General features: G+C 37.7%; 2 protein-coding genes and 3 long non-coding RNA genes across 5 annotated transcripts; 1 reads left to right on the top strand and 4 right to left on the bottom strand.

The window, feature by feature from the left end:
- Window positions 1-49,745: 49,745 nt before the first annotated feature.
- LOC128775026 (uncharacterized) lies at window positions 49,746-67,235 on the top strand. The gene is made up of 3 exons (XR_008419600.1): window positions 49,746-49,857; window positions 66,048-66,289; window positions 67,120-67,235. It is a non-coding gene; the product is annotated as an uncharacterized LOC128775026 (long non-coding RNA).
- Window positions 54,523-65,642, bottom strand: LOC109265311 (uncharacterized). Its single transcript, XR_002079115.2, has 4 exons — window positions 65,546-65,642; window positions 59,719-59,854; window positions 59,183-59,356; window positions 54,523-55,240 (listed from the first exon to the last, which is right to left on the bottom strand). It is a non-coding gene; the product is annotated as an uncharacterized LOC109265311 (long non-coding RNA).
- A 9,617-nt stretch (window positions 67,236-76,852) lies between the features above and the next one.
- Window positions 76,853-78,244, bottom strand: LOC128775025 (uncharacterized). The gene is made up of 2 exons (XR_008419599.1): window positions 78,094-78,244; window positions 76,853-76,997 (listed from the first exon to the last, which is right to left on the bottom strand). It is a non-coding gene; the product is annotated as an uncharacterized LOC128775025 (long non-coding RNA).
- Window positions 78,245-78,652: 408 nt separating this feature from the next.
- Window positions 78,653-80,920, bottom strand: CCER1 (coiled-coil glutamate rich protein 1). The gene has a single exon (XM_019446411.2). The coding sequence runs from the start codon at window positions 80,176-80,178 to the stop codon at window positions 78,895-78,897; it is 1,284 nt and encodes a 427-aa protein (XP_019301956.2). The 5' UTR covers window positions 80,179-80,920; the 3' UTR covers window positions 78,653-78,894.
- Window positions 80,921-87,658: 6,738 nt separating this feature from the next.
- Window positions 87,659-124,122, bottom strand: EPYC (epiphycan). Its single transcript, XM_019446412.2, has 7 exons — window positions 124,032-124,122; window positions 121,514-121,691; window positions 101,238-101,406; window positions 96,049-96,207; window positions 94,746-94,948; window positions 93,323-93,418; window positions 87,659-88,187 (listed from the first exon to the last, which is right to left on the bottom strand). The coding sequence occupies exons 2-7, from the start codon at window positions 121,676-121,678 to the stop codon at window positions 88,017-88,019; spliced, it is 963 nt and encodes a 320-aa protein (XP_019301957.1). The 5' UTR covers window positions 121,679-121,691; window positions 124,032-124,122; the 3' UTR covers window positions 87,659-88,016.
- Window positions 124,123-144,179: the final 20,057 nt, after the last annotated feature.

Below are 144,179 nucleotides of genomic sequence, written 5' to 3'. Positions count from 1 at the left end.
CCGTACTGGCCCAGAGGAACATGGTAAGAGCAAGAAAAGAAAAACAGCTTTGGTTCCATTTAAAGAGAAGCAGTTTCCTCGGGAGACAGTTCAGTTTCAATAAAAACACATGTGAAGGGAACAATCAGGAAAGAGACTAAGCATTTAACGAAGCTCACTGATTGCAGATTTAGAGCTCAAAAGGACAGAATGGTATGGGTATAAAGAGAGGGGCTTTTCCTTCTCTTTTGAGAGATTGAGTTCAAATCTGGAGAGGGACATTGCAGCGTGGGGTAAGAGGCAAGGATTCCTTGTTTAGACTACTACAAATGGAAATGTAACTGAGGCACTTGCTTTGATTGCAAAATAGGGTTAAACACTCAGATCTGATTGAAATACTCAGGAGTCTGGGGGCTGCTTTTGCAGAGTAATTATCAATCCAATCATGTCCTACGTTGTGCTCTGTGTGTTTTACCGATTACATTCTTGTTAATTCTGCACCAGTTTATATCTCGTCTTCTTGAAATAGATTCATACTTCTGAGGGGGGAAAGATGTTTCTCTTTTAAAGTTATCATACTTCATGAACTGAATCACGGCATCTTGTAAAGAATAGATGCTCAATATGTTTTTTTTAAGTTTATTTATTTATTTTGAGACAGTGCATGCGAGTGGGTGAGGGGCAGAGAGAGAGGGAGACAGAGAACCCCAAGAACGGGGTTCAAACTCATGAACCGTGAGATCATGACCTCAGCTGAAATCAAGAGTTGGACGCTTAACAGACTAAGCCACCCAGGCACCCTGATGCTCACTCAAAATGTTTTATAAATTGACTTTTTTAATTAGTTGAGCCATAGCGGGGACTATCTTATACATTCTATTTATTTATTTGTTCATTTTTACATTATGAATTTTAAAATTATACTCAGCTCCGTATATACAAACAATTGTTTTAGGACAAGAGCCTAAAATTCTCTGTTTTTAATCTTGGTATGATAATATTTACGTTCAGGAAAAAGTATGGAACAGAAGAAAATTTCCCCTTCAGATTTTTGAGATCAAAGTTGAAGTGGAATCTGAAGTGTGTTGTTGTAGAACTGCGATCTACAGTTGTCTTTTTTTTCTTTTTTCTTTTTTCTTTTCTCTCTCTCTCTCTTTTTTTTTTTTTTTTTTTTTTTTTGCTTGCTTCTTTTCAATGTTTTACACAGTCCAGAGACGTTGGAGAGTTGGAGCAAAACCAAGATTACTGGTTCCTTGAAGATTCTTTTCTTCCTTAGCAAATGGTTCTGATCAGGCTTTTAGCAACTAAGGTACTGGAAACAATTTTGTGTAAATGTCTTTGCTACTAGATTCTCCACAAATCAAATGCATTCTTGGAGCTGAAATGAAATAACAAAAGGGAGGACAGTGTGGCAAGTTGGGAAAACCATCTGTTTCATCACAGGAATTGATTGAACTTGATACACAGATCGGAGATAATTTATTCATGATAATGACTCTTCTCCTAATGTCCCAGATAACTTTTTGTCCCAATGGTAGCCCCTGGATTAGTTCTAATTCAAACCCTTTGGAACTCTGTCTCCATAACCTCTCTTCAGCACAAGGAACACAAGCATTCCGTGAACATTCAGTGGACAAAATCAGTAAAATTCTTAATACAAATAGTCCTAGAATGATTTAATTATTCAACATCAGATTGTCCTGTCCCCTCAGACATATTATTGAACAAGATGGATATTAATAAGGAATTTTACAAACAAGTTTGATCCTTTTATAAACCCAATCTGAAAATCTAGAGTATTTTTGACATTTGTCTTTGTATTTCTCTTTTCTTTAATATTAAAATAGCATATATCAAGTCTTATACTTGACATTTCATTTTTCCTTTTCTCAGAAAACTTGGACATAATATACAGCAATCATAATTATGCTTTCATTTTTAGGAAATTTTTGTCTTTGATTGCTTGTAAAAGTTTACTTAAATAAAACATATATCCTTGTCTTTAGTGAGTATAAAATGCATTATTTGATGGAACATTTATGTTTCTATTTCTAGAGTATAACAAAAAGTTATTATTATCAACTACCAAGGACCTTACTTTATCTTTAAAAAAAAATAATTTACAAATGATTAAATTACTACTTTTTTAAGTTGTCTTACCTAAGACTGGCAAAATTAAAATTTTAAGTCTAATCATAGTGAACTTTAACCATACACCACACTTCATAAGTATAGTAATTTAAGAAGATGAACTTATAACTTCAACTCTTTCAAGTCTGTGGAATTATTATACCTTAGGGCTTTATGATAAGTTTAGCAGTAAACCAAGTAGTTCATATTCTGTGTCTTATAGATAAATAACCCAAATTTTCTGTGAGAAATGTTAATGAGTAAATACTTCCCTATGCTGACAACTTGGCTGCTCCTTATAATCCAAAACTTGTGTTAAAACCTTAGTGCAAAAATGGCTATAAACCAACTGTGGTTCTGTCAGCTTGATTCTGTAGTACCTTAATGAAGCATTGTGAGCGGTTGATTCTTCTTATTTTGCTTAGCGAATATTTAAATGGATTTTTAAACTGCTGAATAGCTTGGAAAGAACTGAGTTTCTTTATTTTCAAAAGAAAAATGTTCTTCCCTCACCTTAATAGACATGCACACAATTAAAAAGCAGGCAAAGCCATCAAGATGAGCATTCAGAAGCAAAGGGGAAAATTATTACAAAATTGCTATTTATTAAAGTAGGCAATTATATTTCAGACTGACTTTCTGAAAGCTCTGCTAACATATTACCTGCAACACTACAGGGGCAAGAACTTTGGGATATCGAACAAGAAAATGCTTGTTACCTTGCTTCCTTTCACTAAAGCATGTGCATATAGAATAGTTCTCTTAAACCCCAGCCCTATGAGACATGTGTTGTCCCCATTTTGCAGTTGCGAGAACTATGGATAAAAGAGTTGCGGTAACCTTTCCGAAGCCACACAGCTGGCGGGTGGCAGTGCTTGATCACCAGTTTAGTCCTTCTGACTCTTGATACCTTTCCTTGTTTGTCACCGCCATCTTTACGTAACCTACAAATGGAGAGACGCTGTCAGAACATGGAGCACTGTCGTAAACAGAGACCCCGTGAACCAAATTGTAAAGCTTAGAATTTCATTGCCCAGGTGTTCGATAGTGAGGCCATTGACACTTTGGTGTGTGCGTTGCCATATGGTTCCTCTTCAGGCCTGTCAGCAAGAGGGTTACCTGAAGTTAGCAGGTCAAGTAGTGCACGGAGCCAGTAAGAGAGTATCTGCTCTTTATCAACAGGCATGCTTCCTAGATTTTCTGTTTGACACAGTATTTACTTGACAGTGACCTCTGCCAGAAACATAACAGGCCTGTTCGATGACAAAAAAAACAAAAAACAAAAAAAACAAAAACACAACTCAACATTTAACATGGTTGTCCCGTTCATTTCAAAGACAGTTACAACTGTATCTCATCAGCACTTTCCAGTAAAGCATACCTCTCACTCATATAAATTGTCTTGTTTATGTATATTTATTTTTCTTATCTGTCTGTAAGTATGACCTGTGATTTAAGAAAAATGAACTAGACACAATTCTTACCTTTAGTGTAATTGAAAATATGTCTTATTATATATTGTTGCATTACACGCTCGCCCAGAGGGTGGATGACTGCTGATTCTTTATCAGAAACTATAAAACTATAGAGGCCAATAAACAGCAAGACATGTTTAAAGTGATGAAGAAAAAAAATAACTAAAAGCCTTCCACCTAGAAATCTATATCCAGCAAAACATCCCATAGAATTGTATTAACATACTTAGGCTGTAATAATATCATACATACAGGTTGCATGGTTTAAACAACAGCAAATTATTTTATCACTGTTCCAGGGACTGGAAATGACATTACAGCCTTTATTACAAAATTACACAAGATCAAAAGAGACTACCAGGAACAATTATGCACTAATAAATTGGATGACTTAGAAGCAATGGATGAATTCCAACATACAACTTATCAAGACCAAATCATGAAGGAATTAAAAAAAAACCAGATCACTAATGAGTAAGGAAGTTGAGTTACTAATGAAAAACCTCCCCCAAAACAAAAGTATAGGACCACATAGTTTCACTGATTAGTGCTACCAAACACTTCAATAATAATTAATGTCAGTACTTCTCAAACTCTTCCAAAAAATCAAAGAAGAATGAACATTTCCAAACTCATGTTAGTCGTTCAGAATTACCCTGATGCCAAAGCTAGAGAAAGGGACTGTCAGTAAAGAAAATTACAGACCAATATCCATGATAAACAAAGATACCAAAATTTTCAATATAATACTAACAAACCAAAATCAAGAGATCATTAAAATGTTCACACCACATGATAATATAAGATTTATCCCTGGGATGTAAGGATTATTCAACATTTTCAGATCAATAAACTTGACTCACCACATTAATCAAAGGAAAACAAAATGATATGATCATCTCTGTAGATGCAGAAAATGCATTTGACAAAATTCAACATCACTTTGTGATAAAAACTCTCAACAAATTAGTATAGCAAGAATGTACCTAACATACTAAAGGCCATATTTGCCCATGGAAATCAATGGCTAGCATCATACTCAACAGTGGCAAACTGAAAGTTTTTCTCTAAGATCAGGAACCAGACAAGGATGCTGCATCTATTCGACACAGTACTTACTGGCAATCTAGCCGGAGGAATTAGGCAAGAAAAACAAATAAAAGTCATCCCAATTGGAAAGGAAGAAGAAAAATTGTCACAGATGACACAATCTTCTACAGAAACTCCTAAAAACTACCAAAAAATACCTTGAGCTTAACAAGCAAATTTAGTGAAGTTGGAGAACGTAAAATCAAAAGACAAAAATCCATTCTTTTTATACATTATCAATGAACTATCAGAAAGAGAAGTTAGGAAAACAATCCCATTTACAATATCATCAGAAAGAATAAAATACTGAAGAATAAAGTAAACCATGGAGGTAAAAGATCTGTACACTGAAAACTATAAGACAGTGAATAAATAAATTGAAGAAGATACAAACAAATGAAAAGATAGTCCATGCTTCTGGATCGGAAGAGTAAATATTGTTAAAATGTTCATACTACACAAAATGATGTACAGATTTAATGCAATCCTTATCAAAATCCGATGGCATTTTTCACGGAAATAGAAAAAGAATCCTACAAGTTTGTAAGGAACCCCAAGGACCCTGAAATGACCCTGAAATGGCCCATTTTGAGAAAGAACAATAAAGCTAGAGGCACCACGCTTCCTGATTTTAAACAATACTAAGAAGCTATAGTAATCAACACAATATGGGACCGCCATAAAAATAGACTCATAGGCTATTGGAGGAAAATAGTCCAGAAATAAACCCACATATATATGTTTAATTAATCTTTGACAAGAGTGCCAAGAATGCACATTGAGGAAAAGATAGTCTTTTTAATAAAGGTGCTGGGGAAACAGGATATTCACGTACAAAAAAATGAAACTGGACCCTTATCTTTCACCATACACAAAAACCAACGCAAATGAATCAAGACTTAAATATTAGACCTGAGACAGTAAAGCTCTTAGAAGAAAATATAGGAAATAGGCTTCTTGACATTGGTATTGATGAAAATTTTCTTTTTGAATATGACACCAAATACACAGGTAATGAAAGCAAAAATTAACAAATGAGATTATATAAAACCAATAAGTTACTGTGTAGCAAAAGAAATAAAAAATTAAATTAAAAGGCAAACTACAGAATAGGAGAAAATATTTTCAAACCATATATCTAATGATAGGTGCATTTCAAAATATGTAAGGAACTCAATAACATAAAAGCAAATAACCCAATTAAAAATTGTAAAGGAATCAAATAGACATTTCTCAAAAGAAGACTGACAGATGGCCAACAGGTATATGAAAAGGTGTTCAACATCATTAATCAGGGAAATATGAATCAAAACCTATCCGCCTGACACCTGTTAGAATGATTATGGTCAAAGGAAAAGATAACAAGCATTGGTGAGGATGTAGGGAAAAGAGAACACTGTTGGGAAAAAAAGGAAATGCCACTCTGGGAAACAGAAGAGAATTTCCTCAATAAATTAAAAATGCAACTACCATATGATCCACCGATACCACTTCTGGGTTTATATCCAAAGGAAATGAAATCAGGATCTCAAAAAGATCCCTGCCCTCCTGTGTTTATGGAAGCATTAATCGCAATAGCCAAGATATGGAAATAGGCAATGGATGACTAGATAAATAAAATGTGATGCTAAATGAATAAGCCAGACACAGAAAGATAGGTATTGCATAATATTACTTAGATAAGAAATATAAAATGTTGAACTTAGATAAACAGAGAGTAGAAGAATAGTTGCCAAAGGCCAGGGGGATGGGGGAAATAGAGAGATGTTGACCAAAGGGCACTAACTCTGTTATAAAGTAAGTTCTCATATATAAAATAAAATAAAATAAAATAAAATAAAATAAAATAAAATAAAAAGAATAAAATAAAAGAATAAAATAAAATTTTAATTTTTTAAATTAAAAAATCAAGTAAGAGTTCTAGAGGCTAATGTAAAGCATGATGACTACAGATAATAATAACGTATTCTGTAGTTGACTTTTGCTAAGTGAGTAGATCTTTGGTCTTCTTACCACAAAAAAAAAAGCAAAGACAAAAACAAAAACAAAAAACTGTAACTATGTGAAGTGATAGATATGTTAATTAGCTTGGTTGTGGTAATCATTACACAAAGTATACTTTTATCAAAATACCAAATTGTACGCCTTGAATATATACAATTTTTATTTGTATATCATATCTCAGTAAAACTGGGAAGAATAGAATTAAACTAAACGTTCCCCAAATTTTCAGTTCTCAGAGACATATAACCCTAATGGTAGACTGGAGAGCTGGGAGGGATAGACATTGTGATGGAAAACTGAGTCATTGGTCAACTTCACAGCCACATTGCATCAATCTATGTCCTAAGACAAATCTCTAACATCCATCCCCAGCCCTAACACAAAAACAGTTTTAGAGCCAATGCAAAAGTAGCATGCACAAGTTCTCCATCTAAAGAGGGGTCCTAATTTTAAAACAAGCTGAAATAGTTAAACTTTTAAACTTGTATTACTGTAGTTTTTTTCATTCAAAATGGTGTGGCTTTTTTTTTTTTTTTTTTTTTTTTTTTTTTTTTGAGAGAGAGAGAGGGCACAAGTGAGCAAGGGAAGCGGGACTCACCTGAAATGGGCCTCGAGCTCACCTGATTCAGGACTCAAACTCACCAACCCTGAGATCACGACCTGAGCTGAAGTCAGATCCTTAACCACATAAGCCACCCAGGCGCCAGGTGTGGCATATTTTTGTTAAGTGACCACAATATATCAGGTGCTGTTCTAGGTCTTGGAAATCCAACTAAAAGCAAAACTGACAGAACCTTTGCTTGCCCTATGGAGATTAAAAACTAATAAGGGAAGATAGATAATAAACACACACATCATCATCATCATCATCATCATGATAATGGTGTTAAGAGGCCATGTATTATATAATATGAAGTGTGAAAGAGATAACACCAAATAGTATCTGATTAAAACAAAATGGTGGAAGAGTTAGGTGAGTAGGTGGCCACCCACAGCCAACGCTGTAAAATGCTTACTGTTTGTCAGGCCCTGTTCTCAGCACAGGATATGTATATTAACCTACGATGTGAATTATGTGAAGGGGCAAGTCAAGGCAAGCATTTGGAGAAAAGCTTCCAAGTTGAGAGAGAAGCAAGGGCATAGAGTCTAAGGCAGGAAGGAACTTAGCACGATTAAAGAGCTGAAGGAGAGGGTGGCAAGTGCTGGATCAGGTAGCAACTGGTGAGGCGGAGTGAGGAATCTGAACCATGTTCTAAGTGCTGTGAAAACAACTACAGAGTTCTAGGCAAAGGAGTGATATGATTAAATTTACATTAAAAAAAAAATCATAAAACCAGGCACTTGGAAAAATGGAGTCAAGGGAAATAGGAGTGAACTCAGAGTGCTGAATCAGGAGGTCATTGCTCTGGTCCCAACAGTAGCTGAGGGCTGCTTGGTATAACTTCAGATTGACCAGGACCTATTTCTCCTCTGAACCACCATAAAATTTTGTTTATGCCCATGCCTTGTACTATTATAATCCTATTTTCCAGTTTTAGACTCTTTTGGTAGCCGGGACTAAATCTTACGCATCTCTATTTTCTTCTTCTAGTTCCTGGGCTTATTCTATATGGCAGAGAGTCAATGATTATTTTATTCAATCAAAATGAACACAGTTATAATATTCTCTTACTGTACCTGTGCTTTTACAATGAAAATGTACATAGTGTATTTGGATAAAAATTTCAGAACAAAATACTAGTCATGTTTTTGAGCTTTAGATTGTATAAGGTGTTTTTTTTTTTTTAATTTGGCTTCACTTTTCTTTCCCCTTATAATACTGCCAAGTGTGAAGTTTAAATCCACTTTTGAGTTAAACCAGTACAAATAAAGCTTCGAGCAATTTTTAAGAGGAGGAAGAATATGTTTTTTTGCTGTATCATAATTCAAAAGTAATGGAGCTAATTGAATTTACTCTTTCTAATGTGGGGGTGTCAGTGGGGGGAGTGGTAGAGATAGAATGTGGAACAAATAAAAAAATGACATCCCTAATAAGACTAAGCCTGTAAAGTTTCAAATCCAAACAAATGTCTTGAGATGTTGTAAACAAGTAAAGATGGAAGCTGAAAAGAAAATTCCTTCACCTTTAAAGGAAAGCGTCTGCAGTTTGACATCAAAGATCTTAAACCAAGATAAATCATTTTGCTTTTTGAAAGGAACAACCTTTCAAGAAAATACTGCTTGAGGAAGACTCATGAATTTATCTAATACATCCTTGGTGAGAAAAATTGTGAGAACAGATTGTGGAAAGAGAAATATGAGAACAGCAGAGGTTGAATTTAATGATCTATATTTGTGCTCATTCTTTTCTTCTTTTCTGATTATAACTGCTCATTGTATTTCCTATCCCCCTTCCAATAAATGTACCATATACAATAGAGTTGCTCTGTCGTCTGTGATAAACATTACTCCATCAGCACACATACACACACACCCAGGAAACAAATCACATGAACTTCATAATATTTAGAAACACTCGACCTTTTTCAATTTCAGAAGAAGGGAGTTAATAAAAGGAGAATACAGAGGAAATACTCAGGAGATATTAAACCCTCTGAAGAGTGCTCTGAAGAAAAAGCTCTCCATAAGGATGTGAGCAAACACTTGGCCAAACTGAAGAAACAGGAAGGAAGTGCTTACTGGAGATTTGTGTGAGATGGGGCCAGCAGCAGCTGAAACAAAGCCCAAGGAGGTTTGTAATACTGTTATCAAAGTGATCTCTTCATCTCCCATAAAAGTCACTTTATTGTCCCCTGTGATAATTTTTTTTAATTTTTTAATGTGTATTTATTTTTGAGAGAGAGAGAGAGAGAGAGAGGAAGGGCAGAGAGAGAGAGGGAGACACAGAATCTGAAGCAGGCTCCAGGCTCTGAGCCGTCAGCACAGATCCCGACGCGGGGCTCAAACCCATGAACTGTGAGATCATGACCTGAGCTGAAGTCGGATACCTAACCGACTGGGCCACCCAAGCTCCCCTTGTCCCCTGTGATAATTTACCATCTTGTGCCCACGATAAGAACTAGCTCTAAATTATGCAAATTTGTTGTAAAGTTAGTTACACCAGAATGTATCTCCTGAATATTCTTCAGATATTGACTAGCAAAGCTTTCTCAACTTGGGAAGATGTCTTTGTTCTGTGTTTTCCTGGAACTGAGCTCCTGCCCATGTGAGGATGATAGCTTTTTACATCCACTACTACGACTATTTGATTAATGCCTGCCTCATTTGCCCAACTAGTGAACTGACACTTTATAAATAGCTGTTGAATGAAGTGAGTTTGTGACTTGAATTTCTTAGCTAACAACAGCTGCCATATACATATACATACACATACACATACATATACATATACATATACATATATATGTGTATATATATATATATATATGCCACAGATATATATTTATAGATTTATATCTATGGTGTGTGTGTATGTGTCTTTATTTTCCAGGAGTTTTAATTAATTCCTTTTCTACCACACAAACACTGAAATTAGAAGAAATAAAATAAACTGAGAAATTTTGACACAATATATTTTTGTTCGTATTCATTATCTCCAGAGCTGGACTTAGACATATGCAGGTTAGGGGGGTAGGGAACCCGTCTTTTCAAGTGCCTGCATAATATACCAAGATAGACTATATACTGAGCCACAGAACAATCCTTAATAAATATAAAAAGTTGAAACCCAAAGAAATCAGTAACACAAATAGGAAAGCCTCTAAATTCTTTGAAACTAAACAACACATTTCTAATTAATCCGTGGATCAAGGAGGAAATCTCAAAGGAGGTAAAAAACCACATGGATCTCAAAATGGATTGTGAACAAAGCAGACATCTTTCAATGGGTGTAATGGTTAAATGTAGTGCATGTGTACCATAGAAGGCTCTTAAGCGATGGAAAATAACAAACGACTATCGGCTACCCAGATCACCAGAAAATTGTGCTGAGTGAAAAAATCAACCCAGAAAGATTGCATACTGCAGGATTTTATTTGTATACTATTCTGGAAGTGAGAAAATTATAGACGTGAAAAACAGATTAGCGATTGGCAGGGATTAAGAATGGTGCGTAGGTAGGAGGGACATGCTGTGGCTGTACAAGTGCAACACGAGGAATTCTGATGAGAATATTCTGCATCTTGACCGTGTCAGTATCCTGGTTGTGATAGGTTACACTAGCCCCCACCCCCCCTTATCCGCAGGTGATGCCTGGAACCGCAGCTAGGACCAGACTCCGTAGGTACTATGGTTTTTCCCATACGTACACACCAATGATAAAGTTTAGTTTATGGATTAGGCCCAGTAAGAGATGGACAACAAGAAGTAATGAATTAGAAAATTATAATGATATGTGATACAAGTTAGGTAAATGGGGTCGCTCTCAAAATATCTTATTGTACTGTACTCACTCTTCCCCTTGTGAGGATGAGAAATGATCAAATGCCCAGGGGACAAGATGAAACAGGATGAATGACACAGGTGTTGTGACCTAGCGCTAGGCTACTGCTGACCTTCCGATGCCATGTCAGGAGGCAGATCATCTGCTTCCGGATGTTATCATTGCAGAAAACTGAGTAAAGGATACATGGGCTCTCTGTTATTTCTTGCAACTACATGTGAATCCACAATTATTCCAAAATTTAAAAAAAAAGTTTAATAAGCTAACTATGATGGGTATAATTATTATTTTCATTTTTTTAAAATAAGGAAATTTAGGCAACCGAGTTTAAGCAGTTTATTCATTGTGAGAGGATTATTAAGGGACTGGGATTTGAAGCACCTGGCTTTTGAGATCAGAATTCTCACTCTTAACTCTAAAACTTTACTGCTTTTGCTTTTCCTGGCAACACTTGGCCCACCAATAAGTGGGCTTTCGCCTGGTTACCTAAATTACATGCCACAAATAATCTTGTAACATTGCAAGATAACCAAAATTGAACATCAAACAGCAAGCGTTCTTATTTTGCATAACACATAAAAGGCCAAGACTCAAACTCTTTTACATAATGATTATGACCATAACAAATATAGATGACATAATACATATGGATGGCATTCATGTCTTTCTATGAACCAAATTTAAGTGGCTATTTTTTTAAATTTTGTTTTTTTACATTTATTTATTTTTGATAGAGAGAGACAGAGCACAAGCGGGGGAGGGGCAGAGAGAGAAGCAGACACAGAATCCTAAGCAGGCTGCAGGCTCCAAGCTGTCAGCACAGAGCTGGACATAGGGCTTGAACTCATGAACCGTGAGATCATGACCTGAGCGGAAGTCGGATGCCCAACCGACTAAGCCCAGGCAGGCACCCCTAAGTGGCTATTTTATTTCAAATTGTATGCAATGGCTTATAAGGGCTACTTGCTTTTTTTTTTTTTTTTTTTTTAATCAGCGTGACTTTAAAAGTTCATGATTATTAAGGAACTGCTTGGAAATCAACAAAGTGCACACAGGTCTCAATTCAGTTAAAGAAACCTTCTCAATTAAAAAGCATCATCATATAGAATCTATCTTAATTCATAGACCATTAACAAGGTTTGATGTTTTAGTCGTATTGAGACAGCAGCCCTGCATTAAAAATCTCATGACGAATATGAAAGACTGTGAAACTTTCTGTGAACAAGATTTAAAGATGTTCCACATCTTATCACATTTTAATCTAATATAAATGGTCATAATAATTTGGCATTATTTCCTTAACTTCTCAACTGTTTGTTTTTTTTTTTACTTCTCAGTGCCTTATGAGGAAGAGAGAACATCCTCAACTACACATGGCTGATGTAGCTAAGGCAGAGAGGAACCCTAATATGTCCTGACCTTCTAACCAAGGCTAATAATAATTTCATTTCAGAAAAAGAAAGAATTCTCATACACTGCCATAAACAGAATGACAAAGTAATAATTTGATATAACCTAAATGAAAAGTTATTAGTGTATAAAGCTGCTCCAGAAGTCGTTTATTAAAGCACACCAGGGGCGCCTGGGTGGCTCAGTCGGTTAAGCGTCCGACTTCAGCTCAGGTCACGATCTCGCGGTCCGTGAGTTCGAGCCCCGCGTCGGGCTCTGGGCTGATGGCTCAGAGCCTGGAGCCTGTTTCCGATTCTGTGTCTCCCTCTCTCTCTGACCCTCCCCCGTTCATGCTCTGTCTCTCTCTGTCCCAAAAATAAATAAACGTTAAAAAAAAATAAACTAAAAAAAAAATAAAGCACACCAGAAATGGGAAGTTGCGATCAGTGATAAAGTGTGTATTTACAGATTTAGGAAACAGTGTAAGGCAGAGGGTAGGAACATGACAGTCTTCTGTATCAGATTGCTCCTGGACTTTGATCCCGACATGATTATTTTCAATGGGCACATCATGTAATCTTTTCCTGCTTCACATTCCCAGAGCATTACATGGAGAAAATGCTAGCAACCGCATGTAGTTATTGTACAAATGAAATGAGATACTTTACATAAAACCCCTTAGCAGAGCTCCTAGCTTAGTCCAAGTGCCCACTCAGCGGTAGAAGCAGTGAATGTTGAAAGTCATCACTGAACAAGAAAAGTTTTACTAATGGAAAGAGCGGAGGGAAATGCTTATCAGTATAAAATCTAACAGTGACAAGCGCTTTATATTCAGTATTCCCCTAACTCCAGTCAAGGACATACACACACCTCAAGCTTACAGATAAAGAATGGAAACTTTGTCCAATTTTAGCAAGATATTAAATGAGTTAAAGCATGTACAAAGGATTTCCAAGAGCTTTTGACACACAGTACGTGTTCAGTAAGTTAGCTCTTATTGATATCACTGTTACTACATAGTGAAGAAAAATTAGAACGTATTCTGTTGGACACAAAAGCACATTATACATCATAGGGGCTCCCAGGTGGCTTAGTCGGTTAAGTGACCAACTCTTGATTTGGGCTCAGGTCATGATCTCACAGTGTGTGAGTTCGAGCCCCACGTCAGGCTCCCTCTCTCTCTCTGCCCTTCCCTGTGCTCTCTCTCTCTCTCAAAATAAATTAATACATTTTTTTTAAAGTTTTTTTTTAACCTTTATTTACTTTCTTTGCACAGGCAATGGATGGGACAGAGTCAGACAGAGCGGCAGGCACGGAATCCGAAACAGGCTCCGATCAATGGGCACGGAGCCTGACGTGGGGCTCGAACTCGCAGGTCGCGAGACTTCGACCTGAGATGCAGTCAGACGCTTAACCAACTGAGCCACCCAGGCGCCCCATAATACACTTTTTTTTAAAAAAAGAACACATTATACATCGTAAGTTAATTATAAATTAGCCATGCTTTTGTATTGAGGTTATAAACCAGGCGCTAAGAGTAGCGACTATCTGCACACAAGCAGAAGCTCCTGAGTAAAATGTAAGGTCCTTTAAGTCTTCTTTAGTAATCAGGGTGAAGAAAGACAGTAGGAAAGACAGGTCTGCTGCTCAGCCGAAAGCAGCCCTGACATGCCATTACTGGGGCTGATATTGCCCAGATCAATGGTCTGTTCACCATCTGAGACAGTAAATTTCCAGGTGACTTTAAAACAGGCATCCTTCTAGAACACAGGAAGAAAAAACAGTCTATAGCTTTACTCTCAAATTGACCATCACTAAAAGAAGTCTAATTAATTTTACCTAGTTAGAGGCCATACTATAGGTGGGCATAGAGATTCAGAGATTAATAATATACTGCCTCTTTCTTTTAGAAGCTGATGGGCCTACAGGAGAAACCATCAGATCAAGAAATAACCTTGTGCAATGTGGCAATCACAGCGAAATAAAGATAAAGGATGATGGGAAAATATATACTTAATTATTCCAAGAATAATTCAAAGAATTAAATCAAAGAAGAAAATCACTAGGGAAAAAATATATATAGCAGATATTGTACACCATTTCATTTATTCACTCGTACGTCAAGCTATTATTACTTTACTTGACCCAGATATTCAGTTAACAATCAGACCAAGCAAAATTTGATACAACCCACAAAGTAATCTGGGTATTTCATGTCAGAGTCATGACATATTAATTATGCTCAAGAAAAGTGAATACTATTTCCCAATATTAAAACACTGAGTTTAATTGCAAAGTTTATATTAGAAAATTATTTATTATTCACGTCATCTCTAAACAGTATTATTAATAACTGCTAGTCCACAAAAGCATAAATGCCATTCTTATATTTTTCAAAGAGAACTATTATTACCTAGAATTGGAACCAGTGTAGCAATAAATGTATGAAGACACTTACTACTGACGGCTTAAGTAGACATTTTGCTTGCGATGTGTTTATATTTGTCTGTAGAAAGTTTAAGTTAATTTTCATGCCAAAAGAACTTCAAGGCATTCTCACCTATAAGATCATCCCATGGAAATTACTCCATCTTTACATAGAAAGGAATGTGATGCCTTTCTCCAATCACTCTTACATTGAGCAAGTTTTTATATTTTTCCTGTGCAACTTCACACATCAAATGTCATTATAACAGCTTTGTTGAAAAATAATTTAAATAACTATATGGGAAAATTACGGGGCTTGGGATGGAATAGTCTTCCAATGTAATAGTTTTATCTGTGTGGTAGAAAAGATTCTAATTTAGACCTGACTCAGTGCTTGAAAACAAATGAACATAATGTTTTATGGAATTTCAAAACAATAAATAAAATGACAAGGCAAAAAATTCAAACTGTAATTGTAAATCATAAACCAGTCCACCCTATAAAAAGATAAAGGGGCAAAGTCAATTCAAATGCTTTGTTCCCTGCTTTACCCCCACCTCCCCGCCACCATTTACCAAATTAAGGCGAGTGCCAATGGCCCTCTAGTGGTGATGTACTAAGGTTATAGATTTTTACACTCAAAGGGTAAAAAAGCTATCTCGTTTCAGAACTACTAAAGTGAAACATGTTCCTGTAAATGCCAAATTCTAGGAATATATTTTTAAATCTCCGTGTGGGATGTAAGTAGACAATTTTTCCTCAGCCAATGTGGGGTTTCTTCTTGTACCCCTCAATAAAAGATATGTCAAGTGAAGATGACAAATCGGGATACCACATGGTACATCATAATAACGCAGTACTTTTGCCACATTAAATTTTGCAAAAGGTTGCAGATGAGTCACAGTAAAAAGTTCTCCAAGAGCCACCGCGCATCTCTTTATTGCACCTTAATGTTTTTCGGCAAGCCTCCTCTTACTGGAGCCCTGGCATTTTCTTCAAAAGGACTGCCAATTGTCTTAATGTTGCTAAGATGTGCAGAAATGACTCTTGAGGTTTCAGACGGGAAGGCAAGTGCCGTCATCTCCTGCGCAGCCTTCTTCCTAGCGGAGCTTCCTGACTTTTCTGGACAGAATGCTCCTAAAAAAGCCCTCCCAACATCAAATGTATTATAAAGAATACATGGTATACCATCTACAGGACACTATTTGGTTCCTGGCCATAGCAAACAGTGGTCCTTAAAGGGGAGGGTGCCATAGAGGTTTACTCCTCTGTGTAAGGAGAGACTTGAACTCATTTTTGTAAGTTAGTGCCCGGATGTCCCAACATGGATCATCGACATTTAGAAGCTTTGCCCCATTTGGCTTAAAAAGCAACCCCAAACTTTGCTATAGCGGGAGTAATCTCTGATTTTGTAACAACAGAAGGCAGCATTTGATCAATTCAGCTTCCAACTAAAAGATGACCCCAGAGCTCAGGAAGCAGTGGTGTCAGGAGGGGTAGGAAGTTAGGTAGAATATGCGCTCATTCATTTCACAACACCCTGCTGCCCAAGACATGGGGTTGGTTCACAAGGCACAAGTTCGTATTATTGAAAGGAATTAAGGGAGGGAGGGAGAGAGGAGGAGGTCAGTTTTTCCTGTTGGCATGAAAACCTTTTGGAGCGCAATAGTTTTTTAAAGCAAACAAAGAAAAAACAAATCACTTTTAGTAATTTATTATGAGGTGCTAAGATTCTTACTTTTTCTTTTCTTTTTTAAAGAGAATGTCCAGATGGGTAATCAGGGCTAAAATGTCATGAGATTGCAAAAACCAAATATAAAACGATTGTTTTGCAACCGAAATTTCCTTTGTTGTGTACACTTAAAAGATTTTTGATAATTTTTCTGCTTCACTATAAATGCAAAATGTATCATTTGACATCTGCAAACAGAGACAAGTTATATTCACCTTAAATTCATGGTGATAACATCTTTCTTTTAATTTCATTTTTTAGAGTTTATTTTCCTCGATTTTAATGCCCAGGACTGTCGAAAAGGGCATTGGCTTTCTGATTTTTTCTTATTTTTGTAATATTTAATGCTCTATTGATTAAAAATATTTCTTAAAGGAAATATGGTGCATACACATGCAATAGATAGGCTCATAAATATGTATGCACATTATTTATATGCATGCAATATAGGTGTGTGTACATATATGTATACATATGCATACACACTCACTCACACACACATACATGAATCTTGACCACATCTGAAATATGTGAGTAGTTTTCTAACTATAATGTGATGAACTTGGAAGAGAGAAGGTTGAAAGAAAAAAATGCACTATATTCTAAAGCCAAGTCCAAGATTTTTCTTGCTATCTAATGAAATATAATTGTGCAATGAGACATTATCTTAGTACTTAAAAATATTTAGCAAAATAACCAATGTCATAGATACAATTTGGGCTACAATTCACCACACTCACACTGATGTACGTAAGTGCTTTGGATAGAAGAAAACTGTGCATTTTTTTAAGCTGTGAATTTTTTTTTACATTTATATTTATTTTTGAGAAACAGAGAGAGACCGAGCACAAGTCGGGGAGGGGCAGAGAGAGATTGAGACACAGAATCCGAAGTAGGCTCCAGGCTCTGAGCTGTCAGCACAGAGCCTGACGCGGGGCTCGAACTCACAAACTGTGACCTGAGCCGAAGTCGGACGCTTCACCGACTGAGCCACCCAGGCGTCCCTAAGCTGTGAAATTTTAAGTTAGATATTTTATCTAACTTTTTTGGTTATTTGAGTCCTGAGCCTTCAATGATGCCTTACAGATTGATGGTCGACCCCTGGAGAGATGAAACAGACACCCACCAAAGTTGAATCCCCCTCTGCTATTTAGTATCTTTGTGCCCTTAGTTAAGAAACGTCAAATTTCTGCAAGTGTTTTCCTAATCGTAAAATACTACTTAACTCCAGTTATTCAAAGAAATAGAAGAAACACAGTAGGCCAAGTGTTTCTGCACGGTTTTTACTATATAGGAGCTTGGTAGATGGCAATGCGTGATTGTTACAGGAGAAGAACCAGTGTGGTGATAAGATGAGTTGGTGCACGTCCAACTGGTGCAGAGAGGTGGGTGAAAGGTCAGGGGACAAAAGGACAGGTTGATTACCAGCTGTATATTTAGGAGGGATTGAATCTGTGGAATAATTTCTCAACTCCGCACCTCACTTTGCATTTGTGGTCACATTCTCTGTGATTTTTGTTTTGTGCATGGTCTAAGGTTTATTTTCCAGAGACTCTTTATGGTGAGGGAGGTATAAATATAGGTAAAATGAGTGATTTATTGGACACTCAAAAATTACTGGCTGTCTTATGCAAAGAAGAAAACTATGGAATTCAAGTTGGAATGTGAGTTTAGTCATTTTAAGTGCTAAACATATGCATGAGGAATGAATTATAATTATCACCTTTTAGAACGATGCAAACTTTGGCTTCTAGAACAATACCTGCCAAATGATACAAAAGATGAAAATACTGTTATCTCCCTGTTAGTGCATCCCTTTAGCAATATCAACCTGCTTTTCAGTACACAAAATAAAATTGATTTCTAAATATGCCTAAATTCCTCTACTTTGAAGATCAGAGGTTTCCAGAAACGAGCAGTATTAAGAGCTGATTTCAGTAAACATAGGGAACCAACTAAACAGAAACCTGAAATCCTGCAGCCTTGGGATTGCCCACCATTCCCCCCTCCCTGTGTCTTTATTACCATGACAGTCATCTGAAATTCAGAAATTAGATTAAGATGGAACGCTCCAGTCTAAACTGAGTAATAATATATCCAATTAAAATCAAATGATCTCCAAAATGATAATATTTTACCCTGAAAGCGTTACATATGTATTGAAGCAAAACCTTGACTTTAGAACCATCAAATTTGGTTGGGGCACCTGCATGGCTTAGCCGTGCTTTCCGCTAGACTCTTGCTTTCCGCTCAGGTCATGATCTCATGATTCATGGGTTCAAGCCCTGCATCAGGCTCTGCAAGGATGGCACGGAGACTCCCTGGGATTCTCTCTCCCTTTCTCTCTGCCCCTCCTCTGTTCTTTCTATCTCTCAAAATAAATAAACTTAAATAATAATTTTTAAAAAAGACCTATCAAATTGGGGAGAAAGAAAGAAATTCCAAGGCTTTGAGTCAAAAAGGTAAAGGCCAAAGACACATGAAGTGGATGTTTGCAACAAAGATTAACATGATAGTGATTTTCTAGAAATAAAATTATATTCAGATGCATTATTTTAATAATCGTGTTAATTGATGGTTTATTCACGTGTTCTTCAGGCACTAGCTGTGTTACAGGATGGAATTTTGCAAGGAAGGGTTTTAGCAAGCTTTCTTAAAAAAATTTGAACTCCTTTGAAAAAGTTCTTCTCTAAGCTATTTATTACCTATTTTAAACTATAATTTATATTCCTCTAATCCTTAATAAATAATGATTTTTTTTGCACAGAGCAATGAAAGACTGTGTCAGAACAAGACAAGCACAAACCATACCATCTACACACAGAAATTCTGCAACATTTGTTTTGTTATCTGCACATGGGCAAACAAAAATTGAGAGGACAAAAATATTTATGGAGAGTTGTGTTAAAATATTTCTCCAATTTTTTATTATAATTTTTCCAGAGTTTTCTTCTTCAGATATTTCTGGATACGGAAAAAGAGTCAAGTAAAGACAGCATCACAGTTTAAAGAGGGATTGGGGCAAAAGGAAAGAATGGGAATAGGCTCAGAAGGAACTGTCAGAGAGGTAGAAGGAGCAACAGTTGAAATGGTACAAAAGGTATAAATGTATATTCTATACATTTAATCATCACAGCAGCCTCATAAAATAGATACAAAGGGTATCAGCATTTTACAGACCAAAGATACTAAGGTAACAGAGATGCTAAACATAATGTCCCAGGTCTCACAGTTCATTGGTGGAATGGTGGGATTTGAGACAGAGTTTATATGCATACACTTAATCACCAACCAGACAAGGAATAAACAAGTTTGAGAAAAGGGAGTCAGTAGTATCCATCCCCGTAGGTTCAATAAAGGAAAGAAGCACACTGGTCAGCAACAAGGAAGTCACTAATAACTTTGGTCAGAGAGGTTCAATGAAGATGAGCACAGAAAAACAGGCTTTGACATTACACACTGAGAACTTACATGGCAACTTTTCTGCCTTCGGATTCCCCCAGTCCTTTTATCCAAGTAGGCATTTTCCAGAATGACTCTGAGACCAGATTTAGGATGCAAGATGTTTATCAAGGATCCACTAAAGGAGGATGAGGAGGGAAGGAGCGGTGTAGGGGAAAGAAAAGAAGTCAAACTTGCATGCAGACCTGAAACAGTTTTAGCCATTCCAATAGGGGGAGTCATCTGGAGGGATTACTAACTATGAAAGTTGTTTCACATTGGGTTAAAATGGCTCAGCTCTATAACCACTCTTGGCTCAATCACCAGACATGGCTGCCCCAGGAATGGCGGGACCACAGATGGGGATGGGGTGGGAGGCTCCCAACTGAAACAGACACTTTAAGAGCTGGCCCCTGGAAACCCTTCACTCCCAGATTATCTGCAGAAGTCCTTTGGAGGGGACTAATTCCACCACACTTCCCAATAAATTTTTATGCTTCTATTTCCTTACATTAAATCTCATATTTGGATAATTAAAAGTGGGTTTTTTTTTACTCTTTTTTTTCTTATGTATTTTTTTAAAGATCAGTAACATCTTGAGGTCAAGGACCTTACCTTTTCATCTTGTTTTCTCAAAATCTAACAGAGCTATATGACTCATACTAAAATGTGTTGACAATTGAATAAGCTTTTGAGATAAGTCTTTAAGGATGACTAAGAGTTTGTCAGTCAGCACAGAACCAAAGGCTAAACAGCTTGTGTGCTAATTAAACTTGCAGTAATTCTGTTTTCTTTTGTGTTTTTTAAATATATAAATGAATAGTTTACATGTATTCACTGCACTGTAAAAGCTTACTCAGTGCCCCAAGCAGAAGTCTTTCCAAAAACAATCGGGGAAATAAGTAAAATGCACTTACTTATTTTCAGATAATTTATTTAAATGTAAACATTTCAGCATATAAATCATTTTCAGGGAATTTTTTTAAGTTTAAATTGAATTTGTAAATTTTATAAGTTTAAATTCAACATAAAATGGGAAAAGAAAGACAATCATTTCAGATTTTTTTAACTATAAAGTCATTTTCTCCTTGCATTATACGTTATACATTCTTTTCTATTTTTTTGTGATTTTTACTCTATACCAGATACTGTTTCAGTTCCTCTTTTATAAATGTATAATAGTTTACAGATTTTTATGAGAATTGAATTAAATAGCATTCAAAGTAATTAAGAACCTTGAGTATAACAGATCATGAAAGGTGCCTTATTTTTTGTACCTGAATTGTCGCTTTTCTCTGTAAATAAGGAAAAGGCTGTTTCTCATCTCCTTATTTTCAGCACCTAACACAGTGTTTGAGCCAGAGTGTGTGCTAAACAAATGTTTTCTGAACCAACAGAAAATCCATGAAAACAGGATCAAAATCATGACAAGAATTTTAAACAACTAGAAATTAAAGGGAAAAAGTAGTCTTAAGTAGATATAAAGTAAGCATTTAAGACTTTATTACACTACTCTTCCTTCAAACATTAGCTCACAGATGATGTTTCTCCATTGCTCACACAGATTTTCCTTTGTAAATTTGGAATAATGACTTGGGGAATCTGAGATTATTTACCTCTCCTTTTCAGCTGAGAGTGTCAAGGTTGCATAACTTCTTTATGGTGGTCTGAAGGCTGGAAATTCAATCTCCAAAGATATTCAGTAGTCTCCCCTTATCCGCAACAGAGGGAGGGATGCCTTCCAAGAACCCCCAGCAGATGCCTAAAACTGTAGATACTATGGAACCTTATGTAATTTTTTATGTTGATTTATTATTTTGAAGAGAGAGAGATAGCAAAGGGAGATGGGGCAGAGAGAGAGGGAGAGAGAGAATCCCAGGCAGGTTCTGTGCTGTCAGCAGGAGCTCAATCTCATGAACCATGAGATCATGATCTGAGCCGAAATCAAGAGTCAGAGGCTTAACAAAGTGAGCCAGCCAGGCACCCTGGAACCCTATGTATACTATGCCTTATCCTACACGTACATCCCTATGACAAAGTCTTACTTATAAATGAGGCCCAGAGATTAATAATAATAACTAATAATAAACTAATAGTAAACTAGAATAATTATAACAATATACTATATAATAAAGGTTATGTGAGGTCAAGTCTCTCTCAGAATATCTGATTGTACTGTACTTACCCTTGATGATGTGAGATGATAAAATGCCTTCGTGAAGAGGTTAAGTAAGGTGAATGATGTAACCATCGTTAACCTAGTGTTAAGCTAGTATTGACCTTCCGTTGCTATGTCAGGAGGATCATCTGCCTCAGGACCTCATTGACCAGAGTAACTCAAACTTCAGAAAGCAAAACTGTGGAAGGGGGTCTGGGGACTACTGTAATTCACAATCATTCTTTGTGAGTCAAAAGTATTGATTGTAAGATTACTAATGTTTCTGCCATCGACTCTTCTAGACTTGTAAAGGACCAAAGTATAAAATAGGATTCTTTGCATGGGTAAATTATCTACATGTTTTTAATCCAGCAGTTATGTATTTGTGGTTAAAGTTATTTATTTATGTAATAAATCCTCTAGATCAGTAAAACCACTTGCATAATAGATCCGTTGATATAACACAATATAGTCAGATACTACAACTGTTCTTTTGATAGTTTACTCAGTTGCTTGCCTAAAATATTCGTTCCTCTTGTAATCCAAAGCATGCCCGTCCTTCACTGCCAAGGTAAAGTTTTGCTTAATACAGGGTGCCTAAAGTGTTGAAAATTAGGATTCCAGTTTTGGCTTCATGTCTAACTAAGCCACATTATAAGCTTGGAGTCTTTTTGTGCACACAAGGATTTACATAGTTCATTTGTAAGTTCCTCCCTGTTTTAAAAAGTTGTAAGGGAAAAAAATAAATAAAAAATAAAAGTTGTAAGGGACTACAGAGCACTTTGCCCTTCCTTACCCTTTCCTTTCTGATTTCTGATGGTGTTTCATAGCCGCTACCATATAATTTGGCACTTGGAAAATAGTGTATATAGTTTTGTGTGACATTCACTTCGTTTATCATTTGTATAATTTGTCATATTTTCTAAAAATTCGCAAATTCTTCAGGGTAAGGCTGTACTAAATTCCTTTAGTCTCACTCTCTCACTTATTGACTAGTAATACCAAGAACACACTTGTTACTCATTGGCTCATTTAATAAAGCCGATGCTCAAAAACTTAAACTTGGGAAACAACTGGATGACTCTCAACGTTATTGTATAAAAGAGAGCTATTTCTCTACCAAGGAACTGATAGTTGAGAGGTATATAAAATTGTCAAAACTTTCCTTTTTTTTTTAAGAGGGGGAGAGAGAGAGGGGGGGGGAGAGAGAGAGAGAGAGAGAGAGAGAGAGAGAGAGAGAATCTTAAGCAGGCTCCACATTTAGCACAGAGCCCAATGGGAGCCCAGTGCAGGCCCTACATGGGACTCAATATCACGACCCTGAGATCATGACCTGAGACAAAATCAAGTGTCAGATGCTTAATGCACTGAGCCACACAGGCATCCCAAAACTTTCCATTTGCTTTCTTCCAGGACAGACTTTACCAGAGAGACTGCCTACATATGTCAATCATATTCCTCTGCTCCTTTCTTTAAGAACTCCATTGACCCACACACACTGTCAAGGAAATGAATAAATGAAGTTTGGTCTACCAATGGCAACCTCTGCCAGAAGAAGAAAGCAGAAACCAGCTGCAGAAAATGGCAGTTTGATGACAAATGGCATGTGAAGATTCTTTTCTTTATGTCATCTCTCCCTTTCCTACCAATTAATCTGGAACACTTCTCCTCATTTTGAATATATCTTTCTCTTCCATCTCTTCTCCTACTCTCACATAAGCTTGAAAAGTGATTTTTAATGTGCAGTCTGAGTGGCGCTTCAGAGTTTATGATCTTATTTGATGCTCCTAAGACCCCTGTGAAGTATAGAACTTAGCATCTGACTGGTGCAGAGTGAAGAAATTATGAGGTCAGAATTTGGACTTCCTGAAGCAAAGCCCTCCAAGTTACTATATAAAGCCAGAAGCCAAAAAATAATAATACATCCTCCTTCCTCACTTGTGCCCTAACTTTCTTTATTTTTAATTTTTTTGTCCTTAAATCTCCTTCCCTTTACACTGAGGTTGCTTAAATATAAGATAATAAAGAAGACACTAAACATTTTACATAGAGCAGTCCTTAAGAAAAAAAAAACCTTCTCCATCTTGGTAACAAAATGATTATACGTAATATATACTGTAGGGTGAACAATAGCTTAATAAAGAATACTTGTGAATTTTATTATTACAAACATTTCCAAGATTGCCAATGTTGGGCCAATGTTGTCTCTTGCCTCCATTTTGGTAGGTTTTCTGGGGGATTATTCCAGAACTGGTACAAGAGTGTGATGAACTCTCATCTCTTCTATATACCTGACTTTAGCTTCTTAGAGTACCAGATTTTCCTTTTATACACTCTGCAATTAATCAAGCGTAGCCAATTTAATTTTAAAGAGTATATGCCAAATATTTCCCATGACTTGTGATGTTCTCCTTATACCCGGTTGAACTGTGATCTACGAACTGATTAACTTTGCCCTTTTCTTCTTCTTGTAAGAGCCTGCAGGTAGGTACTGATCCATTCCAATTAATATCTAATGATGATAAACTAAAGACAAAATCCCAGCTAACAGCTTCCATCTGTGGTTATGCATAAAATATCTGCTTCTGGCAAGTGACACTATATGCAAATTTTAAAATTTCAATGCTGCAGGAGTTACATAATGAATTCATATATGCCTAAAATAGAGATTCCCCCACTTTTCATCACCTTCCCTTTCTTTAATGCTTAGGAACCCTATAAATACAGTTAGCAATACATTTTTATCCTTATTGATTTCTCTTAGTATGCTAATCTTAAATTTTTCTCTTGTCATGGTTGCCAGTACCAATGAATACATAATATTTTGGCTCTTACCTTTAAAAAATGGAAAATGCATTTCATTTAATAAGTATTAATTGAAGAAGTTGACATTACTTTTAGTGTCATTATTATGTTCTTTAAGACTAGTGACCATGTATAATTATTACTATATTCCCCTAGGACCTTATATTTAGCATATACTTGCTGCCTTGAGGTCTCTCTATATTTGCTGCCAGCAAAACTGTCCATCCATATGATTCACTGTACTCAGGCTTAAAAATGGATATAAGTAATACATTCCATGTGTCACTATACAGATTTTTAACTCTTGTTATTTCAGAAAGACCATTGTCTAATCCCACTCCCTGCCCCCTTCCCTTTAGCTGTCTCTCTGCCTTCCTTTCCAGGAAATGTCTAGTTGGTTTTGAGTTGTTCCAGCTTGGGTGAACATACATTTATGTATTAGCCTAGTGTTAATTTCAAAAGAGCATCATCCTTAGCACTGGCCTTAAAAATAGTCACATTAATAAATTAATTGACATTAAATGGATGAGTCTTGATGGTATCCAAGGGCTCAAAAAAATGAGCAATTTGAAGGCTCAATAATAAAACTTTTTAGGGCCAATATACTCTCTATGAATGTACTACTGTGCACCGTGTATCTGACATCAAAAAACTGGGCATTTGTGGCTTAACAGTACAGCTCTGTTGTCTGTTAGTGAATATGCTGTCTTGCCTGACTGGGAACTGGGTAAACTCTAGAAATTAAAAAAAGGAAGTTGGTGAAAAGTGAAGAGATCACTTTTTTTTAGGCATGAAAGAACACATTATATAACTTCTACAGCACTCAATATTTTTTTTAAGTCAAGTGGGAGATAGGAAGGTAAGTTTCCACTATCTTTTGATGGGACAAAACCACATAGTTGGCTTTTTTTAACTCATCTTGTGGAAAAGTATATGTGTTCCTCACATTTCAGTATCTCTTAAAGAGCATACTTTAAGTTGTAAACCACACAGGTTAATTCTTCTCTCACTTGAGGGATTCAATCACAAAACATTGCCTGAAGTGAGAAAAGTAATTCTAAAGGTGTATTTGCATAGGTACTGTGCTGTGTCTGTGTTGACCTTTATTTTATTCTTTTTAGATACCCACTGAGTTCAGCTGGGCTCTCTGAATCTCCAAGGTATTAGAATAATGGCAATTTTATGATCAGTAAATGTTCCAGGAGTAGAAAATGTGAGCTTTGAGAAGCATGGGAAGGCCGGGATGTTTATCCTCTGGGATAAGGCACATAATGAGGAATCACCCTGGGCAATTTTTTAGTTTATGGGAACTCTGAGAGCAACCATTCTCACTCCCAGATAGGTGTTTGGGAATAGCAATTTGGTGAACGTGGAGAGACTGACCCTGGAGATGACTCATCAAGAATGAATGAATTTAATGTTACAGAAATTAAGGGAAAAGATATCGGACAAAATAACATACCAGAGAAATGGCTCAGGCAATAGACGTACTAACTTTCAGAAAGTAGAAATCAGCCTATCATTTTGGTTTGGGTACGAGTGTTACTTTATTCACAAACACACTTCCAGGTTCAACATTGAATTCAGTTTTGCAGTGGATAATTTTGGAGCTACTGGCCAGTCACAGCTACCATTTCTTTGCCCTGGCTCCCCCGCAGCCATCAACCTTGGCAGCCACGGAGCTCAGTGCACCCCTTTTGCTTATGGACTCAGTGGATTAATTCAGAGACTGGTCAATTTCTGACTGAAAGTGTGCACGTGGAAAAGATTGTTGTTTGGGGTGGGTGTACCAGTAAAGCACAAGTTCAGGAAGCATACAATAGCCATCTTTTGTCAGACATAGGAACCAGAGAGGCCAGGGAGAAAAATAAAAAATGTACAGAGAACAGAGATGTGGAAACAAAAGTCAAGATGGCCCTGAAGTCCCTCATTTCAGCATTCTTGTGAGGCCTGCCTGCTTCCTCCCCTGGGTTCCCGTGAGACGGCCCTAATCCAAACCACCTCTGCCTGTTGTTCCCCCTTAAGCTAGTTTATGTTGTTCCCCCTTAAGCTAGCTAAATCCTAAAGATTGACTCAAGTATTTCTTCTGTTAGTCAGTGAACTGCTCACTTTTTATATTTCTTAGTAAATTACATTTAGTGCTATTAATAAGGAGAGTCTGCAGAGATGGATAATATCACCTAATTACATTCAAAATGAGAAATCCATGAGTTGTTATTAACAAAAAGAGATGAAATGCAGAAAAAATTGTTATTGCGATTGTTGCTAAGGCTATTTACCTCTCTTTTATTACTGACTGGTCTCAAGTCAAAGTTAATATAAACCACATTTAATTTTAATGCTTAGTATTAAATATTTAAAATACAAAAAAATGCAAAATTATGATCCTTTTAAGAAGACAGAAGTTTTAATCTTATAAAGGAAGACAAATGTGTATGTAATTAGATTCAGGAATCATTTATTCAATGTGGCTAACACATCATAACACTTCGATATGTACAAGAAGCAGCTGAGAAGCTTGTTATGAAAATGTGTGTGATAGAGGGTACACGTTAACAATTCTGATAGTGCTTTATATGTATATTTGAGCTGAACAATTAAATAAATGGATAGTGGATGGTAGGAGCCAGATTTCTCACTATTGGAGTGGGAATTTACAGGTAAGCAAGGAGAAGAGCCCGGAATGACTCATGTGGAGATGGGATAGAGTTGGAGATACCAGTAAGCACTCATATTTAGCTTAATATATTTGGCTTAATAGCTTTAGATACAGATGGTTACCTATTAAAAGACTTACAGATACGTGTATATACGCAGGTAAATATGAACGTATATTGTCTGGTTCTGTCAGGTGAGTGTACCTAAAAGAAATGGCACCCCAGAAGCGATGAGCTCACCTAGCACGGAGATCTTGGTGCCTGATGCTATTCTCCAATAAAAGGAAACATGGCTCCTCAGAAAACTGGCTTCTTCTTCACCTGGGGCAAAATGGGTGGGCCAGAGCATCTCATTGTGCCAGAAAATAAGAAAGTGCTAAAAAAGAAGAAACAATAAAACCCACTTTAATGAGACTCTCAAAAGGGCATAGAAGACAGTTGAAGGAGCTCCCAATGACCAAGCTGAAATAATTTGAGCAAACCAAGTAACATAGGATTAGGTTACAACCCAGAGTATAAAATAAATATCCATAAGTTTATACTGATATAAGTAAATGATTGAATAAGCTAGTGAAATGGAAGAGAACAGACAAATCGTCCATGCATAAGAATTCCAAGTAACTTATGTAGATACTCTGCCCTAAGAGATACGGGTTTAAATGCGGTGGGAGCATAGTGACTCCCTTCCAATGAGCACAGTATGAAAAAAGAGGGAAAAAATAATTTTATGGTGGAAGAAACCTGATAAACAGTACCTCAGCCAGGTGATCAAGGTCAACATCCACAGTCATAAGTCATGTTGACAATATGTATCCTAGATATGTGATGTAAATTGGAATTAATCTCTTTCATCTTGTCCCCTCAAACTTTGAACCTCAGTCTACCTACGAGAACAATATCAGATAAATTTCAAGTGTGCCATTGTCGGTGTGTTGTATATCATACTTTCCTAGTGTTCCCAGAAATTGTGAAAGTCAATGAAAGAGAAAGTCTGAGGAACATTCATGACCGGGAGGAGACTAACGAGATGTAACAATTATATGTAATGCAGGATGTTGGGACAGATAGAAGAGGGAAAAGTTAAAGAAATCTGATAAAGCATGGACTTTAAAATTAATATGCCAACATAGGTTCATCTGTTGTTACAAACATACTGTATTAATGTAGATGTTCATAATAGGGGAAGATATGTGAGGGGTATAGAGGGATTTTCTATTGATCTTCCCAATTTTTCGGTACACTTGAAATAGTTGTTAAAAAAAATAGTCTATTTTGGGGGAGAAAAAAAGTAGATCCTGAGATCTGCCCAGGAAGATTTTTATGTAAGAGGACTGACGTGCACTACGGATTCTAATTCCTCTGGTCCATAACCATGTTTGGAGGAACACTGCCCTAGTGTGTGAATTTTTGGGGGGTAGAAATTGTTTTCTCCATTGTTCATTGAAATGTATTTGCTAATGACAGATTATTTATCTGGCCTACTCTCCTTTCTAATTCTGCTTTCCTGGATTATCTTCACCTCCTGGATTTTTAAAAGCTGGAGATCTTCAGGGGTTGATCTTAACACCTTTTCTTCTTTCACCTGTGTGGATGTGGTCACTTGCTTCCCAAATCCAGCATGGTAGCACCCATTCCCCCAGCTCTGGGGGATGCACGGAGAGCCCTCGTGTGTTGGAGAAAACTTCAATTAATGACTGGCCAACACAGGACTACAATGGCCTGAAACCTTTCCTTACTTTTGGACGATTCTGAAATTCTGTTCTAATTTTAGCATCCCTGTGATGTGACCTGAGGCCTTTTATACTTCATCATAGTCCAACTTCTCATGCTTTCCATTCCAGACTTTTTTCTTTCATATTTTTTTGATCCTAAAAGTGCTCTCAAATAAACTGCCTATATGCTAATTCTCACTATAGAATCTTTTTTTCCTGGGAAACAACATTGCTTACTTCCTCCATGAGTGATTTCATCCACATCAGTGGTTTCCTTTTGCCTCTGTATTATCAGCATTAATTTCTATCTCTATCCCTGACCTCCTCCAAATGCCAAACAGTCTATCAACAGATGTCTCAAAACATTCACTTGGATTCCTCAACGTCAGCTAAAAATAAATAAGCCAAAGATGAAAATCATAATTTCTACTCTGAAACTTTGTCCTCCTTCAGCCTTGTTTAGTGTAGTTAGATATATTCTAAGAAAATACCTATGGTCTAGATCTTAGTATCATGTGTAAGACTCCTAATACGGCCACCACAACACTGACTAGATGAGTGGAAGCCAGTAGGTCTGAGGTACGGCAATTTCCTAATCACTTTACAGGTAGTAGCTCATTTACTTCTCTCAACAGTTCCATGAAGTAAGTTTCATTAGAGTATTTTTTTTTAATTTTTAGAGAAAACTGCCATACAAAGAAATATATAAACTGTCCAAGATCCTAATGTCAAAACAGGGATTTGTACATCAAGAATATGTGTCCTAAAAATCCATATGCTAATTATTATCCTGACTCACTGACATGAGTAATGGTTTGAACGTTGGATGTATTTGGTTGAGACAGATGGATGAAAGAAGTAGCTGGTCATATATATATGTTGTGGTTGGTAAGAACCCAAACAGGAAGAAACATACTACTTGACCACACATAATTTTTATATTCTCTGAGACTGGTTGAGAGGAATGTCAGCTATTCATAACCATAAGAGAAGATTCTTGATCTTATGTGACAAATGTCCCCTAAACGAGCTTATACTATGTTCCTTTCTGTTAGCCAGTGTGGATTAATACTACACAACTGCAAAACCTATCTACCTATACATCATTGATCTGTATATCCTCGTGTATATACACTATTACTCACTCCTCCAGTATATTTTCAAGTCAAATTTTACTATGAATGCATCTAAAAGTCACTCACTCTTCTGCATCCAAAACATGACTCTCATCACTACCCCTATAAATACACTCAGGACTTCCCTCACCCTCATCCTGGATGCTGCCTAAAGCCTTTCCATGACTTCCCCTTGCCCTTAAGAGAAAGACCAAAATGTGTATTATGTCTTAGAAGGCTGCATATGCTGGTTCTTTTTGCTTATCGTTCCCTGGTCAGCACGCAGCCATTACTTCTCTGTCTGTCTTCTTTCAGATCAATTAGCATGCACCACGCTCCTTCCCACCTCAGAATTATGTCCATACTGCTTTCTTCTCTACAGAAAGCTCCTAAACCCATATCTGAGGTGACTCATATTTCAGATTTTCATTCAATCAACACTTGCTTGAGAGGGCTTGTGAAACTCCCAGAAGCAGATCAGTGTCTCCTATTATAAATTCTCATAGCACTATGCCTTCTTCTTTATAACTAAGATACCCAGTGGTTGACCATTAAATACCTTTTAAATTATGACCAACTACATGCGTGAACAACATGATAAATCACTGTTAAATATATTTTGGATATTTTGTTGTATGTGTACTATATTCACAAACAACTTAACCCTTTTAAAACTTTTATTGCATTTAGTGATCTCCAGTGGTTAAAACATTTATTTCAAATACCGCACTTGGCTGGGGACAAGGGCAAAAGCTAGGCATCTCAACCAGTTTACAGAGATGCCTCTGGATCAAAATTTTCTCCCTGTAAAAACCAGTCTTATTAAAAGTAAATTGTAAAGCATGTGAGACAAATAGTTCAGGCTTTAAAAATCTAAAACAAACAAACAAACAAAAACCCACCCAATTCATTCATTGCCAAGATTCCATTCTTCACAGAATTATAGGACTTTTGGTTTGTAATATATTTCATTTGAAATCAATATACCTCCTCTACCTATGAGGTTGGAGAGAGCAGTTATAAAATTGAGGGAAGAGGACAAGAAATTCAGCAGATCTAGGTATAGGAAAAAATCCTGTAGTCTGATATCCTAGATGAGGAGCATGATTTAAAAGTCAAAGGATCAAAAAGTAAGTGGGGCATGAGTAAAAAAAAATGGTGATACTGGCCTTTAAAATGCTTGAATCAGGGGGCAGCTGGCTGGTTAAGTCTGGAGAGCGAATGACTGTTGATCTCAGAGTTGTGAGTTCGAACCCCACGTTGGGCCTACTTAAAAATATATATATTTTTTTAAAAGTAAAATGCTTGAGTCAGGACTTTCATTCTAAAATTGGCTATCCCATATTTCCTGCTGGGTAGCACACGAGAACCAGGTCATGATGCTAATGCACAGGGGTAGATTATATTTTAAGTCTCACTTATATCCTCTTCACCTGCCATTTTCCAGTTTGCATTTGCATGGCATATCCTGAGCAAAATATGAAGACTTTAAGTGTGATTACATCGTATTCTTCTCTACGTTCCAAATTGTTTGTAGTCTTTTAAGGATAAAACATTTCTCAAATCCAGGAAAGAAAAAAAAAGAAATATTTTTCATTGAACACCTAGAGTGCTCCAGGACAATATTGTCACATTTAATCCTTGCAGCACCCCTGATGCTCATGATAGCCATCTCCATTTCATATAATGGGAACCTTAGAGTGCAGAAGAATCAACATCTTTCAACACCATAAAATTCCAAAGTGGAATCTATGTCTCTCTCTAATGTCCATTTTCTCCCTTCTATACCAAGCTAGTCATCTGCTGCCCTCTAAGTGTCTTTAGTGCCCTCCTCTATCACAATGTAAGCTCGTTTTTCTTTATTTCACATCATCTAATCCATGACGACAGTTGGTTGCCTAAAACAAGACATAGTCATTTTCAGCAGTCTCTTATCTCTTTATGATCTGAAAGGGTTAAAGAATTTCATTTACTGAAGGAATGTCAGATTTCAGATGAGCTGTGGGGGATTGGAAAGTCATATTAGGATCATTTGGTTGGCTTTTCAGGTAAAGCTCACTTAACCTTTTTTTTAGGGTGACTGCAGTCTGCAAGGAGACTCTGCTTCCCATCAGCCTGAGCATCTCACTTGAGAATGACCTGAAGGCAGGAGAAACAGCAACTGCTCTAACTGCCTACTTCAAGCAACTCCTGAGTTGGTTAGTTGGAATTCTTTCTTCCCTGGCTTCTTCTAAAGGGTTTTTAGAGTGATATTCCCACAGGCGCAGAGCAAATAAGAATCCCTCAGAAAAGGAATAGCAATCTGCAGAATTAGGGTCCAGGTATCTACCTTTTTATCAAGCCCTAGTGGTCCAAAATAAATCACACTTTGAGAAACACTAATGTGGAGATAGTCCTTTCTGACTGTGCACCTGCTAAGTGTCCTTCCTGCTGATTTTCCTGCATCTCTACTCTTTTTGCTAAACTTCCAACTTTCCTTTCCCCTCATTTGCCAACCCAGTGACATTATTCTGCTTAGTGATGTACTATATATTATTTATTTGTTGTTTATTATTTACTGTGGTCTTTCCTCTCTATAGGGTATATACCTTTTAAAAATCTCTGATACAGCTCTTGACAACAATGTAGTAAGTACAAGAGTAGATTTTCTTTAATAAAAGAAGTATTACTCTGTTGGCAAGACATATCCCCATGCTATTAATACTGAAAGATGTTCTAAAGTTTATATTGTCTGTCATATTAGTATGGCAAATCAATATTTTTGAACTGCAAGAAAGAGAAAGTGAGTATATTGGTGAAAAGAACAGAAAAACTTTTTTTTTCGGCCATGCTTGACCTTTATCAAGATGATGGATTGAAATGACCCACAATGTTGACAGAATGCTTTTGCTGAGCTTTTGCTGAGATGACCAGATACCACAGTCATTGGAGTAATTGTAACTCAGAAACAAAGCCAATTGAAGTCAGGCCATTTGCCTAATACAGATGGGAAAGAGAGGCAAGTTGTTATATTTGTTTTATCTTACATGGATGAGTTTTGGCAGAATGGTTGAATAAGAGTTAAATTACAGTTTCTCTCTTTTGTTAGCCAGTTTCCCAAATAACATTACTATATATGGCATTTTAAGGACTATCTCTGAACAGTCTCTCAAAGCCTTTGGCTATAAACTTTCTGAGGAACATTATCTAATCTCATTGTTCCATGAATCATGATTATAAAGTGACTCTCAAATTTCTATCTTAAGTCCTTATTCTTTGCTAGGTTATAGTCCTGAATCCCCAGCACAAATTCGATACCTCGCTCAAAAATATGGATTGCCTTCCCTTCACCATAGCTCCCTCTCTGGACTGAATTATACTTCTGAAAGTTCTACTAGCATTCCCTGAGTAACTAACATTTAAAATCTGAGAGGAGCCCTTAAGTTTTCCCGTATTAACCACTCAAAACCAATTTTTCATCAAGGTCTTTAAATTTTTGGCTCTAAGTATCTTTCTAATTTTCAGCATCATGACCCTGGACCAACTCTTAACTCACTTTGAGTTCCCTTACATCTATCTCCGTTTCTTCCCTACTCAACAAATTCTGCATTCTGCCACCAGATTAAATCTTTCCAAATTGCAGCCCTCATCTTGTCCCCCAAATTTGCAATAGATTTCCAATATCTGTAAAATTATTAACCTTATGTCCAGGCATCGAAAGCCACTTCTTACTTTTCTAGCTATAATTCTAAAGCTCCCCTGTATGCACTTTTAAATTTCTATAAATAGGTGTTTCAGTTGAAAGGTTGCTCCTAAAATATATGTCTACTTGGAATCTGTGAAAGTGACCTTATTTGGAAAAGGGGTCTTTGAAGATGTAATTAAGTTAAAGATCTCAAAATGAGGTCATCTTGGACTAGAGAGGCTCTAAATCCAATAACAAGCATTCTTAAAAGAGAGGAGGCAGGGACAAGACATAGGAGAAAGTCATGTGAAGACAGAGGCAGAGTGGAGTTATTCAAGCCGGGAAACACCAGGAGCCACCAGAAGCTGGAAGAAAGAATGAAGGATTTTCCCCCAAAGCCTGTGGATGGAGCATGGCTTCCTGACACCTTGACATCAGACTTACAGCCTCTAAGACTGTGTCTCTTGTTATAAGCCACTCAGTCTGTGCTAATGAGTTGCAGCAGCTCTAGGAAACTCACATAATAGGTCAAGTGAGTCTTCCTAATGATATCTGCTCTCATGGTGTTCCTTGTTTAGGATGCTGGCCATACCTCTTCTCCCACTAAAATCATAGTTAACATTTTCAAGCACATACAACAGAAGACAACTGTTCTAAGACTTTCCATATATTACATTCTTTTAAATCTTTCATCAGTCCTATAAGTTTAAGGTACTGTTATATCTGCTGGTGACTAGGCACACATTCCAGATGAGCTGAAATTGAACCGAAAATGTCTTACTCTCAAATCCATGCCCCCAAAGTTTTCAAAAACACCAAGGCCAAAGCTCAAAATGTGAAATCTTTCTGATCACCTAACTGGAAGATATTGTTACGATTTCTTATAGTTATTTGGGTAAGTACCACTCATGAAATATACCATAGACTCTCTCACATATACTTTGTTTATTCACTCAGCTAGATTATAAAATGCCTAAAAGAAGTGACTGTGTCATATAAATATATATCTCTAATTTTCTTATTTTTTTAAATGTTTATTTTATTTTTGAGACAGAGAGAAACAGAGCATGAGCGGGGGAGGGGCAGAGAGCAAGAGAGAGACATAGAATCCAAAGCAGGCTCCAGGCTCTGAGCTGTTAGCACAGAGCCCCACGTGGGGCTAAAACTCGTCAACCATGAGATCATGCCCTGAGCCAAAGTCGAACACTCAACCAACTGAGCCACTCAGGCGCCCCTCTAATTTTCTTCCTAAGACTCTGGCATAGAGTTCCTCTAGTTTCAAAATAAATAAGTCATCGCATAAGTACAATTCTTGTAGAAGACAAATCAAGTGACCATGTTCAACACGTTTAAAAAGATGAAACCATTTGTCTGAGGGTTTTTTGTTTGTTTGTTTAAAAAAAAAAAAACTTTTGTATTTCTGACTCACCAATGCATTATTCTCTCACCACTGGGTCTTTTCTCATTTTATCTAACAAACTTAGAATACAGAAATGTATTTAAAATATTTGGTTTTGGTAACCTTTATTAACAATAATTTCCAAATAAAAGAAATATAAAGTAATTAAATTTGATAAAACTGGGAAAATTTTCAAATCTTTAAAAAATAATTTAACAGATAAAGTGAATGTTAGTTGATATAATTGGTTACTTGGTTTTATTTTCAAATGTAAATATTAAAAAAATGTAAGAAAACCAATTTAGGAACACCAAATCAAGATGCTAAATTCAGTGACTTATTTATTCTCTGCAGGGATAGAGATAATGACTCACCTCCTTCTTCCCTTTCTAGACTCAGTCATCCTTCTTGAACAATTTGTGTGAAAGCAAAATCATCCCCAGAAAGACAATCTAAAGCATCACTTAATGAATTCTAGAGAAGGGTTTTCCCAGCTCTGTTATAATCTATAAAATGTTGAAAGATGATAATTTGTATATTTAGTTCTAAGTGTTACTCAACGCTACATCTATGAAAAAATATCTAAAATAAACATGATGCTTATTTTTTTCTTTGTAGAAATAAACACAAAGGAAGTGTTTTAACAAGTACAGCTTTAAAAATCATTAATAGTAAAACATTATTAGGTACCAAATCTGAGTATGCATGAAAAGTATAAAGTTAAATATTTTTCCCTAAGATTTAGTTCCCCATCACTGAAGAAGAAATTGCTTGATGGAAGTGAGGGCATAACCAAGGAGGAATGAATAGAAGTCATCAAGAATGTGATCAAGGTCAGAGCATAGCACCAGCTGTATCAGTTAGGAATGCTTCAGCTCAAAGTAACAAAACATGCAAATAATAATAGTTTGAATAAAGGTTTATCTGTTTACCCATAATAAGAAGTCTTAAAGTTGACAAATAGTGATGGTTCCTCAGCCTAGCAATATCCAAAATCTCCATGATCACTTGGTTTTCTTCTCACGTTCCTCATTTCAGAGCTTGAAGCTTTCGTTATTTGTCTAAAAAAGTACAGGGAAAATGAGTAAAAGCTATTTACTCAGAAAAACAAAAGGCTTCTAGGAAACCCCATTCAGTTTACTTTTTTTGATATTTTATTGGCCAGAGCTGTGTCACATGGTCACCTCTGTGGAGACCATGGAGGGTAGTAGTTGGATCATCCAAACATCCAAAATAGTATCTGATATAAAACTACAGTGGAAAGTGACAGTGATAAGTTTTACTGAGAATTTTTAAATCATAACCTGAGGATACATTTTTCTTGGAAGATGGAACTAAGGTTAAATATGACTCTGTATAGTCACTTAAATAATTTAAAAGCATTCAAAGCTTCCTCAGTGCAATAATATCATAACTGTACTCTGTGTCAATTACTTTCTCCATTTTAAAATCATTCTTCCTGGAATCATCCACATGACTGAATCCTTTTCAACATTTAGGTCTGAATTCAAGCGTTACTTCCTTACAGTACTTCTCTGACATATTACCTAAGTTACCTCCTTCCCACTCATCACACTTCCATTATTTGAGTATATACTGTTTGCCTTTGTTTCTGAGTAGATCAAGCACATCTCCTGTACTTAGAACAGCCTCTAGCCTATAGTATTCAATAAAAGTATAGAATTCAATAAATTCTAGCCTATTTATTCAATAAGTGTTGATACAATGCACAAATATATATGTGCATATATCTCTGCATACCATCTATGTTTATATCTAGATTTGTCAATCATCTACATTTAGAGAGTTTTGCTAAAAAGTTAGCAACAAACTATAGAATTTCTATGTCATTGTAATGAACTCTCCTATGACAACTTCAAACCAGTGCTTATCCAGACGGAATGACTTTAGCATGAAATTTTTTTTTTTTCAACGTTTTTGTTTTTTTTGTTTTTTTTTTTTTTTTTTTTTTTTAATTTATTTTTGGGACAGAGAGAGACAGAGCATGAACGGGGGAGGGGCAGAGAGAGAGGGAGACACAGAATCGGAAACAGGCTCCAGGCTCCGAGCCATCAGCCCAGAGCCCGACGCGGGGCTCAAACTCACGGACCGCGAGATCGTGACCTGGCTGAAGTCGGACGCTTAACCGACTGCGCCACCCAGGCGCCCCATAGCATGAAATTTTATTGACAATTGGCTATTCTTGTCCTGGGCCCTGATAATCACAAGTGGCACATCTGAGCTTAACTTTACAGAAATAACAATTTTAAATGTGATTGTGATGCAGTTCCTTCATAATAATGCATGCAAGTTCTTACAAATAAAATCATGCAACTTCTTTTAAACATATATTTTTCTTCTTGACAAGCTTACCAATTAGCAATCAAAGTCCTTACTAATTACCAATTAGTAATCAAAACATATTTTCTATGAATCAGTTTTTTAAAACTTTTAATTAGAATATATATAGAAATGAGCTATATACAAAAGAAACCATTTTAATGTGTGTGATTTAAAATTAGAGTAGCTGTTGTTTAAAGGTGGCTAGCTTCTCTGTTTAGCTTGGTGAGAGCAAAACGCCTTGAAGCAAATCTGGTTTTGAGAAGAATTTCTTGAATGATTTCTTAATTATGAGGATGTAAGGCAATTATGCAACAATTTTTCCTGAAAAAAAAAGGAAAGTGTAATGGGTACTTGACAAGGGTATATACATATTCATAGAGAACCATGGAACACCAAGGGAGCCAAACACCATGGGCCAAAATATGATTAGACTATTCTTGATGGGGTGAGATGACCCTGACCTCAGGAAGTGATGCCCAAGTACAGATGCCCAGACTTATGATGCAGTCTTAATCACCTAGGCCTGGATTGTCTTAGGTGGTGTGGTATAGTCGTGGAGACATATCACGGCAGGTACCTCTGTTCCAATAGGCGATGGGAATGATACAGGTCTATCTGAGGCAATGATAAAAGATTGTCCAGTTCTTGGCCAGATGCCTGGAGTGATGCTATTGGAACAGAGTGACAGGAGTGATGGGCAGGTTATCATAACTCAGTAGAAGCTGAGATGGTCTTCAACCAAGGTGCATACTCGATGGCTAATGTTACCATGGATCTGGAGTAGCCAGGACTAAATCTTTGATATGAACGGCAGTGTTCCAGTCCAGAGGCAAGAGCAGAAGCCAAAGCATCGGCAAGAGGCTTATTTCTTTGGATCATTCATCTCACAACTGTGGCTTATGTTACATCTAGCTATGATTGTGATAACTGCTAGCCTCAAGACGATGAACCTGAGATCTAGAGCTTATGCCAATGTGGGATAAATTAAGACTAAAATATGTGAGTCTAAACACTGGGAGCTGTAAATATCTCAGGAAAGTTCCCTGAATGGGAGAAAACAAATCTGCTTCATACTACGTGCAATTAAAATGTTAAGTGAGGGCTATTTTGATTCTTGATGCACATAATCTTTAATTCAATCAATAGAAACAACTAGCTGATACAAAGCAAAATGCCCTTTCAGCAATCATTTATTGAAAGTTCAGTAGTTGAGTGACTGCGCAGGGTTCCTGGCGAGGTGCTGAAGATGTGTTCTTTACTACTGCAGTCATTTTGTTCTGAGCCAAAAGGTTTCTTGCCATTCCTCAAACTCGAGGGTGCTTCTGTCCTAAGCCTGTTTCCCTCACCTGGAACACTCTGCCCCAGGTAGATGGCTCACTGCTTCAACTCATTCAAGTCTTTGCTCATGTGTTGCCTTGAAATGAGGTGAACCCGACCCCTCGCCCCATAAACTACCCTTTGATAAAATTGCAATCCCCCCTCACATACTCTGGTATTCCCCATTCACTCCTCTGTTGTTCTATTTTTCTTGAAACTATGGATTCCCTGATGTATTATTTAATTAATTAATTTATTGAATGATTACTCCCATCCTTACCAACAAGAATTCAGGCTCTATTAGAGCCAAATTTGTGCATGTTTGGTTTACTGATATATGGCCAAAGTCTGGCAATAAATGCTCTCTAAAAGTTGATGAATGAATAAATGATTGAATGAATGTAGGTTGAGAATGGGGAGAAATAAGTGTAGCATGAAGCTTGAATTAATAGGAACCAAGAAGAAAATAAGCAATGAATTATTAGGTTACTGCAGAATGATTGTAATGAGGCAGCGAGGGAAGGTATGAAGGGGAAGGAAACTTCTGAGTTCGATCACAGAAGAGGGAGTGTCAAGGCTGAGTAGAATTTCACATGTGTAGAAGCAAGGGATTGAGGGAACAGCTGAGCAAAAGCACAGATGAACATTTAGCTGGGCATCTGGAGTTTTAATGAGTCTGAAGAGTCAGGTGTATGGAATTGTGTAGTAGGAAGGGCTAGAAAAGGTACATGCGTGAGCCAGATTGCTCTTGGCTGTGAAGAATGAAATCATGAATGAAATATCCTTAAGAACACTGGCATAAGCAGTTACGTGTTTACTCTTTCTCACAATTCACATTCCTAGTAGGGATGGATGGCTTCCATAGAGATAAGTCAGCAGTTGGTTGAGCTCACCAAGGACCCAGGTTCTTTTTACTTCTTCACATTCTTCAGTCTTTGCATAGGTTTCCTCCTCGGGCTGATGCAAAGGTGGCTGAGACATTCCAAGCCACACATTTTCAACCATATCCAGAGGAAGAAGAGAGAATCTTTTCTCTTCCTAAGGGTCTACTTTAGGAATGATGAGCCTTCCTCAGAAGACACTTAATGTACTTCTCCTCACAAGTCATTGACCAAATTTGGACCACTTCCTGAGTAGCTTATTTACTTAACAAACGCTTGGAGAGCCCATCTAAGGTTGCCAAGCACTATTCTAGGTATTTTAAAAATTTTTAATGTTTTTTTAATTTTTGATAGAGAGAGAGAGACAGAACATGAGCGGGGGGGGGGGGGGGGCAGAGAGAGAGAGGGAGACACAGAATCCAAAGCAGGCTCCAGGCTCTGAGCCGTCAGCACAGCTCGAACGCACAGACGCGGGCTCGAACTCACAGACCAGAAGAAGATCATGAACTTAGCCGAAGTCAGATGCTCAACCGACTGAGCCACCCAGGCGCCCCTCTAGGTATTTTTAAATACTACAGCATTAAACTAGATGAAACCCTTGCCCTCATAGAGTTTGTATTCCAGTTGGGGAAACCAATAATACACAAATTATTGAAACATTTAATGTTGGATTATGACAAATTCTAGGGACAAAAACACAGTAGAGTAAAGGAGAAGGAAGAATATGGATATTTTAAAGGAGGAATTTCAGGTTGAGTGGGCAGAGAAGAAGTATCTGAGAAAGTGACTTTTAGGCAGACACCTGAGTGAACTGAAGGAGGGAGCCATGTGAATATCTGAGGAAATCTGTTTCTATACAGAGAGAACAAATCTGAAGCTCTGAGCCAAAAATGAGCCTGGCATGTTCAAGAAAACTCTGTGGAAGGCAAAGTGGCTAGAACAGAATACAAAAAATAGGTTATGTAAGGAGCTGAATTAGAAAGTTAGCAAGGAAGGCAGATCATGAAGGGTCTTACAGGCCTTGGTAAGGCTGCTGGATTTTGTTCTAAGGGAAGTATTGAATGGTTTTGAAGAGAAGAGTGTTGTGATCTGATTTACATTTTGAAAAAGATCACTCTGCCTGCAGAGAATCAATTATAGGGGCAAATGCAGGAGTAGAGATAAGAGGCTAGGGAAGAAGTACAGATAAAGAAACTGTGGCTTAAAGAAGGATGATAGTGGTGAAGATCAGAAGTGGTTGGATTCAGAATACATTGTGAATGCGGTGGAAGGGTAGCCCCTCGTCAGCCCAGTGGACTGACCCTGATTATTCAAACTGATCTGGGAGGAATGCATATTGAGGAGTAGAGCATAATGCCCAGTACAGAGCGGATTAGCATCAGAATCTGGAGGAACTTTAGTTATGTGCACGCCAACAATATTGGTTGCATAGCTAGGATACATGTAGTGGGTCGTTTGGTCTGAGAGGCACTCAGAGTTTGGGTGCAGACTGATTATTAGGGCATCCCGTGGGCTGTCTACACAGGGAAGCTGGAGAGCTTCGGCAGTGCCTTTCTCAGGCTTTTCCAATGCTCTAACAGGCTGCAGTTTCTAAATTGGTCTGCTATGCAATGACTGGCAGTCCTCAACGTCATAGGACCATTCCCACTGGTTTTTTTTTTTTTTTTTTTTTAACATCACCCTGGTCTGATTTAATGATATGTGGGAACTTGTGCTAGTTACTTATCAAACAATTTATGAGCTTTTGGCTGAGCTCTGTAGCCACCATCTGCATGGAGAGATGCTCTTTTTTATTTACTGTCTTGGAAAGGGGAAATTTCAGAGGGTTCTCCTTGGCCTTTCCCACTATGATAGCTCCTACCCTACAGGACTAAGGCTAGATGTGAGAGTTATCCCAATAAGTAAGTACGTCTGTCCCAATTATACATTCAGAAAGTGAGAAAATAACCACCCATGTGTCTATGGATTCAGTGGACCTGCTGTGGGCTGGATATTGGCCAGAACTCCGTTTATGTCCTGGCCCCATATGCCCCCATTCAAACAGGAGGGTCATGACTCTTATGTTCAGTAGTCTTCCAAGTGTACGAACATTGCCCTTTTCCCAATGTACAGTCACTGACATGAAGGGTCATCGTTACTTTTGGGACTAGATGGAGGAAAATCTTTACCATGTTCATTTGTCAAGGTACTGCAAGATATTTCCTCCTGGGAACACTGCTTTTTCTACAGTCAATATAACTGGGTCTGAAAATTGGTTTGGATACAGAAATTGGACATGTGTGAAAGATAGAAGGAACCCTCAAATGTCTACACTCTAATTCTTGGAACTTGTGAATATGTTATGTTCAAAGGCAAAAGGGACTTAACCAATGCAAGTTATGAAGCTGGACTTTAAAATCAGGAGGTTATCTGGGATTACCTAGACAGCCCTAATCTAATCATACCAGCCCTTTCAAGCAGAGAACATTCTCTAGCAGAGTCACAGAGATGTGCCAGAAGAAGGAAAGAAAGACACAGAAACAGGGGAGTTTAAAAGATTCCAAATGTTATAAGGACTCAGTGAACTGCTGCTACGGGCTCTGAAGTGTAAGATCCCACATGTAGAGACCAGAGTGACCTTTAGGAGCTAAGAGCGACTTCCAGTGGACAGCCAACACACAAACGACAACCTCAGTCCCACAACCGTGAAGAACTAAATTTGGCCAACAACCTCAATAAGCTTGGAAGCAGATTCATCCCTGGAGCCTCCAGAAGGGAATGCAGTCCTATCAACATCTTGATTTGGGTCTGGTTAGATTTTAAGTAAAAGACCTAGCTGCGCCTTGCTGTACCCACAGTTCAGACCTATGGAACTGTGTAACAAACGGCCCTATCCCAATGTTATGATGTCATTATTTCCCAATTAGGGCCCTGAACTTCACAGCAGACCTGTACTGTTTGACAGTCGAAACTTTCTTTTAGCTCGGTTATTCTAATGATTAAGTCTCCAGGCTGTTTTTCAGTGTTCTTTCCCTTCCCTCTACAGGAAATGAGAGCTTTTACGCATGCTACCAAAATGGCCCTCTGACTTTCATATTAGCTTTCAATTGGTGATTAATCACTCTCAGCTTGTTATCATTTTCTAGAGAGTCAATTAAACTGAGAAAAAGCTACTCAATTTCACTGACCTTATAATTAACCGTTTTCCCCATATTTCTCAAACTATTGACAAAATGCACCAGCTAATGCACTTATTCTCTTCTGCTGCTACACTAGTATACCATTCCAGGTCACATTGATGGAAGTTTTAAAAGATGTCAGACTATAACTTTGTGCCAGAGGCTATCTGTGCCCACAAAATACCAGTCTCTGTTGCTATCTGGGCAGCAAATGATCCAGTTACAAAACCCCTACGTATCTCCTGCTTCCTTGGATCGCTCCTGATAGCAATTACAGGTTGAGTTCCATAGTCAGTAGAGTCTGAGATGCAGTGTTTCATGCAGATCATGAAGCAATGCCTTGGTACCAACTCCCGGGAAAGGGAGGGGAAGGAAGAGGGATCAGGACGGGAGAAAAGTCAAGAAGCATTGCATGTCCAATAACAAGCTTGGGAGATTCTACAGGAAACTCTAAAGCTAGCCTGGCCTTCAGTTTGTCCCACATTGAAGCAAATAACCAGAACTTTATGCCTTTTATTAAATATCCATTCAATGAGGAACCCCTGAAAGGGGCACGACTTTGGCCAAAGTGGCTTTCTGCAGCTGAGTTAGTCCCTGGAAGAGTCGACAGCTAAACACTCCCCTTCTCTCTTTCTCCAGAACAAGCCCTTCAGGGAGGCAAACAGTATGCTGGACACAAAGCTCTGCCAGGGACACAAAGGTAAGAAATGTCAAAATTTCAGTCTGGGGGAGGAATATACACATGATTTTGTCACATCAGAGTTATAATTAAAGAAAACACAGTGTGGCGTTATCCTGAGGTAGGTGTTGAGGAATGAAAAGAAATTATCCAAGAAGAACAGTAACAATATTCCAGACAAAGCATCATCATGAAACATACAGACATGGCCAAACTTCTTCGTTAGGGATCTCAGGCAGTTTGGGTTGTGGACAGTTACGTGTGTGGCCTCAGCTTCTGTATTTTAAAGAGAACTAGTGGGCACAATCTAGAGGATGGATTAATTGAAACGCTTACAATGACTTCGGATACTTGTGATGGTCATGCCTAACAAAAAAAGCCACTGCAGGTTTCTGAAAAGGTAACTGACTTGATCTCCTCCAAAATCTGGCTAAAAAGCAAACAAGCAAACAAACAAAGTCAAACAAACAAGCAAACACCGTATCATGATGTCAAGTGGATCATGGGACAAGAAAGTGAATGTGAGAAATCAGAGAGCTATTAAAATAGGGCAGGTAACCTTCTTACAAAATAATGTCGCTAAAGAAGGAAATTTTGTACTGCAGGTTTGCAGATGGTCCAAAGATCATGTGCTTCTCTAAATTCAAACTAATTTCTTTCAGATTACCAGCCCCTTTTTAACTAACCCCTGACTTGAGGTTAGTCACATGCTTATCATGTGAAATATTCTCTATCTCAGTATGAACTTTCTCTTATTTTTACCATGACAATCTCTAGCAATTAGATCCTTATTTTTCATCCCATGCCACTGATACTAAAGGGTGAATTTGGACAAAATAAAAGGGGCCAAATGCACAACATATGGCTGTATCCCAGTGTTCAGTGAAAAGAACACTAAAAGGCACACATGATACAATCAGAGGCCAAGAAGAATAGAACTGTGTGGTGAATTGCAATGGTATTTTGCTTTGAGATCTCTATTCATTGAGGAAGATTGAATCTTGTGGGCCTGACCCCGAGGACTATCGATATGGAGAAGTTGTGACATACACCTGGGTACGGACTGTCTATGATTTCTCCTTAGTGGAGGTCAAAGTGGCTTGAAGGGCAAAAGTAACAAATAAAAAGAATGTCTGAGGACTCTTCCGTCCTGAGCTTAGCTAGTATATTCACAGCTAAGAAAGTAGGTATGTAGTGTTGTTTTATTTTTTTAATTTTTTTAATGTTTATTTATTTCTGAGACACAGAGACAGAGCATGAGTGGGGGAGGGGCAGAGAGAGAGAGAGACATAGAATCAGAAGCAGCCTCCAGGCTCTGAGCTGTCAGCACAGAGCCCGACTCCGGGCTCTAACTCACTGGACCACGAGATCATGACCTGAGCTGAAGTCGGTCGCTCAACTGACTGAGCCACCCAGGCGTACCCCCCCCCTTTTTTTTTTTGGTAGGTGTGTCGTGTTAACCTTGAACCTGCAGGAACAAGTGAGCTAATCTCTTCCTCCGGAAATAAGATTAGAATCTATAATACTTGGCCAACTCAGGAAAGAGCTGAGAAGACAGATTGTTGATGGACTTCCCAAAACAAGTTGCTCTTAAAAGGACGCCTGGGTGGCTCAGTCAATTGAGAGTCTGACTTCGGCTCAGGTCATGATCTCACGGTCTGTGGATTTGAGCGCCGCATCGGGCTCTGTGATGACAGCTCGGAGCCTGGAGCCTGCTTCAGATTCTGTCTTCCTCACTCTCTGCCCCTCCCCCGCTCATGCTCTGTCTCTCTCTGTCAAAAATAAATAAACATTAAAAACAGAAAAAAAAAAGGAGAAGATCCCTAGATCTTAATTATCCCAATCACTAAAAAGATGTAATTATGTGATGTGACAGAAGTATAAATTGTCACTACAATGGCAGACATTATAACATATAAATGTATCCAGTCAACATGATTCGTATCTTACATTTACACAATGTTATATGTTATACATATTTCAATTAAAACAATTTCTTTTTTTTTTTTTTAATTTTTTTTTCAACGTTTTTTATTTATTTTTGGGACAGAGAGAGACAGAGCATGAACGGGGGAGGGGCAGAGAGAGAGGGAGACACAGAATCGGAAACAGGCTCCAGGCTCCGAGCCATCAGCCCAGAGCCTGATGCGGGGCTCGAACTCACGGACCGCGAGATCGTGACCTGGCTGAAGTCGGTCGCTTAACCGACTACGCCACCCAGGCGCCCCCAATTAAAACAATTTCTAATTAAAAAAAAGAAAAAAGAAAAGAGGAAGACCATTTCAGGAGCCAGAAGCAAAGAGGAAAAGGAACTAAGAGATTCTCAGTAAGGGAATCACCAGTTAAGTGGATCATCTTGGGATAAATCAACCAAATTCTCTGTCTCCTTGGTAAAAGGAGTCTTTCAGATTTCTACAGAAAGACCATTGGGCAAGGGCATCCATCATCAGTGTGCTGGGAAGGTTGTGCTGTTGCCAGCCGTAAGGAAGGAGACTTCAAACAGCTCTAATTATTGAGGGAAGGCCTTTGGCAGGATGTGAATGTTGATAAGGTTGTGAACACTATGAGGAACAAGAGGAACTTGTTACAGAATGACCCAAAAAGGATCAAATGAGTATTTAAAATACATCGAAAAGAAGCTGAGTTCCTAAAATCAAAACCAGATGAGAGCACATATCTTGCTATGTAAAGATACTCATATACTGTAAGTGGAAACCCATAGGAAGCTCTAATACCTTATTTCTCCTGTTTTCTCCTCCCTCAGGTTGTATCTGCTTCTCTACAACACATCAGCCTTCTCACTATCTTAAGCTTCCTTGTAACTTCAGTTTGCACATCATGGCTTCTTTTGGGCTTTTTCCCTGTATCATAACTTTCCACCTTAAACTCCTACCAGTAACTGGAAAACATTTCATGTATTTCTTATTCCAAATTTAAGTTTATGGAAGCAGAAATTGGACAGGCCTGAGTCATCTTTTCAAGTCAGGCCACAGAGGTCACTGTTGCCTACTCAGCCTGTAGTCAAGGGACCATTTGTTATGTACACATCAAGGAAAAAGGTTTTTTTTAGAAGTGACTATAGTCAAGGAGGATGTTCCAGCCAATATCTAAGTAGCATACTGGCCGAAGTTTTCATATAGTGCACTCAGAATCCTTTGATAGTAGATTCAGGCCATCCATAGCTTCCTTTGTTCATGCCTTGGGCATTATAAGTAGAAAAGTCCATTGACTAGATCTCAGGAATAAAGTGTTTTTTCAAATAAAAGAGAAGTTTTTATCCCTATTCCTGAACACCCTCTTCCTCACACTTTTTAAAACCTTCTCTAGAATGATAAATCTGGAAGCCCCATGACCATCCCCAGGATACCAAACAATGGTCTTTAGGAAGATTAAGCTTTCACTGCCCTCTAGTGGAGTGGAGGAGGCAGTTTTGTTGCTAATAATAACTGGGGTTCAAGTTTGAACATATAAACAGGATCCACCTTATTGTCCAAAAAGAATCATAAGGAAAAAAAGAAAGAAGAGAGGTGTTTTTTTGGTTGTTGTTTTGTTTTGTTTTTTATAAAGGGGTAAAAAAAGGAGTTTGTATGGGATACCAAAATAGCCTGGGAAGAAAGGAAAAGCATGGAGGAAAGCCTGAATGCTGAGAGCCCCAAGGTTGGAGAACACGTATGAGTTAAGCTGAGGCCCAGAAGTTTCCAGGGAATGAAGCACTGTCTGAATGACAGGAGCTGTGTGAGAACTAAGTCCTCATTAGAGGATGACCTACATGGTCTTCACCTGATGGGAACGCCATACACATCAGCCATCTGCTTTGAGCACCATCAGATTTAGAAGCACCCACACCCAAGTATGTGTCTGGTTTACTGCCAAACCCACCCCAACTCCACGTTTTCCCAAGGCATGCTCTCTCACAGTGCCCATTTGGCTCTAAAATCATTATCTGGAATGTAATTCAGTGCTCAAAAGCTGATTTCATGAACTGTACTATCAACATGGACCTCTAGACCCCAAGTTCACAGGTGAAAGGAACTTCTGCACAGGTTTCAGAATGATGCAGTAAAAACACTGTGACATTCTAGCTAAGATATTGGAAAACGGATTCCTATGTTCTACTTCAATATTTTTCTTGGAGTTATTCAACTGAGTATTATTTGCAGCCAAAATAACTGGATGTAAGTAGACCTTGTTTTATAGACCTAATGTAAATATGTGGCTTATGCTTGTCCTTCACAGCAGAAAAGTATAGACTGTTGAACTGCCATAATTATTGCAACTTATCTGCAAATAGGCTGAAACTACTTAGATGAGTAAGTATGGACTGACTGTTAAAACTAGAGAGTAAATGCATATTGATGCATAACTTCCAACTGTTACAAGAAAACTAATTCTACCTGAACCAACAAGGCTTGCCTGTATACCATGGGGTTTTGTGGTATATTGAATGTAAGCTGAGTACATTGTATCAATGGAAGAATGTACACCATTTTTTATGGTGGTGATCCAAATGATTCGTGCAAAAAAACATGACATGTTATATTATCTACTAGGAGATTTCTAGCCTGCGAGAGTCAATCAAATATTTATGAATACTATGCTAGAGATATATTGTCAGAAAAAAAATGATGAATAGCGCTTTCACTGGGCATTATTGAAAATTGCCCAGAGGAGTCACCAAAAATGACCCTCAACCATCTATTCCACTGTTTTAATGTTTATATTTTACATGGCAGTGCAAGGAAAAGACTCTGGTAGCTTCACCGACTAAGAAGTTAAACTGTGAAAAGGATCCCACTGAATATATGGATCAGCCACAGTCCCCAAAGAGATAAACACCTTATACCACAAGCAAGATTCAGGGAACATATCGTATTGATGTCAAATCAGAGTGTTATTGGCAAGCACAAAATAGGTAAGCCAAGAAATATTGCCCCAGTTCTGTTGAAGACCTGATGATAACATTCTGTGTTTTGAAGAGAATCATATGGGATCGATTGTTAACTCTCTGGCATAAATTTCTGTTTAAATACTAATTAGTAAAGAATGCAGTCCCTTATCACTGAGGCAAGGGAAGGTGGCCCTGCGAAAGGGAGAGAGAAAGTCCCTCTGACAGTGGTTTTTAAGGTCAATATACATCAGCATCACCTTGAAGGCTTGTTAAAACATTACTGGGGCTCCACCCCTGGAATTTCTGATTCAGTGGGGGTCAAGCCCCAGACTGCATTTCTGAGTGCCCAGTAAGGGTGATGGTGCTAATTTGGGAAATTATATCTTGTAAACCACTGCACTTGGCATCACGTTGGATTTACTAATTTTGAAAACTTTGGAAACAAGTATGTGGAGGTGACATACATCGAATTGGAAGTTGGAAAGGAATGCTGATGACTGATTCTCTACCGACTTCTAATCTAATAGGAAAGAAAAAAAACATATGGATATTTTTCTTATGTTCTGGTTCTTTACATACATTATCTCATTTAATAAGCATAGCATTCTTGAGCAAGCAGAATTCAGTAACCTTTATAGTATATAGATCATAAAATGTATAAAGCCCAAGGATTCTGGGGTAAAAAACAAAACTGTGTTTGTATCATTTTCCACTCAAGGAAACATTAGTCTGATGTATAGGGGAATTGGAGAAAAAAAATCAGCTCCTCACCAGGTTTTTATTCTAAAAAACCTCGGTAAGTGAAAAGCGCTCATAAGGTATACTGAAACTCTTTCCTTCCCCTCTTTCTACCAATATATTTAGTAGCATGTGCACCATACCAAGATTATCATGAAAGATGGGACCACAAGAATTCCTGGGACCAGATGGAAAGAACTGTGTCAGCTGAGTTAACTGAGAACACAAGGAATCTGGTGGGTTTCTCTTTGACTTTCAAAATTTGGGTTTGAATTATACTTGCCAGAAACAAACGAAACAAAACAAAATTCAAAACAGGGATTGGGGTAAGTTCATGTCTCATACTTCTCAATTCTCATTTAGCCCACTCTAGAATCTACTTCAAAGATTGCTATATTTAGCAAAATTAATATCTGTCTTGAAGTGGTTTTAATGGATGGATCTCTGCTGGGTAAAAGCTTGTCACGTGACTGAAATCTATCCAATCACAGCACTTTCTTGGCTGCAGCGATTAGGTTAACTTGACTACTTTCCCCCCTGGACTTTTCATGTGGAGGGAAGGGAAAATTTGTATCTTTCCATCAGTATTGCAGGTGGCCATTTTTACAAAGTGGGAGAGACAGCACGTTAATCGAGCAAAGAAGAGACAAGCAAAGCTAAGAGATGGACAGAAAAGAGGATCCTGATATGAAGCAGAAGAAAGCACCCTTAGAATAAAAACGTGGTCCACAGTGCCTGTATTCGAATTCCAAATTTTCCACATACCTTGGGCAAGTTACTTGACTTCTTTGAACCTCAGGTTATTCATCTCTAAAATAGGTATCTCCTAGGGTTGTTGTGAAGACTGAATGAGTTGATACATATAGAATATATATTTAAAAAACAGGACACTGTCTGAACACACAGTAAGTACTATATACGTGTTGGATATTTTTGACATTCCTTGGTCCCCTATTCTACCCAGTAAAGGAGTAAATAGGCCAAAAAACTTATACCTGCTGCTATCATAATTGACATACAAAATAGATGCCCACATTTCTCAATCTGAAATGTTGTGCAATAATTACTGGGTGTATTAAATGCCAGATACACTGAAAAAATATATAGTATTGTTAGAGTGGTATTACTCTATATACATTTATAGAGTTGTGCTTTATTTTCTTCAAAATAGTAGCTACTGATCCCTATTTAGTAGTTTAAATGTTACATATTGATGCTATCAATTGGGCAAATATAAATCATGAGTAAAAATATTGTTCAGTCACATACTATATCCTAAAGAATAATTAATTTCTCCTTTATAAAATAAGGAGTTTAACCAAATTAACTCTTATGTAGGTTTTCATTATTAACCTTCTCTAGAATTGCAAATCTTTATTTTTTTATTTTATTTATTTATTTTGAGACAGACAGAGACAGAGAAAGAGAGAGAGAGAATCCCAAGCAGGCTCCCACTGTCAGCGCAGAGCCCCATGCGGGGCTTGAACTCATGAACGGTGAGATCAATACCTGAGCCAAAATCAAGAGTAGGATGCTTAACCAACTGAGCCACCCAGGTGCCCCTGCAAATCTTTAAAAACATACTTTTAGAATTATAGAACTTTATTACAAGAAGACATGTAAATTTCGTTACCCTGTTTTAGATTGACAGAGTTTGAAATGACTTAGTATGATTTCTTCAAGATTGTCTGACAGTGGCAGGTACTTGACTTAAAAACTGCCAGAAAAGGGACAGCTGGGTGGCTCAATTAAATGCCCAACGCTTGGATTTGGCTCAGGTCATGATCTCATGGTTCGTGGTTTTGAGCCCCGCATCAGGCTCTGCACTGAGCATGGAACTTGCTTGGGATTCTCTCTCTCTTTCACTGTCTCTCTTTCTCTCTCTCTCTCTGCCCCACCCCACTGGCGTTGTCTCTGTATCTCTCAAAATAAATAAATAAACTTTTAAAAAAGTTGCTAAGAAAGAGGAAGGCGAGAGTTAAAATAGAAGTACAGTCAGGTTAAAAAAAATGACTTTAATTTTTTTGGAAGGGCAGAGACTAGAGGAAATTGAAGGCAGAAGGTCAGGAACCCATATGAGACTGTTAAAAAGAGCATTGTAAGAACAATGTTCTAGAAGAGAGTAGAAGGGTGTGGTTTACAATCCAGGTGAAATAGTTACCTTTATTTTTATTAATAAAATATTGTGTTTTGCAAATAAAAGATTAGTTGACTGGCTGTTGCAGCCTCAGTTACTAGAGACACAAGGACATCCTATAATTTTGATTCTTTTTTTTTTGCTATGAATTACCTTCCAATGAGCCTCTCTAGTTCTGCAGAGTGGTTTTGATACTCTAATCCATGCGAAAAGTATCAAGTATTAAACGTCAAACAAAAAGAGGAACTCAATGAAACCACAGCTATTCTCAGGGGAAGAGCAACTGAAGGCCTCTAAATTGAGACCATCTCCCATCCTAGGGCAGTAAAATGACAATATCAGAATAAGTTTCCAGGTGTCTTCCCCTTCGTAATATGGCCCTTAAAATACCACATGCGCGGATAACTGAAATCATAACGAGTCGTGCGGGTGTAAGACCCAGCTCTCAAAGCAGAGAAAATTAAAATATTTAAAGAAACCCTCCACGGACTCTGCAAGCAAAATGTCTTGTCTGAGAAAACAATCAAACAAACGCAACAGTTAGTTGTATTTAGAGGCATTTCCTCTTGTGAATCTGAAGAAAAATTTTAAACAGATACAGATATGCGTCGGTGCACAGACATGAAGGAAAGGGGATACAAGCATCTGTGCTAAGATGCTCCTTCACTCCATTCTCTTCACTGCTTCATCCTTATTATCATTCCTATTGGCTCCCATTCCTAAACGCTCCCAGGAGCGTTTCCACTCTTACTGTGGACCTAGTTCACCCCTTGCATCCTGTGAATAGTTTAGCTCTAGGCTCCTGACCTCAGAAGGCACTATTTGGCATCAAGATCATTCTTGCTTCTGAGCCCCGTGTCTCAGGCTCTGCCTGATAATGCATCGACTTTCTTTGGAACTGAGTTCTGAAGCCTCATTTTTCTGGTCCCTATCCCATATTCCCTAGACTATATTTCAGATCTCTTTTCTATGACTTCCGGATTCTCACCAAGTCCCTCAAGGTGGATCTGTTTTACCCTCCTGAACCTCCTTCCTCATACCGATGACCTAAAATACTTCATTCTCTTTCTCTCGGACTAGGAAGTTCTCAATTATAACTTTTTTTTTTGCCCCACCGTAACACATGTTAGAATCTTCTGGTGTGGATTGGTTTTCAGCCCGAGCCTCCTTTTAGTTTCTTACAGTGTTAGCGTCTCAGGTCTTAGTGTTGATTGCTTATGACAAATAAATGCATCTCTGTAAAATAAATCTAAATACCAACTATACGGATTGAAGGAACCATGAGATTGAGGACTTCCAGTTACCCTTCAGCAGACCTAGACTAGGAAGTATGGAAAATTCACTGGGGAATTAATTATACATGAATAATCAGAGTACCAGATAGTGGTGAAGGCCAGCTAAAAATGGAAAGCAAGACTCTAATTGTTCAGTTCCCTGTGGTTCTGTATCTTTCCTAAGGATTACTCTGTGGGCTTGTTAGGGGAAGTTAGGCCGTGGTTACTAGGAAGGAATTCTGACTTGGACTTGACATCAGTGGCTTGAAAAGTTTCAGGAAGACGAGAGCTTTGATTGTGCTAGTACTGAAGTAATTGAGCCAAAAGTTTAGGAGAGAAAAAAGGTTACTGCTATAGAAACCTCTGTTATTTTAAGATTCTAAATGCTTTAATTATATTATTGCTTATTAGGTTGCAGAACAGCTGAGTAAGAGTATTAAACTGAAAGTAACCTATGGTGGAAGAGGGAAGGTGCTGGGTTGGAGATCTCAAAGGAGATAGGACACCTTCTAATGGTTACTTCCAGCATGATGAGTCACAAGACAGTAGTTCTGTGCAGAATAAGTAGCCTTAAGGAAACTGGGTGCGTCAGCAGGTGAAATTGATGCAATGAACAAGCTTAAGGAGAAACATGTGAGGAGACAGCAGCAAGAGTGATTCTAAAAGATTGACACCCCAAAATGAGATGGACTGGATCTGGTAAATATATATTGTTTAACATGATACATTAAATGTCCTTAAAAGTAGCAGTACGGGGACACCTGGGTGGCTCCATAGGTTAAGCATCCGACTTGGGCTCAGTTCATGATCTCACGGTTCATGAGTTCGAGCCCTACCTCAGGATTTGTGCTGACAGCTCAGAGCCTGGAGCCTGCTTCAGATTCTGTGTCACCTTCTCTCTCTGCTTCTAACCCAACCCCCAACCCCCTCTCATGCTCCGTCTCTGTCTCTCAAAAATAAATAAATGTTAAAAAATTTAAAAAGAAGTAGCAGTATGAAGTACAGAGGAGGCTGACCCCTGCCATAACTTCTAGTTTGGCATTAGAGAAAAAATAAAGGCAGGGAAGAATAGGAGTGTTTATCTATCTGCAAGACAGATAAAGGTGATAAAGGAAAGGGGTTCAAAAATAGTTTTGGGGGAAGAGAGATTTACTTATGTATTTTTATGTTTTTACCCATTATGAATGCGAGAGAATAGGATTAGATAGGATGAATCAATGCCAAATAGGTTCCGTAAGTAGCAAAGGTATAGTTGGAGTTGCCTATCTATGTAACAGAAATGACAAAAGAATTGAGGTGGACAAAGGGTATGAGACAAAAGCAATAGTTATGATGGGGTTGCCTGGAAACACTTTTACATAAAGCAGAGGGTGAGAGGGTTTGGATATCGGCAAGAACAAAAGACGGAGTAGAATTTTCGTTAAGGTCTGAAGTTGTGAATTAATGCCGAAATAAGACATCTGTCAAAATTTCTTCAGTGTTCAGCAATATTTTAATTAGCTTGCCTTTTGTAAAGTTTGTTTCCTCAGGCTATCAACTTTTATTTAATTTTGCCTAGATCTGTAACAAAAAAAGAACAAAAGTCTCTTGGAAAAATTCTTGGGAAGTACAAGGTACAAATTGTCCTCATTCAACAGTTTTAATACATATCTGCATTATAATTTGCCTGTATTATAAAACCCTTGCTTGGTAGTAAAGCCTGGAAAGGCATGTTGACTCTGCTGTGAGACGGTCTATGGCTGGATCTCATACACATTTTTAAAAGGGCAGAAGTGAAATGTAATTTTCATGGCTTGAAGCTCTGAAAGTTTTTCTTGCCTGTGCTGTGTCTTCAGTAATACAGCACCCTTTTATCGGTTTAGAGAGTTCAACCGATAGGCAGACGGCGGGCTTTAAGATCACGCCCACTGAGTAATAATTAGAAGTTCAGTTTGTGTTTCTGAAACTGCATATTGAGTCACGTCCCAAAAGAATCAAACTAAACACTGTTGTTATTTTATAACTTCACATCCACAGAGTTGTTTCAAACATGGCCTTACAGAAAATGTTTATAATCTGATTGTGTATATGCAATAACAGAGGACTGCTTGAAAGAACCATCCTTTATAATCTTTTTCACAATAGGCGTACATTAAAGTAGTCCCTTGTCTGTAGCAAATGTTTGCTGAAGCCACCATTCTTCGTAACATACTTCATGTCTGAGCAAATCTAGGTGGTACGGAATGCAAAAAAACACTGGTTACACTTTGGTAGCTTTCATATACACCCAAGGCAGTTTTTAATTAAATTTACTCTGATATTAACATAGATAGGGCTTCAAATTTACACGTGTCCTAATATTTTACTTAAAAGCGAGCAAACAAACCTAGACTTATTCCATGTTTGGTTGCTTAGTTTTATGCAATTCCTTCAAAGGAATCAATCCTGTCAGGTTCCCATGAGCACCGAGAATTGTTAATCCAACATCATTCGGGGCTGGCTACTTGGGCAACACAGGACTGAACATTTGCTCGGGATATGGAAATCAGAAAAGCATCTGAGGGCGTTACATTTGATCTGGAACTTGTAGGCTAAATAAGATTTTGCTAGTATTTGGGAGGAGGTAAGCTCGTGGGCAGGAACGAGCAACAGCAGAAATGTTTTACAGATCTGAACCTACATTGCTGGGTCTGAAAAATGCCAAGTGCCCCAGAGTGAGCTCAGAGCCAAGGGTGCTGGGAATGACAACTCAGGGGGCTTTGACATTGTGATAAGAAAGGAGGGACCGCTGTAGGTATTTAAGCAGAGGAACAAAAAATTATAGCAACGTTTTCAAGATCACTCTAGCAGATGAATGGAGCATTGATGAACTGAAAGAAAGTCAGGAATACCAGTTGGAATCCTAGTCTAGCAGGCTACATAAGAAATAAATAATAGGCACCTGGTTAAGGAAAAACAAGGAAAGAGCCTTTGAATTTTAAGAGCTCTTTCCACCACCCTCCACCCTCATTTTCTTCCGTTTCTCCTTAATTGGGGGGGGGGGTTAGTTTTTCCTTCCTGATTTCTAAATGAAAGAGTTTCCACCCGTTTTTCAATCTATAACTGACCCACAAAATTACACTGAGAATTCAGTGAGACAACACGTTTAAACACATGTATGCTATATATTTTTATATACACATTTCTACATGTGGGACATATTTTGATTGCTTTCACTTTTTCGTGAAAGGATTTTCACTTTATAAGATTTAAGACTGTTTTTTAAGCAGATGTCTTTCAAATAACCAATCCTATTCCAATTTCTCTCATGACCCGTACCCAATTTGCCAAGTGTCCACTTGTGTATTTTCACTTACGTATCTGTTGATACTCTGAAACTCAACTTGTATAAAATGGAATCCAGTCAGGCGCTTCGCCTGAATTTCCTATGACCATCAACCCGTTCTGCCCATAGAACTCAGCTCTGTAAGACTTAGCTTCCTGTGTGTGCAGGCGCAACAAAATGTGCCATGTCTGCCCCCTTTCCACTACTCCTGCAGCCACCTGTCCCTGGGCTTCAAAATCTCCCTCAGGATCTGCATCCAGAATGATTTAACTGTTCACCTGCCTCTTCCAGCCCTCTCTCAAAAGATGAAACTTCCAAAGGTGGAACGTTCCTGCTATTTTTCCTCTGCTCAAACACTTCCAATTGCATTTGAGTGCAGCCTTCTTTTCTAGTCACATTTCTTGCTTCTTACCTTCACATCCAGCAAGCTGGATGCTTTCTCCTCTGAATGCCTCATGTTTTCCTGGCTTTGATCATGTTCTTTCCAAGGTTAGCTCAAACATGATCTCCCTTATGATCTCCCTTGTAAGCGTTTTTAGAGATTTCCCCCACTACCAAGTATGATTTTGATCACCATTAAAACTCCGTAACACTTTAATCCCTTCTCTTTATGTCTCCTTAATATACATCACTGTAAACAACGGTCTTACCCTCACAAATCCACTAGATTGCAAACTTCCTGTGGACAGAGTCTGTGTTGCCCATGGTCGATCCTAGTACAAAGCCGTGCGTGAAGAAGCAGTTTGTTAAGCATCAGATTGACTTAGTTGTATTGAACGTGCCCTCACAGCATGTATTTTCCTAGTCTGGGTGCAGCTGCTTCATTTTAGGTGAATGTGCAGCATTTGCCCATTTTCGTCATCATCGTCACCGCCATTATAGTCACCATCAATAAAGACTCATTGAAGATCTACAAAGGCAATTCACACCCACTTTGGTGGAACTGTACGTAGTTGGCACAGATTCCCTGCCGACACTTTTCACTCGAGGACTTCACTGGCAGCGATGCTCAAAGGTAAGCATGGGTTGGCAGTACTGACAATGTGCTGAAATCACTAAATGCCAAGTTACCCTCCATACTGAGGAAAAGTCGAAGTTCGGGCTCGGCCGTGACTTTGTGTGGAGACAGGGTTCTCTTCCGATTAGTTTAGCCTTGTTAATTGTGAAGCTTAGCTAACATCCATATCTTCCCCAGAAATCACAGCACACCCTTCTTGCACTTTGCAGTGCTCCTGAACTATGCAGACTACACTTTGGGCCCATGTTAAGTAGCAAAATCACCAAAGCACAAAATACAAACGCACATGGCACTAAGTAGACCTCAGAAAGGATGCTTGCTTAGAGTAGGAGAGCTGAAATAAGAAAGTAGGGGAGTCATCTTGTCGGACCTCAGCTGGGAATGTGCGGGTTGGTCGACTTAACTTTTCACCACTCTGCACAAGCTTGTGAATATCCACAAAAGCACCTGGATATTGGTCTTGGGATCACAGGTAAATGTTAGCATGTAGGCAAATTCACAAACATGGAATCTGCAAATAATGAGGATCAATGGTACTAAGGGTGATTAACCACTGGCCAGCCAAAGATTAGATAATATTTTATTAGTTCCTTAGGTTGAAATGATGTTTATAAAGTTTCTTACGATTCCTCAGCTTGCATTCTATACTAGTGATGAGAAGCTGTTTATAGTCTCCCCATACATTTACTATCTTAAGTCTCTAAACTTGTAATTGTATAGTAACTACCCCTTTCCTGGAATGCTGGGCTCCCGTCTTCTTCATTATTTAATTCCTATTTAATCATTGCAATTCAAGTTAGCATTACCTCCACCAGGAAGCCACCTACTGACCTCCCTCTGAATGCGTGCATTTCTCTATTTTGGCACTTGAAATATTAAGAACTTCTTAATAAAGCTCATGTTTAATAATTCTGTGCCCATAATTCCATCTAGCACATGCCTGTCACATAGTAGGTGCCAACTATTGTGTTGAATTGAATTAAACCAGGAAGGGTATAGGAAGAATTGCCAATTCTTTGGAAAAAAAAAAAAAAAAAGAAAGAGAGAGAGAGAATTCAGCTTGAAAGTGTAGAAAAAACAACTAAAAAGAAAAAGTAGGATTGGATTTACCAAGCTTAAATGAAAGTACAGTGAGGAACAAAAAAACAAATTCAATTGATTTAAGAAAGACTTTGTGTGCTCAAATACCAAGGGGGAAATGGCTTAAAACTCATCATTTAACACAAATCGTATGATTCAGCAGCATAAAGCAATTTTTTTAAAAGCTAACATTATGCTGGAGTATATTAATAGGAGTATGACAAGCTTATCATGAGTAGTAATCTTTCTCCCATATTTGGCAATAATCAAGCCTTTCCTGAAGTATTTATGAGAGTTGTAGAGAAATTGGAGCTCATTCAAAGAAAATCTACAAAAATGAAAATGAGACAATTATAAAAGATGAAAGGGACTCTGGGCCTCCAAAGAGGTCAGAGAACAGCAAGGAGGAACGTGAATTAGAACTTGTCTTCAAGCCCAGTCCAGTATTTGGCACAAGGTTCAGTAAATAACTCATCGATTAATTAGAATACTGTATTTGAGGCTCAAAAAAGACAGAGATCAGTGGTCTTGTATTCGTATAGTAGCCAAAACTGGATGCAATAGATTAAAATTTCAGAAACAGATGAAAAGTTATTTGAAGGAGAATCTGACGGCACTGAGGGATTAAATACTGGAATAAACTTTAGCCAGAGATCTTGAAATATTCCTTCATATGTAACTGTTAGAATCACTTAGATGACAGCCTAACTTAAGTCCAGTACCGTCCTAACAGAATTATAATACTTACTGGTATATTCCACTATTTTTCTGATCAAGCAGTCTGTGACTATAGTTTTATTTAGTCTATTTAACCTGTGTCCATAATGACTGTTTTTGTGTTCCCCACCTTTACTCTCATGTATATTGTCCCAGGGATGATGAAGGTAAGTGTCTTCATTTATTTCCTTCTTCATATTCTCACCTGGTAATAGATTTGAATCAAGCGACAGAAAGAAATAACTCTTGATGTAGGAAGTTGGCCACATTTCTTGAAGAAATAGTAAGAGTAATGATTATTTTTATAGCATCTATTAAGAACTTAAATGTTCCGTTTACTAGGATGGGAGTCTTATAAGCTTTCTCTCATCTAATCTTAACAAAAAGTTTCTGAGAAAGATACTGGTATAATGTCTTTCATGGATGAGGGAAATTAATTAAGTGAGGAATTCTAAGTCACAGGAATTGAGAGGTAGAGTGGGGATTCATATGCAGGATCTTTCTGACTCTGGAATACAGGTTCTGAACCTGTGTTATCCTAGTTTATTCATTCATTGATTTATTTACCTAGTTATTGAAATGATATTTGTTGAAGCGCCTACTGTTTGACATGATTTTTGTTGGTGGTGGGCATAGATTGGGTTCCCAAGGAAAGAACATCTGAGATGGAAATTTGCTTGCAGGAGGTTTATTGGGCTGTACTCTAAGGAACAACAATTAGAAAAAAGTGAGAGAAGCAAAATTGGGCAGAGGGAGAAGATGAATTGTAAACACGTGGTTGCACAAAGGGCCTTGGCCTGTCTCCTGGGAGCTCTTGAGCTAGATGGCCCCTCATGGTTGTCGCAGATTGTGGGAAGGGGTCTGGTTCTTCATCGCTTCATTCACTGGTCACTGAGTGGGGGCTTCTCCAGGGAAGGCATTTACCTTGGTGAGACATATCTCCTTCATCCAAGAGCAATTACAAGAAAGGAACTCAGGGGCGCCTGCGTGGCTCAGTCAGTTGAGCATCCGACTTTGGCTCAGGTCATGATCTCATGGCTCATGAGTTCGAGCCCTTGTCGGGCTGTGTGCTGACAGAGCCTGGAACCTATTTTGGATTCTGTGTCTCCCTCTCTCTCTCTCTCTCTCTCCCCCTTTCCTGCTTGCACTCTGTCTCTCTCTCAAAATAAATGAACATTAAACAAACAAACAGAACAAAACAACAACAACAGCAACAAAACAAGAAAGGAGCTCAACCTCAGGACACTCCCCAAAAGGATACAACAGTGAAAACACATGAGTGCCTACCTCCATGATGTTTATCTATTAGTGGAGAAATGGGAGATGTCATCAAAATGATATATTCTTTTTCCCTGTGGCAGATGGTGATGTGTTGCAAGGAGAAAATAAAGCAAGGGAGAGGGCAAGTTTGGGAATGAAGCAATTTAGACAAAGCTTTGTTAAGAAGGTGACGTTGGAGCAAGTATTTGAACAAGACGAGGAAGAGACACAAGTCGATGGCTAGGGACAGAGAATTTCTGTTGGAGAGAACAGTCCCATGCAAAAGGCCCAAGAAGGAGCATGACTGCAGTGTTTGACAAAGAGCAAGGTGAGGGAAATGCATGGGGATGTACACAGCTGGCCAGTGTGGCTGGATTAGAGCCTGCAAAGCACAGACTCCTAAGAGGTCAAAGCCAAAGAAATATCAGGAGGCAGGACCCCAGATAATGCATAGGGGTCTATGACTTATTAAGGACTTTGGCATTTGTTCTGAATGAGTTAGGAAGTTATCTGAGGCTTCTGAACAGAGGTGTGAATGATCTGACGAATTTTAAATGGCTCCCTCTCATGTGTTAAGAACAGACTGTCGGGCGACAAAGGCAAAAATAGAATAGGAGTTAAGCTATTGCAGTGGCCTAGGCAAGCCTTGGTGGTAGCTTGTGCCTGGGTGGCAACAGTGGAGGTGGTGAGAAGTGACTGATTCTTGATACGTGTGAAAGGTGGAGTCAAAAGAATTTGCCAATAGGGCTCTGCAATTTACTTTTTGGCCTTAAGCAAATTACTTAATTTCTTAGAGCCTTACTATCCTGGCCTTAATATGTGGAATAATAGGTCTACTTTATGGAAGCGCTTGTGAAGACTGAATGGAAAAATCTATGTGATGTGCTTGGCCTGGTGCCTAACACCAAATGGATGACCAGTAAACAGAATGAATGCCCGGTAAACACTGTGTTTCCCCGCCCTTGTCTCCCACTCTTCATCCATCAGTTGTTACTTGCATTGCTTCATCTCGTCTTGAAATACATACTCTGAGGTACCCAGACAAGCCTTATTAACACTGATTTGTAAATAAAGGCATATAATGATTTAAATGACTTATATGAAACTGCACCAAAAATTAATGAAAAGATCTCTGGATTTAATTCCTGTTGCAATGTGCTTTCAAGTGTAGGGTATGGCTTCTGACAAGCTGGTGTTTAAATCCTTTAAAATATCTCATAAATCTCATAAGAGGCAAAATTCACCCTACTTTTTGGTGGATTTTTAAAGTGTGTTCTTCAAATTTTAAATTTTAAAGGTTTCTTTTAAAGAAACATATGTTATCCCAGCTGTCTCCATCTAATAAAGCAGCCACTGACATAAGGGAAAAAAATGGAATGTAACATTTCAGAAGTTCTCCAGATACACTGAATACTATGAATGCAGTGAAATCAGGTGAACATGCAAGTAAGGGAATTATGGAAAGGTAAAACACCCTGCAATGCATGTAGAGTCCCAGACTTTCAAAAGCAGTACGGTTTACAACATATAGGTTATTAGCAAGTCAGACAAATCACAGGTTATCGGGGCTCCTGGGTGGCTCCATTGGTGAAGCGTCTGACTCTTGACTTCGGCTCAGGTCACGATCTCAGGGTTCGTGAGTTTAAGTGCCAGGTCAGGCTCTGCACTGACAGTGCGGAGCCTGCTTGGAATTCTCTCTCTCCCTCTCTCTCTCTGTCCCTCCCTACTCTCTCTTTTTCTCTCTCAAAAATGAATAAACATTAAAAAAAAAAACAGGAAAGAAAAAAAAAAGAAAGGGGCACCTGGGTGGCTCAGTCAGTTAGGTGTCTGACTTCGACTCAGATTATGATCTCACAGTTCGTGAGTTCCAGCCCCACGTCGGGCTCTGTGCTGACAGCTCAGAGCCTGGAGCCTGCTTTGGATTCTGTGTCTCCCTCTCTCTCTCTGTCCCTCCCCTTTTCACGCTCTCTCTCTCTCTCTCTCTCTGAAAGATAAATAAAAATTGAAAAAATTGAAAAAAAAAGAAAAATCACAGGCTATTAAACAAACATGCTGGGTGTTTCTGCTATTGATATATTTAAAAATCACGTGTTTAATGATAAGATGTTTTTATAATGTTTCATTTTAACAAAATTTGTAATATCACTCATCTATCTTATAATCTCTAGGTGAATAATTATACAAAGAAGCCAGTACATGTCCCTGCCTGTTTTACTTTCTCATGGTCAGAAGTGGAAATATTGTAACAGTTTATAGAATACCATTGAAGAATTTTATTAAAAGTCACAATTGTCAAACTCAACAACAACAAAAACAAAAGAAAAAGAAAGGAATCCATACAGAAAGAAAAACCCTTCGATTTGCCATCAATTAATGCTATGGTTTCAAGTTGTGTCAGTAACTTGAATAAGACTATTTTTCCTATAATTGACAAAGCTGGTCTATTACTTATTGTACGATTTGTGTTTAAAAGTCAGTTTGGTTTTGGACACAGATCTTTCTAGTCTCACTTCGCTTGCAGGAGGGCAATAATAATAGGACTGTGAGCATCCAAAGGAAGAGCGAGGGCTTCCTAAGCTGCCTTCCTCCTCCACATAGTCTTTCCTCTTCCAGGGGAGATCCAAATAAAAACCTAACGAAAGGACAATCATGGGAACCTCAACAGAGCCTCAGAGAATCACCTGGGAGGCTTGTCAAACATGCAGATTCGTTCACCACTTGCAAACCCTCCCAAATCAGAATATCCAAGGTGGATATCCCAGAAACCATATTTTGTAAGATCTCTGCATGATATTCTCACTGACTCAAGTTTGGGAAGCACACATTCTAACTTCAGAAATAACGTGAACAGGTCACCTGAGTCTTGCCGGTCCTCAGTTTCCTTCGCTGTAAATTGAGGATAATTATAGTCACCTCATAAGATCACTGCGAAGAGTAAATTAGATAAAACCAAGGCGAGACATATGAAGCATGGAATGTTTAGTACTATTTTTAATCATTGTTAGTGACCCTGAGTTCCTGGTTTTCTGGGCTGATGCAACCAAAAACAACAACAACAACAACAACAACAACAACAACAACAAAGGATTTGAGGATATTTTCAAGAAAGCAGGTCAAGTGATAGATGGTGAAATTTAGACATATTACTAATTAAAATGAAGCCAGGAAGGATTTCGCAGAGTGAAAGAAAAATGAGTGTTGGTGGGTCTGAGAGTCTCAGTGAAATCTAAGAAAAATGTGTAGTGGGCCACCATGGAGAGAGCTGGCAGGATGGAGTGTGGAGAAGAAAGTGCGTTTTCTTTCCTCCAGTTTCTAGAATGGAAATTGTGTGTGTGTGTGTCTGCGTGTGTATGTATAAAACAGTTGGAAATGTGATAACACTATCAAAAGCACATGACATCAACTACAGAAGTACTAAAACATGAAACACGAGACAATTTGATATGGGACAATTTAAAACCCTGAGGCCCAAATCAAAACCTGCTCTCTACTCCATCGCAAGAAGCCATTCCCTTGCTCGTCCCTAAAAAGTTGTGCTTCTCTTGAAGAGCTGCTCTTCAGGGCTAGAGAACAAAATAAGAGAAGAGAGTTGCCATAGAAAAGGAACATTTAAGATTTTACTGGTCTTGTGGCCCCTGATTACGGCAAGACTGAGATATGACAACAAAATTAAGTGACATGGCGGACACGAAGACAAGTAGGGTGGAGGCCAGGGGCCTGTGAAATAGCTATTATGGCATGGGTTTCCAGCAGAGAGAGGGGGTTTGGCAAGGTTTGGGGTGATGAGGAAGATTGGGCTCTGGAGACGATACAATGATCCCTGCAAGTTGGAGAGTGTACGGGTGCCTGATCGATGAAAAGGAAAAGTGTGGAAGGGCCTTGGTCATGTGCTTGCTGTGGTGCTTACTCACATTAGGCTGAGAGTCATGGTTTACAAGTGGGCAGCATTGCAGAGCAGGAGTTATGCCTCCCACCCTCACGCTGGTCTTCATGAACTTGAGAGAATAAGCAGTGTATGTTCAGGCAGCTTCAAGGGAAGCCGCGTTCCTTGGAGGAGCACCGGATTTAAGACAGAAGGTTCCATGTGAGAAAAGACAGAGATGCTGGGAAGGCCTCCCCTCATGGGGCAGGTGAGCTTCCAGAGTGTGCTCCTAATGCCCTCAAATGGGGCCTTGCTCTCTAACACTCTGTGGACATTGCCTTGAAATTCTTATAATCTTACCTTTCAAGTTGTTTTGTAAATGAAATCTGATGGGACAATGGAGAATGTGTGAGAGCTTAGAACCTCGGCTCACCTATTGTCCTGCCTCCCTGCCTCCCTGGACAAGGCCTCAGCCACCTGCTCCCCGCACCCCACTACCCCTACCGATCAGTGACTGTTGCTGCCCCCACTGAGGGCCTACGTATGGACTTGGGGATGAATAGGGGGTGAGGAATGCAAGCCCCACACCGAAAGTGCTACGGCAGGGTCTGGGCTCCCATGAGGTTCTATACTTGTACCTCACCCAAGGGAACAGGACACTTAAGTATCTTTTTAGGGTACCCGGGTGGCTCAGTCGGTTAAGCATCCAGCTCTTGATTTCAGCTCAGGTCATGATCTCACAGTTTGTGAGTTTGAGCCCCACGTCGGGCTCTGTGCTGACAGCGTGGAGCCTGCTTGGGATTCTCTGTCTCCCTCTTTGTCTGCCCTCCTGCTTGTGCTCTCTCTCTTTTTCGAAAATAAGTAAATAAACATTAAGGAACGATTTTTTAAAAACCACTGTGACTGGTTCAGAAAGAGAGCACAGAAGAAAGGAAAGAGCTTCTTCCCCTGCCTTTTCATGCAAGGAGCCCTACGTTCACATTTGCACTTGAGCCCTACAATTTCTGTAACTGGCCCTGACTGGAGGTTTCCAGAGGTAGCAGAGGAAGATCACAGAAGGAGGGCAAAGGAGGGCAGGACGAGAGAGAGGGGACATCAGTGGGACTCTAGGTGAGGGCAGATAGATAAACAAACCGCAGGGGATGATGGGCTTTGCCTTTTGGGCAGTGGCCAAGGCGAAGATTGTGAGAGAGATGGAGCTTACCTTGTCAAGGATCCAAATGGAATGCCGGCAGAAGTTTTAGTGTGAGTGTCCTCAACCCCAGTGCTTACCTTTATTGCTCAGGGCACCAATCAGAAAGCTGGGAGGTTCTCATAAGTTGGTTCAATAAATCCTCTCCCGGAAGCTTCCAAGACAAACCACTTCAAATCCTCTTGCTGAATACAAACTCCTCTTGCTGAATACAAACTCCTCTTGCTGAATACAGCAGTGTGCTCATGGTGTGTGGGGTCAGGTCCAGGCCAAAGGAAGGCACTAGGGACAGAATTTGAGTCTTACGTAAACGGCTGGACATAGCCAAAGCTTACGGGGCTGACAAAGGAAAAACAAAAGGCTTTGGGGCCTGGGTTTTCAGTGACCAATTTTAACCCCAAAGAAAGACCTTAACTCCTTTGAGGTTTATCTGTAAAATGGGGATGGTGATCACTTTTGCTTTCTGATGACCCAGGTTTGTTCAAAATATCAAAGTATATCAAAAATGTGAAAATGCCTTGCAAATAGCTATATAAATATTAATTGGTACTTTAATTCTATATTCTTTTTTTTTTTTTTAAGGATTACTGGATCCTACAAATTAGTCTGTGACAGCATTTAGGAGAGAGACACTGGAGTCATGCTTCATCATTGTGAGCCTCACATCTCTGGAAGGTTAAAGCCTTAGGGTGGAGCTCTGAAAATTTTAAACACAAACAGAAGCAAAAGGTGAAGTTCCAAAACAGAAGAAAGCTAAATTTATATATACAAATGGCAAGTGTGGCTGGATGAAGGTCCCGAAAGACATCTATTACCCAAAGAAGGTGGGAAAGGAAAGAAAAAGTCCTATCTTTCTGAATTGTAGAGTACTTTCCACCTCATACATTTATCTACATCAAAGGAGTCTTTTCTGTGTTATTGTCTCTTTCTCTCTCTCTTTTTTTTTAATTTAAAAATTTTTTAACGTTTACTTAGTTTTGAGAGAGACAGAGAGACAGAGAGTGAGCAGGGGAGGGGCAGAGAGAGAGGGAGACACAGAATCTGAAGCAGGCTCCAGGCTCTGAGCTGTCAGCACAGAGCCCAAAGCGGGGCTCAAACTCACAAACCACGAGATCATGACCAGAGCTGAAGTCAGATGCATAACCAACTGAGCCACCCTGGCGCCCTGTCTCATTCTTTTTTTGATAGATTATGGAAGGATCTAAAATGGAAGTGGGATTAGCACTATTTACCAACTTTTCCTCATTCATCAATGGAATACCCACAAAAGAGCAATTGTGGATAGTGTGGAAAAAAACAAGTACCAATCTAAAGAGATCAATGAAGCATCACATTAAATAATAATGTCAGGGTTTTAGAAAAGAGGTTATAGACAGTCCAGAAACTAAAATCTGAGTAACATGTTTCCGTCACCTGTTAACAAATCAAAATCTTAGCTTAATTCAAACAAATGTGTTTGGAACATCTTTTCTCAAACATGTATTTAGAATTTTAAAGTGGATAATACCCATCTCTTCAATTTGTTAGATTTTGGAGACAGAACTTAAAATCTTATGGTGTCCCAAATCGTAGTTTTTCGTCTTGTGGAGATTAAAATAGTAGCTAGAGTAAGGTGTAAATACTGGGTGCTGATATAGCTCAATTCTCTAATTAGGTGGGTGTGCTGGCGTGGCTTCTTTGAAAATATCGCCACCTAGAGGAAATTATGAATCAAAGAAACATCTGCAATGCACCACGGAGACTGCATAAGTATGACATCTGTAAGAAGAAAAACAGGTATTTCAGTGAATGAGGTGGGCCACCTAGGAAACGTATTAGGTCGCAGGTCTACTGGTGTATTTTTGCATAATTTAATTAATTTATATATCTATTTGTATTCCTAAGTAACATTAAAACTGCATATAGCTTTTATTTATGCATTAAGGATTGACTTCTAATTTTTTTGTCCATATCCGGAAATATTTTTAGAAAATAGATATCCTGATATTTGACTACAGGGGTAAAATTTACATTTTGGGAAAATTCTTCAATTTAAAAATAATCAGTAATTTAATTAATATCCTGAAAATGTTTAAGAGGCTAACATACTAAGGATTTTCTATCTCAAGTCTTAGAAATTAACAAACAAAATTCCTTAAAGTCATTTGTTTCTGAGCATTTATGACTAGGTTCCAAATCATAGCAAGTAGGGCAGGAGGTAATTTAGTTGGTTGATTCGAATAAAAATGGGATAATTTTCTTTGCTTCAATTTCTGATGTTTTTCAATCATGGCAATTTCTGAAAGCATATTTAACATGAAATATGATCTATGCAGTAATCTTAATATGCTATGTAACAAATACGGGACCTTGAAAGCAACAGATCTTTAAGGTAGGTTTAAATGGATGATTTAGCAGCTATGAGAGATTTATATCCTGTTTAAAAAAAAAAAAAAAAGAAGCTGCCAACTTCAAAAGTTAACTCTCTTAAAAAGTCCCTAAAGATGATTTTACTTTAAATTGTCTTCTGAAGATAACAATTTTTGGCTAATTGGATTCCTCTGGATTATCAATTTTCAACGTGTCAAGAATTATGGAGTAGGTAAGAATATAAATAAGGAAAAAACAACTTCATAGACTATTTGAAGAAGTTTTATTGTCCTGTGTTTACCCTTGTTAGATCTGTTGCCTATTAACTCATCAGTCTTCCCCAATAAATGCTAAGCCCCCTGGAGGCAGAGACTATTTTTTATATGCAGTCATTCCTAGAGTGCCATTTGGTCAGTGTCTGTTCTGATTAATTGATATCCATAGTACAAGTGGTTAAATATTTTGAATATAACCCTTAACTGTATCTATAGCACTTAGAGTAGTCGCTGACATTTGGGAAGAACACAAAACACAATGGGTGAGTGAATGAATGAATGGCATCCCAAATTGGACCTACCATCTGTTTTTAAGTGTATGTTTATTGAATGTATCTCTCCTCCCCACCACACACAAAACCCTTAATTAAGTAATCTGTAGAAGGTCTGATTAACACTTGTAAGGCAAAGACAAACATAAGTCATTCCTATCCTTTTTTAGATTATCACTAGCCTAAGCATAATGGCATACCAAAGGGAACTATTTTGTCATATGAAATTATAAATGCGTATATGTGTATATATGTATACATATACATATACATAATATCTTATATACATATTACAGTATACATATTATAGTATGAATTTACATATAATATATATTTATATATTTGCATATATATATAATTTTAGGAGCGGGTAGTATATTTGATAATGGAATAGAAAAGATTCTTAGGTACATCAAGATGAATCATAAATTAATCTACCTGGATAGGTAAACTTGACACTTGATCATTGCCTAGGAAAACTATTTAAATTACTGGGCAGCTTACATGTAACATACCTAATATATATTAAATTCAGTGAGCACTGATTTTCTTCTATTTGCAAAGTAGCTGTTATGAGTCTAAACTTTAGTGTTCTATAGTTTTTGTAGAACCATGGTTAAGGAAGATGAACAACCTAAATGCTGAAAATTTCTGTGTTCTAAAACACACTTGACTTCAAGGATTTCAGTAAAATATGTGTGATTCTGTCTTGTGTATGTAGTCTAGACCAATCAGCTTTCTCCCTCCAGCCTCTATCAGCAATGCATCGCCACATTTTGGGAAAAATTTATTGTATTGTATTGTATTGTATTGTATTGTATTTTTCAGAGAGAGACAGAGGGCAAGTGGAAGAGGGGCAAAGAGAGAGGGAGACAGAATTTGAAGCAGGCTCCAGGCTCTGAGCTGTCAGTGTAGAGCCCAACGCAGGGCTTGAACTCACAGACTGTGAGATCATGCCTTGAGCCTAAATCAGATGCCCAACCGACTGAGCCACCCAGGTGCCCCAATGCATCACCACACTTAATCCCCTTCAAATCTTAATGCTGTTCTGCTTCTATGGACTCTCTTTTCCTCCAAGTCAACAGCTTTGCTACAAAGCAGGACAAACTAATCAATTGTTTGATCAATTGATTACTGGACAAACTAATCAATGCTAATACAGTCATTGGTCTTATTCATTGTCAACTCTCTCCTGATAAATGCAGAATCTAGTAGATGGTTTATAAATACATAAATAAATAAAAAATGTCTTAAAGGAGTGGTGAGGCTTAAGGTAGGAAGCTTAAGCTAGAAAAATCATAAACATACCATTGACCAGTGGAAACTATTTTGAAAAAAGAATTTTAACGTACACCAAAATTTAAACTCCCTGTCTCTTGTCATATTTATGACTGGGTCTTATGGTAATGAGTGACAGAGGAATTGTAACATCTTACACAGCATTATTCCTAGCTAAATCCTTCTTTTCTTTCTTTTTTTTAAATGTTTATTTTTGAGAGACAGAGAGAAGAGCGCGAGCGAGATGGGGGCTGTGGTCAGAGAGAGGAAGACACAGAATCCAAGCAGCCTCCAGGCTCTGAGCTGTCAGCACAGAGCCCGACACGGGGCTCGAACTCACGGACCGTGAGATCATGACCTGAGCCAAAGTCGGACGCCCAAATGACTGAGCCACCCAGGCGCCCCAAGTCCGTATTTTCTATTAATTTCATCCACATTTCCTGTTTAAATTCTTGCCTCCTCTCATTCCTGATGCTTTCCTTATGGTGATACTTACTCAGCTCTTACATTTGGACACTTCATTATACCCAAAGCTTTCAACTGACCTCCTGATATTGGCTACTGCCTGTATTTTTTACACCGTATTCTATATTTTTCCTTAACCGTGGCTGCCATGTGGCAGCTCTTGGGCTCCTCCCCTGCCAGCAGCCAGCAATTTTCCATTTCCACCCACTTCCATTAGTGACAGCTGATTTCTAATTTAGAGAATGAAGAATTCTGCAATCAGAACGTGCTTTATACTTTCACCTTAAGAAGAAAGGGGAAAGGGGCCAGGAAACGGCTCTAATGATGTGAGGATTCTAGCACAATTTTGCACACTGTTTCTTTTCTCTCTTTAAAAACTTCTCCTCCCATAAATAATTTATCACAGAACCTTTGGACATCAATTACTGAGACTCAGCATTTTTCCAGGACAGTATTCCAATATGCAGTATGACTGCAGAAGTTTGACTTTGAATATCCACTCTGAGTTATGTCCTTGACTAATCTGAGCTGAATTTAAAATTTCATCACACTCCCCTCCATTTCATGGAGTAGAGCAACGATACAAGGAAACAGACTGTGTGGCTTCCAACTTCAGTCACTTGTTAGCTTTGCGACCTTGAGTAAGTTCTTCAGTAGCTGTCAGCTTCAGCTTTCTCCCTGGGAAACTAAACCTATACTCAGGGCACAGGTCCTGGAACAGGGTAGGGACTCAGGCAATGTTAAGTTGAAACGTGGCAAAAAATAAGTATTTAAATTTCCAAACCTATTTAAATTGTAGAATGATAATTGAACTTAAAATGTATTTTCAGGTGCACTTGAAGAGGAAGATCGTTGCTGGGGGCATTATCTAGGTGGCTCATATTCATGATTCTGTGGCCTAGCAAGCCTGAGTTAAGAGCTTCCTTGTGATTAAAGGACTTTGTGTTCAGTCCCTATACAGGTCTGTTTTGTCCACAAGGATGTGCCTAGTGTATAACACAGAGCTCAGGGTGCGAGAGATGTTGTGCATCTGAAAGTGGTTTTAGTACACTCATCATGAATAAGTCACTGTGCTTCCCTATGAGAGCTACCTAATGATCACAGCTCGTTTCATACATTTCGTTTCATTTTTTCAGAATAAATATTTTCAGAATATTAAAAACATTTATTGAGGGCTTTTTATATGTAAGAGTCTGTATTGAAATAGAAAATCAGTTCCTTGCCCTGAGGGATTTTCTAGCCGGAGGAGAACCACAGAAAACTAGCTATAATTTTCCAAGGATAATGGAATTCTCGGTGAATTGAGTACCTGCTCTTTCCAGAGGTGCTCGGAGCAACTGATGCAAGTGTTACTAAGAAAGTTGTATACGTGGAAACTGCTTCTCAGGCTAAGGCAGAGCCAATCCTTAGCACTGACTTATGCTCCCAATAGAAGTGGTTAAGCAGCTGGAAAGAGCTGGAAATGGGACAGTAATAAAAATATTAATTATCCTCTGGATGCCAGACAAACAAATAAGCAGGGTTGTCTCTTTCCCTGACAAGTTGTGCTCTAAGGAGTGGCTGTGATCATTAATAAATGAAATGACGCTCAAGTCCCAGGAGGTAATTGACGATCACAAGTCCTGCATTTAAAACTAGGCCAAAATAATGTACCACTGCATGTCAGAGAAGTGGAATTAAAATAAAAACTTAAATTTTAGAAAAAAAAATATAAAAATAAAATAAATAAAACTAGGCCAATGGGCACATAGTTTTATTTTTCAGGATTAAAGTATTAAGCATTATTTACTTTAGCAACTGGGAGTTAAAATTTAAGCATCGAAAAATAAATTCAAAATTTGTTAATTGTCTTCTCTGCTGTTGGTTTTAAGTCAAAACAAATATACTGTCAAAAATACATTGCTTGTATTAATTAGGGGTGTAAATCTCAAAAGGAATTCAAAATAGATTTATTATAGTAATATCTTTAGAGAAACTTATTATCAGTATAAAATTAGAAGTATAAAAATAATAATCCATGGAAATCCGAGAATCTTTTGGGTCTGTTTTCCTTCTTTCTTTTACAGTTTGATAGTTTATGTTTATGGCTTAGTTTCATAGGTCAAAAAGATGCTATTGTTAAACACCAAGACAGTTGGCAACACGTTCAAATAAATGATACAGACATCTTAATCAAGTCCTTGGGCCAGCACCTTTAAAATGTTCATTTTCTATGTATTAATATAGTATGTGTACCAGAAAAATGCATCTGTGAATACAACAGGAACGCCATGATCATTAGTTTACATCTAAATGTCCAACCTTTGCCACTAGGTGGCACCCTATATATTAATAGTTGCAGAGCATATGTCCCGCGTCTGAAGGCAAAGTTGAGAGTATGTAAGAGAAAGGTAAGTTAATTTAGCTTCGTTTTGTATTTAAATATTTGCGCTGGTATATACCTTGAGGTGATGGGTTTATTGCAGGAAATAATGTGGAATTCACAAAATTTTTTTCAGAAAAGGAAAACATTATTTTTTTTTAAAAGAATAAATAAAAGATGAACATTGACTTTGGAAAATCCACTGGGGGTGGGAAGATGTACATCCACTTAGTCCTGACCTCAGCTTGTCATTTTATATTATCTCTCAGCTCCGTGGAATGTTACAATTGAAAGAAACTTACAACAACAACAAAATATCCAATTCTAGATGCCAGCATTATAATTTTGCTTTTGGTAGTGCTATTAATAGTAAATGTCGTACGAAGTCTAATTTAATAGTGAGTTTTGTCAGAACCGGTAAATTAAATTAACATCAGTAAAAGGTCTTGAATTACTAAAAGTGACGTGCTAAACTTTTAAATCTCTTCACAGGAGAGAATACTCAAATATTTCATGATAATAGAAGTATCAACCGTTATAAAAAAGTCCAAATGCCACATGAAAACTACAGAAGATGCTAATATTAATAGTTTCTCTTTAGGAGTAACATAAGACAGAACCTTCAATAATGTTATAGTGTTATGAATGATATCCAGTATCTTAATACACCTACAAAATTACCTACAATTTTTGTGAATATTTTTCTATCATGAAAACATTGATTTCAATTATAGATGAGAAGCAATACAGTCACTAAAACTAAATTTTCTCAGTGAGGTGTTTTTTTCCCACCAAATACGTGTATATTGACACACACATATATAAAATTATTAACCAACAGTGATCGTCATCATATGACTTACATAAGCTGTTAAACTAGTAGTAAGAATTATAACAGAGACAGGAATATTAGTATCTCTTCCTTAGGTGCCATTATTATCAACCCCACATCGAAGACAATATAATCTTTTGTACTCTCCTTGGAACTCAGGTCAAGGTTATTAAAGGAAATTTTGTTCCTACCCAAGGTGTCTTAAATAAGACAATAGGGAGATATGTTCCAATAATACAGTGGGCCTATAACTTTATACTCCAAACAGAGGACATGAGTCCTGAAACATTTTGCTTCTTTGCATTTCAGGCCCTTCATCTGTATAAGGAAAATAAAGCATTAGTTCACAGCGTGGCTATGTATTTCAATGTGATAATACATCTTAAGCATCTTGCATATGCTGGGGCACCTGGGTGGCTTAGTTGGTTAAGTGTCCGACTTCGGCTCAGGTCATGATCTCGTGGTTTGTGAGTTCGGGCCTTTCATCAAGCTCTGTGCTGACAGCTCAGAGCCTGGAGCCTGTTTCAGATTCTGTGTCTCCCTCTCTCTCTCTTGCCCTCCTCTGTCTCTGTCTCTCAAAAATAAATACACATTAAAAAATTAAAAAAAAAATCTTGCATATGCTTACATGTTTTTTGAAGTATTAAGATCTCTGTTCTGAATAGTGTATGTTTTCCACATAGGTGGCTTGTAGCAGGTATTTAATATTTATTGGAGTTTTCACTGTCTTAGGTGTAGCATAAGACAGAATCTTCTTTAAGCATTACTATGCATGTGTTTTGATTTTGAAAAGACACATTGCCTCTATGAAAAAAGAATGATCCTGACTGGGGTGGGTAGTTCTTAGCACTAGCCATTAGGGTATTAATGTCAGCCATAAGAAGGAAAGAAACATCACTGACCTGGCATTAGGGGGAGATGATAAAGAACAGAAACTTCTAGCTATATAGATTTGATTTTCGTAGTCCTGCACAACAGTAAGTACAGCTCAAAGTATGTATCTGATTACAATTATCCATGGGGAAACAAGGTAGTTAGTGAATCATTTTGTTACTTACCTTGTGGGGTTTTACATTTACAGTTGCTCTGATTACTAACAAGTGACTTTTAGACACCCCAGGATATGTCGATGGTCTCATCTGTGCATTTATTAAATACTTAGTATTATAACTAGTAGATATTGGATATCACTGTTCTGAGTGTTTGGTATGTATTGACCCATTTAACCTTCATAATCTCATTTAATCCCGTGAGGCAGATAACTACAGATGAGGAGAGTGAGAAGCCAAAATTTCAGTAACATGCCTGAGGTCATACCAGTAGTAAATAATAGAAGTTTTGAAGCTACAAAGTGCAGCCTTGATCATTAAATTCCCTTGAGGACTCTCCAATGGCACAAACCCCTCAACCACAAAGCTTCTAGGCCTTCACTGTGCAGGCATATCGTTTAAAGATCGTGCTACAAAGCAGACTCTAACTCAAAAGGTTTGGGTGGAGGCTGGGCATCGATAGTTCTAGCAAGACCACAGGTGGACCCAATGCTGTGTGGTCCATGGACTACACTTTCAATAGCAAGGCACCAAAGCACTACTTTTGCACACTATTTTACCAGGAGCCAAAACCGAATTTCAAGGGCAGATTCGTTCATTCTTAGTTTAGTGATAACAACTAAAATATCTAGATATCTCAGTCCAACAGAACTGCAGTGAGATGACACTTCATGAGCCTAGTTAATGAACATAAACTGATCTCATGTTCAGAAATCGACATGATTTTTATGATTAGATGTAGGTTAGCGTCTAATTAATGGTGATGCAGTCTACACTGTACTTCTTAAATATTGGGTTATTTGATCTCCACAGTAGACTTGAGCAGTAATGGAGTATGACAAGTACCTTTGAGGAAACAGACCCAACGAAAGTGGCTACTTAGGCACTCTTAGGCAGCAGTGACCACACACAAAGGCCCAAACTCTTCTCTTCCCTCAACTGACCTTGATGTCTGGCCATGTTCCATTAACTGATTAAATGTAAATAGATGCAAATACAGAGTAAATGGATACAGAACAACGATAGTACCTGAAACAGGTAAGAGGCAGCCACATTCTGATTTTGCTTTAAATACACAGATAACCAAGGCCAAAGGAATTTGGAAGCATGAATATTGAGTAATTTTCTATTGTTATTCCATTAATATAAATGTAGCTAAATATGAACAACATAGCTGCATATATAATTTTCTTATGCTGTTAAAATCAAAATTAAAGCTGTTTTCTTAGTCCTATTCACTCCCTTGCCCTGAGACCACCTATGAGATGATATTTGTATTATTTCCTTCCCAGACTCTGTAGGTCTGGTGTGGCCATCAGGAAACTGGTTATTTCACCTTTTGTGTTAATTGTAATGGAACTAAATCTGTTGGAATTACTTTTTTCATAAGCAGATGTTAAACATTTTATGAAACCATACTCAGAATTCAGAGTTGATCTCTAAATGTCAAACGTATTTACCATCCTTAGAAGACTAATATTTTCACAGAAAAAAAAAATCCCTTTGAGTTACTCTGGAGATGGAGTAATGAAGATAAATCAAGAAATGCTGTCAGTCACTAGGAAAGGAAAATACCGGAATCTCTATATTTAAAAACACTTGCGAATAGACAGCAAAGATTCTTATCAAGTCTAGGTCTTCTAAACATATCTGCGATTTATAATGTTATCTTTCTTATCATTGGCAAGGGAAATACCTCCCCTCTTGAGAGAATTGACTAAATGGCACCTCTTTATCGCCGTGTTCACGCATCGAGTTTGAAACGACTTTAAGAATGATAGACTTACTTTGGAAAATTGTATTTTCTTCGAGTGTACACTTAACTCTAAAACTAAAGACTAGATTTATTCTGAGTTCTTACTGATATTACTGAATCATCAAGTTGTACTGAACAAGCTGCGTAGAGGTTCTCCATGAGAATGGAGAACTACAGTGCTCCAAGCATGCTAAGCAACAACCCCTAGGATCCTGTCATTACATGGGAGTGAATGGGGAGAAGTCTGAGAAATGTAATGGTGGGGTATACTGGGGGCGGGGGGACTATCCCTCTTTCCTCCCAGCATGATTTAATTATTTCATATTAGCCTTTAGGATTAGAAAAGGGGCCATCACAACCTGGCTAATAAAACAAGAGTTCCCATAGAGAATCATCAGGTACTAATCATTTTTGTCATTAATTTTTGCTGGTGTCTATTTCAGAAGATATGGGTTGCACAGAAATTAATAGATAACATAGCTTCTGCCTACCTCTGTCACTGTTCATTGGCTGCTCCTTCGGGACATTCTCGTATTTCTGTCCTCAGTCCCTTAAAGGCACCAGGCTCCTCCCAGCTCTCTGCCTTTACACTCATGGTTCCCTCTGCCCACAGTAAACATCCCCTTGGAAACTCCTGTGATACATACTTTGCTAGTGATGCATTTCCTTGGCATTGCTTGAAGAGTGACTAATTTGTCTAACTCCTCATTTAATGTGTCTTTTCTCCTAAACCATAAGCAACACGAGAGTACTGATTTTGTTTATTCACCATTGTATCCTTATCAGGATTTACATTGCTTGGCCCCTAGGAGTGTTTTGAACAAAAGTTTGCGAAGTGGAGGAAATTCTTGAGGTTTACATCCTTTACAATGGCTAACGAAGAATGCCGCGCGCCTGTGGAGCCAATTATGTGTTAAATTTTTTAACGTAAAAGTAGAATCTTTTGTAATAATAAACTGATAATTGTCCAGATGTGATAATGAAGAAATGAAATCCTAAATCCTTAATGAGAACATATTTATGACCCAGTGAATATTGTAATGTCTTGGACAAAATATTCTATGAGCTTTGATTTGCAAGAATTTGTGGGTCAGTATCAGGAGCAGAACTCTTGATTTCCCCCTACAAATACATATTAGAATAGTAACAGTAATATGGCTGGCTGGCTATTTTTAAACTCCTTTATAGGTCATTCAGAAGCTGTATCTTGTGAAAAGTAATGATTTTTTAGAGTATTATTAAATGTTTGGTTATTCATTGCTAGAGTTTGGAGTGTTGTCATTTTAAGATTCCTATAGTGTGTCGTTTCTTCTGTTCATCCTGTTGACAGCTGAAGTATTGCTGAATAGATTTCTGACATTAAATAATAAGTGAAAAGCCGAGGACTATCATTTAACACTTCAATTATTTTATTTTTCAAGAGCTTAAGCTTATTACCCCCAAAGCTATGTATGCTGGGATATGAGTAAAATTCAACATCCATGTAAGATACCACCATACAGTCTTCTCTTCATCAAATAAATACTAAATTGTGGTTCAAACTGGAGGTATAGTTTGTAAAAAAAAAAAATGTCATTTTCGAGAAAGCAGGTTCAAATTCTTCATCTAGGGATATTCTGGAATATGCCATCGGTGGAACCTTTTATTAAGTTATTGGAATTAAGTGCCCAGAAGGAAATGTGTTACTACTTCCTAAAAATGTTTGAATAAAAGCTATTACTCTGAATAATGTATTCTCTCCGGGTAATTGCTTAGACCTTAAAAAACTAGCTCACATAGGCTTGCACTTACTCATCTTTGTTTTCCTGTCCTTTGTAAGGAAGACAAACTGGGAAAGAAATAAAACATTCCACCCCCAATAGGCCAATAATCCTTTAAAAAAATCCATTGTGCAAAAACTATTTTTTCTGGTTCCTGTGAACTTATGACAAGGAATATATCCAGGAACAAGGCTTCAAAACCTAAGCTATGTTCCATTGCTGGCCGTTACCTTGGATTTTAACTAGATGTACAAGTTGACTTCTGACCATGGGGAATCCTCTCCATGCATGGATTTATGGATTGTTGAGGCCATGGCAGATAACCAGTTCCACAGAAGCAACTCCATGTTCTTCTGAGGAAGATCCATAGCGCTGCGGAACAAGGAATATAAATGAGCGATGCCACAAGACACTGCAAATAGGGTCATCAAAATACAACCCTCAAAAATGAACTCTGAAGGTGGAGAATCTACTAGGAAAAATATTTTTTGAAATACAGACATTTTTAAATGGTTTCAGTATTAAGAGCACTGATAGACGTTCACTAGCCATGGCATGTGCTTCTTAAACATGTAACAGCCAAAATATCTGTTGATTCCAAGTTTATTAAGTAGACAGTTGAATAAATTTGTTGAAAAAAAAAAAACCTTTCAGCATTGCCAGAATTAAGAAAAAAGAAAGAAAGAAAGAAAGAAAGAAAGAAAGAAAGAAAGAAAGAAAGAAAGAAAGAAAGAAAGAAAGAAACCTCCAGTGTCTAGAAAGGAAAACACCAAAAGAAACTATTCAAACTGCAGTAATAAAATATTTGGCCTTTAATCATTTCCAATTAAATTATATTTGAAAGCTCCCCTCCCCCACCCAGAGTCATACACAAACACACCAATTTTTAAATGTTTTATAATGGTCAAAGGAGGGCTTTACATAGATATGTTTATTAATGGAACCCACTTTTTAAATTAGGTTTTAATAAGTTACTAATGCAGTTTAGCCTCAAATCAGTTCCATCTCATTCTCAATCCCTTTCCTGATGTCTAACAGTTAATGTCGTCTAACATGAAGAGAGCTTCCTGCGGCATTTTGGGAATTACCTGCGTGGGGCTTAAATAAGTACAGTTTATAAAGTTCTCTCTCTCTTCCTCAGCGCCCACTAGGAACGATAAAGGCATTTCCAGAGGTAAGTGATTCTCTTCCTCCCTCTGCTCCTCCCCTTCCACCCCTTCCTCCTCCTCTTCTATTTCCTCGTCTTCTTCCTCTTCCGCCTCTTCCTCCTCCTCTTCTTCCTCCTCCTCCTCTTCCTCTTCCTCCTCCTCTTCTTCCTCCTCCTCCTCTTCCTCCTCCTCCTCCCCCTCATCCACACAGTCCGCCTCTTGGACCTCCTCTTCGTCTTCGGCCTCTGCCGCCTCCTCCTCCTCCTCCTCCTCCTCCTCCTCCTCCTCCTCGCTCTCCTCTTCCTTCCCGTCACACTCCTCCTCATCATACTCCTCATTTTTCTCCTCGTCGTCCTCCTCTTCCTCCCCCAGCCGTGCTGTCGGAGACTGGTCCGGAGGGAAGACCAGAGGCGGGTTCTGCGCAAAGCTGTACAAAGTTTCCCGCAGCTCCGCGGCTTCTTCGCCGCCGCTGGGGGGCGCGTCGTTCCAGGAGGGGCCCTCGGGGGAGGCCGGGCCGCGCGCCTGGGCCTGCTGCGCCCGCAGCGCCTCCTGCTGGCGCTCCAGCTTCTCCTGCTGCCGCATGTCCTCGTAGATCTGATTCATGATGAACTGGGTGGTGTTCCGCGGCGCCCGCATGCCGGGTGCCCGCCACCCGTACAGGTTGACCGGCCGGAGCAGCGTGCTCAGATCCACGGGCGGGCTCCTGGGGAAGGAGCGGCGAGGGTGGCGGCGCAGGCCGCGGCCCCTGCGGCCCCAGCGCTTCTTCCTGCCCGGGGGCCTGGCCCAGCGCGGGCTCCAGGGCCCACGCCAGCAGGAGCAGCAGCAGAGGCAGAGAGGCTGCAGCCCGTACACCCGGATCACTTGCACTCGGCCTGGAGGCCTCCAGCATCCCTCTGGAGGTGGGCGCCAGGGCCCTCCCCAGCGCCCCCAGTTAGAGTACACCTCCCAGTGGGGCCGTCGGGGTGGTTGGAACCAGGGGCCCGGACCGTGCTGTTGCTTCCTGGGGGGCTCATACTCAGACTTGGGACCAGAGCGGTAGCGCCGCTTGTTTATTGGAGCGCCCCTGCGCCTTCGGTGCCAGGAAGACCAGGTGCCTAACGGGGCCGAGGATGCCCAGCCGCCGCCCAGGTTCAGAGGGTCCTCCCTTTTGTGGAGAGTCTGGGTCATCGTTCAGGGAGCTCCGGGAGGTCTAAATGGAAGCGTCCGGGTAGCGGTCAAGTTTGGCCAGATCCGAAGAGCTGAAGAGCCTCGTTAGTCCGCTCAGCACCACGTGCCTGCTCCTGGGATCACGCCTTTCTCTCCAAGAGGTCTCCTCTTCTCCCTCTTCTCCGCTTGCTTGATCGCTCTTCCTTCGTAATCTCTTCGCACCCGAGTTGTCTTGCCCAGGTGGGTTGGGCGGGACTGGGGCTGGGTAAGGATGGTGGGGGAGGAAGGTGTTGGTGGGCGACGCACAGCGAGACCCGCTCCCGGGTCCCACACACACCCGCCTCGGCAGAGGCGCGGGCTGGGAACCGGGGAGGCAAGGGTTGCGTGTTACCTTGCAGCTCACTCCCAACCCAGGTGCTTCACCGTCGCAGTCCTGGTGGGACTGAGGGGCCGAGGGCAGAGGCAGCCTTTAAATACCGGCCGGAGCCGCCGCGTGCCCACCGCGTCCTTGGTTGCCCAGGGTGATAGCCAATTGGGGCCGAGGTCGTTCCCCTTGTGGTGGAGGGGGATTCCGGGTGGAACGAGGTGCCCTGTGAAGGTTCGCAGAGGGCTTGTGACGCAGTTTTTGAAGGAGGGAAAGAGGGCCCTAGGCTGGGGTTGTGCTCAACTCTGATAATATTTGATACCTTTGTACCCCCTGGACGTGCGAGCATATGGAAGCTGGACCGTTGGCTGAACCTCTTGGAAGGGGGGTAGGGGGGTGGGGGCTTGTACATTGGAAAACTTATATCCTATACCTTTGGAGGATAAGGGGATAAAGGGAAAGTGCCTAGAGTCAGAAAACTGGGCCCCACTCCTTCCTTTATGGCCTGTGCACACTCTTCTAACTCTTGAGAGTTATAGTGCGTCATGTGGGAAAACACTACCACGAACATTTATTGCGTGTGCCTGCAGCAAGCGTGGGCTCACCGCACGTAGCCCTCACACCTCCCCTGTGAGGTAGGCATTGTTATCACACCTCACAGAGTAGGAAATTGAGAGGTTATTTTACCAAGGGGATTAAGTGCTTCGGGGCTGGTATTGAAACCTAGGTTTGTCTGGCCACAGAACCCACATGCTTAACCACGTGACTCTCCTCTACTGCCCACCCTCCTTAAATAGGACTTGTGAAATCCTATAGGAAAGCACTGTGCTAATTGTATCATAGCACGTGAATGTCCACTGATTAAATAAATAGTACCAGGATGTATATTCGTGAGAACACAAATATGCCAGTTATGTCTTTTCATATGTCCCTCTATCTGTACCAGAAAACCCATTCGTTGGGAGCGTTTATAACATTACATTGAAAATATTTTGATTTAAATTATCATGAATATACTCTGAGTGATGCTATAAGGGTGGATGTATGTCATTATGCATTCATCCAAATCCATAGAATGGGCAATATCAAGACTGAACCCTAATGTGAACTATGGACTTTGGGTGATGATGATGTGTCACTGTAGGTTGAGCGGTTGAAAGGAAAGTACCATTCTGGTGAGGGATGTTGGTAACGGGGGAGGCTCTGCATGAGTGGGGAGGGGGGTATATGGGAAATCTCTGTATATGGGAGATCTTACACTCAATTCAAATGTGAACCTAAGCTGCTAAAAAACTTGAAATCTATTTAAAAAATGTGCTTGAATTTCAATTTACCGATTATTAGTCTCTGTAAACCTCAGATTCCTTACCCATACCCAGAAAACAGTTATAATACCTATTCCATAGGGTTGTGTTAATGATTACATAGGGCACTTCATTAAAACAGCTAGTGCAGGTACCCCATGAGCACTCAGTAGCTGTTAACTATCATTGTTATCATACTAACTACTTGAGGATAAAGAAGTTGATTCAGTGTATGTAAAGATTAGTAACCCTGTGGGTAATGCCCAAATAGGTGTCCTTGCCCTGTGACTTTTTCTTGTTCCACTTTTCAGAAACATCAAGGAAATGCCCCGAGGCCTGATCCTAGAGAAAAACCATCTCGGAGTATATCCCTTTATTGCTTTCCTATGGTGAGTAGAATTGCGGAAAATGGAACGTTGCCCATTGGGAACCTGAGTCTATACAAGCCCCCAGTAAATGGCAAAAAAGTAAAAGGTGGAAGCGCCATGAAGCCTGCAGAGGTCATGTAGGCTTTCCTGGTTGAAAACGGAGAACAGTGTGGGGATTCTTGGATCAGGACTTCAGCCATTGCCGTGGGACCTGCAGGCTCCACAGGCTTCATTCAATTTTGTTTGCTCTGTGGTTTGCTGAGACTAGCCTGCTTGACTCAAAGTGCAGAATGCTGACACATTTAGCCTCCAGTGTCCCTTTCTGGATGTAGACCCAGACATTTGGCAGTTACTGTCCCTTTACTCTGCTTAATTCAAATTGGAATGGTGACACCCCAGATTTATTTTTTCTGAGGACCTATGTGGTATATGATATTGGGTTTTAATTGGGAACTTTAGAAACTGACCATGGTGCCATAGTGGAATTCTCACCAATGTCTCGTTTCAAAAAAGGTTAACTCAGATAATCAAGGACATTGTTTTTTGTACAATTGTTCCACGGTGACGTATACATTTCATATTAATTCCCCTTATTAAAGAACATTAATGTGGTATTGTTCTTGCCCCATCCTTCCTCTTCTTAAGAGAAACAGAAAATTATGATTTATGAGTTTTAGTTTTATCAAAAGATTGGCATTGTAATTCTGGCTGTTCATGTAGTGGTAAATCACCAAGAAAATTATTGCCTGAGTATGGTAAACACAGCTTTCAGAAATGCAACTAAGGAATTTTTTAAGACATCTTTTAATGGCCCATGTTCTTTAAATACTGTAATATGAGGTGTTCTAATTCATCATGAAAATATAACACACTTGCCATGGCTTAGTATGTTGTATTAGTTTCCTACTGTTGAGTAACAAATTCTCACAAACTCACTGAAACAATGTACACTTGTTACTTCAGACTTTTCGGGTGTTAGTTGGGTCCTCTGCTCAGGGTCTCACCAGGCTATGGTCAAGGCACTTGTCTGGCTTGGTTCTTATCTGGAGGCTCCATTTGGGAAAATGTTATTGGCAGAATCTGTTGTGGGTATACAAATTAGGACCCTGCCTTTAGGACCCTCCAGCTGTCTGTTGGCTGGAGGATGCCCTGAGGTTTGGAGGCCACCCACAAGTCCTAGGGGTCAACAGCCATTCCTAGAGACCATTCTCACTTCTTTGCCATGGGAAGGCCTAGGCTCAATATGGCTACTCACTCCAATCAAGTCAGCAAGGCAGATCTCCCTGGTGCTTCCTAGCACAATGAATACACACACACGTACATATGTATCATAGCATGGGCTTGACATTGACATTTGTGACATCCATCATCTTTGTTATACTCTATTGGTTAGAAGCAAGACCCCATGTCTTACCGGCATTCAAGAGGAAAAGGTTCCACAAAGGCACGGATACCAAGAGGTGGGAAGTTAATTGGGGGATTACCGTAGAGTTTGTTCATCACATATACCAAGTAAATTTAGTAAAATATGTACTTCTTGGTAGCTAGTTATGATTTTATTTGGGAGACTTAATGACATTTTACATTTTGAAATTCCACTGAGTGCCACATGACAGCATAGGTTACACTAGGCTTTATGTACGCGAGACAGTATATTTTTAAGTTGAAAACACACTGCTATCTTAGTGTTGTTTTTTGTGCATTTGTGTGAATTGAAAAGGATGAATTCAAACACTTGATGGCAGTAGTAACTCATTCAAAATTCGGTCAGCGAAAGCCCTGGTATACAAAACAAGCTATGAGAAGATAGGTACTTCATTTTTATATTTATCACGAACACTATATTTAAACTATTCCAGTTTGCCAATATGAGTTACTAGATTTTAGCATTTTTTCAATTGGCTTTTAGAAAGCAAACCTCAGTTAATTAAACGTATAAAAAATTCTGTAGCTAGAAGTTGGATATACCTGATACATTTGGTCAGATAAATAAAATTCAACAAATATTTTTTAGATCCGTCTTTGTAACCAATTAAGTTCTATGGTAAATGAAAAAAAAAATAAAGGGAACATATTTTATGCACTCTCAAGAACTTGCTTTTTGCCACCCTGAAGGTATCCATGCACAGGAAGTTGAAATCACAAGGGGAGGCACCATCTATTGGTCTTAGAGGCTAAATGCAAAGTATTAAGACCAGCTTTCAAAGTGGGTGATGGGCATTGAGGGCACCTGTTGGGATGAGCACTGGGTGTCGTATGGAAACCAATTTGACAATAAATTTCATATTAAAAAATAGTGAGATACAAATTACTCATTGCTTTCCCTTGATAATTTGGGAAGTTTGGGGATAGTTGGCATATTGTGAGGCCTATTGTGCATCAAAGAATAACATTGTGGTGCTTTTCTACTTATGACTCCTGGTGTCATTTAAGTAAATTATGAAGAGAAAGTTAACTTTGTAACGAGATAACTACAAAGATAGTTTCTGCAGATTTAAAGAGAAGTAAGGATGGGAATTTTGTATTGGTAATAGTACTATGTGTAGGTATTATTTGTTATCACGCTTTGAAAATATTACTAATCTTTTATTCACTCAAGATTTTCAGAGAATTAACCTGACATACTGTAGTCATGACATCTGAAAAACATGTGTAGTCAGTAATGATTAATTAGGAATTATTAGCATGAAAATGTTTGTTTATAAATAAGTTTAAAGTATGCTGTATTGTGGGGCAACAGAATGAAGTGCCCCCCCCCCGAAAAATGGCCTGTAATATTCGAGAAAAATAAACCTGTGTACAATTGAATAAAGAAAAAAAGTTTATTAAAAAACACAGCATTTAATCAGGGGCCAGTTTTAGAATTAAAGCTTTCAATGAAGAATGTAACGTGTTGGAAATGGCCACTGAAAAATAGGATGCATTTACAAGGAATGCTAAAATGTTATCATCATATTGCATATTCCATATGAAATAAGGAAACATATAATCCAGGCTAGATTCATTACTGCATATTTATTATCATTATTACCATTATCTTGCTTTGTTTTATATTAAAAGAATGAAGACATTTTTATAGGTCTCTAAAACCATTATGGGACTCTGGCAACTGTGAAATCCTTAGCTGAGAGCCTAGTTGGTTCATGTAGGATTTCTGACCTATATAAACTGTGAGATAGTAAGATGCTAATTTTGTGCCAATTTTTTTAAAGCAATAATAGAAAACGAATATAGAGTTGCAAAGTTAGAATTCTACTTTTAGTCTGATTCAGAATCATGTATTGGAGTGTATCTAAAAAGTCCAAACAAAAGCTCAATTAATTTCTAAATATCACTGTTTTATAATGATGGCTTGATGGTTATTCTTTTCTAAGGTTTACAACTTGGGGTCTACAAATTATGATTCACAGGGTGCATGATTAATTTTACCTCTTATGTCTCAAGCAAATTAATATATATTTTTAATTATTACAGACATATTGGTATTTATACTTTTAAACTGAAACAAAGAAATGCTTACGCATCTACTGTGGAAAACATAACAATTCTCTTCAATTGCTGAACTACAGAAGTTCTGGATTTAGCTATACTGTCTATAAATAATGGCATATAATGGATGGTATGAAATAATGAGAAAAATTTCAGAAAATATAGATGAAGAAATATATTTGCCTGAAAGAGATAGTTGAAAATAAAAATATATACCTTAAGTTTTTATTTATTTTTTATTTAAAAAATTTTAATGTTTATTTTTGAGAGAGAGAGAGAAAGAGCGTGAGCGGGAGAGGGGCACAGAGAGAGGGAGACACAGAATCCGAAGCAGGCTCCAGGCTCCAGTTTCTGGGCTGTAAGCACAGAGCTCGACCCCATGAACCATGAACTCATGAACCAGGAGATCATGACCTGAGCCGAAGTCAGACACTTAACCTACTGAGCCACGCAGGTGCCACAATATATTGTATGTTTTTAATTGTTAAAGGTGTACTATTGCCAATTGTCTCTTTTTTTACTTTAATATATTAATTCAGAAATAGTTACGCAAGGGCGCCTGGGTGGCTCAGTCTGTTAAGTGGCCGACTTCAGCTCAGGTCATGATCTCACAGTTCGTGGGTTCGAGCTCTGTGTTGGGCTCTGTGCTAACAGCTCAGAGCCTGGAGCCTACTTTTCAGATTCTGTGTCTCCCTCTCTCTCTACCCCTGCCCCATTCACACTCTGTCTCTCTCTCTCTGTCTCAAAAATCAAATTTAAAAAAAACAACATAAGAAACAGATTATGCAATGATGAAGAAGTTTGATATTAAAACATTTTCGTGAGGTATAGAGAATTGTGCACTCTCCCACACTGTTGGTGAAAGTATAAATGGGTACAACATCTTTGAAGGCCAATCTAGTAATATTTATTAACATTTAAAATAATATGCTCTTCAACCCAGAATTCCACTTCTATGGCTTTATCCACAGATGTACTCTCACATGTACACAAAATTATTTTTGTTTACATAAGGCTAGTCCTTCCAGTTTTAGTGTAAATAAAAGAACATAAAATGTATGCTCATGTAATGGGCTGATACGTGCTTTTCAGAATCAGTAGAGCTGTATGTGCTGATATGGAAAAATCATCGAGAACTATTTTTAAGTGAAAGAAGCAAGGTTTAGAATAGTGATTATTGTAGTTAAAAATCCATGTTTACATGTATAGATGCATATATTATGGTGATATATATGTGTGTGTGGCACCTGAACATGTATATTTGTAATAAAGAGGAGTAACTGCTTATGTACAAGTTTTTGTTTCTTACGGAAACTTTCACAAAAGTGACAAGAAAACGATTGCCTAGTTTGTTCTTGGGAGTGGAACTTGAGGTTTGCAGCTGGAAGGAAAATCACCTTTCATTGTATATTCTTTTGTCATCTTTCACTTTTTAACAATGTGCCTGTATTATGATCATACATTTCAGAAAGATCAACTTTCCTTAGAACACATTCCTTAGCTTCTTCCCTAATGTAGCTCTCATATCATCCATTGTCTGTCTTCTAGTTTATAAACTTTCTTTTGTTCACAGGCATAAAGATATACCAACAGAATGATTCGATAGTTATCTAGTTGTGTTCAAGGGATGAGACAAGCCTAAAGTCTTCCTACTACACCACCATCTTATGAGATATGCCAACAAATTTCCATTTAAGCAAGGTTCTAAAATGAGTTGATAGATCTTTAAGGTGATAAAACATTATTATTCAACAACCAAAGCCATGTGTTTTTTTTTTGTTGTTGTTGGATATGATTATTTGTATGTTGCATTATAATGAATATTTGCCCACAAGGCCATTGTAGATTTCAAATACTTTTATTCTCTCTTTGATTTTCTTTAATAAATTTGGAAACAGAAACATGCTTTAGTGGAAAAAAAAAGGAAAAGGAAAGTTTAATTAAAAAATCTAAATCTTGACAATACACCTAAAGTGCTCATTTAAAATTTTTTCTTTATTATGTACTTAACTTGAAACTATATGGGACAGAAATCCTTAAAGCCTGCAAGTTACATGTGATTTTCAAGAATATCTGCGAAATAGATACATATTTTTTTTTTGTCATTTGGTTTCACTCTTTCTGTACATCATTTGTTTTTATCCTTGACTTATCTGGTGTTTGCTTAAATTGATAAACTGTCATCATATCTTAAAACTTTTAGTTGTATTTTGTGAAATTATATCATTTTTCAGAACACTATTTGAAAGTATCATGCTGAGCTTTTGTTTCTGAAGAGAGCAGTAAGAATTGTTTCGTTATAGCGGGCATCATAATGCTAACCATTATCCGCAATTAGACAAGACTCCCAATAGGCAAACGAGGTAGGCACATGTACGCTTGAGGAGTTTTGCTGAGATTGATAGGGTTTCCATCCAATCGAATATCCTCTAGCGCCTTACGGATATAAGTCAAATTTTTAACGTTGCAGAAAGTATCTTCATGCATCTCCAAAATGTTGTTATTCTAAAAGAGATGATAATAAATTATAGGACAAAATATAACATATGCCTAGTATTGATTAATAGCATAGTGCATTTTGCCTCACCCCCATTTTTATTCTTTTGTTCTTTCTCTTATCCAAAAATGCATGTTAGGGATCATTATGCATTGAACACTTTCTAGGCAGTGGGGATTAAATCATTGAAGCACAAAGTAGACATGTGCTTGCCCTAATGGAGCTTACATTTCAGTAATAGAAATGTAAAATAAGAAAGTGAGAAAACAAATTTAAAGAAAATGTTATTTCTAAAAATGATGAGTAGGGAAAAGGAAGGGTGGTCACTGTGGAAAGTTATCTTAAGAGGTAGCAATGGAGCTGAGAATGGAAAGAGCCAAGGTAGGAATATTGCAGGGAGAGAGAACACCATGTTCAATCTGAGTAATTACCATGGAATGTTCAAGAATGGGAAAAAAGTCAAAATGGCTGAAGTCAATAAAGTGAGGGAGAGAGTGAGCAAATCTTAGGGACATAAGCAGGGCCCAGAAATATGTATTTAAAAATAGCTTTATTGGATATATTTTATATAACATAAAATTCATTCACTTTAAGTGTGTGGTTCAGTGTTGGTTTTTTTTTGTTTTGTTTTAATTTTTTTAACGTTTATTTATTTTTGAGACAGAGAGAGACAGAGCATGAATGGGGGAGGGTCAGAGAGAGGGAGACACAGAATCTGAAACAGGCTCCAGGCTCTGAGCTGTCAGCACAGAGCCCGACGCGGGGCTCGAACTCACGGACCGCGAGATCATGACCTGAGCCGAAGTCAGCTGCTTAACCGACTGAGCCACCCAGGCGCCCCAGTTCAGTGGTTTTTAAGATAGTCACGGAGTTATACAACCATCACCATAACTTAATTTAGAACACTTTAAACATCCCCCCAAATCCCACAGATGTTAGCAATTACTTCCCCCACCCCCCACCCCCCCACCATTTTTCTCTATCTCTAGCCCCTGATGACTTCTAATCTACTTTTTGTTTTTATGGATGTTCCTACTTTGATATTTTATGTAAATTAAATCACGTAGCATCTTCTGTGACTGGGTTCTCTCATTTCCAATTGTATTTTTAAGGTTTATGTATTTTGTACCGTGTATCGGCACTTGTTTATTGCCTGATAATATTCCATTGTGTGGACATAACCACATTTTTACCAATTCATCAGCTACAGAAATTTGGATTGTTTATACTTTTGGCTTTTATGAATAATGCTTCTATGAATATTTGCCTACAAGTTTTGTGCTCACAGATGTTTTCAGTTCTCCTGGATATATGCCTGGGAGTTGAACTGTGGGTCATACAGCAACTCTATGTTTAACATTTCAAGGAGGTATTGGACTGTTTTCCAAAGTAGCTGCACCATTTTAGATTCCCACCAACAATGTATGAGTGTTCCAATTTTCTCTGCATCCTAACCAACACTTGTAATTATCTGTCTTTTTTATTTTAGCTGACCAAGTGGATGTCAAGTGGTACCTCATTGTGGTTGAGTTCATTGCTAATGTATTGAGCAATTGATATTTTATATTGATTTCATCACCTGCCACGTTGCTGAACTCATTTAAGTTCAAATGGTTTAGTGGATTACTTTGACTTTCTGTATAAAAGATCTATGGATCAATTTGGGGATTATTTCCATCTTAATATTAAGTCTTCCAAACAATGAATATGGGCTATCTTTCCTTCATTTAGATCTATTTTTCCTCAGATAAAATTACATACATTGAAGGTATACAGCATAATGTTTTGATACATGTGTACATGGTGAAATGATTACCACAATCAAGCTAATTAACGTTTCCATCACTTCATATGGTTACCTTTATGTGTGTTTCTGGTAAGAACACTTAAGATCCACTACTGTCAACAAATTTCAAGTACACAGTATAGTATTCTTAACTATAGTCACCATGCTGAATTACATTATATCTCCAGAACTTAATACATTCTGAATAACTAAAACTTTTTATTCTTTGACTAACATGTTCCCATATCCCCCAGCCCCCAAGCCCTGGCAACCACCATTCTACTCTCTTCTTTGAAGTTAGACTTTTTTAGATTCTACATGTGACGTCTTATAATATGTGTCTTTCTGTGTCTGACTTATTTCCCTCAGCATAATGTTCTCACCCATGTTGTTGTAAATGGCAGATTTTTTTTTCTTTTTTGAATTTTTTCTTTTTTTTTTTTTTAAGTGTATTTATTTATTTATTTTGAGAGAAAGAGAGAGCGAGCTGGAGGGACAGAGAGAGAGAGAGAAAGAGAGAGAATCCCAAGCAGGATGAGCACTGTCAGCACAGAGTCCGATGCAGGGCTCAAACTCATGAACCGTGAGATCATGACCTGAGCCAAAATCAAGTTGGAGGCTTCACCGACTGAGCCACCCAGGTGCCTGGTGAATTTTTTTTCTTTTTTAAAGAATTAATAATTACCCATTGTATACATATACCAAAATTTCTTTATCCATTGGTCCATTGAGAGACACCTAGGTTGCTTCCATATCTTGACAATTGTTAATAATGCTGCAGTGACCTTGAAAGTGCAGATACCTCTTCGAGATACTGATTTAGTTTCCCTTGAATATATATCTGGAAATGGGATTGCTGGATCATATGGTAGTTCTGTTTAACTTTTTGAAGAACCTCCATACCATTTTCTAGAATGCCTGTACCCCTACATTTGCACCAATAGCAGACAAGGGTTCCCTTTTTTCCACATCCTTGTCAACACTTGTTATCTTTGGTCTTTTTGATAATAGCCATTCAACGAGGTGACATTTCACTGTGGCTTTGATTTGCATTTCCCTTATGATTAGTGATGTTGAGCATCTTTGCATATACCTGTTGGCTATTTGTATGTTTCCTTTTAAGAAATGCCTATTTAGGTACTTGGCCAATATAGTCGATATTTTATTGAGTTGTTTGAGTTGTGCATATATTTTGGATACTAACCCCTTATCAGATGTATAGTTTGTAGATATCTTCTTTCATTCTATAGATCATCTCCTCTCTCTGTTGATTATTTCCTTTGCTGTGCAGAAGTCTTTCAACAATATGTGTTCCATCTATATATCTTGTACTTTTTGTGTGAAAATTATTCTTAGGTGCTTTATTATTTTGTGACTAATATAAAATGGAATTGTTTTCTTAATTTCATTTTCAAATTGTTCATTTATAGTGTATACATATACAATTAATATTTGTATATTGATTTTGTTACCTACTACCTTGCTTAAATCATTTATTGGATTTCTTTTTTAACTCATTGTTAATTAAGGAAAATGTTAAATGTCCACATATTTGTAAATTTTCCCGATTTCCTTTGTTATTGATTTCTATTTTAATTCCATTATACCCAGATGTACTTTGCATAATTTCAATTCTTTTCAATTTGTTGTGGCCAGTTTTGTGGCCTACCATATGATCTATCCTGGGAAATGTTCGTTGAACACTTGAGAACCATGTGTATTTTGCTGTTGTTGGGTAGAATGTTCTGTAGGTGACTGTTAAGTCTGGTTGATTTATAGTGCTGCTAAGATCTTCTTGAACTGTTTCCTAGTTGATCTTATGACAGGCATTCTACCCATTATTAAAAGTGAAGTATTGAAGATCCAACTTCTTGTTGAATTGTCTATTTCTACCTTCACTTCTATTCATGCTTCACACAATTTGAGGCATACTGTTTATAATCGTTATTATAATAACGTAATAATGATTAATAATAATATATAGGAATATATAATTATACATTGTTAGGTGCATATATGTTGATAATCATTTTATCATTCTGTTGAATTGACCCTCTTCTCATTGCAAAGTGTCCATCAGGAGTAACAGATTTAGTGCCTATGTGCTATACTATTTTCTTTGATAGGTAATAGGTACCTGCTGTTAATAATAATTGTGCCTCACATGTAAGAACTTACCGTGTTCCTATAACTGTGGTGCAAGGAGGTTCAGCTATTTTATACAATCTTTAGATAGTGTTGGGAGTAGAATTTCATCCTGGGGAATCTGCTTTTGCCAGAGCCTTCATTCTTAATTACTATATCTATATCTATATCTATATCTGTATCTATATCTATATATTTGGCAAACATTTGAAATGAGTCAAAATTGGAGATTTTTATATAAGCATTAAAAATAAATACAAATTGAAAACAATGTAAATTAAAATAGCTAGGCGTGCGTAGGTGGCTCTCTTCAAGGGTCTGACTTCAGCTCAGGTCAAGATCTCGTGGTTCGTGGGTTTGAGCCTCACATTGGGCTCTACCCTGGTAGTGTGAAACCTGCTTTGGATTCTCTCTCTCCCTGTCTCTCTGTCTCTTCCCCACTTGCATCCTCTGTCTCTCAAGAAAAAAAAAAAAAAAAACTTAAAGAAAAACAGCTATATACTGCATGTTGATACGGTGGTCATGAGAAGAGAAATGTTTTAAAGGGTGCACTTAATGATGCCCTTTTAAACCTTAGAGTAGGGTATGTGAAGCCAATTACTTTTTATTTTTTAATGTCATATTGTATATACAAATCCATTGTGTTTGCAACATCAGAGACCCATTTACTTTGTAGGGTCAGTATTATCACAGACAACAGTAATAATCTCTTAATCCAGAGAGATGGAAGTCTATCATCCCTCAGCAGATAGGAATGTCCTAGGATTGAATTTAATTCAATACATAAAACCTAAAATCAAAAGCTAAAATTGACATTTTTTTTCCTCCTGAAAGCCAGAAATTAAATTAAAAATTTCTTTCCGCCTTTTTCTCTTCCATTTCCAATTCTCACACATTTCTTCAGGAGATAAAGGTTTTGATTTTTTTTTTTTCAAAAGTAATTTCATGTGCCAGAAAGGTGTATTAGGATTTAATAAAGACTGAAAATCTTTAGAGACTATGGTTATCAGAAATAAATCAGTATAGACAGAAGCATGAATATACAAAGACCTTGCACTCAGAGAGTGAGAGAGTGAATAAAGGGAGAAGAAGAAGAAAAATGGTGACTGTGTGTCAACAGGACATTATAAACAGTTTTTGCATCCCAGCTTCCTCCTCTTTGCTTTTGTTTTCCATGGAGCTATTGAGCATGCCTTACTAGTAGAAGCTTACCTGGAGGTGAAGGGCCCGTAGGTTTTCTGGGAGTGGCAGAGGGATGTGGTCCAAATTGTTATCGGTGAGGTAGAGATGATGGAGATCATACATATCCTGTAAACATTCCAAATGTAGGGACTTAGTGGAAATTAGCGGTGCCACAGTTGTATTTTCCATTCCCTGTTCTTTCAACTACTTGTAAAATGCCCGTCCAGGTCTCGTTTTGCAAGGGTGAAGCAGATCAGTTCTCTAGTTGCTAGACAATTCAAATGAGTTTTGTAAGAATTAACTGTAAGCAAATCTTTCTTGATGAAAGCGTAAAGTGTTTCTGGATCTGTAGGAAGAACCTTGCTTTGTGCACTCTAAGTTCTTCAGTTTAAGCAAGGCAGTGTCTTCCCATGGAAGATCTTCTGCAATAGGGTTTTGAAGGTTTGGGTAAGGCGTAGGAAGAAGGTCCTTTATTTTTTATGGATAGAGAAAAGAGTTTCTCTCCAACAATATCCTATTCTTTCTAGTTCAAATAACAGGAAAAGGGCAGCGTAACAAGATAAAAAACAAAAAACAAAAAACATTTAGACAATAAGAGGTCTACTCTAGCCAAATACTACAGAATAAACCGTGACTCACCATCACCCATGCCAACAAAAGCTGAATGGGGAGACTGAACTTTGACCCTTGGCAGACTACATACAATAAGGTGTCCTAACTCCAATGCCTACCAGGGTAATGTTATGGGAGAGCTAGTGGAGAAATGGAACTTTTGCCATTGCTTAGTGCTAATGGGTCCACATAGCTCTCTGTACTCTCCCTGGGAATAACATGGTGTCTCTTCAAATAGTATTTTAAATTTGTTTGGCATAGATTTAGAAGAGCAGCTTGAACAAAGAAAAGGTAAGAAAGCTGGATGGTGAGTGTTCTCATACTCTATGCTGTTATTCTAGCCTCAGACTTGCTTCTTTCATTTAGAAAATAAAATTTCTAAGATTAACTGAATCCATCCTTTTTACAAGGTGATTTAGAAGACTTCTCTATTAAACGCACCTCCCTCACCCTGCACAAGTAGTTATCCTTTAAACCATGTAAAATATTCACCTTGAGCGGAGTTCCTGGGAAATACAAATTGTCTGGCTTACACCATTTCTAGGTGCGCCTTGTAGACTGGTGTTCCAGAGAGCCACCAACTCCTTATTCTTACTCTGCTTTCTGTTCTTGTTGTTTGACTAGCCTCAGAACTTACCAGAACACAATATTTCCCCAAAACTTGATAAGTAGTACTTAGAGGTTTTGTTTGTTTGTTTGTTTTTTGTTTTGTTTTGTTTTGTTTTTAGTAGTTAAAAGTCTCATAAAATTGAGACTTTCCTTATGGAAATAAAAAAGCTAGTCAATGACAGCAAAGGAGGTGGAAAGATTAAAGTCTTCCATATCCAAACTTAAAACTCACTTTAAATGCTTCTTGCTTTATTCCTTTCCTCCCCAGCCTATTGTTGCTAATATCAATAAATGTCAAAGTGTTTGGCAATTCTGGGAGCTGCCTTATTTTGTTGTCACGCAGGACAAGCTCTCGGAGTTGAGGTAGCTTTCTGAATGCATCCTCATCAATCTCAGATATTAGATTTGACGTCAGATCAATTCTTTTTAAGTCATCTAGAAGGAAAAATGAAAGAAGTAGTTAAATAGTGTTGAATATGTTGTGCTCACATAAAAATATGAGTATAAATTAACAATGAATTTAATTATCAGTGGACAATTAATAAAATAATTATTTCTAACTACATACAAATTTAATTGCTTCCACTCAGTGCTATACATATTTTTTATGCACTTATAAGTAAGCATAACTTTAGGGGTGCCTGGGTGGCTCAGTCGGTTAAGCTGCGGCTTTGGCTCAGGTCATGATCTTGTGGTTTGTGAGTTCCAGTCCCGCGTCAGGCTCTGTACTGACAGCTCAGAGCCTGGATCCTGCTTTGGATTCTGTGTCTCACTCTCTCTTTCTGCCCCTCCCTGACTTGCACTCTGTCCTCTCTCTCTCTCTCTTTCAAAACTAAATAAACATTAAAAAAATTTAAAAAAAAGAAAGCATAACTTTAACAAAAGTATTGACACATTATATTTAAGATAACTTGTGCTTTCCCTATATTCTTCATAAGCTTTGTCTAGATTTTACTATTTAAAAGGTTTTCCTCACTGATGCCAGATTGCTGTATTTTCTAATAGTCATAGATACATTAGCATTAAAATACAAAGGCATTAAAAAGAAATTCTCAAATGATCAAACCACTTTATAAAGACACTTTATAAAACACTTTATAAAGTTTTGTAAAAACTTTTCTAAGTTGCCAAAATTATTAAGTCAGAATGTAGGCTTTTATGCATCAATCATAAAGCAACTGTGCTTTAATGGGAATCTATTCAAACAACCCAAATCCTAGTAAATATATGACCATGACATTTTACTCAATGTCATAACATGATAATGAATTTTAGCCTATAAAATATACACACTTATGATTCTATTTCTTGAAAATAGCTCATTTGAAAATATCAACTATATAGTTTCATAATGACCTTTAATTCTTCATCATTTTTAATATAATTAAAAATACCTTCAAATATTTAAATAAGGAAAGAGTTGTTTATGGGCCAATTTTCATATCCAAGGTTCATTTTTAGTACCAACATTTTATAGTGCAAAAATTTTGGAAAAGTCTGTAAAGAAGAAATGGTATTAATGCTGTCATCCATACTTAGGCTTGCAAAATCGTTTTTGTTGATCTTTTTAATTCTGTTGAAGCGGGAATAGAAATAAGCGGTGTTCTTGGGCAGCGGTGGAATAGCATCAAGTTCATGGTCATCACAGTATACGGTGGTACTTATACATGTACACAGAAGGCAGGTTGGAAAGTCTACAAGGTAGAGGCAAATAATTATGTGTCAGTAACAAAAGCAATTTCCAAGAAATAATGTGATTAGATGTTTGTTAAATAATAGTAGGGTCTCATATAGACTACCCTGGGATATTTCATATTTTACCACATAGTTTTCTATAAATAGAAATTAAAGTCAAACGTACCAAGGAAAGCTGCCATGACAATTAGTATATTCTTTGTAATGTTGTAAATTTTATTTCAAATTACTGAGTGGATAAAGTGTGGTTGTTGCTTTTATGCTTATTAGAAATTCTCTTTTCGAATGTAAATAGTAAGACTGGTTTTCATAAAGTTAAAACATCACACATAATATTTTTATTAAGTCTTTGGTTTAATAATTAAACACCTCACTGAAACAAAATCTGCTTCAAGAAAAATGACAGAGTAATGATCATTAATATTAATTCATTCAATATATTTATTGAATTCTTTATGTAAATGACACTATGCTAGCTGGTGAAATAGTGAGGAGCACGAGGAGACACAGTTCTATTTTATGATCTTCTATGTAAGATCATATATGTTTAATTTCCCTGCTGAAAACTTTCTGCTGGATACTTACGTTTCCCTCTATTGTGTGCGTATCTGCATGTTTTTATTTGTAGAGTGCTCTACTACTCCTTAGAATGTTAGCTATGTGGTAAGAATATAGTCATTTGAAGTATTGGCTTAGGATGTTAATCACACAAATAAATAAAATGGTAACTGTGAAAAATGTCATGAAATATATGAGCATAAAATAGGGGAATCTGACTCAGTCTGACAGTCATGGTTCTCTGAGGAGGTGATAACTGAGTTGAGATCTGCAAGAACAGAAGGAGTTAACCATCCAAGTGGGAGGAAAGAGTACCCAGGCAGAGGAAGCAGCATTTGCAAAGGACCTTCACTTTGGAGGGACTAAAAGATGGTCCATGTGTCTATAGCACAGACAGCATTGAAATGTATGGGGCAGACCATGCAGAAGCTTTATAGGCTGTGCTATTACAGGTTTTGTTCTTTATCCTAAGGATGGGCAAGTTATTACATGATCAGATTGGCACAGATTAAGAAAACACTCTGCTTGAAGTTGTCGTAGAAGACTGAGGGAGGGCAAGTGGACAGAGTGGAGATGACTTGCTGTCTAGATAAAAGATGATAGTTGCTTGGTTGGGGTCATGGTGACATGTTGAAAAGGCAACATATCCAAAAGGTATTTGTGAAGCTGCGTTATGTCTCAACATATTGATCTATATTTCTCTATCACATGTGCACACACACACACACACACACACACACACACACATACACACACCCCTCCTTCACTCTCTGTTTAGTGGTCATGTAGAGGACAGTGAGCTTCAAAGGAAGATAGAAATGCAATGACCAGAAGGAAAGGAGCAAGATAAGATGGGGAGATATTATGGAGGCCAAATGGAGAGAGAGAGTTTAAAGGAAAAGGGAATAGAAAACATTCTAAAGCTGCTGAGATGTCAGGTAATTTAAGGACTGAAAATGTCTTTTGGGTTAGTTACTGCGGTGGTTATATACAACTTCAGTAAGAGCTACAGAGTGATGGGGCTAGAAGCCAGATTAACAGCCAATTGAGGAGGGAGTTGAGGGTGAGGAAGTAGTTACAGCAGATATAGACAATGCTAGTGAGATGTTTAACTGTGAAGGAGGAAAGAAAGATGGTGATAAGTATAAGCAAATATATATGCAGTGTGTAAATTGACTGAAGCAGGAGAAATTTGTAGAAAGAGATCCAAAGTAGAATTTGAAGATCAAAAGGATCCTGAGAGGGCGGTAAGACATGGACTCAAAGCCACAGTGGGCAAGATCGCATCCTGTATTTGAGAGGACAGTCTATCTGTTGTGAAAGGAGGACAGGGAGATAAGGTGCGTGCATGTCCATGTAGGTAAAGATTACATCTCAAAACAGAAAGACCAAGAGCTGCTCACCAGAAGATTGCATTTTCTCTGTTGAGCAAGAGGCTTGGCTCTCTGATGAGCTTGAAGAAAAAAGGGAGGAGTAGGAGAAGGGTGGTTAAGATGTGAGATGAATGGAGAATGTGAAATAGCCATGAGCGAAACTAGATGAAAGTGATGGGAAGAGCTTCCTTGCAATCGCTCAGTGATCAGTTCATCCCAGTTTAGCTGGGACTTTCCTGGTGTTAGCCTTGAAACCCCCCCACTATGGGACGCCTCACTCCCAGGCAGACCCGGACATTTGGTTGCCTTCGCGGAGGGATCTACTTGTGGTTTGTGATCAAGAATTATTAGTGCACCTACTAAGGTCTTATTGTTATCATTAAGTAGGGAAATTATTTACAATAACAGCTCTGGGAATGAAAACTATTTTAAGAATGGAAATCTAGGAAAGAAAATTTAAGGGGAACTATAAAATATTGAACACTTGCTAATTTTCAATTCATTATAAATTAATATTTACCACATATATATCTTTTTAAAATAAGTATTTGATTCTTCTATATTTTCATTGCCTTGCTAATTTAGCAGTAATTGTTTAAGGTAATTTATATATATTCACACCAGTTACATTTTAATTCTAACTTTTCCACTCATAACCCAAGCCTATTTTATATGGCTTCAGAAAATTATTTTTAGAAATTTGTATTCATAGTAAAAAAAATGATATTTTGATTATTAATGCTCTAAATAGTTCCTGCCAAGCTATTTAGCTATGATGCATGTATAAGATTTAAATTTAATTTTAAAGTTTAGAATTTCTGGTGCTGATTTTTCTGTGGAAATTAAAATGTGAATTAAAATTTTAACTTCATCGCTTCTCAGCCTTTTGGCTAAGGTCAAGTGTAAAATTTTAACTTCATTACTCACCCTCAGACTACTTTGCAGATAACTTTTTTTTTTCTAAAGCCATAGATTTTTTTTTATGGGTTCAAACCTGACACTATTGAGCCATAATTTCAAAAACTAAACACAATTTTCAAAATCCAAAGCTTTAAAAGATTGGGCGTTATGTTTTTCTGTTGTTCCTGGCTTGGCTGAAAGACCTGAGTATAGGTAACAGTGCCAGATCAGTCAACTTCTGACGGATCTGAAATAACTTAAAAGTGAGTAATGTTCTATATATGTTTAATTTCCTGGCTGAAAACTTTCTGCTGGATACTTACGTTTCCCTCTGTCGTGTGCGTATCTGCATGTTTTTATTTGTAGAGTGCTCTACTACTCCTTAGAATGTTAGCTATGTGGTAAGAATATAATGTATTCATTTGAAGTATTGGCTTAGGATATAGGGGTCGCTATTTGCATTTCAGCACAGCTAAGTACCACGGCCATGATCTTGCACAACTTTATCCTATGTTGGAGTTTTAGTTGTCCTATTTGTAAAGTGGAAATAATAATACTTAGTACAGAGTATCATTCTGACTCTTCAAAGGGTTAATATACATAAAATGTTTTAGCGGTTGGCGTATAGGCAGCATTTTACAAAAGACAATCTTTTACATCACTTACTGGTGAACAGTTAAAACCCGGCAGAGGCAGAGAGTAGGTTGGTGCCTACCAGGGGCTGGGGAGTTGTTGCTCAACACATGTAAATTTTCGCTTATGCAAAATAAGTCAGCTGTTGAGGTCTGCTGTACAACATAATGCCCATAGTTAGCAAACCTGTATTGTACACTGAAATATTTGTTGAGAATTTTAAAAAATAAGCTCTTTTATCAATAGTGGAGTAACGAGAATAACATTTATTATGTTACTGAGAGTCAGGCACTAAATTCATTCATTCAATTCTTACAACAACTCTATGAAGAAAGTTGTATTATTTGTTATCCCACATTTTGGATGAGGAAACTAAGGCAAAATATAGCGAATGTCTTGCTCAAGACTGTGTACCCAGCAAGTCCCAAAGCTGGGATTTGAATGTGCTCCCCTGCTTTCTCTCTCAGTATGTTCTGTACAGCCTTTTGTCATATTACCTATTACACATTATTGCCTCTCCATTTGTTTACACGTCTGTCTCCCTGTACTAGACAAAAATATTCACGAAATCAGCAGTCCATTTTAAGATAAGTTTCATAGCTCCAGACGTTTCAGTCCAGAGACACTCTCTGTACTAAATAAACCTTTGCAATGGGAACTCTGCTCATTTTTGTACACCCCCTCACTATGCCATTCTCTGTGTGTGAAACTATTCTGGTGTGAGTCCACTTGAGTGCCTCCAGGGGTGACACGGACGAATTCTAACAAGAAACATAGATCATAGAATCACATCTAGCCTCAGGAACTCCTAACGGCCGTGGCTTAGGTCACCCTCAGGCTGTACAAGATGGAGTTCAGGGCTATGGAATGCGTTCCTCTCTGCTGCTCCCTAGGACTGAGTGAGAGAAGAAGACTGTTCCAATAAGTACACAGACAAGAATCGGAACAGGCTTGCTTTAAACTCAGTGTGTGACACTAACAGCTACGTGATCTCCGACAAGTTCCTACCATTTTTGAGCTATTAACAATGAAAAGATTAATCCTCACACCTTTACACGCAGGTGGTGGTAGTCAAGTGAGAGAATGTGAAATGCCGAGCCTTATGGCCCACAGGTAGTATGTGCCCAGTCAATGTAAAATATTAGTATTATTGCCGTCAACCCAATCAGCTGTCATTACCTTATCACCCTGAACTGCAGTGGCCTCATCTGTCAGACATCGATTCTCATCTTGCTAACAGTATACTCTTTGTTCTAGAAATGCATTCCACCACAAAGATTTTGAGTAACGATGCTAGGCCAATATTTTCGTCCCCAGATTTGGTTATTTGATCATTTCTATCATGCCAAAGCTTATTTAATTATTAAATTAATTATCAAAACTGCTTTTTATGAATTATTAAAACTCCTTTATATTTGAATGCAAAATACATAGCTCCTGCTTCAAACCTAGCCTGTAGCAAAACTTTCTCTGTGAGTCATGTGGACTGCCTATGGCCTTAGAGCTTGACGGTGTTGCGGTATGACCAAGTGGACTTCATTCACATCAGCTTTGATGGACCTGACCTTCATTGGTGTGTGGGCCCAGAACCCCAGTGAACTCAGGCTCCTGTGGGGAAGAGCCATCGATAAGTCTAGGGGTGGACTCCTCCTCCTCTTCTTCAGCCTCCTCTGGCTGTGGGGGTGGGGTGAGAAGCTCTCTGTTCCCAGAAGGCATCACTGTGGCTATTTCAATCTGGAAAAGAAACAAAATTTCACCAGGAAGCCTCAACCCCCCCTGTGTGGTAGGGACACAAATTTTAAATGTATCCATTTTTTTTTTTTTGCCACAAGAGGGCACTAGTGTTCTGAAGTTCAACACTACAGGACAGCTTGCCAGGGAGGGCACATGTGGTTCTAGTTATTGTTATTGTTGGGTTTAATTAATTTTGTTTCTCAAATCTTAGTAATAATTTCCAATGCCCATGTTTTTTTTGGGGTGGGTGATTATCTTGCTCTTTAAAACATTCTTATATGATTATTTATTTTTTAAAAACCTCATTTATTGTTTTATAAATACATAGCATTGCAAGAATGCATTATTGTTGTGGAAGATTTAAATTAATCCAGGAGTGTGCAGAATAAAATCCCAAAGTCCCCTTCACCCTGAAACCCTGATTCCACTCTGCTTGAAGATAATCACTATTAAGAAATTAATGTGTATGCTCCGGTCCTTTTCATCCTTAGTTTCCTAGATTCAAATATTCTGTTTCTTTACAATTTACACTTCCAATAGTTTTACTGAGAAGTATCCTTTCTACTAAAATGAAAAAAATGTGTATGGATATATGAAAACGATATGATTTTATCATGTGCAATTTCTCATATACTTTCAATTTTAATTTGAGTAACAAGTATTACCAACAATATTTGGGTTTGTTAAAATTAGCCTTTGTGAGAGTTTTGACAATAGAAGGCATCTGTTAAAATTGAAAAAAAAATACTCAAATATTTTTTCAGAGATTATATTTTAGATTATACATGGTGTTCTTTTCTTGCATATTTTAGGTAATGAGTTACTACTGCTTTTAAGAACACTATTTGCATTTAGAATAACCGCTTACTCTCAAATCCCTCCCCGTGTCTCAACGTCTATTCCTTTGCATTACTTAATAAATATCTACCTTCCTGACAATCTTATAACCTTAGGCAGGAAATCTGCTCAAGATAGTTCATTGGCAACATGAAGGGCACACTTTGGGAGTCTACTTTCCTGATGGCATCCAGAAATCTCAGATTCTCCTTTTACTACCCTTATCTGGCTGCTTGATTCTTCCCACCTTTCTTCTTTATTCACGTTTATTAAATAAGCAAAAAAAAAAAAAAACCCACAAATTACCTTTTAATGTATTTAATGTCAAATGGTATGCACAATATTACTTTCATGTATAAAATAAGTATGTAATTAGACCAGATATTTTGGTATTTTAGATAGCTGTTTCAGGTAATCGTAATATATTTAAAATTAGATACATTTATTATTTAATGTTATTTTTAATAAATTTGAATGCATGGCTTCACAGATGAAAATTAAAATTACTCTTTTAAAGGAACACTAAACTTTTTTGTCAGTTCACACTTCTGAATTGTGTCTTTTTCTGTTTCTGGAGAGTCTGTCCCTTTCAGCCCTTCCTCCCTGTATTGTAGTGACTCTGCCAGTTTCCTGCCTATCCAAGCCCACTACATGGTACTCTCTGAGTTACATATTTTACCTTTGTAACTCAAGGCTGTAGCGTAATAGATGATCAACAAGTACTTATTAAATATAAACTTGCTTGTCCAAACTATATCTAATTCACAGCTTTATATTTAACTTTAGAGATTTTACTGATAAGAATCATGAATGTGTTAATGCCCACTTTAATGCATTTTAAAGCATGAAATCAAACCAAAAGCGTCTCATACTGTATTTGGTGCATTAGGAAGCCATACATGAAGATATTGTAACTCTTGGCCAGAAATCTCCACTTGAGAAGATTGGGCACACTTCCTTAAGCAGGGAGACATACGGTTTCCATCTGCAGGATCAGAATGAAGCAGATTTAGAAGGAATAGATCTGCAGAGACCAAAAGGAGGCTCCAGGAAGAGCGGAAATTGAGACAGATGTTTCATGGAATGGAGGCAGCCTAAAGGGAGAAACACATTCCAGACACGTCGCCTTGAATCTTTAGCTTTGTAGGAAAAATGTTTGCACATACTTTCTACAGATAATTGTTTTTCCACTGATTTGATGCGAAGCCGTAAGATCTCACTTGCCATCCAGTACAATGAGGCAAAAAACAGCTTTTGTGCTTATCAAAACCCGTTTTGTTCATGCTTACTTGCTAATAAAATGTGAACGTTGAACCATTTTGAAGACCAAGGGAAAGGAATGCCTTTTCAGTTCAGCAAAATTACAGAACTATAAACTCAAAGTGCTGTTCCTGGTAAGCTTTTTGCATTGCAGACCCATTTATTCTCACTATTGAATAGAAATGATTTAAGCTTCTGTCTTTTTCCCCCCTTTCTTTTAACAATTTTCATACTGCGATATGAAGTTGTGAGGCAATGCGTGCAAAGAAATGTGGCCAGGGAAGCACAGCCACCTGGCTCTCCATGTGGCTGACTTTTATGCTTATCCTGCAGAAACCTAAATTTGGGAATCAACACAAATAGCCAGAAAACATCCCTGCCCCTTTTTCTTAGGCTACAACTGGCAACACTCAAATGCAAATATAACTGAGCCTGTGATATAAATCTTCCTTCTTCCCGAATGTTCCTCCGTTGTTTTTCCTTTTACCTCCTTGTTTTACTCTGACCTGTTGTTTTTGTTTGTTTGTTTTTCTGTTTTTTTTTTTTTTTTTTACTGAATTCTTTTGATCTGTTTATTATGTTTACCTGGATTTTACAAACAAAATAAATACAAAGGGTCACTCCTGCACATGGCCTTGAACTTAGCGACCACTGTGCTTGCATATCTTTTTTTTTTAGGTTTATTTATTTATTTTGAGAGAGAGAGAGGGAGAGAGAGAGAATTCCCAACCAGGCTCCACACTGTCAGCACAGAGAGCCTGATGTGGGGCTTGAACCCACAACCTGTGAGAGCATGCTTTTCGCTGAAATCAAGAGGTGGACACTTAACCGACTGAGCCACTCAGGTGCCCCTATATCTTCTTGACATAACACCAGCAAGGCACGTCTCTGAGTTGACTGGGGCGCAGTAAGCTTTTTCTTTTTCTTTCTTTTTCTTTTTTTCTTTTTGAAAGAGCGAGAGCTCACACAAACTAGAGAGAAGGGCAGAGGGAGAGAGAGAGAGAGAGACAGAGAGAAGAGAGAGAGGGAATCTTAAGCAGGCTCCATGCTCCTCACAGAGCCAGACACAAGGCTTGATCCCACGACCCTGGAACTATGAACTGAGCTGAAATCAACAGTCAGATGCTCAACTAACTGAGCCACCCGGGTGCCCCTAAGCTATCCTCTTGTTTACCTGGCTTTAGAACTGTAGATAGTCGTGGTGGACATAAACTATCTACATAAAAGAGTACATCTGTACCAGAGATGACAAATGCATAGCCCACAGGCAGTGACCTGGGTAGAGTGAAGTGTCAGCAGATGTCAGGTTAGAGCGATAACAGTGCCAAGAAGAGTCATCAGGCCTACCTTGGCCTCTGCACCTTTCACAGCCTTGACTCCATGTAAGCCCAATACAATCCCTGGGAAAAGGGGTCTGAAATAACTCGCAAGGGTCTTAGAGGAGGTCCCTGCCCCCTGGAGACATAAGGACTCACAGTGAAGAATGATTCAGTTACATTTCTTGTACCAGGTTATGTGTACTGAGACTTTTACCAGCAATATTTATCTCATTATCAATAATACTGCAAAAGATTTCAGACTTTCATTCTCCAATAATCAGAAGAGGTGTCCACAGAAAAATCTTCTAAAAGCACTCAGCACCATTTTAAGTGATAACATTTGGTTTTAAACAAATTTAATCAAATCCATTTGTCTCATCCAAAAGCACATCTAAATGACCTGGAGGAACATTGTTACCATTGAGTCTACTTAATGTATTTGTCTCAAGTTCATGGTAAAAATATGAAAAAAGAAGTGTGTTCGGACACAATAGCCATACTTCTCTTCCTAATTGCCTCCTTTGCCAGGAACCCCGTCACTACAGACTCTTGCTGAACATGCTGCTTATACTTGTTTAGGATGATGGAGAGTCATTTGCTGCTGCTAAGCATGTGTTTCAACTAAAAAAACATAATGTGTGTGTGTGTGTGTGTGTGTGTGTGTGTGTTTTAATATTTTGATATCTTTTGATCTTAGCACTTAAACTGAACTTAAGTTTCCAAAGAAGAACTTAATGAAAATGTCACTGATGTGTGATGGAAAGAATGCTATGAAAGAATTCAGGATACTCAATCGATTCCTACCTTCATGAATGGATGAAAAGATCACTGAATGAAAGAGTGAATTGTAAATGATGGAAGTTTTGCCAGTCTTTACGGTTACCTAATCAACCAGAATGAATGTCTATGCCAAATATTACATTTAAGTAATGATCATTATGTCCATTTTCCCTGTCAGTATTATTTTCTAAACATCTATCAATACCATTATTTTTTTTTTCTATGTCTACCATTATGGCCAGAATCTAAGTCGCTACCTGTCTTGCCAGGAATACAGCAATAGTCTACTTACAGGAAGTTGGCATCTCCTCCATTATATGTTCATTCTCTAATGAGAATAAGCTCTTTAAAAGACAGAACTGATCACTGCCAACCTCTGCTTAAAATCTTTAAATGGCATTTTATTGTTCTTAATAGCCACAAGAACAGTGGCCTTGCAGAAGCAAGGTAACATATTGGTTTGACTGGATGAACTTGACTCTGGCCTATCTGTGAGATCTTGGGTGAGGGACTTTGCCTCCTAAACCTCAGTTTCTCTACCTGTAAAATCCTGGTATTTATAGTATATAGTACAGCTGTGTTAGGATGAAAATGTTAATACACAGAGTAAGTGCCATGGAAATTTATTATTAATTGTATTTGCTATTTTTATTTTTGCTGTTTTTATTTTATGTTTGTTATTATTTTTTTTAATTTTTAAAATGTTTTTATTTATTTTTGAGACAGAGAGAGACAGAGCATGAGCAGGGGAGGGACAGAGAGAGAGAGGGAGACACAGAATCTGAAGCCAGCTCTAGGCTCTGAGCTGTCAGCACAGAGCCCGACACGGGATTCAAACTCACGGACTGTGAGATCATGACCTGAGCTGAAGTCGGACGCTTAACCGACTGAGCCACCCAGGCGCCCCTTGTTTGTTATTATTAATAAAATAAATTCAAAACTCTCTGCCTTACAAGGTCCTGCATGGCTTTGCCCTTCTAGTGTTGCCTTCTTCCATTTCATACAAACTCTGATCTTTTTTGGCATTGCCCATCTTTAATTTCTTATGCTCCTTTTTCTAGAAGACGTTTGCATGTGCTAGTTGTTCTGCTTGGTATTCCCTCCACCCCTTAGCTTCCCCCCCCCAATATTCTTTTATTTTATTTTTTAACAGCTTTATTGACACTACAGTAAATCCTGAAAGACAAAGAAAGCAAAAGCATGTGCACACTGAGATCCCTGGTGACTCATCGATATTCACTTAAGAATGAAGATATAATTGTTCCTATTGCAATACAAAAAAATAATGCATATTTTAGTGTAAATACTGATAGGGTCAGGGAGAGGGTCGCAGTGAGGTCTCCATTCCAAGAAGTTATTTTAAATTGTTCTCATGATGTAAAACTGACCTTAAAAACGCACAAGAAGAAAAGACTGTTTCACTAAGGCTTTGAGAACAGCTTCCTGACTCTTGACTTTTTAGTGATAATAGTATAGCTAAAGAAAAAGTAAAATGAAGAGAGTGACAGCCTAAAAAAATCAAGTTCAGGAAAGAATGATTTGTTGTTGTGTCCAGCATTGTTTGGAGGAGAGAAATATTAAATTTGTTGGCCATAAGCAGCAGTCACTAACCAGCAGTCTGGTATGGAGAAGAGAAGTTTTACTGGATCTCATAATCTGCTAGATAAAAATAACTGGCATGGAGTGAACATTCACTATATGTGAGAAACTGTTATGTTCTTCTCATTGATTCACATGTAATTATCAGAACAGCTCTTTGTAGAAGGTGCAGTAATTGTGCACATCTAATAGATTTGTAAACTGAGAATGGGAGATGGGAGGACTAAAATGAATTGTCTGAGGTCACACAAATAGTAAGACCAGGATTTCAATCTAATTAGTCCTGCCACAAGACTGCTTGATTTACTTAATTTTGAATCTGTATTCAGCCAAATAAGTTTCTGCTGAATAATCTTGTTTCTTAGGAAACTTCATTCTGAGAAAGAGGGGATCTGGATCAGGGAAGTGAGCCTTACCACTGGGAAATGGCTTCACCTTATACATTCATAAATGGACTATCTTGTCAAAATTTCAAGCCTCATATAGTTTTTGCTGGGCATCATTCATCAACCTACAATCTGATTTGATCATCATTGATTATGTTAGTCAGTTGCTGATCCTGAAGGCGAAAGACAATACCAAGGCCACGTTGCCCTGTGGGAGCTCTTGACAGTCATTCAATCCTCCCCTGAAATTGACAAGTGTGAGAAGCATCATATAATATCAATATAGGTGGATTGTAAAATTCAAGCAGCATTTATTGTAATTCTAACTTTTTTGAGAAATAGGTATTATGTCAGAATGAAGCTTTAGTCTGCTTAAACTTGATGGCTAAGACAATTCCATGCATTCACCACAGTTTCATTTTCCTCCTGGGCATTCAGCTAAAGTTCATTCTCTACTTTCCTTGAATCTAGATCGGGTCATGTGGTTCGTTCTAGCCAATTGAATGGGAAAAGAAGTAATGCACCACATCTGGTCCAAATTAGTGAAGCGCAAGTATACTTTCTCCATCTGTCAACAGAAGATACTAGTGTGACCTTGAAGTCCCAAGGTGAAGATGGTGAAGTTCTAGCATGAAGGAAGTTTGAATCCCTAAATAACTACTTGGAGGACAGTAAACCTATTGACCTGCATTGGACAGTCATGTCAGCAAGATATAAATTTTTATTGTGTAAAGCCACTGGGATTTTGGAGTTGTTTGTTACAGCTGCTAATGTAACTTGCCTTAGCATAGATCTTTTAAATTTTTGTTTTCTTATCCATATCTTAATCATACTGAGGGAACAATTTTTAATATTGTTATGGGTTGATTTACCTGGCACAGATCACTGAAATTCAAAAACATAAATGCATTTTGTGTGTGTGTGCCACTCAATCCTCTCTGATTTCTTTCTTACGAACAACTGTTCTTTGATTTTGCTTATTTGGTGGAATACTTACTGAAATGGTATACTACCACATTTGAGTGAATTCACAATTATTTCAATTCACTTATTTTTAAAGCTCAGTATTTTATTAACTAGATTAAATCAGAGTTTATAAATATATATTATGAATAAATCTCTACAAGTCCAATATCAAAATTAGTTAATGGCTTTCTATTTACTTCAAAAAAGCATAAAATCATATTTGATATTGACTTGCTAGGATGTATTTATGAAAACATGTAAATTATTTCATGCTTTTAAAAAATCTATCCTAATAGATGGTGATTCATCATAAATTCATAACTCTGAATGGTAATGTTTCTTTATATTTAATGCGAAGTTTAGGTGAAAATTGTAATGCAAGAGAGATGAGAGTTGATGATTTGAGGGTTTCATTTAATAATATCCTCTCTAGTCTGTATCTCTTCTGGGACCACAGCATTTTGTTGTTCCCATGTTTATTTACTCATTTCCTTTCCTTATTGTCAGAAAGTGGCAATATTCCATTTTTAGTTGCCAGAAAAAATTTTCTACTTTAGTTTTATCCCAGTTTATTAAGGACTCCATTCACCACCATTCCATTAGGCTCCAGAAAAACTTAATAGATTTTCAATATCTTAGTTCTCACAAAATGTATCATCTAGTTCTAATTGAATGTCTCCAAATAATATTGGAAGAGAACTTTGGCAAAGGCTTTAGAAACATTATCTAATAATAAAGTCAGTTCACATTCCCTTTCCCCTTACCTCCCTTATTCCCCAAGTAGGGATGCCAGAAGGACAATTTAGTGTAGGCTGAAATCAGTAATCTCATGAGGATAGGGGGAGACAGAGAGAGAGGTGAGAGAGAGAGAGACAGAGAGAGACAGAGAGTCAATCACAGTAATTGAAAACAAAGAAGTTGGACTGAAAACCAAGAGATTTGGAACCTTATAAACTCTAACTTTTTTTTTTTTGACAGAGCAATTTAGTAATATTTTAAGTTTTGATCTTTCCTATCTTTACACAAAGCAAATTATTCCTTCTAGCACAGACTTTATTGATTCACAAAGTATAATAAGCCATGCCTTTTAATACATAGAACTTATCTGCATAAAATTGCTATTCACTCATGGTGATGATGATGATGATGATGATGATGATTATGTATATATTATCAGAGGGTAATAATAGACATTTTGAATAGGAAAACATGTGCAGCAGGGAGGACCAGATAGCTAATAGCCAATTGCCTTTGAAATAGATAATTATTATGTTATTTATTTCTACTGTTTAGTTCCAGTGGTAAAACCTTAAAAAATTTTTACAAATTTAGAAACTTGACTTTATCTTTTAGAGGCAGAATTTGTTTAAACAAATGCAAAAACTGAACTAGACCAGAATGCTAACCTAAAGGCACTTACTGCCACCAATATATCCCCTGTAGCCTCTGTAGTCTCACCTGGGAACCTAATCATGATCAAAAGATTGTTGTTGACCATAGCACCAGAACAAAAGACTATAGGTAAGTCAGCTTTGTAATAGCATAAGGCGAAGGAGGTGCTGTTTTTCTAGGGATCAGAATCTTTAAGTTTGTTGATGGCCATAAGTTTTTACTATTAGTTTCAGGATTGAATTATCCTGCCAATTGAAGGCTGTTAAGTAGTAATTGATTGGCCTTGAAAATATTTGATTTGATGATCTTCCTTTCTTCTCTCAGTATCAGAATGTACTGATCCTTTTCAATCTCCTTTATCTCTCTCTATATTACAGATTCAGTATAGTTTTAGTAGGAGGATTTTTTTTTTAATTTTAAATATCCTGGATTTGATTTCTTTCACATTTAATACTTTAATCAGAGTTTTGATATCATAACTCCAAAGATAACTTAATCTCATAACTTATGAGAAAATTTGATCCAGCCTCAATATCTTATATATTTATTTTCTTTGTTATTCTTCTCATATGTTAAGAAATGGAGTATATAATATATATTTGCATCCATACCATTTACCTCTTTAAAGCCCACACTGAATGTGAGCAGAGAGACTGGCATGATTCACTGTGATTACCCTTTAGATCTCACTTATTTGCATCTCATATTGGCTGAGTTGACATCAAAAGCTAGTAATTGTACAACCTAATGAGGGACAACATTACCAAGCGATAATTCTTGAACTATTTTCATGCCTGTGAGTGTGTACCTTAACAAACATAAGGTAAGCCTCTCTATTCCTAGCAAACTCAAGACCAGTTTAAGCAGGACTTGTCCTAAGAGTATTAGAACACATGAATATAGGAAATTGGGGAAGATCTAGTGAAAATTAGGCATAGTGAAAGAGATCTAATCAAGACAATAATAGGTCACGTTCAATCTCAGGTTAGAAATTAGTATGATGGGAGAACATGGTCAGGGTAGGATTACCCAACTCTAAAATATAAGATTTCCAGACTTTTTTTTTGAAAGATGTTATTTCTGGCATATTTATAATTTACTATTTTTTTTTTAAATATGTCATTATGGGGGCGCCTGGGTGGCGCAGTTGGTTAAGCGTCCGACTTCAGCCAGGTCACGATCTCGCGGTCCGTGAGTTCGAGCCCCGCGTCAGGCTCTGGGCTGATGGCTCGGAGCCTGGAGCCTGTTTCCGATTCTGTGTCTCCCTCTCTCTCTGACCCTCCCCCGTTCATGCTCTGTCTCTCTCTGTCCCAAAAATAAAAAAAAATAAAAATAAAAATATGTCATTATGTTAGATGCCACAAGGCAAAATCTACAGGAGTGTGTTAGAAAAGCAAAATTTGGACTGGAAAAAAAATGAGAAGGCATACATTGTATGGGCACCAGAAATGTAAAATAATTTAGAAAAAATAATTTAGAAAAAAAATAATTTAGAAAATAATTTAGAACTATTAAAATAATTTAGAAAAAAAAAACAACAAACCAGCAACTGACTCACACTTCCCAGCTGAGGGAAGTCAAACACTGGATCTGGGCCTATCCCAAGAGATTCTGATTTCAATAGTCTGGGGTGTGGCCTAGGCGTTAGGATTTCTAAAAGCTCTAGCAGTGATTCAAATATGTGGCCAAAGTTGAGAACCCCCACACTAAAGGGGAAATGTACTTCACTGAATAGCATGTAGGAGACATAAATACTAATTAAGTCCTGGAACTTAGAAAGTTTAGTAAATTCTTGATGAGAATGTGGTAGAAGGATTGTTTTTCACTAGGCTCCCGGGGCCAGAAGCTTCACAAGCATCCATGACAGTTCCAGTTCAAGAATCTGCTGAGGTTGATTCTCCAGCTGGGAAAAAAAAAAAAAAAAAAAAAAAAAAAAAAAAAAAAAAAAAATTGGGGAAGAAGGGAAAGGTCTCTGGGAAGTAAATTTCTTGAATTCCATAGCAGGAAGCCATGGATAAGCCACTGGCATAGCTTTCAAGCTGGAGAACCCTACTGGCTGAAAATTCTTGTTCACAAGATAATCTGTCACCTGACAGAATACACAATGCAGAATCAGGTGCCTGAAACCCAGAATTTAGCAGGAAATTAGACACTCAAAGGCTTTGAGTATGCAAAAAGAGGAAGAAACTTCGATTGACCTGGTAACTGGGCCGGCCACCACTGTATGTTTTAAAAAGATGCTGGAAAACAAAAATATCTCAAATGCTACTCTGAGAAAAGAGCCATTATTTTAGGGAGTGTTTCCTAGTTCAGTGCTGCTCAAACCACAGGTGCATCAGAATGACAAAGGAGTTAAAATCGCTGATCCCTGGCTCTCTCTAGAGTTTCTGACTCAGTAGGTCTGGGTTGGGACCTGAGAATTTGCATTCCTGACTAGCTCCCAGGTGATGGTGATACTGCTAGTTCAGAAACTACATTTTGAGAAAAGCTACTCTGAGAATGGTAAAACTGTGCCATAACTGAACTCCTGATGGAAGATTTCTTCCCGTGTTTGAGCTCAAAATTTGCAAACTAGGGACAATAAACATCAGCTGACCAACATCTGGATGAGGCTAAACCAAGGTTTTTTGTTTTGTTTTGTTTTGTTTTTCCATCTTCTGATTTTTCTTATGTAGCTCCAGGTCTCTTCTTGAGTGTCTGCCAACACTATGTACTGGTCTGGGGGAATACCCTTTTGCTTGGAATAATTAATTTTGGAGACTCGGGATTAATTTGTTCTTTAAATCTGATGGGGGTTAGGGCCATTTTTGTGATAATACTGCATGCACACTTAATGCTTCATTCTCTTAAAATATCAAAGTCATGGGAGACTGTAGTGAACTACTAGCAAAGTATGTGTTTCTGAAGGAACTACACCTATATCTGGAAGAATTCAGTCATGGTGTTACCGAAAGAGTCCAGCTTGGCCCAGGCAAGATGAAGAGAAGCAAAAAGAATTAGGAAAAGGAAGTTCTTTGGCTTTTTCAATCAAAGTCAAACAATGCTGATTTTGTACTGTAATCTCTTTGGGTTTAAACAAATTCAGACTTTAATTTGCAGTAGATGGATGTTAATCTTTGGTCCTTTATTTTTCCACACAAGCTTCATAGAAGTAGGGGAAATATACACAGATTTGTGTTATCTTTATGTTTCTGGATTTTTTTTTAATGTTTACTTATTTTGAGAGAGAGAAAGAGAGAGAGTCAGGGGGGAGGCGTAGAGAGAGGGAGACACATAATCCAAAGCAGGCTTTACGCTCTGAGCTGTCAGCACAGAGCCCAACATGGGGCTTGAACTCAGGAACTGTGAGATCATGACCTGAGCCAAAGTCTGAGGCTTAACTGACTGAGCCACCCAGGCGCCCTTGGAATTGTTTTATTGGAGTATATTTACTCAGAATTTCATTTCATTTCAGAGTCTTTCCTAAGCTCTATTATTAATGTGGCTTGATATAATTTTAGGTAGAACATACAAGTGAGAGTGAGATATCAATCTCAGGTGCAGGAAGGCCTTTGAGATAAATTCACTGATGCTCTTGGATCCATTTCAGAGCTTTTGGGATCAAAATCTACATTCTGCCATTCTGCCATACATGCCTAAGAGTGCTGACTGTCATGGTGGTAGGTCTCATAAAGATGGGAGCGTGATTGTCCTAAAAATGGGAAGAGCTACCTTGAACTTAATAGTTAAGCCTAATGGCTTGAAGGCCACCATCCTGGGAGGTGAGTGCATCTTCTGTTGGCTCTTAAATTCGCTCTTCCTGAAGAAGAATGACTAGGCTAATTGGTGGATGGCAGAAGATACTAGGACTGAGTGGTTCACCCTCCCTTTTGGGGAGAATTGTCTGCCTGTCAAGAACATACATTGCTTTGTCCCTCCATGCACTACGATTTACTGAATCAGGCACTAATCTGACGACTGTGGTTAACCACAGTTTTGGGTTAATACCCAAAGTTAGTGGTTTGTTACATTATTCTTTGTAGTGTGTGGTTTAATAACTTAAGTGCCCAATCAAAGTCAGATTGGGAAACAAATGTCCTCACCTATGTATTCATTTTGATTAAGATCCCCACTCTGCCAGTCAATTCCTAACCAGTAAGTCCAGGCCTTCAGCAGATAATATTTAAATTACAGATCTGCTTCTCATTAAAAAAAAAAATAGAAATCCAGAATGTTATTTGGATTTTCATATTTGCACAGAATAAGGTTTTTGTTAAACAGAATGGAATTTTAAATTTCTCTTTTCTCAAAATTGTCCCACAGAGTTGATAAGAAATCTTGAAGCTATTCCTTGTTGTTACCATTATGTCAACAATTGGCTTCCAAAGGTGTTAAAAGGTTCTCGTATATTCAGCCTGGGTTACTATCGAAGCATTCATAAGGATTTCATGGACTGGCATGTAGATATCTTAAGTGTGGTGGAATTCTTCTCTAAATATCAGCCTGGTGTACAAATTGATTTAACTGATCCATATTAATTATCTAAAAGAATGTGACCATGGACACTGGCAATGAAAGCTGTATCTTATTTTCTATTTTATCTTGAAAATGGATGAGGAAGAAATGTGTTTGGCGAAGATTGCTCAATCCTCACATTTCTCACAAAGCAGCTTTCAGTTCAGAGGGATTGTCTTACCTCTTTCTCCCTTAAATACTTTGACAGCTAAGACAGATGCTTAGATATTGTGTTAATTATAATCACTTGAAAATTCTTGCTTTTCTGATTCCTAATAATCAAATTACTTAATCTCAGAGGAAAGAAACCTCAATATTGGACACAGCTAAAAGAAGTAAAGATTAAAGAGAAGAAGGAAAATAATGGAAGCTTTTAATGCCAAAGTCTGTCTGGTTTGGCATTAAAACAGTCTGGTTTAAATTTTACTCTGAAATGTACTAGCTGAATAACCTTGGGCAAAATTCTGATCTTCAATTGTTAATAATAATAATAATAGAATAATTTATCATTTCAAAGGATACTTATGAGAATTAACTTAGGCTTGTGGTCTCATAAATAATGTATAATACAAACACAAATAAGTCACTGGCAAAGACTATCAGTGTTCTTTTGTTTCCTGATGAGCCTATATGATTGTATGTTTGTTGCATTTTCTTAAAGTTTTCAAATAGTTTTAAAATGAGATTCAAATAGTTTAACACTGTTTTTAAAAGAAGCATATGGAAAGTCAATCAGACAACCATGTTAAAAGCTCATCAGCAAAATTCTACCCACCCCCCCCACTTTCTCCAGAGTATCTTTGGTGAGGAGGGAGGGTGAGGAGAAATATTAGCTTTTATTTTTTGCCAAATTCTGAAAAGAACATTTAATTCAGGCTGAGTGTAAGTTATTTCTTCCAATAAAAAGTATTTTATATGCAAACCACCTTTGAAACTTTTAAATATATTTCATAAACTGGCCAAAGTGAGACATCATTCCAAATATAAAGGTAAAAAAAAAGATAAAAGTATTCCATATCTTTATTACCAGAGGAAATAAATAGTAGAAATATTACTAATTAATTGCTTTCTGTTCAGAAAATACAAAGATGTTATCTGTTAGCATTACCAAAGCTCTATACCAATTTATCATATTTAGATAACCTAATTAAAATACTTTTTATATATCATTATCTGAAGTGGACATTGATTCTATGAGTAGCTCAAAGTTAATGTCATTTTCTTAAGCAATTTCTAGTGTTACAGGGCACCAACATTTGTTCTAAAATTATTCTGCATGGCATCGTATTACCATTATGGCAACTGAAAAGAAACCATTGTTCAACTGTTCCTGGATACAACTGCCTTCACTGAATACTTGCCCATTTCTACAACTCCACTAAATTTAACTTTCATTCCTTTGATGAATCTTATCGCTTCTTCATCCCTGAAAGCTATTTTTTAAGCTCAATTCATTTCTTTCAATGGTGATTTTCTTTGGGATGATTTTAAATAAGTTCACTACTTATTCTCCTTATGAAAAAGAAAACAATGGCCTAATTTTAAGATCAATGGAGAGTAATAGCAAGGAAGGCACCTCTCATTCAAACACATCCCTATGGGTCAATTATTACTGATATCCCTTTATTAGTTATTGCCATTTGGCTATGAATGCTTACTCCATCCTATTCCAGAAAGTATATGAGGCAGTTTTAAAAGCACGTATGGTAATTCTTCAAACAATCTGCACAAGGAGATTAGGATGATGGGAAAGTAAAGGTGGGGGAAGTAATATAAAATGAGGAAAGAATGCAGCAAAAATTCAGGGCCCAAATTTCTGAGCAAAATGACAAGCACAATTATTTACAAGATGTAGAGCCCAGAAAATAAGCACATTCCTGAAAATTTGCAACCCATTTGGGTACTGAGTCCTGAGAGAAATGTCTACCCCATATCCTCCTGAAGAGCCTTGTATGGCATCACTGTAAGTGCCCCTCATGCTGTCCCACATTAAGTACAACCAAGTGCTCCACAGGGCTCTGTGATACAACATTTATGGTGTTTATTAAAGATGCAGAGACACTGCAGATGCTATTAAGTACAAGTAATTATATAAGACTAGAGTGAGGCAGGATAGGGGAGGGTAAATCTGATTGGATGGAGCCAAGGAAAGGTTACTGCAGGAATGGAAGTTCATATGCTCCATAAATACTAATACTGCCACTGAGTACTTTTCTGGGCAAAGGAAATAACTCATGGGCAGGCCAATGTTTTTCTGAGACCTAAGAGAAATGAGTAATCAATAACCCCAAAACTATACCATGGAAACAGAAGCATCAAATACCTAACTTAATCAAAAATACCATCTCAGTTTAAATCACTCAAAGAATATCAAATTTTTAACTGTGTTCTGATGAAAACTTTAAGGCAAATAACAAATTCCGTGGAGTCTAAACCACCAAATATTTATGATTTTATATATCTATCTATATTTATATCTGTATCTATATCTATACCTACATTGGATGGATGGATAGATAGATGTTAGATAGATAGATGGATAGATAGATAGATGGATAGAAATAGAGACATAGAGAGATAGCTATAGGCTATTCCCCATAGCATAGATATACTATGTTGGAGAATGACTATCTACAATTAATCTTTGAAGTAGTCTTTTTTATTTTAATTTAATTTTTTTTACATTTATTCATTTTTGAGAGACAGAGAGAGACAGAGCACAAGTGGAGGAGGGACAGAGAGAGAGAGGGAGACACAGAATCCGAAGCAGGCTCCAGACTCTGAGCTAGCATCCGACGTGGGGCTCGAACTCACAAACCACGAGATCATGACTTGAGCCGAAGTCGGACGCTCAACCTACTGAGCCACACAGGAGCTCCTGAACTAGTTAGTCTTAAGCCATTCTTTCTTACAAGTTGGGTAAGTCAACTGTCTCTAAAATTTACTTCTAGATTACATTATTCACCCATAGAACAAATGCTTTTAGCAGTGTTGGAGCACCAGCGTTCAGTTCTAGTAAAACAAGTATCAAGTTAAAAGGACAATTTGGAAAATGGTAGAAAATGGAGGGAGGATAATATATTTTTTTATTAACCTGCTGGAAATTATTTTCTGATACGAGAAGATAATATCACTATAATTATATGTCATTAACAACTATGATCTTAATCAAGTTACTTAACCGCTCTTTATGTCAATAGTCTCATGTATTCAATGAAAAGAACAATATCACTTCCTAGTTTTGTTGTGAGTCATGAGATCATGCATGTGACAGACCTAGAATAGTACTCAGCACATAAGAAGTGCTCAATCAAGGTTAGCTAATATTCATCAGAAAGCAAAAAGTTCATATTTTTGTCTTATGGCTTGTAACCAATTCTCACTTGTACCATTAAATTAAAATAAAGGCTAAGTAAAAGACTGCAAACAATTTATGTTATACCAGCAAGTTTATCCATTATCCACTGGGTAACATAGAGCATTATGATGGAATTGCTTCTAACATAGAATCCAGCAGATTCTGAATATTCTAAATCATCAGAAATCACTTAAGTCAGCAGTCTGGAATACTATTCCTGCATGTCATTTTCAAAACTAGAAATTCTTTCATGACCCTTTGACTCACTAGGGAGGTAATGAATATACTACCACCAGTAGAAATCGACAAAGCTCTATTGAGATTCTAACTCTGGGGTTGGAGGGATGATTTGGCTCATTGCTAGATAAATCACTGGATTCACAAATGCAAGCCTTGCAGCAGTACAATTCAAATTTGGTTTTCAGAAAAAAACTTACATTATTACATATTGTATTAGTTTTCTATGGCTGCAAAGCAAATTGCTATACATTTAGCAGCTTAAATCTTTACCCATTTTTAACTAACAGTTTCTGTGGGTCGGAAGTCCAGGAATGGCCAGGAATGGTCAGAAGTCCAGGAATGGCCAAACATCTGCCCAGGGTCTCACAAGGCTAAAATCAAGCTAATGGCCAGGGCTGTGATCTCAGGTATACCTCTGGGTTCCTTATATCTATAGGACTGTGGTTTCCATATGCTCTCTGGCTGTCAGCCACTCTCAAAATTTAGAGACTTCCTGCATTCCTTGCTATGTGGACCCATCCATCTTTAAAGCCAGCAACAAATAGTTTTCCATTTCCTTGAATTCATTTCATGCTTTAAAATTTGTCCCTGACCTCAAGACACTGTTTTAAAGGACTCATTAGTATAGATCAAGCCAACCAGTAGAATCTCCCTTTTTAAATTTCAGTTGTGCCATATAAAATAACCTAATTATAAGCCTGATATCCCAATATAGTCCCAATATAGTTATGATGTTGAGAATTATAGAGGGCATGGACACACGAGGGGAGGAGTCACTTAGGGGACATCTTAGATTTCTGCCTACCTCATATGTCTAAGGCCTTAAGGATAAATCATTCAAAGTCTAGAGGGTCTATCATATTGGCCCAAGATGCAAGTCTTAAAATTTATAAGAAAGAAACTGGCATATATTTTAGAAACATTGCTCGGTTATTCTATAAATTTATAATTTTAAAATATAAACTTGCTTTTTCTGGAAATTAAATAAATTCTAGACTAACATAGTCAGAACCACACTCTTGAGATTGAATACATAAAAGAAAAGAACCTTATCTTACCATTCTCCATGTGCTTCATTTACCATGAATTTTTTTTATCAACTGTTCCTTATATGGGTAAGTTACCAGTGTGTTCACTCAAAAAGCGTCATACAGGAATAAGAAAATGTAGAACAACTGTTCTTAGTTGATAAATATGAGATAAATAAGCTTATCAGGAGTTGTCAGAATCTGAATTTCCATGACTAAAGTCAAGAAATTCATACAATGAGTAACTATATTCTAGAATCCATGCAGCATGGCTGGATCTATTGGCTTCATTTTACATCTTCTCATAAAGAATTGAATATTACTTCTTTGTTTGTAAAGCAATTTACATTAACAACTTGTTAAGATCTGAGCTTAAGTTCTGAATTTTATTCCTCAGGTCATTTTATTTATTATATTACATTGTTTTTGTATTTTGTTTTTTCATAGGTGGTGGGTGGGTGGATCGGTGAATTGATTTTTGCTACTGGACCAACTTGGTAAAATTAAAAAATTATGCATAGTTTGTTTTCAAATGTGTTACATTTTCATTATAGCACAGGTATATGTGTATATGTATATCATCTATCTATAAACTGGTTTTCTTCATCACAAAAGATTATTAAATCGGAATGACTTATGTATTTCAGTCATCAAGAAGAGATTATTTTGTGGCTCTCTGGAGAGAGTTGTTAAGGATGCTGAGTTTGGCTACGTCAGTGTGAAAATTAAGCATATTTGAATGAGGTAACAGGATACAATGCCACATATTTGGTACCTTGCAAGAAGGTTGCTCTTCCAGAATAAGCAAATACTGAGGAAGGGTTGGATACGAAACCGTCTTTATAGAGATACATTTATCACCTTAAGCTTCTTGATGGCACAAAGAACTTCAGAATCTCTTGAGAATGTCTGTGCAGCAAAAGGGGATTCTGACATCAAGGAATGGCTTTAAAGAAGTCTACAGATAAAGCTCATCTCCTTCAAAATTTTATCTAGGGCAGCCTTGAGCAGTCTCTAGAACCCACTCCACAGGCCTAATCAAAACAGAGGATTCACTGATGATACTCATCAAACCTCTTTGATCCTATGAAATATCTTTTGGAGGAATGACAGTACATTTAAAACTAAAATATTTAGCTTGGTAGATAACTGCAGATACATACTGAGTCTTTTTTTTTTTTTAATATTTATGCAAAATGGGAAAAGGAGCAGAGCAGAGGAGTTAAGCACTGACAAAGTTTCTCCTTATATTCTAAACTGATGCATTAGATTGGAGATCTAGAGAACATGTACAGCAAGACTAGTGTTAATGACTATAAACTCTACAGAAAATTCCCTTAACATAGTAGAAGTCATACAGCAAAATGAATCAAACAATGTATAAAGACTTGGAAAACAATCACAACCAAATGTGCAGAAGAAAAGTGGTCTTCTGTCAAGCCTAAAACTTTACTAAAAATAAGGAAAGAGGGAGACAGAGAAGGAATGGGGTGGGAAGAGCTTAAAAACAGAAGAGAGGAAGATGCAAAGGAAAATAGGGTGGGGAAGAAGATGTGAGAGTCATCGCATTGCAAAAATTTGATTCTTAAATTTCATAAGGCAACATAAACAATAATGAGAATGCATATCCTCTTAATAAAGATATAGCTACGTTCCATACAATTTAAATAAATGCTTTTGTCAAAATATTTTATTTCCCTAGTTGCCAAAAGTAATTATTCTAACAAGACTTACACTTGAGTGACTGCCCAAAATATGTTATGATCCTGTAAAGGTGATGTAACTTCCCTTTTGGATGATTTATGCTTAATTAGTTTTTGTCAATGTTGTACATTAATTACCCTCCAACATTTCAAGGTCTATTTGTGTTTTGATTTAAAAAATTAGTCTGTATCCTTTAGTTATGTAAAAAGTCTAACATTTAATTGGAAACATGTCATATCAGATTTATGTAATGGGCTGTAACCTTGCCAATGCCTACATTAGGTGAGAGATAATCCGTCATTTAGAAAAGCACACTCACTCTTGGAACACAGTGGAGTTCCAAATCACTGCCCTTTCTTTGCATTCTTATTTTATTCAAATTTATTTTCCTCTTTGTCCTTTGCCCCAAACTTCCCCAACTTCCTTATTATCACACGTGTACTATTTCCACTCTTCTCCTCTAATGCTCTCTGTTCTAACTTGAAAGAAACTCTTTTTTGTTATTGTTGTTTTAATTTGTGAGAATATATAAAGAAAATGAAGTGAACCAGGCGAAAGCAAAAGAGTGTCCCAATGTTAACTTTCAACAGATTGAACAGATTGTGGAGAAAGGGTTCATACAAAACCATTAAGATAGAACATCTCTATTTATAAATAAACAAAAATCTATTTGAAGAGAGCAAATCTCAATAACTCCCCATACTCATGCTTTTAAAAGTCTCAAGAGAGGCAGGAATCAATTACCTCAGCTTGACCAATAGGTATGTTTTCATAGTTGTATAAATTATCCAGGTCGTCCAAAGTGGCATCGTAAGTTTCTGAGTCATAGTTGATGGGGTCCAGAGTGGGAGCAGTCACAGCAGCATCAAAGATGACAAGTCCCAGAATGAGTCTTGCTAACATTTTCATTTTTCAAGCTTTCCTAACAAAAAATACTTAAATGTATAAATATCTAATTGATAATAACTTAAGAATAGTTTCCACTAACTAGGAATGATAAATTCACAGTTCGACACTGTGAAACTCAAGCTGGTAGCTTTCTTTATATGGATCATTTATAAACATAACACATGAAATTATACAGATTTTGAAGGCTATTCATAGCAGATATTCAAATTAATTCACAAACCTGTCCACATTTTTACAGTAGCTATAGGCATTACAGTGAAATTAAGTTTCTTTCATAGAGAAACACAGGGAAAAAGGGGACACAGAAATATTGTGATACACTTGTTCATGAAAGCCTTTGCCTTAGAGTTTTACCTTTTACTAAACATTAAGTTTCTTTCATCAACTCTGGGATGTAGGAAGGAGAAGGAGGTGGCGGAGGACTATAACCATAACTCCATTTTACAGATGAGGAAACCGAGGCAGAGTTGACTAGCGATCTAACTAGGACTCATAAGTGTTTCTTGCACATTTAAGCCTATGGCTTTTTCCAGACAAAATAATGAAGGTTTTCTTTTTTTTTTTTCTTTTTTACTTCCTTGTTGCCTCTGGGTATCATTGATGTATGCATAATTTAATATGTGTATAATTTACTATTTCATGCAATATTTTTCAAAACTTATTCTTAACCGAGTGAGGCAGAAAATGATTTTTTCTTTAGTCCTTCGTGTTTTATTTCAGTTCTTCATAGCTATCTAAGCTTTAAACTCAGAATCAGTCAGAATATATGCCTAAAAGACACTATAAGGCAAGATTTTCTTGGAGGAGGATTTCCACACACATAAGATTAAAAAGTTTTTGTTTCGTAATTCTTTGTTAAGCACAATTCTTATTTTCCATGGTAACATCGTGGCGGGGGGATTCGATCAAGATCTTACCATTTTAATTATTTTAGTTCTGTATGTACTCCTTTGAATACGTTCTAGTTTTAGGGGGAAAAAACCCTCTCACGTTTAATTTTAAAAATCTAAATTGGGCCTATCAAAAATGTTACCTGGTAATCATTTTTCGAGGAGGCAAAGAATCTGAAAAACTTTTCTTATCAAGCATGTCTAATTTTAAAGGTGTTGTATTGGATACACTTCTCAGGTTTACTTGAAGAACAGTACCTATGGTGTTTTGTACCTATACACACGTATAAAAGGGAATTCATGATAAATATTACTTTTAAACTTGAATGCACTGGCAGACAAACTGACCTTCAGTTACTTGAAAGAAAGTCTTTATGAAGCAGGTTTAGGCAGAGGCATATGAAATTCCTCTGAGAATAAGAAGCAGTACAAGGAGCTCCTTTTTATTCCCTCCTATGATTTCTTCAAGTAATTTTTTTATCCATCCTGGATAAGCCAAGCCTCTATGTCACTTGCCTTTGCATGGGTCTTTGCAGGATTGCAGACTTTGAACTGTTGTACACAATCACCAACAAAGTCTTACTTAATCAAACAGTGTGATTTACAAATCTTCCACAAACCATTCTTCCATAGTCGAGTGGAAAACATTAACTGTGGACCCCACTAACCTAGAGAAAATCTTTTCTTTTTACATTTCCTTCTACATTTCTGGCCACTTTCATTGTTCAAAGTAATTATGTACTTGCTGATGATTTTTTTCTCACTTCAAACTATAAATGTGAGTATGTGTCTACACTCTTAGAGTTTATTTGCTTTGGGCATATCCCTCAAAGTTATCAGCAATGAGACAGTCTGTGCAAACCCCAGAAATATGAAGAACACCTATCTATGCTTAGTTTAAAAAGTACATTTCTTCCTCCAAGTAACTATACCAGTATTTAATGTTGTATCTTTGAACTTGTTGCCCACTTTATACCATTTCATGATATTTTGAAAATTATGCTTATAATAAAACTTTAAAATATATAGCTTATAAAGACATTTAAATGCATAATTGCCATATAATCATCAATATATTTTTAAACACCTGAAATCTCCCTTTTTCTTCTTTTGCATAATATTTCAATCAATGCTAATCAATAGTGCATGCCTATAATGGCAAGAAACAAGGTCAATGTCAGGGCACTTGATTTAAGGAATATATTGGAAACTACTACAATTTTACTGGCATCTATCCTGGCTATTAAGATCAACCATTTTACTGTGTGTTATTAATTCCTGAGCTAATTAAAAATTTGAGTTTTCCAAGAGTAATATAAACGTAAAATAACGAACTTAAACCTAAACCATTGAATCAAAGTTCACCATGAAATATGAAAGCAAGTTGAATTATTTTTCAAAAAGTTGTTAGAAGAGAAAAAAAAAGTATCTCACCCAAGAAGAAAGCAATTGTAAAAACTTACCTTTGGCTCCTACTTGGTGAAATGGCACGAAGTGACTGAGGACGCTGAGCCAGTAGTATGTGCCCCTGACCAATGGTTGTGAATTCTGGTCTGTGGGAGGTGGAATTTATAACACTCAATTTTCTGTTTGGAAAAGCTAACCTTGAGAAATGCTTCTCAGTCTTTAAAAACCCCAAATTACTTTATAGTCACTCAAAATAAGCAGTCGAGTCCAAATGCCATAGTGTATAGAGTTCTTGAAATATGTTAAAAGAGTTCTAATTGCCAACATGTCGCCTTAAACATTTTAAATGCAAAAAGTTGGTTTTAATATATTTAATCTATAACAAGCTCACCAATTAAGAAAAAAGTTAATGTATACAGTGATACTAGAAATGGATATTTTAGAAATGTTCTAATAAGAAATAATTTTCCTTGCGTGTCTAGCGTTGCTTTCTTCACTTTTCATTAATGTTAAATGAAATTCAGTAAATGTGGCAAAAGCCTTACCTGTTTAATGCCGGGAAAGTAAAAAAAAATCCATTTTTTTATTGCTTGGAACATTCTGAGAGCAAAGAAACAATAAACCCTTTGCATTCCCATTTACAAAGAAAAATATGCCCTGAAACAATGCATAAATATGATCTGAGTGTTTTGGAAAAAAAAAGTCTCCTTTTCCTCTCTTATCTATCAGAACCAAACAAATCAAATTACATAAAAACGTTTTTCCCACAGAATACAAGGTTTGTTGTAGGCTCCTGGTACCTGACATGGTTTGTGAAACTGAGCCTTACTACAGGTATGGAGACAAAGTACATTTGTGTCAAATCTCCTTTCTCCACTTGCATTCACACTGCAAAAGTTCTAGAGGAAGATGAAACTTATGTCATGTACTCTGGCATGCTTTCATAAATCCAGGTGTCTGGTTCTAACCTGTGCATCAGGAATTCTTTTTCATTGACCAGAAGTGAATAGCTGTATTGAATTTTGAAAGCAGGTGAGGGCAAACTGATGGAGAAAAGTCTGTCTTCAAGACTCTCCTCTTTCTGCCTTCCCTCCTGTTCTCCCTCCTACCCCCAATTTTTGGGGATTCAGGGCACAGTCAGTCATCCTCATCACGCACACCTGCTTCCACATGATCTGGTCTCAGTGTGAGTTATTTTTCTTGGGACCAGTTTTATTTGTAATGGAAGCAGTGATACTGGATAAAGTGCGGAATCTATCAAGACCTCTCCAATAGCAGAGAGGCCATCCTGGGGGGTAGGGACTCCTTCCCTGCATCCTGCAGTTTCACATCATGTGGAGGCTACTTTCAGAAGCATTTCTACAAAAAGGCATGAAGCTGGGTTCCTACACTGGCTGTGTTACAGCGCTGTCCCACAGTGCGTGCTAGATGAGTTTACCTATTGTTAACTCTCCCAACACATTCTCGATCAGAGTAGTTCTCCATTCCCAGGTGGGTGGCACTCAATCATTAAATTCTCTAAGGTCGCATGTGACACAAAGAGAAAACCAAATTGGGTCAAGTTCCCTGATGTTACTGAGCTCATCTGAGGGATATGAGTGAAGGTAAAAAGACAGTGGCATCTCTCATTTTCTTAGATTCTAGGCTGTTTACCTGTCACCAGTTTTTAGCCTCTTCTAGGTGCTTTGGGATAAAAACAGATGAATAGACTATCCATGAAAATACCTGATTTTTTTTCTTCTTCCTGCATTATTTAGTCTAATACTCTGCATGCATTGTCAGGTAACAAAGGTGGCATCTATGGAGTCCCTTGTTTTCTGGAAGACTCTGACCGAACCTATAAGACTCTATTTTCAGAACTAATATTTTCACACTGTCCTTTGGTCACCTGTTGGTTTAAGTGATGCTGTCCTTGGGCTTCATAACACTGTCTACTAATGCAGTTGTTTTGTGAGAAGGCAATAACTAAATTACTTGTCCTAATATAGGATTGAAAACACAAATGATCATTCCTGAGTCTTCTCTTTTTCCAAATAAGTAAGTGTTTCATTTTTCCTTATAAAAAATGGGCAGTTTTTAAGTTATTCATCTTGGTCTTATTTGGGCTGTCTCCAATATTTCAAAATCCATTTTGAACTATGGGAGCTCAAATTTGTAACAATCCCATGAGGACCTAATCTCTGTTTAATAGTGAGAAGGATTAATTACCAGTTCCAGTCTTTCTTATCCTTGGTAAATATCTTTTAGTTTCATGATGATTTTCTTAATAGAGCCTGAGCTTGGTTATCAGAAACCCTCAGGGGATCAGTTATTAAGACTAGTTGCATTATCTAGTAACTAAGGCTTTCTGGCTTTATCTCTTTAAGCCCCCAAACATTTTGCAAATCCTTTTGGTTACAACTCTTTACAAAATTAATTAAACGTCGTCCTGCTTGCTTAAATGGAATTAATTTTAAACAGAATGGTCTTCTCTTAATAATTCTCTTTGTTCTGCAGCAGTAACGAACAGAAAAGAGCACTCTGAGGACAGCATAGTGCTGCCTGTCCTTGTCCTCAGTGCCAGAGGACCACATCAGTAAGAGCTATGTGAGGGTGTAGATATCCCGCTCCACCGATTATCAAGAATAAAAACAATACCTGAAGTGATTAGCTACCTTCCTAAGAATCTGCATGTTGCCATAAAGACTTTGAACTCAGTAATAGAGGTCCTGGAGTTTTAGACCATGAACCCACATACACTGTGCTGACGTATCCCCTAACCTGATCTGATCACCTCCTCCAGAATCTGTCAAGGCTGACCTGAAATCTGAAAACTCTCCTTTGCCTTCTGTTTCTTTTGGAAAGTTTCCCTTTGCTTATTTTATCTTAAAGAAATCTAAACATCATAAAAGCCATATATGAAAAGCCTACAGCCAATATGGGGAAAAACTGAGAGCATTCCCCTTCACCCTAAAGTCTGGAACACGACAGAGATGTCCACTCTAACCACTATTGTTTAATATAGTGGTGGAAGTCCTGGCCTCAGCAATCAGACAACACAAAGAAATAAAAGGCAAACCAATTGGCAAAGAGGAAGTCAAACTTTCACTCTTCACAGATGACATACAAGACACTGTATGAGGAAAAAAAAAAAAGATTCCACCAACATGTTGGATCCACCCCCTGAAAGACTCCACCAAAAAACTGCAAGAACTGATACATGGATTCAGCAGTTGCAGGTTATAAAATCAATGTACAAAAGCCATTTGCATTTCTATACACCAATAATGAAGCAGCAGAAAGAGAAATCAAGGAATGGATCCCATTCACAACTGTACCAAAAATATAAGATACCTAGGAATAAACCTAATCAAAGAGGTAGAAGATCTGTACGCTGAAAACCATGGAAAGTTTATGAAAGAAATGGAGGAAGACACAAAGAAATGGAAAAACATTCCATGCTCACGGGTTGGAAGAACAAACATTGTTAAAATATCTATACTACTCAAAGCAATCTACACGTTCAATGCAATCCCTATCAAAATAACACCAACATTCTTCACAGAGCTGAAACAAATAATCCTAAAATTTGTATGGAATCACAAAAGACCTCGAATAGCCAAAGTAATGTCGAAAAAGAAAACCAAAGCTGGAGGCATCACAATGCTGGACTTCAAGCGGTGTTACAAAGCTGTACTCATCAAGACGGTGTGGTACTGGCACAAAAACAGACACAGATGTCAGTGGAACAGAACAGAGAGCCCAGACAGAGATCCACAAAGGTATCGCTAACTAATCTTTGACAAAGCAGGAAAAGAGTATCCAATGGAAAAAAAACACAGTATCTTCAGCAAATAGTGCTGGGAAAATTGGACAGTGATATGCACAGGAATGAACCTGGACCACTTTCTTACACCATACACAAAAATAAATTCAAAATAGATGAAAGACCTAAATGTAAGGCAGGAAACTAACAAAATCCTACAGGAGAAAATAAAAAGCAACCTTTTTGACCTCAGCCACAACAACTTCTTATTAGAAATGTCTCCAGAGGCAAGGGAAACAAAAGCAAAAATGAACTTTTGGACCTCATCAAGATAAAAATCTTCTGCACAACGAAGGAAACAATCAACAAAATTAAAAGGCAATCAACAGAAAGGAAGATATTTGCAAATGACATATTGGATAAAGTGTTATTATCCAAAATCTATGAAGAACTTAATAAACTCAACCTCAAAAAACAAATAATCCAGTACAGAAATGGGCAGAAGACATGAATAGACACTTTTCCAAAGAAGACATCCAGGTGGCTAATAGACACATGAAAAGATGTTCAACATTACTCATCATCAGAGAAATAAAAACCAAAATCACAATGAGATACCTCCTCACACCTGTCAGAATAGCTAAAATGAACAACTCAGGAAGCAGCAGATGTTTGTGAGGATGCGGAGAAAGAGGATCTCTTTTGCACTGTTGGTGGGAATGCAATCTGGGGCAACCACTCTGGAAAATAGTATGGAAGTTCCTCAAAAAATTAAAAATAGAACTACCCTCTACCTTATGATCCAGCAATTACACTGCTGGGTATTTATCCAAAGGATACAAAAATGCTGATTCTAAGGGGCACCTGCATCCCAAAGTTTATAGCAGCACTATCAACCATAGCCAAATAACAGAAAGAAGTCAAATGTCCATCAACTGACGAATAGATAAAGAAGAAATGGTCTACATATACAATGGAACAATACTCAAAGATCAAAAAGAATGAAATCTTGCCATTTGCTACAACATGGATTAAACTAGAGTGTATTAAACTAAGCAAAATAAGTCAGTCAGAGAAAGACAAATATCATGTGATTCCACTCATATGTGGAATTTAAGAAATAAAACAGATAAACATAGGGGAAGGGAAGGGAAGGAAAAATCAGACAAAAACAGAGAAGAAGGCAAACTGTAAAAGATTCTTAACTATAGGAATAAACTGAGGGTTGCTGGAGGGGAGGAACATGGGAGGATGGGATAAATAGTGATGGGCATTAAGGAGGGCACTTGTTGGGATGAGCACTGGGTGTTATACTTAAGTGATGAATCACTGAGTTCTACTCCTGAAACCAATACTATACTGTATGTTAACTAATTTGAATTTAAATAAGTAAATTAAATAATAATAATAATAATAATAATAATAATAATAGAATCTGGCTGCCTCCTGGCAAAGTTTTCTGCTGCTGTCCTTTAAACTGATGTTTTCATTTTTTTTTAATTCTTCACTCACATAACTCAAAGATGGGGGGATTTTACTTGTTTTAGATTTTCTCTTTCAAATGACTTGTCCTCTTTACTCTTGCAAAAATTTTGCCCATTCTGGAATTCATGGCATTTGGTTTAACTATCTGTAACGTCTCCCTTGTCATCAACTGCTTGATCTCCTAGCCAAACCCCTTGCTGTTGATGACTTCAGCTCCTGGCTCGCTCATACCCTCTATTCATACCCGGTCATCATCTCCAGTGATGCCAACCTCCATGTACACGATCCATCTATCATGGTGGTGTGACGGCTGCTTTATCTCCTCAGATACAGGAAAGTTACCACATTCCTACCCAGCCACTCACCACCACTGTCATGCCTTTTAGCTCATCATCACCAGGTTTTACTTAACCCTACTAATGGGGCCCTATTATTATTTTTCTTTTTGCCTAATGAGGCCTTCTTCCATAGCTTCCATCACTTTCCCACAATTCATTAAATCTCCTGTTTTACTTCTCTCCTTACCTTTAGGTTGGATGCACCCTTATCATATGCATACCTTTTCAAGCACTTTCTGCTATTTTTTTTTTTTTCTTCTTCTTTCCATCATACTCACCTGGGAAAACCTCAACTTTAGTTGAACACAACTCCCAGCTTTCTTCTCTTCTGTATTGGAGCGGCTGTCTATTACCAGTGAATATCACACACAATGATGGGCATCACTTTAAATTCTTTAAACTAATCTTCAAACATACTATGTTTCTGATGATGATGATGATGCCCTTTCTGACATTCTAAGATGACTACTTTATAACATTTCCTTTGTTGTCAAACATCCCATATTCCTTTTAAAACAGAGTGATGATAAAAGTCATCAGAATAATGCTCAATTAACTTCGGCCATCAAATCCTCTTGTGGGTATAGGCACCCTCTGTTTTCCCTTCTGTGACAGACCAAGGCATTAAAAGTAAACCCCCCAAATGATGCCCAGGATCTTATACCCTTTCCTCCTTTCAAGGTCTGTGTTTCTTGAATTCTCTCCTCCCTCCCAGTATCTCCCTTACCACTAGGTCAGTTCTACATACAGACACACATGCTGTGAACAAAGTTCAGGCAGGGGTTCCCTATAACACAAACGAACTGAATAAATGTCAAAAAATGATGGCTGTATAGTAGCATCTTTGAGAACACATGTGTAAAGCTAAAGAAATTTAAAATCAACTTATTTTAAAGCACTGCAGAGTCCAAAATTGTATCTGCAGACTTGATTCACCCTACAAATCTTTCGATTTTGACTTCTGAAATTATGCCTTAACTTAATAAAGTACACTTTCATCTTACTATGGTTTTATTTTCCTGCCTGGCCTCCTCCCCATCCTAGTAGACCCTCTTCCTTTGCATCATACTCTAATGCCTCACTACAATTTTTTTTCATAGCACTTGCCACAATCTGTTATTATATTTTTCTGTTTTTACATATATCTCCCCTGGGTGAATATAAACACCACGATGCCTAAAATTTATTGGTCACATTCACAATTGTATCCTTAGTGTCTAAAATACTGCTTGGCCCAAATCCATGCTCAGTGTTATTTGAATGAATCAGCCAATTAATGATTGACTGCCTGAATCAAATGCACAGTAATTCAAAGTAAGACATAATTACTTAATAAACTATGATTTGCTTGGGCTATTCTAAAATATATATCATAGGATTACTTGCATTTATGTTAAGTGGGTTTTGGCCTTTCTTCTCTCTCTCTCTCTCTCTCTTTCTAACTGCTAACTGTCTCTTAGCTAACTGTTAGCTATCTCTTAACACTTTTCAAGCCACTGCCCATGGGCCTCATGCAGCAAGGTTTCATGTTTATTTGCTGCTAATGCTTCCTTGTGTCACATACAAAGACATATGGTACGGACTTGTGATGAGAATTTGAGAGAGTTTCCATACCGGTTAGGAATCCTTCTGAATAGAGGTATAGAAATCCAAAACTCGAACTGACTTAGGAAACAGGGAATTCATTGACCCAAGTAACTGAAAAGTACATTTCTCTCTTTTCAGAGAATTTGCTTTTGGTTGACGTCATTCTCAGTGGGCCACCTAGCAAAGGAGGTGACTACGTCTGCTCCATATCTTACATCTTTTCGGGTGAAAATCCAGGGGGGAAGGGGGATTCTTTACTCTAGTAACCTAAGAAAATATTACTTTTTGCGCTATTAATTCTGATAAAATCAATGCACATTACTTAAAAAAATGGAGTTGAGAGAATTTAGTGTCTATTCAGCTGAGTCCTTGCCTCATTTGAGGCTCAGCTCAAATGTTACCTTTATGGTCACTCCTTTTCTGACCACTCTGTCTAAAAGAGAGCCAACCTTCTTCAGAACGCTTCTAACTATTTGACATCAGTGCATAAATGATTACTTTCTTTATTTTCTTCGCCAGAATGTTATCTTCACAAAACCACGATATATTCGTTTTATCGCTGCATTTCTAGCCCATAATCACACAATAAGCGTTCAACAAATATTTGTTGAATAAATCAATGAACCAACCTAGACCTCTGGCCAAATGCTTTACCCTTGAGCCTGCAATGAACTGAGAAAGGAGGGGTTCCCAGCAGGGACTAGTAAAAGACGAGAGAATAAATCATGAGTGGAGCCAGTCTTTGAACATTAATGCATGGACTTTCTGAAAACTATTTTGTATGATCTGAGAGTTTTCTGCTAAATTTATTATTTTTATATGTCTTCCCAGTAAATTGATGTAAGGTATCAACAAATCATTGACAAACAACATGTGATAGTAGTACCATTAAATCTCTGCTTCATGGAGAGTTTATGGTAGATCATGTTTTCTGTATCATTTTCACATTGCTCAGGCCTAATCGGTAATACTTATAATAACAATTATAGACACAGTTGAGGCTTTTTTATCATAATTTGGACTCTAAAGTATTACATTTTATTTGCTTTTTTAATGCAAATAAAAAGCTTATTATTTTGGTATAAATTATATATTTTTGTCATTATAAAAATTCAAGGACATTTTGAGAAAAAGGGAAGATAACCATCCAAATGCTCAGGGCCCAAAATGTTATCTCTGTGTATCTACAGATAACAATGCTTTTAGCTACATTTGTTTCCAGATTTTTTTTTCCCAAAAAAACATCTCATATGTGCCAAATTCCCTGAGGCTTTGCATGTTTGAAAATGTCTGTGAACTTTTTACTCTGAGAACAAATTGTTTGGTAGGATATTCTTAGGTCACATTTTTCTTGGGACATTGAGACATTGCTTCATTGTCTTCTGGCTCTAAAGGTTGCAGTGGAAAAGTCTGAAGCCAGCCTAATCATTTTCCACTGTTTAGGTCATTTTCTTTTCTCCTCTGGAGGCTCATAAGATGTTTTCTACACCTTGAGCCTTGGTAACATCACCAAATGATGACTTGACATTTATGTTCTGTAGTAATCTTTCCAAGAGAAGAAAGTGCATTTTTTACTTGCAGATTAGTTACTATTCTTAATTTTAGCACAAATCTCTTCTAGCTTACCTTTGAATTTTGATTTCTGTTTAATTCATTGGAATCATTTTTCTCAAATAACAAATACATCATATTGAGACATTTTGTTTTTTTCTGTCATCATCTCTTTTCACTCTAGTCAAAGTTATTATTTTTCCTGTATATGTCCTTAAACTGGCCACTCTTTTACTGTTTTTAGTAAATATTTTGAATTATGCCCAAAGGAAAATTAACAAAGGCCTGTTGTCCATGGGAAGCTACTTTACCAGAGGCCTCTCTGACTTGATGGAAGGGCAACCGGCCAACTCCAGCTCCTGTTAGCCTCTTTGCCCCACATAAAGAGAGAGAGAGAGAGAGAGAGAGAAAAAGCACTAAGGCATACTTCCCAGGGACTAAGTTCTACTCAAAACCTGAGCTGTAACTATAAAAATATATAATGCTTACCCTCCCCAACATCTTACCAGCACATCAACAGGGCTTCAACTTAAAAACAACAGATTGGAACTGAGAAATATTCAAGATGTGGAATCTATTTAAGAAGGGGTTCTTAGGGGAAACCCATAGGCAATGGGGGGAGGGAGTAAATGTCCAACAAGGAAACTAGAGAAAACTAAAGCTTCTAGCATCTACAGCCATGGTGAACATTAAACACAACCCAACTCTTGGCCGGATTAACATAAAACCTCACACTAAAAGCCTAATTACCCCGGTGCCTAATACCCAATGCATCATGCCCAGCTTTCAACCAAAAATTACAAGGTATGCTAAAAGACAAGAAAAACACAGTCTGGCAAGACAAAGCAGGTATCAGAACACAACTCATATATGACACAGATTTTGTTTTTTTTTTTTTTTATGAAGTTTATTGTCAAATTGGTTTCCATACAACACCCAGTGCTCATCCCAAAAGGTGCCCTCCTCAATACCCATCACCCACCCTCCCTTCCCTCCCACCCCCCATCAACCCTCAGTTTGTTCTCAGTTTTTAGGAGTCTCTTATGCTTTGGCTCTCTTCCACTCTAACCCTTTTTTTTTTCCTTCCCCTCCCCCGTGGGTTTCTGTTAAGTTTCTCAGGATCCACATAACAGTGAAACCATATGTTATCTGTCTTTCTCTGTATGGCTTATTTCACTTAGCATCACACTCTCCAGTTCCATCCATGTTGCTACAAAGGGCCATATTTCATTCTTTCTCATTGCCAAGTAGTATTCCATTGTGTATATAAACCACAATTTTTTTATCCATTCATCAGTTGATGGCCATTTAGGCTCTTTCCATAATTTGGCTATTGTTGAGAGTGCTGCTATAAACATTGGGGTACAAGTGCCCCTATGCATCAGTACTCCTGTATCCCTTGGGTAAATTCCTAGCAGTGCTATTGCTGGGTCATAGGGTAGATCTATTTTTAACTTTTTGAGGAACCTCCACACTGTTTTCCAGAGATGACACAGATTTTGAAATGACCAGACAGAGAATCTAAAATAAATATGATTACTATGTGAAGGACTCTACTGGAAAAAGTGGACAACGTGCAAAGACAAACAGATAATGTAGTAAATGGACAAGTAAAATGAATGGCAGCAGCGCTATAAAGAATGGGAGGAAGGAACTGAGAGCATTCTGTTTATAGCAGTTTTATTCATACTCGCCAAAACCTGGAAGCACTCAAGATATACTTCAAAGGTGAATGAAATTGCAGTATACCCATACAATGGAAAATAATTCAAATTATTTTTTTAATTTTTTTTAACGTTTTATTTATTTTTGAGACAGGGAGAGACAGAGCATGAACAGGGGAGGGTCAGAGAGAGGAAGACACAGAATCTGAAACAGGCTCCACGCTCTGAGCTGTCAGCACAGAGCCCGACGCAGGGCTCGAACTCACGGACCGCAAGATGATGACCAGAGCCGAAGTCGGCGGCTTAACCGACTGAGCCACCCAGGCACCCCTCAAATTATTTTTGAAAAATGAATTATCAAGCCATAAAAAGACTTGGATTAAAATTGAATATATACTGTTAAATGAAAGAAGCCAATCTTCAATGTCAACATATTGTATGATTCCAACCATATGGCATTCTGAAAAAGGCATAACTATAGAAACAGTAAAAAGATCAGTGTTTGCCAAGTGTTTAGAGGGTGTGGATAGGGGTTAGCAGGTGAAGCACAGGGGATTTGGGGGGCAGGAAAACTGTTCTGTATGATACTGTAATGATTGATACATGACATTATGCATCTGTCAAAGCCCATAGAACAGTACAGCACAAGTAGCAACCCTTCATGTCAACTATGGACTTTAGTTAATAACAGTGTATTAATATTGGTTCATTAATTATAAGAAATGTCCCATACTAATGCAAGATATTAATTATAAAGGAATAGTATATGGGGCACGGGAGGTGGGAACCTGGGAATTTCTGTACCAGCTGCTCAATTTGCCTGCAAATCTAAAACTATTAATCAAAAATTCAATCTTTAAAAAAAATTCAGTCTTTTCATTTCACCATACACACACGATTAATATATTAATTGGCTCACTAATTTGCCTTATTTTTGGTGTACCTACTACAGACGTACCTCAGAGATACTGCAGGTATCTGCAGGTATTTGCAGGTATACTGCAAATAAGGCAAGTTAAATGATTTTTTTTTTTACTTCCCAGTGCATGCAAAATTATGTTTACACTACCCAGTAAAGAAAGAAAGAAAGAAAGAAAGAAAGAAAGAAAGAAAGAAAAGGAAAATGCAATAGCTGCGAAGTTCAATGAAGTGAAGGGCAAGAACATGAGGTGTGCCTGTGTACCCAGGTACTGTACTTGGGCATACAACTTTATGGAATTCTCCTGATGTAGTGAGCACCTAAAGTAAACATACAGTATTATACTGGATTAAGGATAGACCATATTTTAAAATGTGGTAACTATTACTGTGCTACTACAACTCCCACCGTTACTACCTCTGGTTATGGATGGGTTCCTGCATTAATCTGCAGGGATAACCCACACAGTGTGTACATTATATATATATGTATATATATATCATATATCATATATATGAGAAATTTTTTCTCCTTTAGCAAATATTTTCCTCTAAAGGAAAACCGTTGAAATAAAAAGAGGCTTTTCTCAGAGCAGAGAACTGTTGCACACAGTGCATTGATGGTGTTCTTACTACAGAATATAGCCTCGCTTCTAAGTTTATGTCTACACACGGATATAAATGCCAGCAGTCTTAACACTTTGCTCTCTAGTTTTCTGACTCTTCTGTTTGTTGGCTCTGTTACAGTTAACATCCAGTCTTCGCTTGGCTGAAATGACTTTATGTTGTCTAACTTGGTTAAATCAGTCGTTCCGAGATGAATAAGTTAATTCATGTACTTGTTTACACGACGATACGTTTTTCGTCTTGGCCTTCACAGCTCGTGTAGATGGCTTTTTGCTCCAAACTTGATTCTCATCCCAGAACATCAGGCAACTTTTGCTCTTTCTGTGCTTTAAACAATTTTACTCTGATGTTTGCAGCTTGAGATAGCATTTGATACAGCTTTTATAAGTTGCTGCTATTTTTCTCTCCTTATAGTTTCCTTCGGTTATAATCATATTTTAGACTTCAGTTTTTTAATATATAATTGCCAAAGCCATTAACAAAATGATAAATGATAAAAGGAGAAATATGTATACCTAAGAAAGAGAGTTAAAATGGAATTTTTAGGGGCATCTGGGTGGCTTAGTCTGTTGAGTGTTTGACTTCGGCTCAGGTCATGATCTTGTGGTTCGTCAGTGTGAGCCCCACACCAGGCTCTGTGCTGACAGCTCAGAACCTGGAACCTGCTTCGGATTCTGTGTCTCCCTCTCTGTCTCTGCCTGTCTCCCACTGGTGCTCTCTCTATCTCTCAAAGGTAAGTAAATAAACATCTAAAAAAGAAGATAAAATGGAATTTTCATAAGTTTATTAATAATTGGTGAACAATTTGTAAAAGCAACTATACAGTATATTTGGTAATATGAATCCCAAACCTAAAGATTTAATTCTATTTAGTCTTTTTTATTATTTTTTAAAGATTTTATTTTAGTTCCAGTTAGTTAACATACAGTGTGATATTAGTTTCAGGCGCACAATATAGAGATTCAGCACTTGCATGCATCGCCCAGGGCTCATCACAAGTGTACTTCTTAATCCCCATCTCCTATTTAACATATCCTCCTACCCACTTCCCCTCTAACAATCATCAGTCTGTTCTCTATACTTAAGAGTCTGTTTCTTAGTTTCTCTCTCTCTTTTTCCCTTTGCTTGTTTGTTTTGTTTCTTTTTTTTTAATTTTTATTTTACAGAGAGAGAGTGTGAGCAAGGAAGAGGGGCAGAGGGAGAGAGAGAGAGAGAGAGAGAGAGAGAGAGAATCTTAAGCAGGCTCCACGCTCAGCGTGAATCCCAACGCAGGGGTTCCCAACCCCGGGGTCACAACCTGAGCTGAAATCACAAGTCAGATGTTCAACCCACTAAGCCACCCAGGTGCCCCTGCTTTGTTTCTGAAGTTCCACATATGAGTGAGATCATACGGTATTTGTCTTTCTCAGACTGATCTACCTAGCTTAGCATTATACTCTCTACCTCTACCCATGTCATTGCAAATGGCAAGACTTCATTCTTTCTATGGCTGAATAATAGTCCATTGTATATATGTACCACATCTTCTTTATCTATTCATCAGCTGATGGGCACTTGGGATGCTTCCATATCTTGGCTATTGTAAATAATGCTGCCATAAAAATGGGGGTGTGTGTATCCCTTTGCATTAGTGTTTTTGTATATTTTGGGTAAATACTCAGTAGTGTGATTGCTGGATCATAGGATAGTTCTATTTTTAACTTTTTGAGGAATGTCCATATTGTTTCCACAGTTTGCATTCCCACCAACAGTGCACAAGTGTTCCTTTTTCTCCACATCCTCGCCAACATCTGTTGTTTCTTGAGGTTTTTTTTTTTTTAGTTTAGCCGTTTTGACAGTTGTGAGGTGATATCACATTGCAGTTTTGGTTTGTATTCCTAGTCTTTTTATTATTACTTAAAATACTAAGTAAATGCCTCTAGGAATCAGAAATGCTTCTCTTTTATAAGAGAAAACACAGGCAATCAGTTTCTTTAAAACTGTCTATAATGCATCTTTTCATACTGTTGTTCTTTTTAAAAATCCGCTGACAACATTGTTTATATCTACAACAAAGCAATGACATTTTCTTGTGCTTGGAAATAAATAAAACATCATTGATGTAGCTGAAATATGCTTTCTGTAGAGGCTTGGTACCTTTCCAGCCTCATCCTGTCATGTTCCTTGCTCACCAAAGATTCGGTCACATTAATCTTTCACTGCCTCCAAAATACCAAGTTCTTTCTATTTCGACTTCTTCACCGCTATCATTTCCTTTTGTCTCATAAGTACTTTCCTCCCTCTCTCAAAACACCCCTGTCAATCATTTGTGTCTCAGAGAGGCCTTCATGATGTCTCCAAACCAAAATTCTTATTGTTATTATTATAGAATCTTCCTTTCATTTTCCATATTTTTTCTTATTGAATATTTTGTGTTTATTTATTGTCCTCTTTAATTCCCACAAAGCAAGCTTCCATAGGGGCAAAAATCACGTTTTGTTTTCCTGTCTTTGGATATCCACTGTCTAGCTCTGTCTCTGGAACAAAGGAGGACTCCAATAAATGTAGGGCTAAAGAAAATACAGCTTCAAAATTTGTATCGTGTGGCCATTTGGTTTCATTGAGTCAAATTAGTATAGAACTAGGTCAGACCCAAGTAAAATACAAGAAGACCATCTGGAAGACTATTTCCTCATGAGGTCAAAATGTCTATTGGTGGAAACAGTAGTTGGTACTGGCCATTATTCAGTATGTCTTGTGTCAGCTTTTGAGCTGGTGCCTCTTAGTGACCACTTGGTTGTATGATATACTGTTCTAGCCACTCAGTGGGTGATTGCTGTTGATTTTTCCTGACTTCCCTCTTACTCCACATTTCATAAAAGCCTGCTCTCCATTCAAGAAGTCTTTATGCGGTCCTGATATGCCAGTCACCCGTAAGTATTAGGGAATACAAATTAATAAACCTGACAAACTTCAGAGCTGAAGAGGTCGACAGAATGGACCTCTTGAGAATACTCTACCAATTCCTCACTCTGCTTGTGCATATTTATACACCATGTACATGTGCATGCACATGCACATCCAAGACTGGAGGGAAATACATCAAGATATTATTCATGTTTATCTCTGTGTGTTAAAATTACAGATAATACAATATTTTCTTTCTTTTTTTCAGGTATGCAAGTTTGTTTTATTTTTGTTTCTATTTTTTATTGTAGTTGACATACAGTATTATATTTGTGTCGGATATACAATGTAGTGATTCTCCAATTCTATACATTACAAAATGATCACCCTGATAAATCTATCATCTGTCACCATACAAAGGTGTTTGGTGCATTATTATTAACTGTATTCCCTATACTGTACATTTCATCCTTGTGACTTATTTATTTTGTAACTGGAAGTTTGTATCTTTTTTCTTTATTTTGTATACAATTTTTTTTTTTATTTTTCAGAATTATTATCTCTTAAGTTAAAAGTGTTATCGCTCATCAATCCTCACCATCCCTGGGTAAAATGTCTTTTGAACTATGCTGTCTGGAAACACCAAAGCCCTTTAAGTCAGCTTTTATGATTATAATTTATTAGAGTATTCTTATCAACATTAAAGTAAAAATGCTGGCAATTATGAAGTATTTTATCTATATTATTTATCATTATATTAGCAAATGTGATGTTTTACCCTTTTGTTTGATTTACTCTGTAATTGTATCTCTCAATTACTAGCAAGTGTTGTCAGATTTAGGAACTAAAAATATAGCAACACAGTGAAATCTGAATTTCAAATGAATGGCAATTTTTAAAATATAAGTATGCCTCATGTAATACTTGGGACGTTTTTATACTAAAAACTTGCTCATTGTTTGCCTAAGATTTGAATTAACTGAGTGTTCCATATCTCATAGTCAACTCTAATTAGTTTAGAATTTGAGCAGTGAAAAGGAAGAATGGATCTCTTCAAATTCCTACAAGTCATTGCAAAGATTCCTCATCGAACTTCAGAATCTGTAGAATGGCAGGTAACTCAAAGGTCATGAAGGAAAGTAAAATGTGCAATACTTAAATACCTCTCATGGGGTATTCAGATGAGGTTTCATTGAAGGCATCTGAATCTACCTCACTCAAGAAGAACTTGGGAGCGCGTGTGTGGGGCCTTGGGCCAATGTGAATGCACCAGGGTAGGTTTATTTATCCTTTGAAATCTAAGGTGATAATCTTGAAGCTCCCTGAAATCTTAAAGGCATATGTAGTTTCAAAGTGGAGCTAGGATTTTTGAAAGAATGCATGAAGAATTTTCTTTGGTTTACAATGGTCATCACATAAGATGTCATGTATAGGTGTTGCTATGGCAGTCTATTTTAAGCAAGTTCTTGACCCACACCTCACCTGAAGTGTTAGCTGTGCACACACTGTAAGTTACGGCTGGTGTCAGTACCCTGAGTATTAGGGTTCTCCAGAGAGACAGAACCAGTAGACTATGTGCACATATTCCATAGAAATTTAGCTCACACATTGTGTGTGTGTGTGGGGGGGGGGGGGGTGGTGGCAAGGACAACATTCCTAGGGCTAGCCATCAAGCTAGAAATTCAGGTGGTGGTTAATGTTGTAGCCTTGAGTCTGAAATGTGTAGGGCAGGATGGTAAACAAAGCCCATACTAGATTTCTCTATTTCAGTCTTGAGACTGAATTTCTTCCTCCCTTGGAAATCTCAGTTTTTCCTCTAAAGACCTTCAACTGATTGGATGAGCCCCACTCACATTATCAATAGTAAATCTCTTTTACTTAAGGTCAGCCAATTGTAGATATTAATCACATCTACAAAATATCTTTACAGCAACACCTAGACTAGTATTTGACCAAACAACTGGGTGCCAGAGCCTAATCAAGTTGACACATAAAATGAACTATCACATCCCCTTTTAACTGATATGCATTTGAAGGTTTCAAAACATTTCATTCCTCACACAGTGTGAAGAATCTTGGCTTTGGGGTTAGATGGCTCCTAAAGTCAGCGTTTACTGGCTATGTACCCTGGAAAAGCTCATTTAATCCTTCTTTACCGCAGATTATTGTTCTGTAGAACAAGAAAAGCAAAACCCTTATAGGATTAACTTGAGGATCGTATATTTAAATGATCTATTGAATGTAAATGCATATAGCAAATTTCCAATGTACGGGAAGCATTCGGCATATATAGTAATTTTTGTTTACTTTGATAGCTATTGTAATTATTTCATAATTCACCATGGGTTTTATTAGAATTAATGCTGTTCTCTGGATTCCTTAGCTAGATACCCAAGGAATGCTGACATTCTGCCTTGACCACTATTCCTCTTCCTAGTAGATTTTCTTTTTTTTTATTTTTTAATGTTTATTTATTTTTGAGAGAGAGACAGACAGACAGAGGGTGAGTGAGCTGTCAGCACAGAGCCAGATGCAGGGCTTGAACTCACAGACTGTGAGATCATGACCTGGCTGAAGTCAAACTCTTAACTGACTGAGCCACCCAGGTGCCCCTTCCTAGTATTTTTTAAGGGACCTCCACATACAAAGTATTTCAAGACATAAAAAAAATTAAGTACAATTTCACTTTAAAAAAATAATGTTTATTTTGTTTTTGAGAGAGAGAGAGAGAGAGCGAGAGCACTTGCGCACAAGCAGGGAGGCGCAGAGAGAGAGAAAAAGGGAGAAATTCCAAGCAGGCTCCATGCTGTCAGCAGAGAGCCCAATGTGGGGCTTGAACTCACAAACAGTGAGATCATGACCTGAGCCAAAGTCTGACGCTTAACCCACTAAGCCACCCAGGCACCTCCAATTCTATTTTCAGCCAGTCTTCTTCCTGACATATTAAGGCAGAGTTCTTTGGTAAGCCTTTTAGGTAATCTCAGTCATCATCCTGAAATGTGACTATTTAGATAACTGATCGCCTGTGGGGAAAGGGAGGTGTGGAATAAAGTGTGTGAAAAATGTCAGATGCACATCCTTAGCAGAGACATCTGAATGCGGGTCTCATCAGGAGAAAGAATCTGTGCCTGAAGGAAAAGTGTGGAAAAAAATTAGAAACGTGCAAAATCCAACTCAACTCTGCTGACCTTTCTCAAATCTGCCACTCCTTTAAGAAGAAACTAAACTCAATACAAGCAAACACAATAGGGACCAGCTTCCTCCGGCATATCCCTTTTAGGTCACCAGTGTGGAGATGCCTCAGGAGCCCAGGTGAGTTCCCGTCCTCCATGCTGGGGGCAGTGGGTAAGCAACAAGCAGGACAGGCACTCATCAGGGATCTTTGGAGAGAGAAGCCCTGGGAGGAGGCTGTCTGGACAGGTAGGAGATTGAAGTCATTGCAATTTGAATGGTTAAGAAAAAGTCACCTGATTTCTAGCCCCAGGCTGGCACAGCCTAGTAATTACTGTCTTGTTCAAACATATGAAGCAATACAGTATTTTCCAAACTTCCATTATTACCAGGCTGCTTTGATGAGGTTTGTCATATCCTTATAAACTCATTCCATTACTTAATATTTTTATTAAATCAAATGCAACTTGATTCGTTTAAACATATTATCTCATGATTTCTGTGAAACTTCAGAATGTCACAGAAATTTTACAGAAATCATGAGTGTTTTTCTTTTATCATGTGTATCACATTAAAAATAAAATTTAAAATTACCTAAGTAAAACTGCTGAAATCTGTGTCTCGTACAACCACTTACTTGGAAGTGTATCATGCTTTCAAAAATAATTAGTTTTATTCAGGTGAAAATATAGGTTTTCAACAAATATTTCCTGAACTCCTATTGTTTCAACAAATATTTGTCAATTATAATGTCAGGAGCTATTCTATGCACTGTAGATGCAGAAATAATTGAGGCTGTCAAAACTGCTGCTTTCAATGAATTTACTTCCAAGTGGGGGTGTCAGACAAATAAAAAGGAAAAAGATACATTTGAAATAATGACACGTATTTGGACTCCTATGTGGCTGTTGGTCGAGCCTCTGGCTCTTGATTTTGGCTCAGGTCATGATCCCAGGGCTGTGGGATCAAGCCCCATGTCGGGCTCCATGCTGAGCATAAAACCTGCCTAAGATTCTCTCTCTCTCTCTCTCTCTCTCTCTCTCTCTCCCTCTCATGCACTCTCTCTTTCTCTCTCTCTAAAAGAATAAATAAACAAACAAACAAATAAATACACATGTTACAAAGACAACAAAATAGGTTAAGAGGAAAGAAAATTATTCAGAGGGTGAATTCTTATTTTTATTTATTTTTGTTTTATTTATTTTTTTGATGTTTATTTACTTTTGAGACAGAGAGAGACAGAGGGTGAGCAGAGAATGGGCAGAGAGAAAGGAGACACGGAATCTGAAGCAGGCTCCAGGCTCTGAGCTGTCAGCACAGAGCCTGACACAAGGCTTGAACTCCTAAACTGTGAGATCGTGACCTGAGCCAAAGTTGGACGCTTAATTGACTGAACTACCCAGGCACCCCCAGAGGGTGAACTGTGTGTGTGTGTGTGTGTGTGTGTGTGTGTGGCTGAATATAATCAGTGTGCCCTTCTTTTTCTTGGCAATCATCCAGCGGCAACAAAGAGGATAGAAAACAGATACATAAAGTTCATTGTATAATAAATAAAAATAAATGAATAAAATCCTGGAGGTTATAGTAAGTAACGCTGAATTATTAAATAAGAGAGAGGACTGTTCAAATAGTGAAGACCAACGGGATATAGAGAGAGGATCTTTGTGGCTGCAGAACTCAATTCAAAGGCCATAAGCACTTCTTTGCAATCTAGAGATTCAAAGGCAAGTTTCTTGTTTGCAAAAATGGCAACAGGGTGCCTGGGCTGATGGGGGAGCTTCCTTGGGCCTGGCTCTGTTTTGAAGGAAAAATTACACAGACAACCTACCTGTAGTTCAGTCCAAGGAGAGGAGAGAAGTCCTTCATGCCATTGGGAGCTGCCTGCCAGTTGCTAACCTCAATATTTTGGGGATAAGTAAGAGCTAATAAACTTCTCACACACATCAACACAGGGATGGGAATAAAAATATTTCTCACCATCCTGAAGTATACCACTGGCCCATCCGTCAGGAAAACCTCATCCAAATAATTAGGCCAGAAAAAATCATCTTATTCAAACACGAATTGTCAAAATGGAACGAGCTACAGTGTAAAATCTAAACAGACAAAGAGAACTCCAGCAGGAGTTATTCTAATCTAATCCCTAGACTGATCCCTAAAAATATAACAAAAAGAGACATATAAGAGACAACTAACAAGTAAATATACGTTAAAATAGAATTGTAAAAGACA

The sequence above is a fragment of the Panthera pardus genome, unplaced genomic scaffold (genome assembly GCF_024362965.1).
Source record: "Panthera pardus isolate Hobbes unplaced genomic scaffold, ASM2436296v1 HiC_scaffold_6, whole genome shotgun sequence".
Classification (NCBI taxonomy): domain Eukaryota; kingdom Metazoa; phylum Chordata; class Mammalia; order Carnivora; family Felidae; genus Panthera; species Panthera pardus.
This window is presented reverse-complemented; position numbering and strand designations above follow the sequence as displayed.

Bases quoted from the DNA above. Each gene is read 5' to 3' on its own strand.
- CCER1 (XM_019446411.2), bottom strand. From the start codon at position 80,178: ATGACCCAGACTCTCCACAAAAGGGAGGACCCTCTGAACCTGGGCGGC.
- EPYC (XM_019446412.2), bottom strand. From the start codon at position 121,678: ATGAAAATGTTAGCAAGACTCATTCTGGGACTTGTCATCTTTGATGCT. The intron at 94,949-96,048 runs GTATGGATGACA...TTTTCCTTCTAG, and splicing joins AAACGATTTTGCAAGCCTAA to ATGACTTAAAAAGAATTGAT. The intron at 88,188-93,322 runs GTAAGCTTCTAC...CATCTCTTTTAG, and splicing joins TACGGGCCCTTCACCTCCAG to AATAACAACATTTTGGAGAT.